Genomic DNA, 144,179 nt, shown 5'->3' with positions numbered 1-144,179 from the left:
CAATCCACCGATTTCCAGACGATGGGAATGATCCCAGCAAGTCCATGCCAATCTGATGAAAAGGCGCCTTCGGTGTGGCTATTGGTTGTAGCAGTCCCGCTGGTCGTATAGGTGGAGTCTTACGTCGTTGGCAGTCGCGACATGTGCGAACGTAGTGCTTCACAGTCTTCGCGAGACGTGGCCAGTAGTAGGAGCGGCGAATCCGTTGCAACGTGCGCGTATAGCCAAGGTGTCCAGACGATGGTTCATCGTGACAAGCACGTAAAATGTCGTCACGAAGCGTGGTTGGCGCAACTAGCAGGTATGTAGCTTGCGTATGGGCAAAGTTCTTCTTATAAAGGACGCCATCCCGAAAACAAAAGGAGGCTACCGAGCGTGCGAAACTTCGAGGAGGTTGGGATGTGCGCCCTTCCAGGTAGTCAATGAGCGGGCTGAGCTCCGAGTCTTCACGCTGTTGCTGAGCCAAGCTAGTTGCTGACACGGCGGAAAGAAAAGTGTCGTCGTCTTCAAGGTCAGTGTTGGCATTTCCAATTGGCGCACGTGAAAGACAGTCAGCGTCGGTGTGTTTCCGCCCAGACTTGTGTACGATGGTGACGTCGAATTCTTGTAGCCGAAGGCTCCATCGTGCGAGACGACCTGAGGGATCCTTGAGATTCGCAAGCCAACAAAGAGAATGGTGGTCGCTAACTACCCTGAATGGGCGGCCGTACAAGTATGGTCGAAACTTTGTTATGGCCCAGACAACAGCTAGGCATTCTTTTTCTGTAGCAGAATAATTTTTCTCAGCAGGTGATAAGGTTCTGCTCGCATAAGCAATCACGCGCTCTACGCCATTATGCCACTGAACTAATACGGCGCCTAGACCGACGTTGCTGGCATCTGTGTGTAACTCTGTGTCAGCGTTTTCGTCAAAATGACCCAGTACAGGTGGAGCCTGGAGATTGTTTCGGAGGGTGTCGAAGGCATGGCGCTGATCCTGACCCCAAACAAACGGGACGCCGTCTTTTGTAAGGTGATTGAGGGGTTCAGCGATCTTCGAAAAATTTTTGACGAAACGCCTGTAGTACGCACAGAGCCCGAGAAATCGGCGTAGGTCGCGCTTATTTGTGGGCACCGGAAATGCGGCAACGGCGCTGGTTTTCTCGGGGTCTGGGCGGATGCCGGCATGACTCACAACGTGGCCAAGGAATTTCAGTTCTTCGTATCCAAAATGGCACTTCTCAGGTTTGAGAGAAAGCCCAGCTGTTCTAATTGCCTGAAGGACCGTCTGCAGGCGCTGGACGTGTTGTTCAAACGTATCGGCGAAGACCACCACGTCGTCAAGGTAAACGAGACACGACTTCCATTTTAGCCCTGTGAGAACCGAATCCATCATCCTTTGAAAAGTAGCTGGCGCTGAGCATAGACCGAAAGGCAGGACCTTAAACTCGTAGAGGCCGTCAGGAGTAATAAAAGCCGTCTTTTCGCGATCACGCTCGTCAACTGCGATTTGCCAGTAGCCACTACGTAAATCCATGGAGGAAAAATATCTGGCATTGCGTATACGGTCCAAGGAGTCATCTATTCGGGGCAGAGGATAAACGTCTTTTTTTGGTGACCTTGTTCAATTTCCGATAATCGACGCAAAAGCGCAACGTACCATCCTTCTTCTTTACTAACACAACTGGTGAAGCCCAGGGACTGCTCGATGGCTGGATGACGTCGTCTTTAAGCATCTGCTGAACTTGGTCACGTATAGCGTCTTGTTCCTTTTGCGACACCCGATAGGCATGTTGTCGAATGGGTCGTTCGGTGGGTTCGGTGATAATACGATGCTGAGCAAGCGGTGTCTGTTTAACCTTCGACGTTGTAGCGAAGCAGTCTTGAAATGAGCCGAGCATACGCAAAAGGCTTTCTCGTTGTGCTAAGGGTAGGCCTTGGCTTACGTCGAGAGTGCTCGTGAAGTCCTCGGTAGAATGGTCGCCAGACGAAAGTGAAGCCAATGTTGATGAACCCTGGGCGTCGGCAATTTCCTCAAAGTATGCAATGGCGGTGCGTCTGGCAAGATGACGATATTCGTCGCTGAAGTTCGTGACCAGCAGGTGAGCTCGTCTGTTGCTAGGCTGAATGATTCCTCAGGCAATGCAGATTTGTCGTGAAAGAAGGAAAGACAAATTTGCCTCCGCAATTACAGCGTTGGACACGTCCTGTCCCAATTCCACAGTCACAAAGAGACTGCTTCGAGGCGGCACAGTCACAGAATCATCGGCAACACGTAACGCTGTCTTCGGTAGTTCCGTGCTCTCAGCGGCAGCAGGAAAAGGTTCCTCGAATGATACAAGTAATTCACGGAGGTCAATGACGGCGCCGTATTCCCGAAGAAAGTCCATTCCCAGGATGACTGGCCGAGAGCAGACAGGCAACACGAGGAAAGACCCTGTAAATGTCGACGCACTGATTCGAATACGTGACGTGCACATTCCAGTCGGCATCACCAGATGGCCACCTGCCGTGCGCAACTGGGGTCCTTGCCATGGTGTAATAACTTTTCTCATTTCAGATGCCAGTGCGGCGCTCATAACAGAATAGTCGGCACCGGTGTCAACGAGGGCGGTGACAGCATGGTTGTCCACGAATACGGCGATGTCAGCAGAAACGATCTTTTTCTTGTCGGAAAATAGTGAAAAACCGGAACGGTCGTCGTCGGGTCGTTGCGTCGAGGGAGGTTCTTTCAAAGTTCGTCGGTCAGCGACTTCACCCCCAGAAGTCGCGGTTCCTAGTTTCCCCTGCGGGGACTCGGTCACCGGCTCCTGAAAGGAGCGTAAGACGACGAGGGCAAGCTAGGTGATGTTGACCGGCGAGGTTCTCGATTGGCGGCGCTGAACAGTCGAAGGAATTCGCTGGCCCGTGAGATACGCCTCGATTTCGCGGGGGCGCTCACCGTAGCGTGGGCATCGAGCATCAGGGTGGAAGCCGCGGAGACCTATTTGACGGTACTGACAGTTGCGATACACGTGGCCCGCTTCGCCGCAGTGGTAGCAGAGCGGACGATTATCCGACGTGCGCCACACACTTGCCTTGCTAGCATTTTGTCTCGAGGCAGACGGCGGATATGTGGGTGCGCTCGGAAACCTTGACCCGGGAGGCGGACTCGAAGCGGTGTCCGGGAATGGGTGCGTAGCCTGGTCCATTGTCCGCATAGTGAGACCCGGCGCTGGTGGCGCAGAAGATCGCAGTGCCGCCGCATATGTCAGGACGGGGGCCTCAGGTATTGGTGGTGCGAGCGGCGCAAGAGGTGCGACCGCCTGCCTTATTTCCTGTCTGATTACGTCCGCGAGTGCAGTCACAGGTGGTTGGGCTCCTACTGCATGGAGTTGTCGCAGTTCGTCCCGCACGATACTTCGTATGAAGTCTGCGAGGGCCTGCCTCTCGCTGTCAGATCCGATGGAGCATGCAATGGCTGTGATGTCGTTGCGTTCGTACTGTGACGACCGCTGCTGGAGAGTACGCTCCATCGTGGTTGCCTCACTGATGAACTCGGCCACAGTTGTCGGTGGATTGCGCACGAGTCCAGCGAAAAGCTGTTCTTTCACTCCGCGCATCAAGTGCCGCACCTTCTTTTCCTCTGACATGGCAGGGTCTGCGCGCCGGAAGAGTCGAAGCATGTCCTCGACAAACATTGAAACTCGCTCGTTCGGCCGCTGATTCCTACACGAGATGGCTTGTTCAGCTCTCTCCTTCCTTTCGGCGTTGCGATACGCGTCGCGGAGCTGTCGACTAAACTCTTGCCATGTCGCAAAGGAGCCCTCGTTGTTCTCGTACCACGTTTTCGCAGAATCTTCCTATGCGAAGTAAACTCTCCGCAGCTTGCGAACATCGTCCCATTCGTTGATGCTGGCAACCCGATCAAAGTGGTCGAGCCAGTCATCCACATCTTCGAAAATGTCTCCATGGAATGGTCTTGGTGTTTGTGGCGCATGAAAAACATGCGCGAGAGGAGAACAATGCGCATCGGTAGTTTGACTCGCCTGGCTTGTCGTCGGAGTCGTCATCTTTTCAAGTCTCGATGACAAGGGACCAAATTCGGGGGGTAATCCTCGCAGGCGGCGGCTGCTTCTTGCTCTGGGAGCTGTAGCTGTCTCCAAGGTGCTAGGAGTGACGGCTGACACTTGGGAGCCAAGGTACATGTACCCAGCACCCTCCACCAGTAATGTCGCGGGCGAAACAAGACAGAGAACCAGGAGCCGACGTCTGCCCCAGAACCAGAGCAGCAAAAACGTTCTCTTCTTCTTCACCCTCAAACGTGTATGTGCCACAGTGGGATGGTATGTGTTAATATGATGTACTGGGCGAATTTCACGGAAGAGTTTCACGGTTTACCGATGATTCCCTCCGGAGCTTCGCCCCACTCATTATCCTTCACCCCGCGGATATGCCCTGATTTTTTTTTTGGCTGGTTTTTATCTCAGGTACCGTTCTCTAGACTAACGTTCGTGGTCCATTTTATGCCGGAAAAAAACTAATCATGCAAAAACAATGAAGTACCAGTCGCCGGAAATCTCAGCACTCCTATGGCGCACAGAAGCAGAATGCACTCACGGGGAAAAAACAGAGGCCGTACACGGAAGGAGCGTTGCTGCGAGATTTAGTGGCCCGTTGCGATTCCTCCAGAGCGATATGTCGGAACGTGCCCCTGAGTCGGTAAACAAATGCCTTTTGTTTTTCATTGATTGCCACAGATGGTGCCATGACCACCAGTAAACAACCGCGTACGCGTGCACGCAAAACACGAGTATAAAGGACAACTGCGATCGAGAGAGAGAGAGAGAAGCAACTTTATTCAAGTGAAAATATTTTCACAGAGAAATGGCGGTCAGGCCGTGCCTGGCCGCCACCTTGACAAACGACAGCCTAGTTGCTGCATCTGGTGCTTCGGTATTCTCTCTAACGCTTCTACTATAGCGATCGCAGTTTTTTTTTCCTTAGTTAATTCGAAGCATTTCTTAGCGAACCTTTGGCACTTTGAGCGTTTCTTTCTTTCTTTCTGTCTTTCTTTATTTCTATCTATCTATCTATCTCGATAAATCACTCACTCACTCACTCACTCTATCTATCTATCTATCTATCTATCTATCTATCTATCTATCTATCTATCTATCTATCTATCTATCTATCTATCTATCTATCTATCTATCTATCTATCTATCTATCTATCTATCTATCTATCTATCTATCTATCTATCTATCTATCTATCTATCCGCCTACGTCTGGGTGCTCTCGTGATCGCCTCCTTAACTTAGTGTAATCCGAAATTGGCACGGGAGGGTAAGAGGATTTCACGAACACGACTGTCTGGTCATGATATGGATGACGTTAAGATCCTGTCGAATACGTCGTCAAACCCATTCCACCGCACACGCATGGCACATACCCATTTACCACGGGCCGTGGTGTACGGGCATGCGCCACAGGTGATTGACGGTCCATATCTACCTAGGAACGGCGAGAACAGACATTGGTAAGTCATTTCGAGAGCGTTCAGAAAAACCGACATCGGCAGCGTTGACCGGACGGATTCAAAGAGTAAAAATTACGATCCCAGCAGGAATAGAACCCAAGCATTCTGCGTGGCAGACGGGTATTCTACCACAGAGTCACGCCAGGTATAGTAGGTGCTTTGCAAGAACACCGCATCCATGCGTAATGTCGGTGCAACGTCAATATGTGGTTGCCAATTTTATAACAAAGCAATAAACTCTGCATATGTACTCCTATGGTACAGGCGTCAAGTTAACGTCTGCGGTTTCAGTGTTGGCTCAGCTTTTATACAGTCTAATAATCTAATAAACATTACATCTGTATTCCTATCATTCACCAAGCTAAATTCAAGCGTCGCTCGACCCCGGATGAATACGCTAACGAAAGCTACGTGTGATATTCACATCATCGCAACGTAAAATGCACTTCGTTTCGATAATACAGACGTATGTGCTCTAACATGAGTGCTGATGTTTCGTAAGTTACCCTACAAACGCCAGTGCTGTCGACGTGCCTGGTAAGCGCACGATGTGCACGTAACTACTGCAACGACAAAAACACGTCGATCCACCTCGTAACGCTTGGCTCAAAGGCAAAAAAAAAATGCAGCATAGAACTACTCGCGGACTGCTTCGCATGACACCGATTCCCACAAGGCGTGGAATCAGCCAATTTTTTTACCCACAGATATAGACGTTACGATCGATAAACCCAACACCCGTGCTCGACACCATATATATTCGCTTCGCCTCTCACGATCCGGAATTTGCGACCACCACACGTTAAAGGGGCCATGACACGGTCACCAAAGAATTTACGGCTTTCAGCGAAAAACAGAATTATATAGAGGGTCTACTGTGACTGTACATGTAATAAAAATGGACTGTGCAAAACTATTTAAGTGCGAAATGAGCCCCTAGAAGTCGCCGGCTATAAACCCCGCCCACCGGCGGCAACCGCCACTTTGCCACGACGTGTGTGACGTCATGTGCTGCATGAATCGGAGCCGTCGTGTTCTGCCAAAGTTTTAGGCGCTGCAAAAGCGTTCAGTTTCAATGTCAAACTGAAGGAGGAATCAACTTTATTTACACATATGGTGCGGTCCTCATGGTGGCTGCGCGTAGCAAGAGCGAGCTGCGTTGCCAAACTGAAGAAAGCTTAAATAGCTCGATTGCACGCGCAGCTGAGCACGGAACAACACCGCTCGCCGTAATGCAGACACTCGCACAGCAAGCAGCTCGTTACGTCACGGCTAGCGAGTGCGCCAGTGTTGCCCGACTCTCGGGCCGCTCGCGTGTTTATAAATGTATTCAACTATTAATTAAGTGCTCGACTAAATGCGCTAAAATTTCGCCAGCTTGTTTGTGAAAGCACAAGGATTAACCCCCATAACACAGATATTACGATTGTAAATTTGGTGATACGGCACCATTAATTTTTATGTGTCTTCGAATGCACTTAAAAAAGAAACTAAACAATATTTATTTGACTGTAAGTTGTGTTTTGCGTAACACCGTTTGCGACACCTGCAAGTGTGCACCTGATGTATTTATATTGTTATGTTTTCTTTTTTTTTTTAAATGTCAGACTGTACGTTGGAGCCTAGGCCTTCATCAGGCATTACAGCCTTTAGCCCAGGCCTTTACAAAGGAGCAATCCTTGGTAAAAGGGAAAATAAAACTTCACTTCAGATTACAGGTTCTCGAAACAGTTCGATATGCCGACGCGTGACAAGCCCGCTCTTATGTTCTGAGTAGGGTACTTCCAGGCAGGGATTTATGCAACTCCACCCCCCCCCCCCAACACAACCCTAAGCCCCTCCCGCTCCCCGCAGAAGGATCCAGACACCCCCCACCCCCCACCCCAGAAATTGTTGCACACCAACCCAACCCTCACGCAGGCAGGCACTCATCCACACACCCCGCGTTAAGGTATACCAAACCCCTCAAAATCAAAATTCCCGATAAACCCCTGCCTCCGCAGTATTGCTCCGAAGTTTCAACGCGCGAGGAAGTTAAAACTGAACCGCCAAATAACCTGCCGCAGCGGTCTAGTGGTTATGGCACTCGAATGCTGACCCGAAGGTCGCGGGATCGAATCCCGGCAGCGGCGGCCGCACTTCGATGGAAGCGAAATACTAGAGGCCCGTGTGCTTATATGTAGGTGCAGGTTGAGAACCCCAGGTGGTCGGAATTTCCGGAACCCTCTACGACGGCGTCCCTCAAGATATCGTGGTTTTGGGAAGTAAAACCCTAACAATCAGTTATTTGAAGCGTCAAATACACCCGAAGGAACTTACCTTAAACGGTGACGACCGGTGCCGGCTCCTGCGTTGGCAGCTGCAAGCACGGATGAATAGTCGACGACGACCGTTAAGAGATGCACACGAAAAAAAAAAGTAATAGAAGGACAGATACTTGGAAAGGTGTCCGCAGCCAATGACGCGTTTCCCGTCGAGCGTCTTCGACACACCGGCGAGCGAGGGCGCGTACCACGTCCAATGCCCCCGAAGACTAGCAGTCGAGAGAAAGCATCGCTAAACCACCGCCGGTTTGGCTACGCGTGTCGCGATATGCTAAAATATAAAGAAACCCCCGCCCGAAGCGGCCGCTTCCAAAAAACTCCGCATCTTGGGTGGTTTCGTGTACGCGACCGGCGAGGGGCACTACGACCCCTCCTGGGTCGATATAGGCTTCCCATTGTACGTGTACGTTGGCCGGGCCGGCCCTTCACTCCGGATGGGCCGGCGGTTACTATGGGTACTAAACGTAAACACGGCGTTTGAGCCATATGCCCGAAGAACGAAACACGCGCAAAAGAAGAAGCATATACGGCGAGTGAGTGTGAGGGAGAAGGAGGGAAATAAACGCGAAGACAGTTTCCGACGAAATCTGCTCCCGGAGATCTCCGCGTATTGTGATATATGGGCCACGTGCTCGCAGGCCCGGTGGTATCAACGTACGCGCACACAGACTCGACACATGCGTACGGTTCATTTGCACCCGTGTTGCGAACGTTTTCGCCAGTGTTCGATGTCTGGCTCCGTCGAAGAGGTGTCTCTATCCCAGTCAGGCGCAAATTACGATGCGCTGTCTACGAATGTGTCAAATTCGCGTACCGTAATTCCAAGGCACTCGCTATTGCATTGCAAAAAAGAGAAGTAATGTGTTTTTCAGTGTGTGTGTTTCACTAACGAATTGGAATTAGCGTGCAATTAATTAAATGCTTCATTATTGTGCAGTCAGTCATCTTACAGTTTGACGTAAAAAGAATTAAATAAAAGGCTCCAGATGTGCGCGCCGTTAGTTTTTGGTTGCGTTCATTTCGAGAAAAGAAAGGTTGAACTCTCGACGCTGGTTCTGGAACGCGGCACGTCGAACGACCCGTCGAACATCGTGGTGCCTTCCCATAAGTGATTGGCTACAGTCACAGGCAGCACACCGAGGTTAAGTCAAGACACACTGACTATGCAGATGGTTCAATTCGCTTAATGAGCAGTGTATGTGGCTCTCTTATTGGCCACAAGTTGAGCATAAACAAGGTGCGTACACAAACGTAGCCACCGCCGCTCAAGGGGCTATACTCCTCTTCATGCATCAGGTTAAACGCTATGGAAGCTGGCGAGACGTCTTGCAGTCGATGCGTTCGAAGCAAGAAGTGGTTCAATAATTTTACCAACCGTAACGTGACTTTTTTTTTGTTGTTTTTAGGATGAGAAATAAGTGAGGATGCTTTGGCGCCTCACAAATAAACAAACCCCGCTATTTATAAGCTTGTCGATACGTTGTTCTGGATCGCTCAGCGTGTCTTTGTTTTCGTATCATGGCCTCCGCGATTAGCTCCGGCAGCGCGAAACGGAGCACAGGGATTCAAGTAAAGGTGGAGAGGGAGAGAGAAAAAGTGGGTGATAGCTTGTCTTACACATCGTTTTATACAAACGGGCGAAATATTTTTAACTGTGGTTACCTTTTTCTTTGTTTCTTTGTTGTTGCTCAATTTATGACGCAGACCTGTAACAAGCGATTCCTACGCTCTGCAGTATGCCCGACGGTATCTGACGTAAAACAGCTCACAATAAAACAAGGCGACGGCACAACTGTAACGTATGTACTATTATTTGCGAAATCGCTATTTTACAGTAATCGTGACATCAAGAACGCAGACAGCGTTTCCGAATGGTCTCGACGATCTAGTGTTGTGGATATTTCTTTAAAACTAAGTAAACGTAAATAAAATTTTCGCACGAAAATGCGATTTTGCATCCCTTTATAAAAAAAACGAAATTTAATTAACGTGCAATGTCTTATATAACAACGGTCCATGGCACACGTGGGTACCTGTACATTCATTGAAATTTATATTAAGAAGCCTTAGATGCTCCATCACACGCGAAAATTGACCGTCGGCGTCAACACGAGTGACGAAGAAATCGTCATCACGTGATGGCGGCACCATATTACGTCATCACACGACATCGTCGCTTGGTCAGAGGTGGGCCGATCACGGAGGCAGTGCAAAACCAGGCGAGGTGCAGGAAGCTTGCAGTGCCTCCGATCCTGGAGGCAGTATAAAGTCACGTTAGCTGCGGAAAGCTTTCGGAGGGGGCGGGGGTGAATCAGTGCATCGAATGATGAAAAGGAAGACGGCTTTTCGCCTACGAGTCGGACAACCCTACATCCTAGCTAGGGAGGTTCTCAGATCTCTTGTCGATACTGTTAGGGGGAAGGGGGGAGTATGATACTCCCCTGACATTAAGGCACTGGATTTAGGCCGCGCGCCGCAATCTTTCGCTCTGTTCACGCGAACCTATCGAATGTGCTAAACGATCGCGTGACTTCGCCAAGGCGCATACTGCCGCCAGACATCACCCCACGCTCGCATGCAACGATCAAGACTGCATGCGTACGTGCTGTACTTTCGGGCTTTCGTCTTGCGTCCCCCGCGGCAGCTATTCGTCTTCGCTCCGGTTCAGACGATTAGACGTGTTTCGCGACGTATCGAGCGTGTACTCACGCTATATAAGGCCCCGCATCCATTAGAGACATCGTGCACGTGTGAGGGACAAAACCGTCCCCGACACACGCACACACAGTGGCATGACGTATTTTATTAATTGTCGTACGTGCTCATCGGTGTGTATACCTGCGCGACTATTTCCATAATTCGGCCTCTTCCGATACGCGGAAGTGTTAATCAAAATGGGGGCGGGGGGGGGGGAAGGCGGTCGATCGTCGATCGGTGTCCGCGGACACACGAGCCGCTTGTGGCGCGCGGGGCTGGCGCAGTGTCAGCGGTAAATTTTAATGACGTGAAATCGATTGTTTTCTCGCTATAGAAAGGAGGCCGCGCGGCTTTTCCGCGGCTCGCCGAAAAAAGGCGGGGAAATCCGTTCGTTTCCGAAATGGGTTCGCGGAACGTTATGCAACACACAGCTCGCACATCACCGTGTGCCAGAACACGACAAGAGGCGAAGAAGATGGGGAGGAAAAGGTTGACGATTAAGCATCGGCTTTTAGGGAGCAATTAGGGAGAGCGTCGGTTCAAGTGAAATTCGCTCTATTACGCTTCTCATTTGATTGCCACGATTTTACACCGTACAAAGAGAAACGGATACGGAGAGGGTCCGGCGCCCACCAGGGGGTTCAGCCAACCTTTATGTATGTTCATGAGTGTGTTTGTGTGTGTGAGTGTACATACACACTGAAACTCTCAAACTGAAAAATTCAAAAGTGAAAATTCTCAGGAAGAAGGGGAGGGGCTCAGGGGGTTGCAACCCCCCTGACCTCCCCGCCTGGCTACACCAATGGTATACACGTAACAGAGCGTGTATCTCGGCTGCTGACCCGAAGGTCGCAAGTTCAATCCCTGCTGCTGCGGTCGCATTTCGAGGGAGGCGGAGCGCTAAAGGCTCGTGTACTGCGTCGAAATTTTCGGAGCCCTCCACTACGGCATGCCTCGTAATCGTGTCGTGGCTTTCAAACTAAAACCCCAGATATAACAGAACGTGGTCAGGTATAACGTTCCTGTCACCACCTCAGGAACCCTTCAGATGTCAAGCCCACACGCGCAATAGATTAACTTCGACACTGAGCATGCGTGCGTAGCACATGAAAAAAAAAGGGATAAGCTATAGGTGTGTTGAACAACGCGTTATCTTATTGACGACGACACCTACTGTAAGAAAGATTGATAATCCTCGCCGCCCCCTCCGCACCGCGCCTCCTCCGCTTCCCTGCCTTAGTCAATGCTTTTTACAGTCCCAGATGCATTGCATTACAAAACAAAACAAAAAACGTGGCTGATCCCTCTGTCATAGGAATCGGTATAACACGAAAGTGAAGCGCGTCTTCACAGACGTAGTTGAGCGTCTGTTGTGCACCGTTTCGGCATAAGGGCGAAGGAATGAATGCTATAGCAACAAATTAGTATGCCACGCGAAGAACGGGAAGCAGCTCAAAACTCGCAACGCGCTGCTCGAGCAGAAAGGACGCACGGAAAGAACATACACAGGATGAGCGCGAACTAACAACTGTCACAGCTCGACAGTTAAAGTGCGCTGCTCAAACACAAAGCAGGGCGCACGTACGAAACGAACGCACAAGTATGCACAGGATGAGCGCGAACTGTCACAGTTGTAACTTATCTGTGCGTGAGCAGCGCGCCTTTTGTGCCTTTCGCAAAAGCGGCCGCTGCAGTGAGCGAAGTGACCTTCGTGCTATCTGTAACTTCAACGCAAACTTGCGGTGAGAACACAAGACGTACAAACCACCCCCCATCACGAGACAAGCGCGCGCGCACGAGCGATCTTGCTAGTTATAATGAAAACACGCTGAAGTGCCACCAATCTCACAGTACCACCAACGGTAAATGGTTATATAAATAGATCGCCGTTAGTATGCCGAAGAACGGGCCGTCTGTGGCCGAGTCGTTTCGCGCCACGCGATGCGGAGCGAGGGGTCGTAGGTTCGACTCCCGGCAACGGAACTTTTTCTTCTAGTTTTTTTTTTTTTTTTTGCCATCTGTTAGTGTAAGGCAAAGGCAGACCAGACGCCTCCGGCGTCCAATGAGTGCGCACAGCTGCGTATGAAAATTTTGAGGCGCTATTTACAGAACAGCGTATTTTTCCTCGTACAACCCAACCCTGCATATAATCCGTCATCACCAATTACAACCGCGGAGAAATACAAAAATAAAAAGAAACCCCGTGTACTGCCATGAAGGCGTCTTTCTTACATTACAGTGTGTAGTGCTGTGAAGCCAACTTGCACACCGAAATTCGCACTGAAAATACAATAATTTCATCAAAAGTTGTATATCGAATTATCCGATATGTCGAACTAATTCCCATTTCTTCACGAGTTAGACATATGAGGGTTCGACTGTATTTGAAGTTTAATGAATTAACGGCTGCTGCAAGCAACATTTAGTCGAACGTGTAGGGGCGTCAATATCCCACACATCTCCCAGCTCTATTAAAAAGCAAACATCCCGCAGAAAGAAAAAAAAATGGTTACAAATTAAGGGGGTGTTTTCCTTCAGAGAAAGAGGAGGATGTAACGCCATTTGTAACCGTACGTGTAACTCGGCCACTTGCAAATTAACGAAAAGTTCCACGTTGGCTTATCCTTCAGAGGCCGTCTGAACTCCCATATGCCCGTTCGTTCCTTCCAGGTGGTCGGATTACAACAGTCGTATACATATAGCGCTTTCGTGCGTATTCACTGGCTAATATTAGAAGAAATCAAGGGTACTGGACACCCATTCGGAACTTCGAACATTCGCAAGCCCTTTAACATTGCAAAGGGCGAGAACAATTGAGGCGCGTCCATATTTCACAGCACGTGATTTACTCGATCATGTACAGCGCTTACATCCACATTCAGACATCGTACTCTACAATGTCATGGGCGAAGACTTGTTCCCTACTCACAGTTTGCCACTGCAATGCGTGAAGAACAAAGCTCTACACGTAATCGGCAACATCGAGCCAGTGCCTAACAAGTGCACTACACCAGAAACTTTCATTTTTTCCCATACATTGTTCGCTCAGACACAAAATTCGAATGTTGCCTTACAGAAATTCACAACTTCAACGGCTTAAAAACTCTAATTCCAATCCAACTGCATTCGCATTCCAGAATAACCTTGTACCACAGGTACCACACCTACAGCAAATATACTATGTCCTTTACAGCGACTGATTTCTGGACGAAGATTCCACTAGGTATCAAGCCACCATAACTATTATTCTTGTTTAAACATACCTTTTCAATGTATTGACTCCTAAATATTTTGTAATCGAAATGGTACATCTTATTATCGATGTCCTCACTATTATTCTTAAGTTCGTCGTTATTTCAGTAATTGTAAGCTTTTTACTCGTATCTTCTATGCATGCCGCATGTACTGTTGCAGCGTACTTGATTAACGCTGTTTTGCATTCTGAAACAGGATGCGCCTTTGGAGCTTCGTGCTGTAATATATTAGAAGGTATACCTCCTTCTGCATACTCATATATTCATGCATTTGTGCAGATTGTGTATGGTCTAACAACAACAACGGCAATTCCATGCATGCCTGCGTCCAAAGACAAGACAGACCTATCGACTCAGCGCAGTACTTCGGCATGATTCGGTTCGATTTGTTTTCCGTCCACTGAAGCTTCAAGAACAGCCGGTTATAAGCCTCGTTTAATCATTTTTACATAGGCAGCGCACGGCATTTTTATTTAAGCATTCCGAGCAAGGAGCAATCAATGTGCGCTCAATAACACTCTCCTTGCCTACCGGCGGACATTGTATATTTTTTATACGCACCCATCGATCCCGCACTGCAACGCAGCGGTTGGTAGGGTTTCGGTAAGGGCAGGGACAACCGTTATCGCCAGAACAAAAGCCTCCGAGATCAAAAGACGTTTCGCGACGTTACCGCTAGGGGAAGGGCGCATGCGCCGTGGCGTCGTGAAGGCGAATTGCGAAGTGAAGTCAAACCCATAGGCGTGCCCAAGGTTCTTTATTAGACGGAGCAAAGTTTTGCCGTCTAGCGCCCCCCCTCACCTCCTTCATCAAATGGTCGTGTCCGAAAGGATCTAAGAAAAAATGAAAATGGAGCGACGACGTACTTCTCATAATGGTCTGACTTTCGAACAGCTTGAAGCAGAGCGGGAAAAACGAGGACGACGAAGGACCGCACACGACAGGGCTACAGCGCTGGACGGCCCATGTCGTCCTGTTGTTGCGTGTGTTCCTCCGTTTTGTCCTCGTTTTTTTTTTTTTTTTCGTGGCGCTGTTCGCCAAGTGGACCGACTCGCCGAAACCTACGAGTTGTTGCTAACGGAGGCCTGACAATTTGGTCCCCCGACTTTCTGGGGGGTAAAGACGGCAAGTACACAGTTCTTGGAATGACACTTGGAATGACACGTCAGTGGTCCTCGGCTCCACCGTTATCGCCAGAAAACGTCTATGGACATAATCCTGCACTGAGTAAACGTATTGTTTCTTTCTTTCTTTCTCTCTTTCTTTCGCACTTCGCAGCACTCCCTCCTAAAATTCAGAGCAAATATGAGCATGAATATCCTTTGTGCAATTTTCTAAGGTGACTGGAAGGCGAAAGCCCTTTTCTACTTTTTCTCCTCCGTCAACTGTATTGATCCCGCGCTAAAGCTTTCCGCACCCATCGTGGTTTTGCACTGCCTCCGGGATCAGAGGAATGGGAAGCCTTCAGCACCTCACGTGGTTTTGCAGTGCCTCCGGGATCGCTCCAGCTTTGAGCAAACGACGATATCGTGTGATGACGTCATCTTGTGACGTAACGTGATGTGGCGGCATAAATTTAGGCTACCTGTGACGTCACGATGACATCACAGAACGACGTCATCACGTGATGGTGATTTTTTTTTTGCACCGCTCGTACTGACGCCACCGATGCCGACGGTCACCTTTCACGTTTGATGAGGCATCGAAGGCTCTCGCCTTAATAACTTTTTCCTTCGTCTATGCCGGGAATTTGGACCTTTACCCACGTTCTTAGCACTCTCGTCGCTATGCAGTCAATAACAACGGTCGTGCGTGAAACGATACTAATATAATACAATTGCCGGGGCTTTACGTACCAAAACTACGATATGACCATGAGGAGCGCCGTAGCGGAGGGCTGCGGAAATTTCGACCACCTTGGGTTTCTTCAGCGTAAGCCTAAACCTAAACACACGGGTCTCCAGCATTTCACCTCCGCAGAAATGCGGCCGCCGCGGGCGATATTGGATCCTGAGAGCTTCGGGATGCGTGAAACAATGAAACGCAACAATGAAATGAAATGTGGCAACGTGGAATGACAAGCGACCTCGATAAAAGATCAGATTGCCGTATCAGAAACTGCTTATCGCCGACTATTATTGGGACCCATTATTGGGAAAGGGCGCATACAAATTTCGCGTGTGACCGGCGCGCCTTCGAGTGCCTCAATCCGCCTTTTTCACGACGCCCTGGCGCATGCGCGCTCCCCTAGCGGAAGAGTCGTGAAACGTCTCCTCATCTCGGAGGCTTTGCTTCTGGCAGTACCGGTTGTCCCGGCCTCTACCTAACCCCTACCAAAACGGCAGAGGGGAGCACAGGAAAATGAAAGAGGCTGATTGTGTACATCCGCATTTCTGTACCCTCGCCCGGCGCCGTGTTTTTCGCGAACTATGCTGCCGCCGCGACCACCGAAGTCCGTAGCTCACAGAAGCTTAAACAATGAAACAGGAGCATGCTGGGAATTCCACCATGAGCATCGCGAACACGGGAGCGGTTTCGGAGGAGGTTGGCATGTGGACGCTGGTGCCCATCAGTAAGCTGCCCCTTCACACTGCGCACATAGTGCAAAATTTAAACAATATGAGTAACGATTTACATTGTGATGTACGGTCAATAAGGCTACTCATACCACACTGCTGCGGGAGGCAAGCTCCGTTCCGGGAAGCATGTGGCTGCCATGTTTCGAGACCACATCAGATGGCCTAGTATCCACTCCAAAGGTCCTCTAACTTTTCTCGGGTTTTCTTTGCAGCAGAGATTTTTCCTCGCATGCAGATAATAATCGTAATTAGTAGATGATATCTTTAAAGCTACTATAGCTTACGCACAAACGCAGAAAATACTTAACGCCGGAAGTTCTTGCAGTTAATATGCAGTTTCTTTTTGCATAGAGGAATGTGTACCGGTGATAAATAACATGCAGTTTTAGAATGGGGTACGCAACATGGTACGCAAAAGATAGCGTTCGTTGCGTACGCGCGCTCTTTCCGTCACTTAACGCGGGCCCGCAAGAGGGTAGCGTACGACGCATGCGCAGTTGCGACAAACGCTAACGCAAAGCTTTGCGTAAGCAGCTGTTTTTTTTTTATTATTTGCGACATATACTTGCCCTTAAGGCATAATATTTGTTGTGTATATTTGTATTAAATGTGTGCCGTTAGGCCGGTGTTGTAGATACAAGACACTTCTTCACTTCGTACGCAGTTCTTAAGCTCCCTATTTTCGTAACAACGTGGGTACCCAAGAGGCATGGAGGAAGGAAAAAGAAAGGAGGGAGCATTACGTCACGCGACCGAAGCCCACCGTGTCGGCCCAACACGTGATCAAAACGTCAGAGCGCACGGTTCATTTTAGTACTATCGGTGGAGTTTTGTTTTAGGGTCGAAGCTCCTTATGCCGTGGGTCTGTCCATCCTCCGTTTGTTTGTAGCGTTGTAGTAGCCACCTCTAGCTCGTGAGAAGCACGCGTTCTGGTATGCAGTAGAAGAAGAAGACGACGTTGACGAGTGAGACTCTCGTGCGTGTTCGCCTGTGTGACATTCTTTCTTCTTTACTGCGCGCGTTCTGGTATGCAGTAGAAGAAGAAGACGACGTTGACGAGTGACACACTCGTTTTTTGCGTGTTCGCCTGTGTGGCGTTCTTTCTTCTTTACTACGTCTCGTGTTTTCAACGACACCCGAAGACAACATTTCAGAAGTAACGCGCCATGAGGCTCCCTCTTAGTACGCTTTCTCTTTAGCTCAGAGTCGCCAGATGGAGGACAAGGCTGCGGAACGGAGGGCACGGAAGGCGGCGGCAGCGCGCGCTCGCAGACAGAATCCTCAGGTGAGAGCCCGCGAGGCCGAAGCTGCACGTCGACGCCGCGAAGCAGATTCCGCCGTTCGAGCCCGCGAAGCCGAAGCTGCGCGACAAGCTGCACGGCTGCGGTGAGAAGACCCCGCCGTTCGAGCCCGCGAGGCCGAAGCTGCTCGACAAGCTGCACGGCTGCGGCGCGAAGACCCCGCCGTTCGAGCCCGCGAGGCCGAAGCTGCTCGACAAGCTGCACGGCTGCGGCGCGAAGACCCCGCCGTTCGAGCCCGCGAGGCCGAAGCTGCACGGCTGCGGCGCGAATCGGATCTTCAAATTGTGAAGGACCATGAAGCGGCGAGAAAGCGCGCGTACCGGCAGGCAGAGCCCGGCCGAGGCTGTGCGAGCACGTGAAGTGGCTGCAAAACGCATCAGGCGGGCTCTGCCCGAAGGCGTCGACGCGCGCTTCCAGCGGGACTTCCTTGATAACAGTTTCGGCCATAGTTGCGGTGTGTGCAACAGATTGTGGTTCTCAAACAATCTAGTCACAATATCTTCCATCAAGAACAGTGCTGGGCAGTATCGAAGATACATGTATCTTCGATACTATCTTAGATACTCTTTGGGTATCTTGTATCTGTATCGCGATACTTCTCGCAAGACGTGCGTCAGTGTCTGTATTTCCGATACATTGAAGGATGTATCGTGTATCTTAAGATACAAGATACTGCGATCGCACTACCACCGTGGAAGCAATAAACGTTGGCTGAGCTCCGCTTCTCAAGCTGATACTGGTGCCACTAAATCACAAGAATAAAAGTAAAGGCAGTGACATTACTTTATCTTTCCGCCAGAGTTTTCCACCGAGGATAGGCGATGAGCTCTGAGCGTCCCTATTGGTTAAGCAGTGTTACGTAGTGTCGCTCGCGTCGTCTCGACAGACAGGCGCGCGACCGTCTGCGCCCAGCCGACCTTTTGTTTAATCGTTTTTTTTTTGTTGTTGTCACTGCCATGACACTTGGCACTTACCCCCATATTTTAGAACGTTTCTCCACTGAATCCTCCTCTTTGATTCGAAAATGTGGATGGCAACGCCGCTCCTATATAGGTAAAAATGGTCACTGCATATGAGCGGTAACAGGCAGCAAGGCTTGAAAATCGCGACGTCATTTTTAGTCCGGCGGTGGCGCTATGATCAACTTGGTCTAGTGAAGGACGAACTTCAAGTCGAGGCTCGTTTGAGAATACGGCGGTTAGCCACTCTCCTGTGCCGTGCACTACAATGTGTGCGGTGTCTTTCGCACACATGCTGAGGCTGCTGTAGTGTAATTGTCGAAGTTCCTCTTGCGTCGTGCTTCGTTACAGTCTGAAAATTGCAAGAATGGCGGGTTGCTTTGCCTCTCATGGCTTTCACACATGGCGATTTCGAGGATCTCGCGGATGTAAGTTTGACTTACATGCAGTGAGATTGACAATATGCAAATAAGATTATAACAGCTATAGCACCAACGGTACCGATGCTGGATCTAACAGAACAAGCATTCACCTAACAGACACTATCTTGGCGTACTTTTCTTTTTCTTGTATTCATAGAGTTTTTAAGATCATAATTTGATTGTTAACACAAGTTCATTCTTAGCTGTCCTTCTTTTCCATCCCATACATTACCTATGTCTATTGTTTTTTTTTTCTTTCTTCCGATCTGCTTACTGCAATATATCTGTAACGTGCTGCCAAGGTAAGCTCTCTGCTTATTCTTAGTTTTCACGGTCTGCGTCGTTTCTGCTACTGTTTACATACTTATAATCCACTTGAATTTACTGTTATGTAAAGATGATGTTGATAACAAATGTACAATAATCTGGGCGCGCCTTGAGTATACAGCAACGAAAATTCTCCTTATTACGAAGTGAAATAGTGAAATTGAGTTTGAATAATAATAACGTAAATTATTAGGAGCCATGTTAAATACGTTCGCAAAGGTGTTCTAGACACATCGTTATGCCAAATGCTCCGTTTTTCTGATGAGCGTCCCAAACAGCCGTTTTACGCCATTTTCCATAGGCACTGAATTTAATTGTCGCAGCTATTAGGCGTTACCCGCCGCGGTCGTCTAGTGGTTATGGCCTGACTGCGGGCCCGTAGGTTGCGGTAGCCGGATTTCGATGGTGGGAATATGGTAAAGAGGCCCGTGTGCTTATGTGTAGGTTATAGAACTCCCAGTGGTCAAAATTTCCGGAGCCCTCCATACAGCGTCTGCCATAATCATATCGTGGTTTTGGGACAATTATTATTAGCTCTTGGGGGTGATTCCTGTATCGTGTTTCTGTATCGTACTTATTCAATGTGTTTGATACGAAACCGCTTTTCTATTTTACATAGATATATTTGTTTTCGTTGTTTAGGCTTCCCTAAATTCTCTTACTTTTGCTAATCACCAGGTAATCGGATCTATAAGTGGCATTAGTGTGAATAGCGGCGGTGTCCTGCGGTGCTTTGTGCAACTGTACAATACGTCTGAAACGTTTCTGGGCTGCACATGTTCTTGGTGACGTAGACCTATACGGTGATCCGTTATTGCGAAAAGCGTAATACGTTTACCGGCAAGGCAGAACTAAACAGCGGTATTTGCACCATCGTGCGGAGGCTTCTTATTAAAGTTCATATGGTTAGTTGACAGCCCGCTTGCTGGTCAGCAAGCAGAGCAGTCACTCCCATCAATAGCAAGAGCCACAAGCAAGAACCGCTGTCAGCGAAATGTATAAAGGGCTGTCATGATAAGCAGCTAAAACAACGCCAATAAGTTGTTTCGGAATGAAATTGATACACCTTGAGCAAGAAGTACAAGAAAAATTAGATACTAACAGATTTTTCTTTCAAATGAAACAAAATTGGTCGCAGTTAATAAATTTTCAAGCGAACAGTTATGTGTATAGGCGTTTAGTGCTGCATTATATAGATATATAATAAATTTGAGAATGTATCGAAGTATCTTAAGATACAATTGGAATGTATCGTATCGGATACAATTAGCGTTGCAGTACCTTGTATCTGTATCTCAAATACTTCTTGCCTGAGGATCTTGTATCGTATCGCGATACAATTTCAAAGTATCTTTGCCCAGCCCTGATTCAAGAAGGACCACGCTCGCGCCAATGCCATCGCCGTGCTGCAGCGCGAGTTCGCTTCGCCCCACTCATCATCATTCACCACGTGGATATGCTGTGATTTTTAACACGAAAGTGTTTTATGCCGGGGTCCACCAAGTACATCCGTCACGGATACGACGTTGATAAAATGGACACCAACGGGTGAGAAAGGAAAAAACCAAGAAAAATCACACCATCTCCCGCTAAAGGGGACCATGAGGCGATGTGAAGCAGTGTTTCGGCATGTAGATCCCGCGTTTCAGAGGGGGAGTGGTAAGGGGGAAAGGGGAGCGGGGAAGTGGAGAGGGGGAAGGGGGTAGAGTAAAGGGGAGGGGGAGGGGTGAGGTGGAGAGGGTCTGCGCATGCGCAGTAAGGGTGGTCACGCCGCACACCACCACCACTGGATTGAACTCCGCTATAAGATGCTTCACATCTAAAAGACACCCGCTGGGAATCGAACCCACGACATTGCGGCCGCGACGGCCAGCGCCTGACGCCCTACCCACTAAGCCAACTCGGGAGATGCTAGGCACGGCGCGAACGCGCCTTATATCTTTCACATATTCTCTTTCGCGGCGGGCGGAGCGGGGTAGTGCCGCCGTCTGTGAGAGGTGAAAAGAAGTAATACTTCACGATCGACACCCACTAGCGCTTACTCCGAGATTGCGCGCGATATCTGAGGTCATCGTTAAAGCGTCTCGATACCAGAGAGGTAGAGTGGCCGCGCTGGCGTCGCCGAGGCACCCTTGACGCAGTTACGTTCTTTGCCTTTGGCTTCGTGTTAGTGTGCGTCGGCTCATCGGAGTACTGCAGCTTCCATGTGCACCAACGGGATTTCTCTGCCGCCGACTGCTTCAATTGCGAGAGCACCGACTAACAAAACTGCTGCAATATGCGTTACCGAAAGGACGCGATTTCGACGGGCGAATGTCGTGTCTTGGTGGAGCGAGAGCAGCGCCTGCGAGACAGAGGCCAGCGGGACGCACGCGTTTGCGGCTCAGGCTACGAACCTCTACCTCCCGTGTTGCTGAAGCGCAGTGTGTGTTATGATAAGCGTGCGCAGGGTTCCCCTTCAGGGGGGCGCGAAGGTTCGTCGCAGCGCCCCCCTCCCTATTATGTCAATGTATGCGGCTGCCTTTGCGCCCCTCTTCTCGCCTCCCCCCCCTACAGTGTATAGGGCTGACTTTGCGCCCCCCCCTTCTCGCCCCCTTGCCCCCCCCCCCCCCCTGCGCACGCCTATGTGTGTTATGTATGCATGAGCACAGGCGTCGGCTACCCATTACTAGAAAGCGCACACCGTGCCGTTTCTCTCCTTAATTGACGACATTTTGAAGAAGTGCATACCGGGTACCAGTGTTGATTATGAGCTTGTTGATATCATCCTTACGCGAGATTCACGATTCGCTGTGTCCAAATATATGTTCACACCATCAGCTATACCACAATGGTTTAATCATGATCATGGGCGTTAGTCGTCGCGATAGAGACATGCTGTCAACATGGGTGCATCCACGTCAAACGGTGCTATCCGCGATGCGCAGCGCCTATAGACCAGAACACAGCGAATTCCATGCGCATCGCCATATTTGCATCGCGCGTCGCGCCATCTATCACACACGCGAGGAAATAACGTGCGCGGGCTGCCACGCTAGCAGACGCCGCACAGAGCAAACGTGAAACTCCCGAAACTCAGCCCGTCGGAGAGCGTGTTTCGCGTCTTTTCTGGCCTGGACATTTTCGCTGATTTTATTGGAACATCAAGAACATCTTGCTCATGCAAGTCCACAATGTATACAGTACGTGCTGAGTGGGCTGCGGAAGCAACCTCGTCGGATACGTACGCTGTTACATTTGTAAAAAAACGTTCTCGCTGTAGTACGCGTGAATCGTAATCGCAGTGCAGCTCGCGAAAGAGTGAAACGATGTTTTGTTGCCCCATATTACAAGTTGTGCACAAAGTTTTGTGAAAGCTCATCATTTCAGCATTCATCGCGTAATAATTAGAGTACGCTTTACGGGTAGTTTCGCGGAACGTAATTTTTGTTTCACGAGCGCTCTTACAATAATGCGTCTTGCTCACAAAAGCGTGCTATCAGAGAGTATCACCTGCAGTGACGTTCATCGATCCCTTTTGGAAGCTATCTGCGCGATTTTATTCTTGTAACGATGGTGTTTTACAAGCGAAACTGTGCTACTATTAGTTAAGCCGGTTAGCTACGTCTGCGACGTAAAGGACACTGGCGCGAGTACTCTTTACTTACGTGCCAATATATGTATTATGTGCAGCTGGATGCGTCGTGTCCAAATAAATTTGGGGACATCGAACACTGCAGTGAAAGCACGAAATTCTGGCCAGCTGTTGAGGAGCACCGTGCCATTTATTACCTTTCGAAGACGAAATCTCGAAGGCGTGGATGCCATCAAAAGCACTAAAGCTTAATACTACGTTGAAAGTGGCAAAGCATGCTGATTTCTTGTGCTTGAAAGCACTACCTTGCACTACATTTTCGTCAAAGGAAACGCTCGAAGGTATGAAGTGCACCCCCACACAAAGCTCGCGCCTGCCTTCAACCCAGCTGCGTGTCACGCAAATTAGGTTCGCAAAACGAAATAGGTGGGCACCACACTGCAGAATACACGCATTTAGTGTACTTACTCGAGCATTTTCACTCGGCTCCTAGTTTTTTTGCTTGAATCACAGTTATCCACTCGCGGCGAAGCTGAAAATACCGCACCGGCACTATTTCCGTGGCGCGTCGTATAATCGTCGCAGACAACGCTATTATCCTCTTGTTGCGCTGCTTGTTTTGGCATCCAAAGACGACGCAGTAGTGCCCAGACGAGCTCTTATACGCTGAAGCGGCGTGAACGGGTACTTTTTTGCACTTTAAAGCTTCAGAACTGCAGCTTGCCCTGTTTACTTAGTGCAGCCGGCGCGCGCCTCGGCAGCCCGGTCAGCCCGGCGTCTGGGTGCGAGAGTATCCGCTCGGCTCGCCAGCAGCCTGGGTGCGAGACAGGCGTGCTCTGGTGTATGGATGGATGGATGGATGCTATGAGCGTCCCCTTTATAACGGGGCGGTGACATGTCTGCCACCAGGCTCGAAGGATAAAAAAAGAAAAAAAAGAAAAAAACTTCCTTGTTTCATGTTGTCCTAATGCCTTATCTACATTGATTAAATCTATGTTATTATAACAAAAAAATATAAATTCACAGTCCATCTCTCTGCCTCTTAAGGCAGAATAACCTTTTTCCCCCAATTATTTATTTTTGTACTTTATCTCTACTTTTCTGCCACCAATACTCTAACCGTCTCTTACTTATTTCTATCGCGGGCGTGTTCAGCTTTCCATTGTTGTCCCTAAAACCCAAGGCTTCATGTAGACTCGTGCCCACACGTATACCTGGGTGAATATCGCCACATTCAATCAGTACATGTTCCATCGTTTCCTTAGTTCCCCCGCAGCATGTACATTGTTCTTCTTCGTTACTGAATCTCGCTTTATAACTACGCGTTCTCAGGCAGCCCGACCTTGCCTCAAACAGCAAAGCGCTTCCCCTCGAATTATCATAAAACCTTTCCCTCCTTATTTCGTTTTTTCCTTTTCGGTAGTTACTTAGAGCCGGCTTCTTTTCCATCGCTGTCATCCAATAAGTCTTCTCCGCCTCTCTGACCTTCCGCTTAATGCTCCTTGTTGTCATATCGCCCGCACTGCCAGCCGTATATTACTGGTGAGCCTCCTAGTTCTTTTTCTCCACTGCGTGTCAACGCTTTTTCTATACAAATACCTAAAAACCTTCTCTGCCCATCTACTCTTCTTCATTTTCCTCAGCCTCTCTTCGAATCTCATTTTGCTCTGCGCTTCCCTCACTTCAAAGCCTGTCCATCCCATATCACCCTTCACCGCCTCATTTGTCGTCTTCCCGTGAGGCGCCCAAGGCGAGGCGGCCCACCGTCCTTTGATTTACATCCATTCCTGATTGCACCTCTGACTTCATGCACACCACTGAGTTCCCAAATGTAAGCCCCGGAACCATCACACCCTTCCACAGCCCTCGAAGCACCTCGTACCTATTGTATCCCCATAAAGCTCTGTGCTTCATAATTGCAGCATTCCTCTTTCCCTTTGCTACCGATAGGGGCGCCACTGAAAGCCGCGTAGCGGCGGCCGTTGGTACCGCTCGCGGGACGCGTAGCAGACGCCTCATTTGCGCGCGTGCGATTCGCCGGTTGTGCGCGTCCCAGATAATTACTTTTGCGGCAACAGTGTGCACAAAGGAGCCGCACTTTATAATAGTGGACATGTGTCCGATGTCACAGCTGTGTGGGACGACAATGTCCCCATACGCGACAAGTGTTTGTCACAGACAATCGACAACAAGCTTCTCCTACGAAGTGGAGCTCATCGTAAGTACACCGCTTTCTTTATAACGTCCCGATCACTAACGCCTGCATGCGTTGACGCATGAACCAATGTTTTTTCTCGACACAGTAGCTTCGTTTACGTGCCATGTGCTGATATAGTAGATTTTGAGGGAGCGCTGTCGCACCGGCGTATAGATTTCACAGGGTCGGCCACGTGAAGGGTCAGCGTTGGTAAAACTTTGAAACCAGCACGATAAACTTGTGAAAAAATAAACGATAAGCTTGTCATCATCGGTGCAGAAGCGCACAGCGAACATTCTGCACCGATGATCGCATTCCAGTGCCATCAATAGGTAGAATGCAGCCGATTTCGTACAGCACACGTGTGATTCCACGGCGCTTTTTTAAAGGAGCCGTCACCTGCCTTACATTCTCTCGCATTGCGCTTCGCGCCATTCGTTTTTCAAGTGAGCCAAGGTATCGCCTCTTATCAGTAATAACAACCTCATGTGTATTGTAGTGTCTACAATGCAGGCGAGGCGACCAAGTGTAAACGTAGTAGCGTTCGCTGAAAACGTAGCGACAAAAAAGAAGAAATAAAAACACGGTAATCGTTCTAACACTGCCGTAAACAAAGCGCGATTGCTTACCTTTTGCGTCGGACAGCCGCAATCCACCGCCGCCGTCGCTTTCGCTCATGAAATAGCACCGGAAACCTGTAGATGTGCGTTCCTGGCAATTTTTTGTGTGTGTTTGAGCAGCGGACAACGCAGCAGGTATTTTTCGACATCGCTGAGGCCCGCCAGAATCGTTAAATCACGATGAAAAACACATCCATCTGTGCACTCGCGTATAGACGCTCGCGGGAAGACTGCTCGCCGGGCCCCGCGAGCGCTTCCGAGCCATGGCGGCAGATGGCGTCGTCGGCGCTTTGCGCATCGCCTATAGCTGCCAAACACGAATAGACATTGTGCAAGCTCTCATATATCATTACCATGGGCGTCCGGAGGGGGGTGCAGGAGGGGGCGGCTGCCCCCCCTGGAATTTCGGATAGTATCTTTCTATGCAGTAGCAATAAGCTGCACACGTTGGTTAGCACACAAAAGGTCCGCATATCCGTGTGAAATGGCCTTCAGGATTGCCAACCAACTTTGCACGTTATTACATATTATTGACTAACCTTGCCGGTCAAGTCACGGTAGTGAACCCCCCCCCCCCCCATGGATGCACCCCCCTGGAAAAATTTCTGCGGACGCTCTTGATAATTACACAATAAGCACTACTTCTGTGAAGACACGTTTCACTTTCGTGTTATACCGATTCCTATGACGGAGGGATCAGCCATGTTTTTTTGAACCTCCGCTGTGATCCGGCTGGTCTGCGCCGAACGAGCGCGCTTCGATTAAAAGCTACCGGGCGCCCATACCCAAAGTCTCGGCGAACCTCATTTCTTGCGTGATCTTGACGCAAATGATCACGTGTTGGGCCGACACTGCTGGCTTCAAAACGAGTTGGCTTGCCAATAAGGCTCTCTACCAAGGCTGGCTGCGTGACGTAATGCTCCCTCCTTTCTTTTTCTTTCCTCCATGACAAGAGGTTACAGCGCATGACTAGGGCTCCATGTTTTCGGATACATACGCAAAAAAAATCTATAAACACTCGCCGGTAAAATTTTTCCCAATTCGGATTTATCCGATAAACTCTGCTTTTAACTGCCAAAATGACCCTGTTCTTTATCAGATTCATTCTTCATCGAACGGGCGTGTTCTAAGCGGTCATTCATACATCAACCGGATTGGCCGATACGAACTTCATCTCACGTCAACATATGTCACCGCACCCCTCGCACATTTAACAAAGGGCGTCGCGCACGGAGCGAGAGACGTTAATGCATGTAGGGCTTCCTGGAGCGCGAGACGACATCTTGATATACGGTCCCCTAGCGACACTGGGGCGCGCCAGAAGACGCTGAATATAAGGACCTCGTAAAGTATGCTTAGGCCTAGTACAACAAGCTTTAAGGTTGTAATAAGCACAAACGTAGGAGTTTTGTGTCGAAGTATTTGTGCTCATGTGTATATCCGCTTACGCGTTCAAATCTTTCAGACAACTAATAATAATAATAATAATAATAATATCTGCGGTTTAACGTCCCAAAACCACCATATGATTATGAGAGACGCCGTAGTGGAGGGCTCCGGAAATTTCGACCACCTGGGGTTCTTTAACGTGCACCTAAATCTAAGTACACGGGCCTCAAACATTTTCGCCTCCATCGAAAATGCAGCCGCCGCGGCCGGGATTCGATCCCGCGACCTTCGGGTCAGCAGTCGAGCGCCATAACCACTAGACCACCGTGGCGGTGCCCTCTTTCAGACAACTGAAATACACTTCGTGTGTTCTGGTGTTTTTATGTTCAGATATCATGTGTCACCTACGATATCCGAGTATTGAGAATAATGGAAAGAATTAAACTCCGAATTTCCGAGAATTGGAGATTTACGGAAAATAAACTCCGATAAACGCCCAATTTCCGCAAAAAAAAAAATAAACTCCGGAAAACAGCCTTCGAATTTCAAGACAAATAAATTCCGGAAACACGGAGTCCTACGTATGACGCATGAGCAGTGGCACCAACGCAAGGGATAGCGTACGCAAACCTCTGGATGCCCTATTCTAAAACTCTCTATTGCTTTGCGCGGGGCGTGAAAGGTTTCATACTAAGGTGCAGAGATGGCATGATTACTTCCGAAAAACAATTAAAGCACATTAATAATCGCTTTATAAATTACATTATTAATCAAATTATATTTACATAACTAATAACCACTTTATCATTTCATTATTAATCACATTACAGGGGCGTAGCCAAGGGGGGGGGGGGTTGGGGGGTTCAACCCCCCCCGAAATTTTTCAATTTGGCTTGCGTATATAGGCACGCACACATACAAACGCACGCACGAACGTACATAAAGTATGATTGAACCCCCCCCCCCCCGAAAAAATTTTCTGGCTACGCCCCTGTCACATTATATTTACATTACTAATTCGCCGTTGTCGTTACGCAACTCGGCGAACGTAATGTGACGATGCGGAGGAGGCGACTAATGAGAGGCCGCGCCGGGTGCCAGGAGGAGAGGCGCGCCGGAGAGGCGTTAACCAATGCGAAGCCGCGCTGGACGCGAGGAGAAACGCGGTGGAGACGAGGCGACCGGCTATGCACGTCGAGCCCTTTCCGAAGGTGGGCAAGGCTTCTCGTACGCCCTAGGCCCGAGGAAGAAGCCGCTCGCTGTGGGCCGCAGCGGGAGCTGGCACGAGAGCGCTTCGCTGTTTCGACAGCTTTCAGTGGGTGGAACTGACTGTTTTAACACGAAAGTGTTTTATGCCGGGTCCACCAAGACATCAGTGACGTATTTCCGTCACGGAAATGACGTCGAAAAAATATACACAATCAGATAGCAAAGAAAAAAAGGTACCGTCAACGGGCATCGAACCCACGACCGCTCGGTCCGCAACAATATATGCCGGGCACGCCATAGAGTTTCCTAAAATGACCTAGAGAAACTCTGGCGCTGCGATCGTTCAGCCACCATGGGAATGATGGGTAGTACACGGATTTGCCTAGTCTTCGTGCTTGTGGGCTTCGAACGCACTTGTGGCCTTGTTCATTGCTATGTTTTGGTTTTCTTTCGGATAAAAGAATGGATCGTTGTGAACTTCGTGACCAGATTTGAATCGGTGAGCCTAAAGAAGTTAAAGGGGCCCTGCAACACCTTTCTTAGTTATATTGGAATAGTCTCATTATTGACGTATGACTCTTCACGAGTCATATGCCGCAAAAATTTTTCGAATCCGTCAAGTCTAAGTGGTGTTAACAAATTATACAGATCACGTTCCGCAGCTTTCTCCCTCAACTGAACGCCGCGAGCGCGCGCAGAGGAGCGAGGCTCCGCCCAAGAGCGCCGGCGGAGTTTTTTTCTTCATTTTTTTCTCTCTGACGTCTGGGCGCAACCACGTGGTCTGTGCCGCCACTTCCGGTCGGCTTGCGTCGTTCTCGTCGAGCGGAGCCGATCGCCCTGTGTATCGCGCGTGCTTGAAAACTGCGCGTCGGTTTGGTAATGTTGGGTGTGCACCTCGAACGCCGTAGTGTTTTCATCGCTCTGCCAACCATGGAAGCAAACCTGCGCGCTCGTTTGGAACGAATGACAGCTAAGATCGGTTTCGGCCCATACTCCGATACACCGCCTCGTAAGACGGCACTGGCAGACGACCCCGAAGCACCGCCATTACCGGACGCCAGCATTGCTATCGGAGACACGCTGCGCCCGTGCCTCGGTCGGTCGTGAGAACGTGCCGACGATGCAGTTCTCAGCTGACGAGGCAACACTCGAACGGCTGCCACTCTCAACGGCAACCGGCGATGGTCAAAAGCACAGAAATAGTTCACGTTTTCGGCACTGCGCATGGCGAAGAAAACGGAACCACGCAACTACGAGCAGACGAGCTATCGGTGAGACCGGAAGTGCTAATATTAATGTTTGTTCGATGTTTTTAACGCGATAACAGAATATAAACATACATATTATCTACTTATTGAACTCAAAATTAACAACGAAAGTAATAATGAGGGTGTTATTGTGGTTATAACATCAGCCAATGGTGGAACTGCCGACAATCGCGTCATATTTTGCGGACTAATACATCATTTGTCGAGAGAAGAGGCAGCGATTTTCAGCTGACTTTGAGAATTTATTGTAAATTCCAGGCCGTGCGCATCGCTGTAATATTTGGCTCGCGTGTTCTCGGGAGCCTCGACTACCGATCGGTAGCGCTTTTTGAGCATGCTCGAAAAGTGTTGCAGGGCCCCTTTAAAGTGGTGAAGTGAAACTGCTGATTTTTGCTGAACTTCGTTTTGCGACAAAGCGGATGCAGGCGACGCGGAGCCAAACGGAGCCGAAAGAACGAAGTTTAGACAAATCCGTGTACTACCCATGATTCCCATGCTGGCTGAAGCGCGATGCATTGCAGCTCCCATAGACACTAGCGCCAGAGTTCCCTCTAGTAAGTATTGTAGGAAACTCTCTGGGGCACGCTATCCACTGCGCCACGGTCACAGACTCTGGAGGCCTTACGAACGCGCCTTTTATATCTACTACTCTCCCGGTCGGCTGGGTGGTGTTGACCTCTGGGAGTAGTAAGGTAAAGTAATTCGTCATTGATGTGGCCTCCGCGACTAGCACCTGCAACGCGTTTACGCGTCCGTCCCATTCGGCGCGTTTTCAATAAAAGTTGAATTTTGTCAATGCCTTAACCCACCGCGAGGTGGCGACCTTTGCCAAAGCGTCGTAAAAGCGTCGGCCTCGCTCAGCATCACGCTAATACAAACCGAAAATAGCTTTGCGACGCGCGCCTGCCTCACCTGGCTGTAACACCGCGTTCCGTGCTCACGCGCTCGCCCCGAGAAAAATAGCGGCCAAGATAACGGGGCGGCACGACGCGCTTTGCATTTCCCTCTATCCGGCCGTGGTGTTCAATCACATTTTAACATGCTGCGGGATGGCGACCAAGTTCTGCGTCCAATATGCGACGCTCTTCTGGCTATCACACCTCGTTCTCTGATTACGCTTTCACCGTTAACTACTACAGCTACCGCAAGAATTTGTTTAATCATTTAACATGGACGTTAGTCGTCGGGATGGAGATCTACACCAATCATCAAAGTGGGTGCATACATACACGTTAAACGGCGCCTTTAGCTGCCAGACATCAATATACATTGTGCAAACTCTCTTATAACAATGTACAGTAAGCATTCAGTTACTTCTGTAAGGGCACGCTTTACTTTCGTGTTATTCCGGTCGATTCCTATGACGGAGGGATCAACCGTGTTTCTTTTGTAGCGTTAGCTACACTGGCCTAGCCGAGCCAGTTTCGCGTGGCTCCTCAAGAGCCGTGCTGCGCATGAGCGAGGATCAGTGATGTCACACAGCTGGCACATCGGAGCCGGCACCTCCCGCGCACTCCGCCGCTGCCGCTGGTTTGCGCTTTCCAGAGGAGCGACGTCGTAGCCGAGGTAGACGCACTGGCGCCGGCGCGCGCAGCTATTCGCCTTCGCTGTGCAGTCGCCGTCTGACACTGCGCTGGAGCCACTTGATAGCGCCTCTGACTGGCGTTTGCCAGTGTGGTTTAGCCATAAAGAAAGAGAGAGCAAACGCTGCTCAACGGCGCAGAAAAGCGGAGAAGCTTAACTCATCAAATCCCGAAGTAGTTGCCTGGAAAAATAAATATACATGTGCCACATAATATGTATACCATGTGTGTCATTGGAGCAACAGTACGAGTAAGCATGATAATCAAGCTAATCCTACACAAGCAGCAAAGCTAAGAATAATGAGCTGAACATTTGCTAACGCTACGTTATCCTGGCATAGCCGAGCTAAGCCACTGCAACATTTTTTTTTAACAAAATGGCTAGGTGGGCTAGTTGGTAACGCATGATTAAAAACTTTGAGCGCGTCCTTTTGCGCGCTCAAAGTTTTTAAACATTTTTTTTCCTTTCTTGGTCAATTTTATGTGCCATAAGGGAAGAGGACGTGCTATAGCTGAGCCAAAAGCAATTCGGTAAGTGACGTTGAATTTTCTTGAAGTCGTTCGCTCGATGTAATTCATAGCATTACCAAATTCTCAACCCACAAAAGTAATTCATTACATTACACATTGCAGCAAAAATAATTTAATTATTCTATTTTCATTACTGACAAGTCCGCTAAGGTGCTTCGAAGAGGCAAGGTTCTGCATGGCGTCGCATAAGCATCGTTACTTTGCCAGTGTCAGTGGTTGGCTCGCGTCACTGGGGGGCCAGTGACCTACGCCGCGCTGCTTCGGGGTTGTCACCAAAGAAAAAAACCACTGGAGAGGCGGGCGCTGCAATCGCTGTGATTTGCAGGGTTGGATCACGTGACCTCGCCTCGCTCTGGCGAAGGGAAGCGGACGGTTGAATTCCTTTGTTTTTAACCGCGATTTCGCGGCGTTTTCGCTTTTGAACAGCGCTGTTTTGCTCTCACTTCTTGTGTGTGGACCACTAGCGACTACACAATCCGGAAAAATGCCGTAAGAAGTATCGGCGGCATGGTACTTTTCTGCTTCGTGGCACAGCGAACTACGCACGGGAAGGGGCCAGGCGTGAGCGTTCACTTTTACCGCCACCCTGCTTTTCACGAGCATGATGACGCTGTCACCTAGCTTTCTTTTTTTATTTCAAGCCTATGATGTTACAATGGACACCGACCATGAATATTCACATAAAAGCAAGACGTTCCGGCTCCTGCACAGGAGCCTTGTCCACAGTTCAAAATGAATGCGCAAACAGTTCGGTTATGTATGTTTTACAATAAGACGTAGGCAACGTGCGGACATGTGTGGAAAGTTGCCGTCATGACGATTAAGCGAGGGCGCCGTTGCCTAGATTGTCAGAGATTCAAGATAAATCCGAGAAGTCCAGTTCTTTTCTGCCTCCCTTATGTTTGCCTTACCCTGTCTATTTCGTGGCCAGTTGCTTCTGCGTGTTCGACCAGCGCGGTCGATGAAACCTTTCTTACCTCATACGCGTGCTGTTTGAGTCTTTGCTGAAAGTTGCCTGTCCCGCCGACGTAACTTTCACCACAGCTCACCCCTCCCCCCGCCCTCGCGTCCATTTTAATTGTCCTCGTGTCTTTTGCCGACCACACGGGCTTCCGTCACACTCGACTTCAGCCCATGGGTTTCCTTGCTTATAGATTATTTCTGTAAAATGAGCCCATAGCCAGTGTCACTTGTTCTTATCTGTGTTGTTTTACGCTACAGGCGAAAACGTGGCCAGCTTCAAACACTGATTCACCTTCTAAGAGCAGCCGCGAAGTGTCATACTGCTTATCAATGAAGCTTATGCTGGATGCTGGTATTTTCATTGCAACATAAAATTGCCATTTAGACCACGGTAAGGTACACCTTGCAGCATGCTCATTCAAGTGCGCAAGGTAATACGGCCGCTAGCACACGGCGCATTTGCTATCACAATCGAGCCCGATCGGGACCGTATTTTTCGATCGCGATTGGCCCCTTTGTGCAAGCTGCATAACGGAGTCAATAGGAGATTTTCCTAATTCAGTCTGGCCACACTGATTTTTTTGCCGTCCGCCATTAGTAGGGCGTCATTTCAGGCAGTTGCATGGGCAGTGTCGGAGAGCCCACACTACAGCGTCTCGCTTACTGTTTTGGTGGTGATGTCGTGGTCCAAAAGTCTCGCAGTTATTCCGGAGACTCTTACGGAAGAAAAAGTGGAAGCCTACAGAGCCTCAAAAAGGTTAGCGAAGCACAACGATGAACGAAGTCACAAGTTTGCTGTGGAAAGCTACGTCCAAACCGCCTCGATCGAAACGTCATGGCTTCATTAACTTCATCCCTTGTCCACCAAATATTAAGCTGGCCTATCTGTAGGTATATAAAGCTGATCCAAGTTGTACTCAGCCTGGATACCGTTGGCAGAGAAATTAAAAACCTGTAGGCAAGATCCTTCTCGAAAAGTCCGAGGCGAAGCCTTACAAGTACTAAGAAAAGTTGCTCTCTGGCGGGCAGCAGGTGAGGCCTTCCTGCATTGGTACGGCAGTCAGCATAATTTCTTGACCATGCCTTAATATTTTCGCAGTTTTCTCCTGGGTCAAGGAACTCAAAAAGTTCCATGAAAGCTTTGTAGTATGGAAGGCCTGTATAGAACATCATGTCATCAGGGCTATCCCGAAAGCACTCAACGGAAAACTTTCGGCTCACGCGCTTCTCCAGCTGGCTACGCTCTTGTGCAGCAATGTCGAGCGCTCGCTCTGCTTTGTACAACGAACTTTTAATGAGCTCCACTTCTTCGGCTTTTTTCTTTACTTCCGACTCTAACGCACGGACACGCGCCGTCATATACGTCGAGTTGTTCGGTGAGGTCGGAAATCTTTAGCGAGCACGCACAACCACACACCACGCCATCGATGCTGCTCGTCACCGATATAGGAGAGCAGATGTCTACGTCGCTCACATCCGCGGTAGTCGATCGCCCGCCTTCGGAAGGCACTGTAGCGCTGACGAGGTTAAGTGGTTCTCGATTTCTTGGCTTTTTTCTTGGTGGAGGCCTCGGAGCACTAAACGCGAAGATGCTGGGCACGGCGTCTTGCTTCAAGAAACGACGGTTTCCGGCGACGTTTGGCAAGTAGTTTGCTTCAGTAAAATGCCTTGAACAAACTTTTGTGAACTTCGTCACGGTGAAGAAAGGGCCTTCGTCACGCTTAATAGCTATAATCCACCTTTTCCTCCAGTCCGTATCCTTCGGAAAAGAAAAAAACGAGACCTGCAAGAAAAGGTAGGCATCAGCCGCGCACCGATTGTAAACAAAGCCGCGGGTAAGCGCGCTTCTGCTTACCTTCGACCCATCCTCGTCTCGAAATCCTCTTTGCGTGCACTGCGGTACACAGCAATGGGCTGGCATTGCGCTGATCCCGTTCTATCGGAAACGGCAACTATTTGCGCAAACAGGATCGCACGCGAGCGTTCAATCTGAAGCGCGCGCGCATGTACTCTGACTGCTCTGACGGCGCGCCGGTAGCGCCGGCGCGCGACCTACTAATGGCGGCTGAGAAATGCTTCTCGTTGCTGCCGACAGGTGGCGCTGAATTAGGAAAATCTAAAGCGCTAGAAGGTAGCAACATTGGATTTAATTTGTCACACAAACAGGTCGGAGCGATGGTTGAGCAGAAGCTTCCAGGTCTATTTTATGCTGATGATATTGTCTTATTTGCGGAGAGTCAAGATGATATACAGCGACTGGCAGATATATGCGGAAGGGAGTGTGAGGCTCTAGGACTAGGATTTAGTGCAACAAAATGTGGATTGATGGTATTCAATGATCACGGAGACCATACGGTATTAATACAGGGCCAAAAAATACCGAGGGTAAGCGAGTACAAGTACCTCGGAGTATGGGTAAATGAGGGGGATAGATATATGGAGGTACAAGAGAAAGCATCGGTAGCAAAGGGAAAGAGGAATGCTGCAATTATGAAGCACAGAGCTTTATGGGGATACAATAGGTACGAGGTGCTTCGAGGGCTGTGGAAGGGTGTGATGGTTCCGGGGCTTACATTTGGGAACTCAGTGGTGTGCATGAAGTCAGAGGTGCAATCAGGAATGGATGTAAATCAAAGGACGGTGGGCCGCCTCGCGTTGGGCGCTCACGGGAAGACGACAAATGAGGCGGTAAAGGGTGATATGGGATGGACAGGCTTTGAAGTGAGGGAAGCGCAGAGCAAAATGAGATTCGAAGAGAGGCTGAGGAAAATGAAGGAGAGTAGATGGGCAGAGAAGGTTTTCAGGTATTTGTACAGAAAAAGCGTTGACACGCAGTGGAGAAAAAGAACTAGGAGGCTCACCAGTAAATATACGGCTGGCAGTGCGGGCGATATGGCAACAAGGAGCATTAAGCGGAAGGTCAGAGAGGCGGAGAGGACTTATTGGATGACAGCGATGGAAAAGAAGCCGGCTCTGAGTAACTACCGAAAAGGAAAAAACGAAATAAGGAGGGAAAGGTTTTATGATAATTCAAGGGGAAGCGCTTTGCTGTTTGAAGCAAGGTCGGGCTGCCTTAGAACGCGTAGTTATAAAGCGAGATTTAGTAACGAAGAAGAACAATGTACATGCTGCGGGGGAACTAAGGAAACGATGGAACATGTACTGATTGAATGTGGCGATATTCAACCAGGTATACGTGTGGGCACGAGTCTACATGAAGCCTTGGGTTTTAGGGACAACAATGGAAAGCTGAACACGTCCGCGATAGAAATAAGTAAGAGACGGTTAGAGTATTGGTGGCAGAAAAGTAGAGATAAAGAACAAAAATAAATAATGGGGGAAAAATAAGGTCATTCTGCCTTAAGAGGCAGAGAGATGGACCGTGAATTTATATTTTTTGGTATAATAACATAGATTTAATCAATGTAGATAAGGTATTTGGCCAACATGAAACAAGGAAGCTTTTTTTTTTTTCTTTTTTTTTTTTTCTTCGAGCCTGGTGGCAGACATGTCACCGCCCCGTTTTAAAGGGGACGCTCATAGCATCCATCCTCCTATTGTCGAAAATTTTCATCCCGATGTGGCTCGGTGACGATCGAAAATATGCACCGTACGTGTGGCGACTTTAGAAAATTCGCGCAATGAAAAGCAACAGATGGATATTGAAATCGTGCCGCAGACAAACTCATGTGAAATGTTGTCTAGCTACAACACTGAATGAGGCGCGCGTAGTACGTATGGCCCTCGTGCGTTTGTCTCCAATCATATGACAAAGGTTGCGGCTGCATGAATCTAAGCGTACTGGATTACTTCCCACAAAGCGGAGAAACCGCTTTCGTCGTGCTTCATAGGGCTATGTGTACTAAACAGGAGCGTAAATTTGCCCATGCTTGTCGTGTCAACCGCGGCCCGTTTTTATATGCAAACCTACAATGAATGAAGTTCCAGGGTTGCCCGCATTTCTTGCAGCAAAAATATGTTTATTTACCGCAAACACGCACTAAGGCCCATTCGACGCAACGTTACCTTTTACAAAAGCAGCGTGCGCGGCCCCCGTGGTTTCCATATCGGTGGAGCAGACAACGCCGGCGGTCAGGACGCTAAGGCATTATGAGGACGTAATATTTTCTTCTGAGCAGTTATTTAGCATTTCGTACGGTCAGTGACGAAGCCGCAGCAGCATTTTACTGATTTCGTCGAAGTGAAGCACAAGAATAATAATAATAATAATAATAATAATAATAATAATAATAATAATAATAATAATAATAATAATAATAATAATAATAAAGCAGACGCGAAAGCGGCTGAGCGGGAGAGGGCTGGCGGAGCAATCCAACCTTGCACGTCACAGGGATGCCTCCGCATGGCGGCGCCACGGTATGCCCTCGCGCCCAATACTAGAGTTAGCCTACTAGAGTGTACTAGATAGGGGTAGTGGGGCGAGGGAGAGCTCGCGGCAATGGCGCGCAGTGAAGCTCAAAGTACGGAAATTTTAACCTGCCGCGTGGTGGCGTTGCTGTGCCTTTCACCTGGCACTGGCGGCGCGCATGCCGGACGCGGTCATTTGGAATGTTTGGCGCGCCTCGACATGTTCTGCTGAATTTCTTCGCGTTAGCGTCTTGAATTGGGCTGGTTGGTACATAATGAATTTTGAACGAAGAAACAGCGCTAGAACAGGACGAAGACGAGAGGACACAAACACGGCGCTGACTAACCATATTCTATTGCGCTTGCACGTCAATACATACAGGGGAAAACACAATCAGCATACACATCGGGGACCGTGAGCAGTCATCTGGTAGATCACTGTAGGAAATGTGATTGCGAACCAGTTTTTAAAGATTGTGAAGTTCTAGGCACTTATGTAGAGCAACGCGAACGTGAAATATTTGAGGCTTTTTGCATCCAGATAAGTGGAGACTGTTGTGTCAGCGCAGCTTCGCTATCACTTTGCAAAAATGAAATGTATCTTTCAAAACGCTGATTTGCAACGTTACAGCGCTATCTTGTTCCCCGATGTGTATACTGATTGTGTTTTCCCCGGTGTATATTGACTTGCAAACGCAATATAATATGATTGTTATTCAGCGCCGTGTTTGTGCCCTCTCGTCTTCGTGCTCTTCTAGCGCTGTTTCTTCGTTCCATATTCTTCGCGTTATCGCGAAGGCCTGCTTCCCCCACTGCTGCAGACCTAGTTAACTTTCTCGATTACCTGGGCGAATGGGAAGCCTGCAGCCCTTGAAAGACGGGATTTCTAAGTGACTCCACGGCAACAGGACTGAGGGTCACCATTGCCAGCACGCTCTCATTACTTCAATACCTTACAGAATCACTTGGATTCAAGTGCATATTGGCTTCGCGTCTCAGTACAGACCCCATAGAGCACCACTTCGGTATTGTTCGACAGTCCAGTGGCTGTAACGCTCACTCGTCGCCAGAGCAGTTTCTGATCACTGTGAACTGCCTTTCATTCTACAAATTGCCAGAAGTGTTGGTGGCGCCAAGGCAACACCACGACAGGACACACCAAAGAAAATGACCTGCTCGGGCAAGGAAGCTGTATGAAGCACGGAAATGTTTGGTTTCAACCCCAGCTCCTAGTCACCACTTGTCTTTAGTTGTGGAAAAGAGTGCCTCACGACTGGTCTACTACATGGCAGGTTATGTAGCCAGGAAATGTGTTTTGAAGTTTGGCTGTTCATCATGCAGGGACCTTCTTATAAATCCAAGTGAGGTAGCAGAGAATCGGCTCCCGTCAGGGTTCACAGAGCAGTGTGACTGGGGCGGTCTTCTATATCCATCAAAGGAGCTTTACATTTTCATCTCTACACTTGAGGACCTATTCACAGAATGTTTTAGTGTCAGCAAGCTTCACACAAACAGCATATCCGATGTTGTGGCCCTTGTGAGCAAGAACTTTCTTCCTTCCAACACCGTGGGCTGCACAATTCACAGTGAATATAATAATAGTATCTGGGGTTTAACGTCCCAAAACCACGATTTGATTATGAGGGACGCCGTAGCGGAGGGCTTCAGAAATTTCAACCACCTGGGTTTCTTTAACGTGCACCTAAATCTAAGTACACGGGCCTCAAACATTTTCGCCACAATTCACAGTGAGGAAATTAGTCTCAAACTTGTTTCTTTTTATGTTCTTACGCGCCTGCACTTTTTGGTTAAATGCCTGAACAGGGCTAACAGCACTAAGCGTCAGAGGGCCAAGCACCTTAATATAATAATAATATCTGGGGTTTAACGTCCCAAAACCACCATATGATTATGAGAGACGCCGTAGTGGAGGGCTCCGGAAATTTCGACCACCTGGGGTTCTTTAACGTGCACCTAAATCTAAGTACACGAGCCTCAAACATTTTCGCCTCCATCGAAAATGCAGCCGCCGCGGCCGGGATTTGATCCCGCGACCTTCGGGTCAGCAGTCGAGCGCCATAACCACTAGACAACCGTGGCGGGGGGCCAAGCACCTTAAACTGAGCAGGACTGCTTAGATGAAAATTGTGCGCAAATTCATGACCCTTCAACTCGCTCACGTGCATTTGTTCCCGATGTATCCTGTTGTAAATAAAATGTTCCTGCTTGTTTTCAAATGCAATAAGCAGTTTTGGCAGAATGAATTGTTAAAAAGTACGCGGATTCACTTCAAAGACTGGATAAGAGCGCAGGCGCATCAATACGTTGGTAGGCGGCCGGCCCAGCGCGCTTGCGGCGCCCAGGTGAAAGTCGCAGTGGCGCCATCTTCCGTCGTCGATGCAAGTGGCCTCACCGGAGAGCTCGCCCTCACCCCACTACCCCTATCTAGTACACTCTACCAATACTAAAGAGACAGCGGAGATGAGTGGCACCTAGGTGGTCCTGGCTGTTGCTGTTTTGCTAAGTTTTACGAATTTTCTCTTTCTTTCTTTCCTCTGTTTTGTATGTCCTTTTTTTTTTGCCTTTGTTGATTTCTGTATTTCTTTCTCTCTCTTTCTCGACCTTTCCATCTTCCGTTTCGTTCTTTGTCTCTGTATTTGTCGCTTCAATTTCTTTCTAGCTCATTCTATCATTCCCTATATCTTTATCTCTTTTTTCTTTCTGTCTTTCGTTCTCTCCGTTTCTCCCTTTCTTTCTATGCTATGATTCACTGTCTCCCCTCCTCACCCTCACTTACCTTTCTACACCATACTATACAAGGCTCTGCTAGCGTGCCTGGATAGCCGAGTGGTTAAGACGCTAGACTTCGGGTTGTGGGTACGAGGCTTCGAATCTCGTTTCGCGAAAAATTTTTTCCCGTAAAATTTCTTTTTCTCCATCTTTGTTTATCTCTCTCTGAACTCGCTGTCCGAGCGATCGGCGCACGTGTTTTGACAGCGAAGCAGATGACGATGACGAAGAGAGCGCGTGCCGGTTTCGCGGCGCGGTTGTGGCATTGGCGGTTGCTGGGCAACGCGAGGCGCTCCGAGGGGCTTCGTTTACACATCAGTCTTTACGGTCGGCTTAAACAGCTTCAGTAACGATTGTTGGCAGGCTAGTTGGTGATGCATAACTTCGTATAACAGCCCGAACACGAGACGCGAAGACCAATTGAACACTGGGCACAGTGCTGGTAGCTGTTAAAAAATCCACGCAGAAACTCCTCGGGAAGTTGTCTGATTAGCAAGCGTAGAATGAATGAATGAATGAATGAATGAACTCAAGAAAGGGGCAATGGTACAGAGTGTGGTGGGAGGAACTGCTTGATGCAGGTCTCCTCTACCCTAGTTTTATTGCAGATTGCGCCCTTCCCTAAAGTCCCTAGAGACGAGAAAACAATCTGGGGACTTTAGCTTTCCCTAGAAGGCTGTTTTTGGTTGTCGTCGGCATGGCTTCTTCTTTCTAGCGTTCGTCAGCATACTGAGCGGCCCATTGAAGAACGCATGGCGAAACTAATGTCTGGCATCAAATTTTCGCAAATCCCGAATTTTCCTCATGTGCGCAATTCTCCATGTCGTCCATCTCTCCTAGTGTTCCTCCTCGCCGCGTGAAAAGAGCAGGGAGCGCGCGCATCTGCCAAGAGAAGTTCTCGTTCGCCCCTCGACAGCGTCTGTTGCTCGTGACACCAACTAATCGGACAGGTGACGTCGCGACGGCCGCTGGGAATAGGGGAAATGCACGACAAAGTGCACGCGAGCGCCTGATGGTAGTTTACCTTCGCCTAGTCACGTGGTACCGCAGCGGCGAGGCTCTGATCTAGCGCAGCTGCAACGCCTCTCCGCAGCGGATCACACGGTATGGCGTCACGACTGCCGCACTTGCGCTACGGCGGCTCAAGGTCGTTGCGACGCGATGAATGACCTTGAGAGACAGCGCAGTAGACCTTTCGCCCTAAAAATTGCGTTCAGGAGCTGCTGTCATCATGTCACATAAATGTGTGCTTTCTGGTCATTTGTATGACGTATGTGCATGGGCGTCGGCAGGGGGGTGCAAAAGGGGCACTTGCCCCCCTCAAGCCACACCAGCACTTGCCCCCACCCTAGCTACACCAGTACTCTCCCGCTCCCCCAGCCGCCATGCAACACTGCTTTGCACCCCCCAAGACAAAATCCTGCCGACGCTCCTGCGTATGTGTCAGTTCCGAAATGATAGCAGTTTCATTACATCTGAAGTATCAGCTAACACCATAAGCTCACCTTCAATGATACTCCAATCCCAGCAAAATTTCGAAAATATACGTAGCCTCGGAACCATTTCTTAGAATATGTGTACAGCAGACTGCAAGCTGAGGGCACCTGAAACGGGAAGACACCCCTTCATTGCTTGTCTAAAACCTTGTCCACAGTTGCCAATAACAATCCTTAATCACTTCTCACTTTCCCAGCTTTAAAACCGGTGTCACAGGGGCACATTTGGTCGCGATCGGGGCCAATCCGAATTAAGCTCGGCCCGGAACAGGTGCTGCTACACGGTCATCTTTAATCGCGATCAGATGCGGTTGGAACCAAGAACATTGACATCTAACTCCCAGATCACAATTTGACTGACGCCAGTGCCAAACTTGATCCGGATTAGTTTGAACTATGAGCGACCATTGCTGATTGTGATCAGGAAGTCTAATCCGTAACAGCCCTGACTGCAATAAAAAGTGCCTGTGTTGTATCGTTGCAACAGAACCCTAGTCAAGTGCGATCATTCTGTTAGCTCCTTGTGATCAACCAGACCATAAAAGGTTACCAAACAAAAACACAGCCAGTAAGGATGCTAAAGTGTGTTATATACTTCATTGATTTCACAGCAGCTTTTTTATTATTAGAAATGAAAACGAAAGTTACAGCTCCTCTTGTTTTCGATTTCTTGGTCATGCTTGCAAAGTGAAAGCACCCATGACTAGTACATTTAGAAGACAGTGTCTGCCATTTTTATCGATAAGCTGTTAAGTGGGCCCTCTAACACTTTTCAAGCTCCCATTTGTGGGTTGCATATACTGAATAAGGAACAGGTAAGTACAGCACGAACAGCAGCAACGGCGGCACATAACCCTCAAAAATTCGAAACACAAGAAAACGTCGCAATGCTCCGCTTCCTTGAGAAAAGCCCTTGTGTCATGTCATGGGGACGATAACTTCTGACAAATGAAAATGAGGCTTATATCATGAAACAGCGCAAGAAACAAGACGAAGACAAGAGTAGACAAACACAGCACTGCATTTGTCTCCACTCATCTTTGTCGTACTTCTTGCGTTGTTTCATTGTCAAATATCAGTATACCAACCAGCCCTGTTCAAGGAGCTAAAACGAAGCTGGCTGTAGAAAAGCTATTAAATTATTTAGCACACTCTGGGGCTTGGCGGTCCTCCTTCCTATGTTTTTGAGAAGTAAAATAAATAAAATGAAGAGTAAAACAAATAGATAGCGAGTCAGTACTTCTGCAAGTGGGAGCAAGCCTGCAGGTCTAACAAAAAAATGATTCTGCTGTGGCACCACAAGATGGAGCGAGTGCAGGTAAATCTGGAGGAGTTTGTTCACACTTTATTCGTGCACACCGATCAGGCCTCTGCCTTGTATACAGCGTGTGCGGCATTGCGGAGTAGGGCATATGGGAAACAGGATTCGAGCAGGTCCATGGTGAGGAATGGCGATTCGTCCACCAGCAGGTGGAGGAGTAGGAAGACGGCTTCACGACCGGCACCGGCTTCTCGGTCGGCTTCCTGGCCGAGCCGCAAGAGGCTGGACGATGCCAGGGCCAGGAACTCCTTGAGCCGGTCCTCGATGTCGTCGTGGCCGCAGATGGTGAATAGGGAACCCGCGAGAGCGTTGACCGCGTGGGCCAGGCAGTGCATGTTGTTGGTGTGAGCTGTACGAGAAGTGGCGTCTCAATACAGAGTCACGCTACCAGAAAAGGAGTGAACTCCCTTCCACCGGTGCGCACAAACTCTACACTCCAAGCCAAACAGGAATATTCGGGGAGTCTTTATGCCACGTAACAACAAATGTGGTCTGGCTAGATTGTGTTTCCTTTCTCAAACACTGCATTGCTCGCAGCTTTCTTGTCAAGAGTGCTATGTCGTGCCGATACTCATACACTGTTTGTGACTGGGATGTAACGGGTGCATGGCGATAATGCAAGGAAGGCACGTGAAATGGATTGTGATTACAGTAGACTCTCAGTAAACGGAACCTGAAGGGACCAGGAAAATGTGTTCCGTTTAACAGGAGTTCCGTTTACTGAGAGATGAACAGGGGTGCGGAATCCAAGTATGAAACCAATCGTGTTAGATGTAGTTGTTCCGTTTAAGCAGCAGTTCCGTTTAACAGATTTCCGTTAACTGAGAGTCTACTGTACTACTGTGTGCCAGAGAGGCACCACAAATACACCTTTTTTTGTCTTAGAGTGTAAATACAATGGCACCCTCTGGGGTGTCGTGCATTTCAACAACGGTAGTACCTTTTCGGTGTCTTTCTGTCATGAAATGACAATCACCCTCTCGCTTGCTTCTGTTTCCTACATTTTAACGCCCAGCACTCAGTATACTTCCAGGTCATGAGCAGCATGCGTGCTATCAGAGCAAAACAGCGTTCTTGATTGAAAAGTAGCAAGCGCAAACTTTGGAAGAAAGGAAACGTAAGCGAGACAATTATTGTTGAGTGACAGAAAGATGCCACAAAGGATGCAACTGCTTGTAAGAGTGTAGAAACAAGAAAATGAAAAAATGAATGATGAGAAAATGTCTTGGTACATTTTATTTCACAGCACGGTGCAACACGGTAGCACAGACATCTGCTGAACGTATTAAGAAAACCTGAACCCAAATTACAGCTAGTTTGCATAGCATGACAAACGTGGCTTTGCGAACCACTTTCTTGTTGACGCTGCATTCATTCCTCAATTTATGTTGGTGACAAGGTAAACAAAAAGCACAGAAGGCTAGCACAACTTTTAGGATTGCAGCCCAACTTCAAAGGAACCAAGTTGGTGCAACCGGTCTGTCCCCATACCTGTCAAGTCTGTGAACTTTAATAAAGATTGCCTAGATACGACAAAAAGAGGAAGCAGTATCAATAAAAAAAATCTTCCCGCAAGAAAATGATTAATGTGAAATCACATTACACACTTTAACCAGGATAATACAGCTTTAGACACAGCGTACAAGCAGCAAGCAAATTCGGAACAGCGATGATGAGCAACAGATTGCTTTTAGGTCACACTGACCTTTCCAGTGACCCTACTGTTCCCAGTTTTGCCAGCATAAGGAAAAATGTCAATACCGGGTTACTTCAAGCACATCTATAGAAATGTGTTTAAAGTCATCACACACCACTCTGGCGTCCTTTCACCATCGTGGAACTCCTGACAAAATGTTCGGAGGCCGAGTGAAAAGTCTCGGTAAATACGAATTATTTCAACAGCAAAGTGTTTTACGCCAGAGTCCGCAAAGAACAGACTCCTGTCATTTCCATCATAAAACCGACATCAATAAAAGCGGAGGAAGGTAGGGAAGAAATGTCTTGAAAAAGAAACAAACTTCGGCAGAGTTACTCAACAGGGGAACCGAACCTGCGACCCCACGGCTTTTTGAGCTCAAAAGCTGGACACGCTGACCGCTAAGCCACGAATACAAACAGGTTTTTAAGCTTGAACACGTCATCCATGCTTCACGCCCTTGACAAGCATGGCATCGCCATTTAGGAGCGGTGCAGCGAGGCACTGCATGGAGCGCTGCGGGAGCATCTACGCATGGCACGGCGCAGTCATGACACCGTTGCGAAGAGCACTGGACCAGCGGGAAGCACATTTTCACATGTTCGAGGTGCACACTACGAACTGGCCCACACGCACTTGTGAAGCTGAGTGCATGTAGCAACCTACTGGGTTGGCAATGACACTATGGACATAGGCGTGTGCACAGGGGGGGGGGGGGGGCAAGGGGGGGGGCGCAAAGTCAGCCCCACACATTGACATATAGGGAGGGGGGCGCTGCCACTCCGGAGGGGGGGGGGGCACAATGTCAGCGCCATACATTGACATAATTGAGAGGGGGAGCGCTGCGACAAACCTTCACCCCCCTGAAGGGGAACCCTGCACACGCCTATGACTATGGAGTTGGACTAAAATGGTCATCGGAAATGTCGCAGTGGGTGTCAACATGGTCGCATTCAGGTTGAAGGCTGCCATGATGGCGCACCGGCAATAAACAATGTCCAAACTGTATTTCTCGGCTTCCAACAGAGCTGCAATTACTTCTACAGAAACATGCTTCACTTTCACGTTATGAATTATTGCTATAAAAGAGGACCCAACCATTATTTTTTTTTTCTTATGCAACAGTGCAATATTCGACAGAGAAAAGAGGGCTCCACTCACCTTCCAGGGAAGGCTTGTAGACAGAACCTTCAGTGCGGGCGAGCTTTGGCAGTGAGACGGCCACAAAGACCATGAGCAGACAGGCCACCTGGTACTCGTCATCACCCAAGTCTGCAACATAAATGGGGTACACGAATAGCCCAGACAAGTAAGTCACAGGACTTCAACACATACACACACAAAAAAAGCCAGCCCTTTAGTTTACTGAGGTCAGATTAGCATGCCTGGGAACTTCGCCCAGTTTCTGCTATGTCTTGCTACTTGTATTTTTATTTCGAAACTGGATTACTGTTTCATTGTAACTACTTTCATTCCAGGTTGGATTACTAGTTAGCCTGTTGACTAGCATAAGGCCACTTTGCTGAGAGAACAAAGACACGTACGGCAACGATGATGATGATGATGATTATTGTGCCATTTTCGGTAGGACAATATACAGTGCTATCTTGCAGTGGATTGTAGAAGTTAATGAGCCAAGGGAACACACGCCATGGCACTCAATGAAACTGTTTCTTTCATCAAAATTATGGTGCTCTAAATGGTGGTGGTGGTGCTGGGGGGGAAAGGGGGTGGACCTTACGTAGGGGGAGGCCAAACACAAGTAAATTACAGTAATCTTTGCAAACACGCAATACACAGAGGTCTGATTCATTAGACGGGTGTGTCCAGTTTGCATAGACTATAGACATCTCTTTAGCAACTGCCAGCATTGTGTTTTTTCTTAGTTGCTATCGAATTAGATTTCGCATGGTCATATCATCATGTAACATTTCGGCATTCCCGATTCCTTGACTTTAACCATAAAAAAATACGTCAACAACAAAATGTCAACCACAGAAACAGCAAATATCAACCCTGCAGACAATCTAATTGCAAGCAACTCTTTAATAGCAATGAAACAGGGGCACAAACAGCTTCAGCCAATGTTATATGTAACAGTGTTGAGTGCATTTTCCACCTCCTCACCCACTGGGGGAAGGAGAAGGTGAGCCAGGAGTATATAAGAGGGATGCTAAGAAAAGCACATGCTGCCTTGATGTAGACAAGTCTTCTTGTCAAAATGTTCACTCAGCAACGTTCCTTCTTTGATGACTTCTCAACACAGTGAGGAGTAAAGGATCTTAGCTAGCTGAATAGAGTTCGTTGGCAAAAGGGCAACTGAGGTTTTATAGAAAAAAATCAATGAAACAAAGGTGATAATGCTCTAAAGCTTGTTCGAAAAACTGGTTTTGTACGAAAGGCTCAGAAATTCGTTCAGGGCCACAGGTGGACTTATTTAAAAATAATTAAAATTGGACTAAGAGGTACAAGAGTTAAAGAGTACAAGAGAGTGAAGAGGTAAAGGGCAATAAATAGTGTAAAAACAAGCTCCCTAACCATTTTTCTGTGACCTCAGGGCTGCCACCAATGCAGGGTCAACCTTGCACGGAAGTCCAGCCGCAGACGCCATCTCACTCACAACCTGAAACCACACATAGGAAATGACAGCTCTCCCCCAAACACACAGGCACATATGAAATCTACTCCCGGGATGTGATTAAATAAAAACAAAAGAGAAACCTGTGTATTTGCTAGCTTAACGCTGTAGCCTGCCAGTTACGCAAAAAGAAAAATTTCACTTGCTTCGTAGCATGTGATGACGTGTTATATGCTTGTTTTTTTTGTAAAGATATATTTCTTACGATTCAATGATGACATGACTTTTTTTTCGTTTTGTTAGTTACATACGATAACTTGCTTTTGTATTTCTTCTATAAACGTACTATATTTATTGTAATGCAACAGCAACAAGACAATCCAATAACTTGTTATAATACATGTTTGTATACAGATGTTCCCCTGTACGTTGAAGAATCTGACAACGGAAAAAAAAAGAGCAATGTATTCTAGTTGATGACATACTTTAAAAAAGAGACTTCCTCTCAGATGAAATTTGTCCCTGCAATTTACACAGTGGGTGCAGAATATCTAAATTATACGGGTACTATCAAACAACATCTATTCCTTCGTTTGCCTTAATATTTGCCTTTCCTTGTCTCTTTAGAGACTAGGTTAAGGAGTTTTAAACGCACCGACAGTGTCACTACTCACCAAGGTTTCTCCATTCGAGACATGGTGCTTCAAGTCTGCCACCGAGCTGAGCAGGAACGGTATCCGCACCGACAGGACCTGTGTGGCCCCAAACATCGCAAAATTATAAAAAATGTGCGCAGCTCGCACTAGTGATGCAAAGCCGGACGAACAGCAGAGCTTGCGGCCGACCTAGATTATTAGCATGGTCTTAATTAGCAAGGTCTTAATTAGCGTGGTCGTAATTCACGCACGGTTAACCTACATTACCTTAATTAGCATAGTCTTAATTGGCAAGGTTCTCTCCCTCTGTTCCTTTCACTCCTTTCTCCCACTTGTGTGTTCTTTGCTTTCTTCAGAAGTCACACACACTGAAGAAACGCCTACATTGCACATCCATCGTGTCAACCTCAATGGCTGTGCTGGCCACAGGCCTTATTATCTGCCGAATTACACTAGGCGATACGGAAAAACGTACTATAAACTATCCTCATTTCTCGAATGTACGTCGCCAAGAACAAACTGTCTTTACTAACAGTGAATTCGGAGATAAAGAAGAGGCTGAAGAGAGCACGTGCCGGCCGAGTTTTTGCGTCGCACGCGCTAGGCGCAGCTTAGTTTTCTGGTCGTGTGAAATGGCGGAAACAAAAGCTCAAACGGCTACGCTGTTAAAATACTTCGACGCTGCGTCGAAGTACTCAAGACAGTCAACAATTTCACACTAACAAGTTTCACACGTGGTTACGTGCATCGCAGTGGGAGAGAAACTTTGTTTGGTGCAGTGGGGCACTTTGCTCTGGAAGGTGCCCTCTGTACAAGAAGTTTTCCGTTCCCCAGTCCAAGAGCCTTCAAGCCTACAAAGTGGTCAGGGCTTCTTCTCTAGCCTACGAAGCCTCTATAGTCTTTATAACATTGCCTGATTTGTATGAAGCAGAGTACGCAATTCAGCACCTAACATTAAGTGCATAAAACAAAGCAGAAAACTGGGCTAGTTGGTATGGATTCTTAATTCACAGGAAGCGTGCACATAATTAAGTACATGGATTTAAGTCCCCGTAAATTAAGTGCATGATTCGTTTTTGTGTGATTTGCTAGTTTTTGGAGCAAGTTCAGGGCCTAAGTGAGGATCTCAAATGTGTAAGGCAACACTGTACAGGGCCATTAAAGGACATCGGTGCCAGTTGTAGCAGGGGTAGCTAAACCTCGGCTATGTTTTTGGAACGACATGTGTCAATGCATCACAATGACTTGTTGCAGCAATTACCTTGGCAACAGAAGCGTACTGCTGCCGGCCACATAAAAAGACTGATTTTAATGATGGCACGAAAGTTTCGCTTAACTGCATTGTACAGCAGCAGTAAAGTGTTTTAGACATCACTGTAGGTGACTGTACAAAGCACTAGCACTGTTTTCACCTGCAAAACAGTTCTAAAGTTAATTAATGCTACACTGAAGTAAGCACTGAAACACTCACATCATTCAGGGCCTCCTGAGCTAGCATCCGGAAGCAGAGAATGACTCCGACGATCGTCATCCGCTGAAGAACACTGTCCACATCTGCAGCGAACAAGTTATTTCGATGCAGTCGGGGCAAAGACAAAAAAGAAATGGTGCAGCAAGACCTCTCATGATCTTGGCAACTGTGTTTTCAGTTGCAAAATTAATCTGCATTCCAATTTCGGTGCACAAATGTGCCTTCATCCCTTTTTTGCCTAAGGGCCCGGCCATGCGGAACATGGCACATGCATGAACAAAGCTGCATCGCCATTAACACATCATTTTACACTCTATTTGCACTACACTGGGCAATCTTTAACCTACACAAGCTGTGTGTACGCACAACATATGCGGCTCAATGTTTCTACGCAAATGATATGTGCATATGCACATAAGCGTGCATGTTATTACGTACAGCACAGCGTTGCTAGACAACTGTCAACGGAGCCCTTTGTATTTGGCTGTGAGAGAAGTCCACTACGAAGTTCATCATCTCACTTCTCATTTTATTTATAACAGCCACTAGGAGGGCCACATCATTTTCAAATTTAAAAAATGCTGGGTAAAGAGCATGTATCACACATATAAACGAGTTTCTAGTCGCGTAAACAAAGTTCTATTGCCATTAACATTTCATTTTACACTCTATTTTCACTACACTGAGCAACGCTTAACCTAGACAAGTGTCTACTTAATCATGATTGGAGCTCAGCCTGTGTAGGCAGCATTAATGTCGAGTCTATCTACTGTTTAGCCATGAACGCAATAGCGTTAAAGAGCTCGATTCACAGAAATTCCGGTGTCGGCGGCAGTGGCGTCTTGGATGTGAGCAAAAAATCAGCATTGTCCGTGAGCGAAAATTCAAGGTACTAGATGCAAATAAAGATATGAGCCAGAGGGCGTCCGCAGTTTGCCTTTCCTTGCGGCATGCTTTAGGTCTCCACCGAGAAGTGAAGGCAGGCTTGCGATTGGGAAGGAGATACGAACACGTTCCTATTACGATCGCGTTTTACTCTTGTTGCCGATAGTGCAAGGGCTCCTTAATTTTTTTTTCTGCCTTTGCAATGTACAGCACACGAATGAAGCTTAAGACAGAACTAGAAAGTGTGCATCGTCTAGAGAGACCCCTGGCGAACACCGTGCAGCTGCTAGTCAGTGCAGTTCGTCTGAGGAGTTTGCTAAAACCCCATTCTCAATATAACCATGACTCCCAGGTTCCCGCGAAGGAAAAAATAATCTTAAAAAATATGTCTTTGCTACATAGCCTCGCTTTTAATTTTGCCTTTAAAATGTGCTTTTCTCGAGATGAAATTGTCGGCAACTTCTTGAGTTTGGTCACCTTGTTTTTCGTACTTGTGATGCTCGGATCTGGAGGAAATTTTTCCCACATATTCCTAAACACGTGAAGAGTGCCGATAGCTCCTTTAAGCTGTCGCATTACGTTTATAATTAATGTAAATTCCAAATAACCGATTACCGAGGTCTCAACATTTTAGGACTTCCCAGGTTCTAATTTTTCATGTTCATCAACATATTTTATACACTCTTCCTCAACAGCTTTTGGCATTTCACAGTTTAAGTAGAGGAATATGAGCCATTAATGGCTCATAAATATGGAAGTTTAGTGATAGAAAAAGTGAGGCGCAAGAAAGCCCACATTTTACACATTGCCATGATACAGAATGTAAACTATGCAACTCATCATAATGTTAATCAGGTACTTGAAATCAGTATTAAAAACTATGTAAACAGCAAAATCTTTCTTGCTCAGGGCTGTACATATATTTAAAATAACTTTTTTTTTCGAGTAGTGTCTCCCCTAATCACCAAACTGCTTCACCTGCCATTCGCAAAAAAAAGCAAGAGCAATGCAATGGCAAGCCTCTTAGCAGCGCAAGAAGCGATCGCAGACACAATAAATAAAAAGAAGAAAAAGAAAGAAAGATATACAACACTTATACCGAAAGGAAAAGACCGGAGTCGGCAAGGCCATATAGCATCAAGGCTAAGAATAAAACACTGAAGAAAAATAACGGACGGAACGAAATATGAGATAAACACGGCGGCCTTACGCTGGGCCATCCGGGGTCCTTGCGCAGCACGTGCAGAGAGAGAGAAAGAGAGAGAAAGGGCAAGCAGAGAGAAACAGAGGAAAAGGGAAAGGAGGAAGAAGAGAGGGGCACCAGTCAACACATCCCCCACGAGAAAGGCTGCCTTCCGCGACTGATCATCCAAATTGTAATCAACCTCAGGCACATGCCAGATGCAGCAAGGTAAGACTGAAACGGAAATCATCTCAACGCAATGAACGGCAATGCCACCTCGCGTGTTTTCGCCGTTGCAAGAGTTGGCGGTGTCTCATTTCACTTCCGAGATTGGGAACGCCTTTCGTCCGGCATTGCTGCAGCTGACACGTGCGTTCGATTTGTTGCAGAAAAAGCAAGCAAGTGCTGCATACCGAAATGCACTCTAATATGCAATGTGTTAAACAAAACACTATGAAATGCCACTTTCGTGACAAACATTCGAGTGGATGAACCAACAACTTAACTGTAGGAGTCCCCTACACCTTACGTACTGATTTATAAAACATGATTTGATAGGCAAGTGTTCGCGAAATAAATCTTTACGTACTTCCTAAGGCTGCTGTTCAGCCCATAATACTCTTGAGACATTCACAAAAGTGTGCATTCTTGGCCAGCACTTTTGGAAATCCTTTCTTCGTTCTCGTGAAGCAATGTGCTTCTGGCATGGCACGTTGCTGAAGTGATGAACATCCCATCCACTGCCTCACGCAAGGAGCCCACAGTGAAAACAATATCCTCAACAGCGATCAGCTAAGAATACAGCTTTGTGATTCATCGCATTTTTGAAAGCCCTAGTGTCACAGTGTGAACCCTTCCTGAACTGCTCAGCACCTTGCCAATGGTAGAATAGCACCCCAAATAAACTCCGTGCAGCCCTACCCCAATACGCGGTACAGTAAAAGCTTGTTAATTCGACACCCGTTAATTCGGAAATTCGGATAATTCGGACGGCTCTATTGGTCCCGGCCAAAGTGCATGTTAATCTATGGGACCAAACCTTCGTTAATTCGTCAGAATTGGGCTCCGCACCGCTTAATTCGGACAAATTCTGACGGCTGCCGCTACACAAATGTGTGGTAAAGCGGCGCTGGCACCACTGGGGCGAAACCGAAACTTGAGTGACATCGCCATCGTTATCAACTAGTGGGGGCGATCGCGGCATCACCGAACGTCAGCGTCTTCTTTCTTCGCTCCACTCAGGGCTGGGCAGTATCGCGATACAATAGTATCGCGATAGTATTTCAGAAATACTTTTGAGTATCTGTATTTTTGTATTGAGATACATTTGAAAAATGTATTTGTATCTCAGTAGTGAAATACTTTTATGATGTATCGCGTGTATCGCGATACTATGCAGGACGCGAGTATCTCGTTACATTTTTTTTTTGTCAGAAATGAGTTGAGGCGTGTTTCCAAGGGGGAGAATGTCGTTTTTTTTTGTTTGTTTTTGTGCCGAGACAAGCAAAGCGCGCCGCCGGTTGCAGACAGAAAGGGTGGCGATGGTTTCCCCTCAAGCACAGAATGGCCCAAAGCGCGCGACGCCTCAGACGGCAGAATCGCGGAGGCAGTGTTGTCGGCCTCTGCCAACGAAAGTCGCTGTCTCTCAGGGCCAGTGCAGCACGCCTAATTTTTTTCGGGCGGCAAGCCATTCGCTCAGTTCACTGGTGTTCATTAGTGATTCGAGTAATTTGCTTAAACTGTGCTATTTATAGCATAGCTCATTTTGTTGTCACCAAGTATGTCGATTTCGGTGTCCAGTGCTTGTTACTCTTGCTGTAAAATAGCGTACTTTTTTATTGCAATTGATGCGGGTAATTAGGTCATTATCACTAATTATGTACTTTGTAACCCCCCCCCCCCCTGTAATGTCTTAATGGCGCTGAGGGTGCTGTAATGAATTGAACTGAAAGTATCAATGCGCTGCAACTTTACTTGCAACATTATGCTGCACTTATAAATGTCTTTGCAGAGTATGAGCATCCTTGAAATGAAAAAAAAAATGTATTCCAGTATCTGTATCGCTGTATCCGTAATCCGGAATACTTTTTTCGTTCTATTGCGGAAGTATCTCCAAAATATCCCGTTATGCTAAAGGCAATTGTATATCAGCATCTGTATTTTGGGCTTCCAGTGCATGTATTTCGATATCTGTATTCTGGAATACTTTTCCGAGTATCTCTGCCCAGGCCTGGCTCCACTGCGCCTCCGACGCCATTTTCCCTTGTGTTGTGTCGGCACCGTCTCTTCCTGCGGAGTTCTTGTTTTTTCCCGTTGTGACCGTGTTTACATGTGAGGCCCGAGCATGCGGCAGTAGCTGACGGTGGCATCGACGAGGTGTCAGCCGAATCAACCGACGGTGACTGCCCGACCTTCGATGCTGTCCTTCCCACAGATATGACCCTTCAGGACTACATCGCGATTGATGATTGTGTCGCCACGACTGGTCTCCTGCCCGATCAAGAAATTATTAATGATGTCGCGACCTCATCGCACCTCACGGGAAGTCTCGGAGGCGCTTTTGATATTAGAGGGCGTTTGCCTGAGCACTTCCGACAGTTTGCGTGCTGTTGGCCATTTGGAAAAGTTAAGAAAAATTGTAATGTAAGCCGGAATCTGCGTGAAAACGCAGACGACCATTACAAAATACTTCAGCAAATAAAGGTATGCTTCTCCAACTTGATTTTAATGTTGTTTTTCCTGTTAATTCGTTAATTCGGCATTCGGTTAATTCGGACATTTTTTCCGGTCCCGTGAAATCCGAATTAACAAGCTTTTACTGTATTAGCTAACTTGAGCTATTGACATCTCTGTAAGTATTCCACTGCTAATGACACAGCGCATTTGGAATTTCAGAGCACACCAAGAGTGATCTTAGATTCAGTAGCGTCAGTGCTATAATCGCCTCATTTGAAGAGATACGCGATTTTGTCGACACATTTAGGCATTCGCAGAAGTTGCATGCAAACTGTTTACTGCTGATCTGTGATGGAACGGCACTTTACAATTGTCACAGCGTGCACCCCTTTGCTCATTTCGTAGAAGTCCTTTAAGCCATACAAAGTTGCAAATGCACCCAGAGTTCATTTCTTGTCAATCCCTCGTTTTGAAAAAAATTAATTAAACAGAAATGCACAGCATGTTTTAGCTGGGCTAGTTGGTTTTCGTACATTATGGAGAAACAGCGCGAACAACAGGACAGTGGAAGTGGACAGTCCTGTGTGTTTTTGCACTCTGCCGTCATCTGCGCTGTTCCACCATAATGGAACAGATCATCCTGATGAAGGGGGAGGGGGCTCTGCAAAAAGAGCACATGTACACTTTTCACATGGGAGTTTCAGAGCTGAAGGACTCCAGAAAACACAGAACTTAATAATTGGCATTAGCTTACACAGGCCAATACCAGAACAGCAATACTATAGGTAACAAGCGTCACGGCTCAGCTGCAGAAAGTAACGACTGCTAGCAAGCCAACAAGCACACCGATGACAGCCAGACAGCCTAAAATTTGTCTCGCGACTGCACCACTGGCCGTACCACATCATACTGAGAGAAACTGTGGAAAAAATTAATGAGGTGTGGGGTAGCAGGCCAGTCCAGCAAGCGAGAGAGGGAGAGAGAAAAAGAAAAGTTGGTGGTGGATACTGACTTTGTAGCTTCTTGAAAAGCTCTCGCATCTGTTCAGGCTTGTCGTAGTTGGAACGGAGCTCGATGAGAATCTCCCGATTCTGGAGCACAATTTTCTGAAACAATGAATGGCGGGAGAGTTGGGGGCAAAGGAAATTTGTCAAGTCATATTACAGAGTTGGAGGGAAGAGGGAAAGAGGGAGAAAGGCAGAGAGGCTAAAGGTGCATGTCCCAAAAGCTGTACACATGCACTCTGAACGATTCTGACCTCCGAAGGTTGAAGACACATTTAAAGGCACCCTGAAACGCTAACGACGATTGTTTGCAATCACGTGGAGCCGGTAGTGTAACTCTTTCGTGATGTAGTGTAACTCTTCAGTCATAAATTTTTTCAGAATGTATTTCTGTCATATTTATAAAAATCTAGAGCCTATGCACTCCGTGAAGACTGTCATACAGCAAAGCTGTCTGTGTGTGTTAATCAAACTTGCAGCATTCCTTGAAGCGGCCCTTGCTGCCCACAGTAGTGTTGGCAACCATTCATTGCCGTGTTGCCTTGGTTTCGCGAGTTCGCATTTGGAGGTCTTCAAGCTCTCCGCTGGCAAACTGTCTCAGCTTTGCATGTCCGCAATTCGGAGTCCTCGGCTCTCCACTGACACTTGGCCTCTGCTTTGTGAGATCGCAATGCTGAGTTTTCAGCACAGCGACTTCAGCACAGCGAGATCACGTGTGGTTAGGAAAGTGTGTGAGTCTATATGATTGGCTAGTGAAATCACGTCATGTCGTAAATCCGCGACCAGATTTGAAATGCGTGCGCTTACACATTGCTGTCTCTTTTCCTTGCATATATGTGTTTCGCACTTACACATATATGCAAGGAAAAGACACAGCACACCTGACTGGTCAAGGCAATGCCGCATCAGCCAATGGACCCACTAGGAGTTTTCTGAGGATGCTGACTACTACTACTAACTGCTACTACTACTAACTACTACTACTACTACTACTACTACTACTACTACTACTACTACTACTACTACTACTACTACTACTACTACTACTACTACTACTACTACTACTACTACTACTACTACTACTACTACTACTACTACTACTACTACAGCACTGGCTAGTCTAAGAAAGCTTCGTGGTAAAACTGAGTGCCATTTCCCTGGTCATTGAAAGATCCCTTACACGGTTCCTTTTCTCTCGGTTTTCCAGAACTCGATGTTCCAATCGAGAAGCCCACCTTCTCGTGAATGTCATTTACAATGAGAATTGATTGGACAGCTGGAAGTAACGCTCCCAGATACCAGTATTGGAGGGGACAAATTCCGCACGGGCCCTCTTCTGACATAAAGAGGAGATATGCAAAAGCACGAAGAGTAGGCTGTGGCTCCTAAAATGATACCAGTAAAGCTTAGAGAGAGAGAGAGAGAAAGCAAACAACAGCAAAATGTATTGCATAGATTTGTGACAAAGCTATTACAATATTTGTATTTCTTTGCCTTGTAATACAAGTGTAACTAGATTTACCAAAAAATGCACCCCTGCCACAACCCTTGAAAGGGTTCTGGTGTCCTGGTTGTACAAAAATAACATAACATTATATGTATCACAAACAATAAAAACTGATTGACTGATGAATTGACTGACTTACTGTTTAATTAATTGATTAACTGATTGCTTGATTGATTGATTGATTTTGGGGCGATCTCACCTTTAGCTCTGCGACCTGACTGGCAATGTGCCACATGAGACTTTCGTTGAGGAACTTCATGCCATAAGGCCCGATCAGCTCGGCCAGCGAGCGCAACTCTGAAATACCAAAAAGAAAGGATTCAACAGGCTCGTTATTTGCATACTCAAAATTCATGTTCATTGCTAAATCTCATTATAATGAAGTCACACCTAACATGTACACTAAAGGAGGGGCAGCCAGAATTTTTGCAAAATCTGATATCGTCAAAGTGGGAGTGTTCCTCTGTGTAACCAAAACTTGGTTGCATTTTGAAGACTTCCAGTGCTGTTGTTGTGCCACATAGGCCAGCTAATAAGTAGAAGCAAGTCCCACAACAAAAATTCACGGAAGAATGATTATGTATGACAGTGAATTTCGTTTGTATGCTATGAAAGCTCCTAAGTTCAATGAAATTAGACACGGCCGTGCCGAGATAAAGGACAACCCAAGGTCCGGGCGACCCACCCCTGAGGTTGATTCGTATCAAACTCATTCAGACTGGACCGGCAGGTTTACCATGAACAAATGTCGAATTAACCTGCCTGAGATCACCATGAAACCTATTTCTGAGCGCAATCATTTATGCTAGTATTTTGGGCATGTTGAAGATTTCGACATGAATGGGGCTACAAAACACGTCCATGGACGATTGATGTCGCTCCTGCATTGATGAAGGGCAGTTTCGATGCTATGAGAGACAAAGAAAACATCCTATATATATTCTTGCCCACTTTGCGACTTGGAATGAGATGTAGCTTCACCAGAGGAAACCAGAACCAAGGCAGAACCAAGGCTCGTACAATGAAGGAATTTGCATTTGCCACTTCTGAAAAAACTCGATGCCCAATGCCAGGGAAGAAATGTAATGGCAACCATTTTCAGGGATGCAAAAGGGGGTCCTGGTGATAGTTTACTAAAAAAAAATAGCGGGGCGGGGGCAGAAAAATGCCATACTAATATTTTCTGCAAAATGTACATGAAAATATTATGCACAAGGGTGACAACAGGTATTTTCTTTCTAAATCTCTCAGACACGCATGCCCATCTCAAAATGTCGTCCCAGACACATGTCATTTATCCCAATGTGTTAACTTACCAACTCGAGCAGAATGCCGTGTTAATCTAGTATATGAGTGGAGTCACAGACGTGCCTGCCCCATGTAATGACGTTCTTTAATGAGCTACTGACCACAAGATATGACTTTGGTTCATACAATGCACAGTGTGCAATGTGGCCACTGGCAATGCACCGTGAAGCAATATAGAAAAAGAAGGTGGGGATTGTCCCATGAACATGTAGCAAGCCTCGCCTCCGGCACTTGGGAGAACGCAAGGGACGTATACTGCTTGCGAATCCTAGCCGAGGCAAAAGAAAGAAAGTGTTCGCTTTGGCTTTGAATGATGCCTCCTGGAAAGAGACACTTAAGTTCCAATAACGAACCAAATGGAACAATTCCCTCAGGGAAGTCAGGGAAATACTCCCTAGACAGTGGCTCGCAACTTCCAGCCTGTAGCCCAAATTCGCAATGGAACCTGGCGAGTCCACACAGTGCAGTCCACAAAAGTTCCTCACCCTGGACGTCGGAGAACTCCTCTGCGGTGAAGGGAACCTGCTGTCCGTCATGCACAAGGTTGACGAAAGCCCGATGTAACGGAGAGTAGCACATGTGGCCAGCCGTCACCTTACGCAGAAGAACCTCCAGGTACCTGCAAGCATTGAAGAAGAGCATGGGAGAAAGAGATAGCGATAGCTCTCGTAATACTAGAGAACTTTCAGTGAAACTGCTCCAGTTTCTAGGTGAATGGACCAGCAAGTTCTCTTTGATTCAAAGTTTGTGCCCGGAATAGCATTAGGTTGCCATGTGCAGTAAAGACTTTGTCGTACTCTCTAAGCACCATTGAGGTAGCGCATCTAAGATTGGATGAAGTAGCACCATAGAAATACACACAGCGCCATCTTTCAACTCTAAAAATCAGTGCTCAGTGTTGTATGTGCACTATGCACCGTCCGCCAGGGCACCACTCACAAAATCAGCCAATATTTGTCGCACCTGCTTGCTCCCGCCTAATAAGTGGTTGAGGACAACACTGCCGAGAAAAGAGCGAGGGACTTGGGCTGTCTTTGAAACGAAACTGTAAATTCCCTGCTGCGTGCAGTGCAATAATACTTGGCTCATCTGCCCACAGGAGCATTAACTAGAGATCTGCAATGTTTTCTGACTATGTTACAAAAAGCCCTGCAGGTTAAAAGAGGTCTCCAGTAGTTGGCAAGCATATTTGAAAATGAAAGCAAGACAGGGTGCTTCGAGGCAATGACATGGGCACTCACCAGTTGGTGTAGAGGGTAGCGATGGTCTTGTCACCATGGCTGTCTTGTGGTTGTGTCTGCTGCAGCAGGACGTTGTTGAACACCCGGGTCACGTCTACATGCACTGGAGTGGGCAAGGAGGCGAAAGGGGTCATGAATATTCATGATCTGACATAGCTGCTAGTCAATGAGTTAAAAAAACCTATACTGACTGCTTAAAGGGACACTAAAGGCAAAATACAACTCGCCATAGACTTTTGAAACACCATTCCAGAAACCTCATAGTGCTTGTTTCGAGCCAAGGAAATGCTTAGTTTGAAAGCAAGTCGCACTTTAGTGGTCCGCATACTGTTAGCGCAATTCAAACCACCCGCCTCTGAAGGACTCATGATGTAAGCACTCCCCAACGCCACTTTTAATGGACGTTACGGCAGCACCTTCCGTTATCTGGCAACATTGTGCCTCCACCGAAAACGCACACAAGAATACTTCCTGTTATGCTTGTTTTGTTGGCCGCTGCTGCTTGCACTGTAATGCGATGTTTTCCGCGGAAGCACTTGATACTCGGACACACTGTGTAGTGTCAGGAAGCTGCACACGATCCGGCTGTCAGTGCGGGAATACGGGCGCCCCATGTGTGTGTGTATATTTGTGCTGGTGCCGTATGGTGAGCCTCTGTTAACGTCGCTGGTGCGCCATGCTGCCGAAATGCAACACGATCACACCATGTACACCGTGAAATCGGTGTGCGCAGCCTTTACTTGTGTGATCCATGTCGAACCAATGTTCATCCCCATCGAGGAGTCGTGCAGAAGGCGCCTGACGATTCATTTGGCTTTAAAGCACAGAGAGGGACAGCTGAAAAAAACAGGCACGAGAATGCGACTACGCTAGCGGAAACTACCACCGAGACGCGACCACATGAGCGGAGCGCATCCTGGCGAAAATGGAACTTTTGAACCACCCACGCCGTTCGCCATGGTAACGCCAAGTTCTTTTAGATGAGAAAGCATCTTATGCTCGGGCCAGTGTCCGTTATGTGGCGTCCGCACCCATACTGCGCTCATGCCACCTCCTCCCACCTCCTCGCGTTCTCCTCTCCCGTTTCTCTCTCTCCGCCATAGCTGTGCGCTCGTATATAATGCGGTGCAGGCTCGCTCCCGTTGCACTCTCCTTTGCAACAGCGCTATGGACGCTCTCGAAGCTGAACATAAACGGGAACGCCGGCAAGTGTTGCACTCTCCTTTGCAATGGCGCTATGGACGCTCGCGAAGCTGAACGAAAACGGGAACGCCGGCAAGTGTTGCACTCTCCTTTGCAACGGCGCTATGGACGCTCGCGAAGCTGAACGTAAACGGCTTGCCGGCAAGCGTGCACTCTCCTTTGCAATGGCGCTATGAACGCTCGCAAAGCTGAATGTAAACGGCTTGCCGGCAAGCGTTGCACTCTCCTTTGCAACGGCGCTATGGACGCTCGCGAAGCTGAACGTAAACGGGAACGCTGGCAAGTGGTGCACTCTCTTTTGAAACGGCGCTATGGACGCTCGGGAAGCTGAACGTAAACGGCTTGCCGGCAAGCGTTGCACTCTCCTTTGCAACAGCGCTATGGACGCTCGCGAAGCTGAATGTAAACGGCTTGCCGGCAAGCGTTGCACTCTCCTTTGCAACGGCGCTATGGACGCTCGCGAAGCTGAACGTAAACGGGAACGCTGGCAAGTGGTGCACTCTCTTTTGAAACGGCGCTATAGACGCTCGGGAAGCTGAACGTAAACAGCTTGCCGGCAAGCGTTGCGCTCTCCTTTGCAACAGCGCTATGGACGCTCGCGAAGCTGAATGTAAACGGCTTGCCGGCAAGCGTTGCACTCTCCTTTGCAACGGCGCTATGGACGCTCGGGAAGCTGAACGTAAACGGCTTGCCGGCAAGCGTTGCACTCTCCTTTGCAACGGCGCTATGGACGCTCGTGAAGCTGAACGTAAACGGGAACGCCGGCAAGTGTAGCACTCTCCTTTGCAACGGCGCTATGGACGCTCGCAAAGCTGAACGTAAACGGGAACGCTGGCAAGTGGTGCACTCTCTTTTGAAACGGCGCCATGGACGCTCGGGAAGCTGAACGTAAACGGCTTGCCGGCAAGCGTGGCACTCTCTTTTGAAACGGCGCTATGGACGCTCGGGAAGCTGAACGTAAACGGCTTGCCGGCAAGCGTTGCACTCTCCTTTGCAACGGCGCTATGGACGCTCGTGAAGCTGAACGTAAACGGGAACGCCGGCAAGTGTTGCACTCTCTTTTGAAACGGCGCTATGGACGCTCGTGAAGCTGAACGTAAACGGGAACGCCGGCAAGCGCTGCACTCTCCTTTGCAACGGCACTATGGACGCTCGGGAAGCTGAACGTAAACGGGAACGCCGGCAAGTGTAGCACTCTCCTTTGCAACGGCGCTATGGACGCTCGCAAAGCTGAACGTAAACGGGAACGCTGGCAAGTGGTGCACTCTCTTTTGAAACGGCGCCATGGACGCTCGGGAAGCTGAACGTAAACGGCTTGCCGGCAAGCGTGGCACTCTCTTTTGAAACGGCGCTATGGACGCTCGGGAAGCTGAACGTAAACGGCTTGCCGGCAAGCGTTGCACTCTCCTTTGCAACGGCGCTATGGACGCTCGTGAGGCTGAACGTAAACGGGAACGCCGGCAAGTGTTGCACTCTCTTTTGAAACGGCGCTATGGACGCTCGTGAAGCTGAACGTAAACGGGAACGCCGGCAAGCGCTGCACTCTCCTTTGCAACGGCACTATGGACGCTCGGGAAGCTGAACGTAAACGGCTTGCCGGCAAGCGTTGCACTCTCCTTTGCAACGGCGCTATGGACGCTCGTGAAGCTGAACGTAAACGGGAACGCCGGCAAGCGCTGCACTCTCCTTTGCAACGGCACTATGGACGCTCGGGAAGCTGAACGTAAACGGCTTGCCGGCAAGCGTTGCACTCTCCTTTGCAACGGCGCTATGGACGCTCGCGAAGCTGAACGTAAACGGCTTGCCGGCAAGCGTTGCACTCTCCTTTGCAACGGCGCTATGGACGCTCGTGAAGCTGAACGTAAACGGGAACGCCGGCAAGCGCTGCACTCTCCTTTGCAACGGCACTATGGACGCTCGCGAAGCTGAACGTAAACGGGAACGCCGGCAAGTGTTGCACTCTCTTTTGAAACGGCGCTATGGACGCTCGTGAAGCTGAACGTAAACGGGAACGCCGGCAAGCGCTGCACTCTCCTTTGCAACGGCACTATGGACGCTCGGGAAGCTGAACGTAAACGGCTTGCCGGCAAGCGTTGCACTCTCCTTTGCAACGGCGCTATGGACGCTCGTGAAGCTGAACGTAAACGGGAACGCCGGCAAGTGTAGCACTCTCCTTTGCAACGGCGCTATGGACGCTCGCAAAGCTGAACGTAAACGGGAACGCCGGCAAGTGTTGCACTCTCTTTTGAAACGGCGCTATGGACGCTCGGGAAGCTGAACGTAAACGGCTTGCCGGCAAGCGTTGCACTCTCCTTTGCAACGGCGCTACGGACGCTCGCGAAGCTGAACGTAAACGGGAACGCCGGCAAGTGTTGCACTCTCCTTTGCAACGGCGCTATGGACGCTCGTGAAGCTGAACGTAAACGCCTTGCCGGCAAGCGTTGCACTCTCCTTTGCAACGGCGCTATGGACGCTTGTGAAGCTGAACGTAAACGGCTTGCCGGCAAGCGTCGCACTCTCCTTTGCAACGGCGCTACGGACGCTCGCGAAGCTGAACGTAAACGGGAACGCCGGCAAGTGTTGCACTCTCCTTTGCAACGGCGCTATGGACGCTCGTGAAGCTGAACGTAAACGGCTTGCCGGCAAGCGTTGCACTCTCCTTTGCAACGGCGCTATGGACGCTTGTGAAGCTGAACGTAAACGGCTTGCCAGCAAGCGTTGCACTCTCCTTCGCAACGACGCTATGGACGCTCGCGAAGCTGAACGTAAACGGGAACGCCGGCAAGCGAATCTCGAAGCTGCGAGGCTGTGAAAGCGCGCGTTCGCTGTGCTTCCGTAATTCGCTCTCTGTGCAATGGTGTGCGAAACGCCATGAACAACGTCAACGTGGGCGCTAGTTGCAGCGGCAGCGCCGCCGCCGCGGAGCAGAGGAAGGCTCGGGAAGCCAGACGTAAACGTCAGCGTCGGTAAGCGGTAATTCAAACGCCTCGACAACCACCGTCTCATAAGTCACATAAGTGAAACGGAAACTCGACGTACACCCCCCGCGATGCTTTCGCATTGCACCATGGTTGCCTGTAGGGAGAGATGATGTGTAATTTTTATGAGAATCAAAGAGAAACGCACAAGGAGCATTTTACCTATTATGTCTTGTAATGCACAAAATGTCATTTTTTACTATAAGTAGATTGAGTACTAGTGATTATTTGAAATCGGGCTCTTGACGTCATTGGGCTCATTTCAATATGTCTCAGTGGTGGCGCACATGGTGTCCTACATTCACCTTAATTTCTCGATTAGTAGAGCACTGCTGTTGCTAACGCTGACGTTTTAGGCGTACCTTTCACTCTTGCATAAATTGTTATTTGCCTATAGTGTCCTTATAATGTAAAGTTGAAAACAATGTAAAATGCAAATGAAGCAGTCCGCACTCCGCTGTAATACTTTTTTGGATGCGCTCAACGTTATATTCGAACCTTGACATAACGAATTCATACTGGCAGTTGAAAACTTTGTTAAATACCAATTTTTTTTATAAGTTGAAGTTCCCACGTTTCAACATAGAACAAAAAACCAAATGGCTTTCTTGAATAGCCTTGCATCTCAATAGTAAGCATACTAAAGAGCAGCAGCAGAAAAAGAGAGTGGAGTAACGGGACTGCTTGCTATGAGATCCAAGATAAAACTCAAAGTCAAAGAAATTTTTGGCGCTCTCACACGGCTGCATGCGATAGCACATGGTGGTGATACCAAAGAGCATTTCAATATTGTGAAATAAAACATGGTGGCAAAGCAGATGAATCATCCAGCTTTCCCCGGTGTGTGTGCACTCTTGTACAGCGATCTTGTACCCAGCACAAACAGGTGCCGGTTCAATGGAACGTGCTAGCTGTGCGATTGGTACCACCTTTCACCTACGCCGATCAGCAGTGTTCCTCAAAATGCAGTGTCTGCACATGCTACCAGTTGTCCCAAGTGATTGATTTGTACGCAGTGCGTCACCTGCTACGCTGACACCGTGCTTCACTATGCTTCACAAAATTGCAAAAAAAAAGTGTGGCTTAACAGGGAAATGAAAATAGTTCGTTACATCTTGGATTTCATTAAATTGAAGTTCATTAGATCAAGGTTTGACTGTACTGTGTTACTATCCTAATGAAAATACTACAGACTTCGCGAGTACCTCCTGCAGTGGATGTTGCAGCTCCAGGGGATCACAGGGGCTCGATTATTTTGTTAGTCCCAAACACACAAGGTAAGAGAAAATAAGAACAGAAGAACCACAGGGAAAAACTGCTGCGACATTTCATTGAAACTTTATAAACAATCAAGCAAAGGAAAATGAAAGTGGATGCGATGGTAACTTGCCACAGGTGGGCACAGAACGGACAACCGTAGCATTTTGCATGTGGTTCTTTGCCATGACAGTGCCATCCATCTGGGTGCTTTCTAGGGTGTTTGTGGATAATATTAACCCTGCTAGTGGTGGCCAGCGCCGCTCATGGCCAAGATGAGCGACGTGGGAAACCTCCTTTAACCGCCTGAAGCTGCACGCAGGTTTACGGCAGAACGTTTCGCAAAGACAGAAATGTTGAAAAAGTGGTCATCTACACTGATCGCAACACCACCATGCACCAAGCAACATGAAACATCGATACTGCAAACAGGCTCATGAATACAAAAAGGACACAACAAAGAACCCGAAATCATCGGAAGGTGCGGCGCATCAGGGAACTTTGCACGAAACTTGGCGAATGCCACAAGCATTAATCTGCAAATCTGCACGGTAAGTGGTAAGCTCCTATTGGTTCCCCAATGGCACCCAGTGAAACGTGAGAAGGAACCCACCATGGTTCTCGATGCCCTGCAGTACGCTCATGTAGGCCTGCACACTGGAAAGCAGCTCGGACGGCTTGGCTATCTCGTGGCTCTCTGGGTTGTACATCACCATCCCCACCAGCGCCCTGCACACACAGTGGATTTGACGCACACCTTCATTCATGGGTGGAACGATGTGGTGAACAAGCTCTGGCACTGCTTGGCAAGTTTTACAATATGAAGTTAACTGCAAAACGCATCGTACAGCATCGAGGCAATTGAGTATTTAGTCTTGACAGGGCACCCACTTTGCTTTCTTGTCTTGCGTGGTCACTACTGTGGTGATCATCGATAGCGACTATGCAACAATGAAGGAACGCGGCTAATACAGCAGTTGATTAATGGCAGTAAAGTCATAAAAAGGCACGAAGAATTTCAGCTTTCCTGTCATTCATTTATGACTAGTGTGGTGCGGCCTTCGGCATTTAGTTTTCGGTTGGCCTGCAAACGAAGCTTTGACACGCGTTTTCAGTGCTCCATGCTTGACACCCTCTGAAGGCAGTCTGAATGCCACATTTTTTCAAGTACAGTGGGCTCTCGTTAAATGGAACCCGAAGGGATCAGGAAAATGTGTTCCTTTCAACGGGAGTTTTGTTTACAGTGGAACCTCGTTAATGCGTACCTGCCGGGAACGCCGCATAACTACGCACTAAACGGTAGTACGCATTAACCACCAAGTAAAAATATGCATCTCCTCGCATGCGCCATCGCCGCCAGCAAAGAAATAAATACAGTGCCAGAGCAAATATTGCCGAAAGTACCCACTGCAAAGCCTTTTCTTTCTTTTTGCCAAACTGGAGAAAAGATTGTGGTACTCTCGCACGACCGTCCTATAGTGCCGATAGCGCGCGGTGGCGACGCCAAGGAGCATTTCGGAACTATTACAGGGTCCGGTATACGCAGTGACCAACGTAGCGACAGAACGGACAATGTCGGCTTTCCGCGATATATGTGTGTGCGTCTGTACCGCGATCTGCTACTAAATGAAAACTGACACAGTTCCAATGAAACGCGGTACGGCTGCGTGAAGCCGATCGTCTCCTGGCTAGTTGCATGCAGCGCGTCGCCTTCTCGGCTCACGCCGTCACTGCCGGGCCGCCGGGCCGCTTGCGGCACCGCACGCGCGCATTTGTCGTGGGAGAGTGTTCTTCGTGCCCACTTCGCTCCAGACCGTGCACAGATGCGGCGATGAGCACAGATGAGCTTGTTCGGTTAAGGCGGCGATGACGAACTTCCTGTAAGCGATGCGCACTCCGCGACGCTCTAGCAGCTCTAGCGGTCCTGGCAGCGGATGGAAGCGCGTTTGGGTGGTCGCCCAATAAAAGAGTGCAGTATGGTCACAACAGCACTACGCTTGCTGTACCGTACGCGTGCGTTTAGCGTGATAGCGTTTATGCAAAGAAGTTTCTCGTCGCCCACTACCAGCAACGCTCAACTCCGCAACAGCGAGCTGCTTTCGTTTCTACAAAGCGGCGCGCGCTTGAACACGGCCCCGCACAACGATGCGGCAGCGATCGGCGGCCCAACGCGTTCAGGTTGTTGCCTATTAAAAGCGTGCAGTAGGCTTAAAGTAGTGCTGCGCCGCACGCGTGCCCGAGCAGCTATCTGAAGATACTTATTGTGATAAGGTTGTCGGCGATAAGTCACGCTGGCGCGTTCGTCGGTGGCCGCCGCCTAACCTTCGTTCTTTCCCGATGCTTACCCGCAAAGGCATCGCCGCAATCGCGCGGAAGTCGGAATCGGTGATCGACCGATCTACGCACTTCTCGAAAAGACTGAAAACCGTTGGCGGCACATTGTGGCGTTGGGAAGTTCAGCGGCGCAGTAAAATTTTATGGCACAAAATGTTATCGCGGTACGCAGGGTACGCACTAACCGGTAGGCGTAGGGTGAAGCACTACGGCTTAAGCGGTCAGCGAATGCATTAGGCTCTATGAGACTCGGTCGGGGATTCGTCGCAACTACGTTTTAACCGTTAGTACGCTTAAAGCGGGTACGTATTAACGAGCTTCGACTGTACTGAGAGATGAACTGGGGTGCAGAATACAAGCCCGAAACCGATCATATTACAGGCAGTTGTTCCATTTAAGCAGCTATTCCGTTGAAGAGATTTCCGTTTACTGAGAGTCTACTGTATAACCCGCACCCCCTTCTACAAACTGCGGAAAAATTTTTAAGCATACATCCGGTGTATTGACGTGAAGCCGCTGTTCTTGCATTACCAAGAAGCCCTGCCGTGAAGCCAAATTGTGCACCAAAATTTACATACAACCCGCACCCCGACCTTAGCTCTGAACTTTCTATAAATTTTGCATCGGTTATACGCGAGAAAACGCGGTAACTTCGTGTGTGGCCAAACACATTTCAGTTAGCGAGAGTTCCATGCAAAAATAATGCATATGCTTGCCAGGACCAGAGGATGAGTTATAATCATAAAATTTTCCCAACTTTCGTGGTCTATGCATGAAATTTCACCGCGAAGAAATTTCGTGACAACAAACCTTTGCATGCGTCCCCTCAATTTCGTTGTAGCAGTGTTTGACTGTATTTCTGTCTCGTTAGGCCATGGAACACTGCACTACATGTCTTCCACTTTTATATGAACACACGGGTCCAGTGTTAAAAGGAACACTGTGTGCAGGGCATCCCCGGATTTCGCTCTCCTACTAAAGCATAATGGCTTAGATTTGCATAAGACTACTGGGGGTTGATAGTTGTGACTTTTTTACAGGCTAGTGGTGCCATGCACGAACAGTGCTCCCACATCCACTTAACTAGGAGACCACTGATATGAAAGGTGCTCATTCTCGTGTTCCCTTTAACAGTGGACCGTACTCTACATGGCGCACGCTTCACTGCAAGGCTTACTTGTTGAAACGGTTCTCAAGGTGTTGCGCCAGGTACTCCCTGGGCGCAAACGTGTGGTCCCACACGTGGATGCTTGAGGCGTAGTTGATGGCGAAGCACAGTTCCGTCAGTGCCATATGTAGCTTGTCCATACTGCAATAAAGACAGGCACAGTAACTAAAGCAGCCCCTAATTGACAGGAATTGTAACAATGAGGTCTCATTAGACGCTACCGCGCAACAGACTTCACTTGAAGATCTGCGATGTCAGACAGCAAGTTCTCTTGCATTATTTATAAGAATGTTTGAAATGGAAACAGGCAGTAGTTGATTGTTTATACACTCAAACCTCATTATAATGAAGCCTCATCTGACAAGAAAATAGCTTCGTTATATCCGAAAATTCGTTATAAACGTATATTCGAACATTACCTGTGACAGGACTATTCTTCATTTACTACGTTATAACCGATAATTCGTTATATCCGTGTTCATTACTGTCGAACCTCGATATATCGAACGGCACGGCGATCGCGAAATAGTTCAATATATCCAGAATTCGATATAAAAAATCACGTAAAAAATGCGTCAAGAACTTGTGGAAAACAACCAACGAACCAATCGTGGTGCAGTAAATACTCACTTGAAGATTCAAACAAAGTATTTATTGTGTTGGCTTAAAATACTGAAAAAGAGTAGCCTGCTTTTTGTTGGCAATGGCGTGTTTGACGACTGCGTCCTCAACATAGTCCAGGAGATCCACAAGTGAAAGGCCGGTGCCTTCAATCGCGCTGCAGTGGCGGCGCGCAAGGGCCAAAGCGGCTACGACCTCAGCTGATGTCGGGAGCGGGGCACCATCAGCGCTTGCGGGATCCACCTCGGCAGCGTCTTCATTCAGCTGCTCAGCGGTAGCTTCGGCGACGATCTCTACATCCGCCGTTGTACCAGTGCTGTCGTCACCTCCAACGAAGTCTTCGATGCACATGCTTTGCGGCTCCGCACCAACAAAGCTCTCCAGCTTGCTCCACGTTTCGGCGAGCTCGCTTTCTTCATCTGCGCATGCCAACTCAGCTTCCTCGGATTCTTCCACTGATGCTTCGTCAGTGCGTCCACCGAAGCCCGCATGCCGAAAGCAGTTGGCTATCGTCGACTGCTTGACGTTTTCCCACGACGCCTTGAGCATTTGGATGGCGCCCAAAAGATCGATCTTCAGATCTTGGCCCATCCGGAGTCTTACAAGCAAAATGTCGATCAGCCGACGCTTGTAGATAGACTTAAATGTGCGGATAATGCCCTGGTCCAACGGTTGGAGCTTCGAAGTGGTGTTGGGCGGCAGAAATACCACTTCGATGTTGCTCAGCTGGGCATCGGTGTGGTGTGCCGTGCAGTTATCGACGATAAGGCATACCTTCCGTCCCTGACGCACCAGGTCCGAATCCTACGCCTTCAGCCTGGATTGCTTCCAGTTTTGCTGCAAAAGTCAGGGTCGTCCGTTTCTTCGCGTCTGCAGCCATCGCTACACACACCACAACGCGCGGCAGGCCTAACACACGAGCACAACAACGACCGATGCGACGGATGCCTGGCGATACTATCAAGGAGGAGCTGGTGCAACAAGTGCAGTGCGTCATTGCTGCAAGGCTGCGGCGTGCGTATGCCGCTACGTTCAAGTGGCGCACTCGGCGCCATCGATGTGTGCAGCAGTCGTAAACGCCCACCGCGCTGCCGCTATTTTCGAGAGTTGCGGGAAAGCTCGCCGCCTGTCAACGGAGCGCGGGCGGTTTGGGGTGGCCGAGTTCGATATATCCATTATACGTCAAACTTCGTTCGAAATAAAAAATTAAAAATGCATGCGATTTCCCACGTGATATAGGAACCGTTCAATATAGGCAATAATTCGACATGTCCGTGTTCGATATATCGAGGTTTGACTGTATATCGAGGTTTGAATGTATAAAGGAAGTGACTGTAGTTGACATACAACTTTTTAAAATTTGGCCTACAGAATAGTTCAGCCATCAAAACGCAAGCCTTTTGGTTTGAAAAGCACTAGTATTACGAAAACAGTGCAACTGAATTTTGATGCATTGCAAAGATGGCTTTTCTGATCAAATGCCATGCAATCCATAGCTAGTAGCCTTGGTCACCTCAAACTGAGTGTGCACAGCATTTGTGTCCGACACGCTATGGCAAGTCACACTTAATGTCTCCACTTGTTGCCTCCTGCATGTCACATGTGCCTCAGAGATGATTTGCGCCCAAGTTACACCAGCAATTACAAGTGGGCGTTTGTACCGATTCGTGACATTTTGTATGAAGTCTGTTGCGTTCCATATGCCTAAACATGCAAAGAGCAAAAAAAATTACGACAGAAAAGGCACAAAAGCGAGCAGCAAGATCTCAAAGGAGAGGTGAGTCATTTGCTAACTGCACACTAGATGGTTGCATTGCAGCGCTCTGTTTCCGCAAACACGGAGTCATTGCCGAGAAGCGTAGTTTCTGTGCCTTGATTTTACAAGTTAACGTGCACCTGAAGCAGCAACAGATGAGCACTAGTACATATGTCAGTAGCAACGTTTGCAAAGACACCCAAACTTGCCATCAAAAGTAGCTTCATAAAAGTACCTTTGTTTATCGGATAGCAAACAGGGCAAGTTGGTGCCGACACATGATGCACGGAATCATTGAAGTCCTTGACTAAGAAAGAAGTCAAGACAAGTAAAGACAGGACAGCCTTTGTCTTTTTTCTTATGTCTAAAGCCGTAACCAGTGCTCTACGAGATGGAAACTCCTTTCAACTACAGTTTCACATGAAGGGCCTTTAGCACCGTTACTCACGTGCTAAGCTCCTCGCGGGTGCGGCGGTAGCTCTCGGCGCCAGGCTTGTCGCGCGGCGCGTTGGGCTGTGCACCGCCCGCACCCTGCCGGTGCTTCTTGTCGGTGCGCTGCTTGCGCTGGTGCATGGCCAGCAGAGCCATGTGGGGCGCCGAGTGCTTGGGCAGCAGACGGTCGCTCAGGGTGCACTGCTCGTCGCAGATGGTGGTGATGATGTTCTTGGCCTCCTTGGACATCTCGTCCAGGAACGCGTTCACCAGCGTCAGGCTTCGGTCGCCAATGTGGTGACGCTACAAGTCCAACGTGGTCACATGCGTGAGCAACACAATGTTAAAGGGGCCCTGCAACACTTCTCAGCACGGCGAGAAAACACTGCCGATCGACAGTCGAGGCTGTTGAGAACATTTGAGCCAAACATTATAGCCCAGCACACGACCTGGAATTTGCAATTAGTTCTCAGTCAGCTGGAATCGTTCACTCTTCTCTCTCCAAATGATGCCATAAACCCAAACGACCATGCCATAAACCCAAAGTCCATGCTCATTGGCCGATTTGAGCATTGTGAGCTGCATGGTTACAGCGGCCGCCATGGGGTGCTGCTACGTTCACACTGAAACTAAGCCGCGCATTCAAAGACAAGAAAATAAAGTGCTCAAGGTCGTGACGTACACTGATGAAGGGGCGCATGTTCTTGCCCCCGTGACATCCCCCTCCCTGTGTAGCTTGCAGTGCACTCGCTGGTACGAAAGGAGAGAGAAAACGCTTGAAGTGCACGACAAATCCCTGCAACACTGCTCGTACTTGAGGAATTTTAAAAATTTTTGCAGCAGTCGATTTGCGAGGCAACAAGCTCCTCTAATGAAGCCATTCGACGATTACTTGGAAAAGCGATGAAGGGTCCCATTAACAATGCGAGGTTTGGTTCTGTTATGCGCAGTTACCCTAGCGTATACCTGCAATCTGTAAAATTTGCGTATTGTGTACGTACTACCGCATTTCAGTAATATACTTCGTGCATTTCCCTTGTTGTGTTTCATGTTGCATGGTTATCATCCCGTACTTTACCGTTGTATCGCTTCTTCTGAATCGCAACGTCTTGTAATCTAATGTCTGAGATCATTAGTTTTGAAGTTCCCGTGTTTGCCGTTACGTTTTCGATTGTTAACCTACTTTGTATAGACTTTCGTATTTGGCCCCCTTAGGCAATGCCTCTGTTGAGGGCCTGTAAGGCATATGTAAATAAACAAATAAATAAATAAATAAGTAAATAAATAAATAAATAAATAAACAATATAAATAAATACTGGTGAGATCTCACTCTACTGCAGCAAGCCTTGTACAAGCCCCATTCTCAACCGTGAACAATTTGCCAGTTTGGAAGAAAGAGCAAACCAGAGTTAACCAACAGGGATTGTCCAGCAACATTAAGACAGAAAAAGAGAGTGGTTTGCAAACAGTGTTGAACTCTGCAGATGGCTATAAAAATGTTCTCGTCATCCTCGAGCACATTTTCGCCGCATGCATCTGTTAATGCCAGGTTCCAATCACCAGGGTGTGGGACCAGGACAGTCAATGATCCATGATAAATTCATGACCCGAAAAGAAAGATCATAACCAGGAGAAAAGGGATAGAGATTGCACTGAGTTGAACTTCTAGAAGAAGCTGCTTGGCGCAGTTCAAACATGAATGCACTCATGCACAACACACGGCGACGACAAGGTTTAGAAACAAGGGAAAACGCAGAAGCACAGAGTTCCCACCCTGGGCCCACACCTTGCAGTACACATTATTTCTGGCTCTTCAAGCTCCAATGATAAGCAATCTTGGGCAATGACGTCATTGTTTATAGGCATGTCCTCTTTTCCCTCCTGTCCCTTACTTTTCTACACGTCCATTTCCAGCTAAGTTTCCTTTGCGCGATATTTTCTTTCAGCCCATATCTCGCTCACGGGCAGAGTCCAGGTGTCAACTAAAAATTGAGACAGTTACAATGCCCATGGCCCTTTATTTTGTTCTTCCTTTTGTCTATAATTTGACAAATTACTCTTCCTATTACACGCAGTGCAGCTTATGGCAGTGAGGCAATTAGCGACACATTACGTCAAGTAACGCGATGGAAGTGAGTCGTAAGGGCCATACACAAGCTCACCTCCTCGGGGCAAAGCTCATGAGTACAATTCATGAAATGGCCGCAGATCAGAGGGAAGGCAATGATGTAGCGCGTCTGCGCTGGGAACTCCAAGCACAGGTGGAACTGGTCCTCAAAGGCTCGGCTGAAGAAACTGCGCCATTCAACAGGAAGATGCAATACAAGACAGTTTGGCAGGCTGCTGTGTGCTCAAGCAGCCCATATAGACATAGAGACACGTCAAATCTGGGCAAATATAACGTGAGACAAAGCTTGCCTTTACAAAACCATCCTGAACTTTGCCAACAGTAGCTTTTAAGCACTACCGTTTTGCTAAATGGCTCGCACACAGCACGATCTTTCTATAAGGAATGAGTCAGCCTATAGTACTTAGCTGGATGAACTACACCTCGTCGTTTGGCGAGACGTCTCTCACGGTAGGTCTGCGGGAACAGTCCGCGGCACGTGTTTGCGGGCTCTCGTGGCGAGTCTGACATCGGCGACACCGCATTCGCACTGTATTTTATGTGATATGTTCTTTTGTGTGGTCATGTCCTCTGTGTGTTTTCTATTGCCATTATAATGGATTATTTGTCATGTTACCAGTTATTTATAAGATTCGGCTGGCGAGTTCCCATTGTAAAAGCAGTTTAATAAATGTACACGTGTTTGTTGCTCGACAGCGTGACTGTGTCCGTGTGTTCCATGAGCACGGCGCATCTAGACCCGACATGGCACATCCTTTCCTTTTTAATCAACCGAATCAATCTGTTTTGGCTTTTTAGAAGGCTCTTTTGTGTAAACTGATTGATATCAACCAAATGTCACAAAACATTTCATTACGTATGACTGACAGCGACAAGATAAAGACCAAGATAAATTGAACGTGTTAACATTCAGACACGCTTTAAACTTTGTAACAAAATAAAGGCTGAAAAATAATCCCCATAAAACCTTATTCTTATCTACCAGCTCAGCCAGATCTTTAGCACCTGCCCTTCATTTTTATTCATTTTTTTCATTTTTTACTTTTTAGCTAAATAAAACCATATGGCCTTGCCAAAAAGGCAAACTCAAACCAGCTGTCACAGCATGTGAAGAGTTCTTTTTCATTCAATTCTATTGACTTACTTTAAGTTTTCAAACTGACACAGCAAATGGTCAATACTGGCGATAACAAAAGCTTAGTGCAACGCCAACCAACTTTCTGTTCCGAAAGGAATGCAAACTATACTCGCTCATAACATAAAAAAAAAACAATGTCCGCTCCACCCACAGCCATTGCTGTCCCTCTTAGAGAGAGAATTTGCATGAATGCTCCATACAATAGCACTTAGTCATTTTTGCGGCATCAAACACTTCTTGAGCATTTCAGATCGCGGACTTTCCCATACAGACACGCATTTTTGTCGCTGGTTTAAGACAGAAGCTTGAAGGTCCCGGTAAATTTCGTCGGGGATTCTGACATAACTGCCCCGCCAAACGTAATGTTTTATGTAGTGATGACGAACCTCCAACTCTTAATATGCGAAGTACTTACATTAGCCGAGAAGTACTGATGGTTGAAGCGAAAATCAGCTAGCACGACTGTTTTACACAGGTGAAGGGATGGCGCGCCGCAGTTCTTTGGACAGAGCTTACATGTTATCTTAATTTGTAACCGAGTACAGCGAGAACCTTGCATTAATACACTCAAACCTCATTATAACAGTCATATCTGCCACAAAGTTAACTTCGTTATATCCAAAAATTTGTTATAAATGTTTATTTGTAACACTGTATCTACAACAAGACCATTCTTCATTTACTTCGTTATAACCGATCATTCGTTATATCCGTGTTCGTTATATCTAGGTTTGAGTGTATGACCGCCGAAAACAGACAGCTCAGGTTGGACTGCAGAAAGATCATCTGACCAGAATATAGAGAGGTCGGAGGTCTCGACGAGGATCCGGTCGAGGTAGTCCACCATCTTGGTGTGGAACACAAGCGTGTTCATGAGCGAGGCCAGGTGCGGCCTCTCGCGCAGGCTCCACGCGTGGCGTTGCGCGCACGCGTGCAGCTGAAGACGGCACCAGTCGAGCCGCAGGCCGCGCAAGTCCGGCGGAGGGCTGTCGGTGTTGATGGGAGCCGTCAGGGCTCGCGCTTGTGAGCAGGCTGCTGATAACAATGCTGCGTCTTCTTCTGGAATGCCTGGAATGCCCTGCAGTGCCGCCTCGAGTGCTGGGGCATCAAATCCATTCAGGTACTGCACGTAGTACAGCTGCACTACCTGCGCATTCGTGTCGTGTGGATTAGTTAATGGAAACTTGAAGGATAACAAAAACACTTGAAAAACAGTCAAGGACCATACAGAGCGCATTGGAATAGAAAAGTATAGGCGTACATGAAGAGACTGGAAAACGGCAGGATGGGTCAGAGAACAAAAAAGGGTACTTGATATTCTAGGTTCCACCAAGAGAACAAATTAGACCTGTGCCGACCACATAATGCGCAGCAGAAGAAACTGGTGGTCAGTTGGAGCGGTGGAATGCACAATAAAAAATGGTAAACACAGCCGAGTTTGGCTGTGAATTAGTTGGGTGACGAAATAAAAAAATTCGCAGGCGTAAAATGTAATGGCGCGCGCAGTACAGGGTGAGGGTGATGATGATGACCATACTCTTGTGCATATGCTTCATCGCTAGATTTAGAGGAAGGAAAGAAAATATTGTTTTCCACTTAAAAGGAGCACGAGGCTACATATACACTGAAACGTCATTATAACGAAGTTACATCTTACACGAAAATACCTTCGTTATATCTGAAAATTCATTATAAATGTATATTTCTAACACTGTACATATCTATTGCAAGACTATTCTTCGCTTACTTTGTTATAACCGATATTTCGTTATATCAGTGTTTGTTATGTCGAGGTTTGAGTGTATACCATGGCGACATGAACAGCACGTGAAAAAAACACAAGGATGAGCTTGAATGAGCGGTGATCACGTGTGCTATCTTGCTCTCGTTTTCCATGTTCACGTTAATAAATTCCAGTTGGAAGTCAGCGCTAGTCCTCGTCGGTTACTCATCCTTGTGTGCTTCACGCACTGTTCACGTCGCCATGGAATACCAACTAGCCCGGTCACACACCTTGCTTGAGTGCCCAATATGGTGTTCTTGGAAAGAAAGCTTCCTATGTGAAGAGAAATTTGTCCCTGTTTGGGAATTGAACTCAAGACTTTCCAGGGCGGTCACTCTACCATCAGAACTTTCCAGGATACTCTACTGCATGGCAGAGTGACCGCCTCGAAAAGGAATCAATCGCGTTTCAGTCATCAAGCCAGGACAAATTTTTGTTCAGATTTCAAGCTTTCTTCCTGTGATTACGAAGCATTGTGTAGTATTTATCAACCCATGGCAAATCAAAGTTCTTTCACTCTACAGCCTGCTAACGCATTGCTTAGATGAAAATTGAACATGATGCACTGAGGCAAAACCTCTAGCATACAGAGTCGAGAAACACTGCACCCCACCCCCCCTACAAGGATTATTGGCCACCACCACTCAGAAAAATTTTTCGTTTTTTTCAGCAAGGTGGATTAATGGGTTAGTTTGTATGCATTCATCTTCAAAACTTACCGTATTTACCCGCATAATTTGCGCCCTCACTAAATTTGCGCGCCCCTAATATTTAGCCAGCTTTGCTAAAAAAAATATTTACTCGCATATTTTGCACTCCCCGCCCCGCTCGAGCCAGCTCGACGGCCCGCGCGCACGAGGAAACTTTGAACGGCCGCGCCCCCGCGGCCTTCACCGAGCAGGCGAGCGCAGTCATACACAAGACAGGCCGCGAGTGCGAAGTCCCTTCTTCCGATTACTTCGTTCTATTCTCCGGAAACCGCCGAGACCGTACCAACAGTACCCGAACACCCAAACCTCTTCACGGGTTGTCGGAACTGTTCGAACGTTCTCCCGCCGTGAGAATTCATGCACGCGACACGGCACGGACTACTTTCTGCATCGGAGGCGTGCGAGGGCCAGTCGCGCCAACATTTCCCCTCGCTGACCCTCCTCCTCTGCGTCCGCGCTGCAACGCAGCCTTCGTTGATATCGGAAGTTTAGGTTTCGCGATTAGCCCAGTTGCGTTTTCACTGTTCTCTTGCGCTGGGCTACAATAACTATTCGGCAAAATTCAAGCTCACTGTTATAGAATTTGCCTAAGGAAACGGGAACCGTGCCGCAGAAGAGTTCGCTTTTTAATACAAGACCGGGAAGGAGACCGTTCCGAGGATCGACCGAGGCATGGAAAGTTTCCTGCCGTTAAAGAATACCTTTTCAAATATGTGCGAGAGCTTAGGCCCACCGGTATCGCCGTGCTGTGGCACCTCGTTACTCCCAGCATTGTCGCGAAGAGCTTCAAGAAGACGCCTCAACGCACTCGACGGAACCAAGGACGATGCGCTTTGGGAGGGCGGTGACAGCGGCCGCGGCGATGATTCTCAGTCGGACTTCTCAACCAGTGATTCTGACTAGACCGTGCATGACCGAATCTGGCTGGTTAAAGTACGTGCTAATTCTGTTAAAAACCCTTCGTTCGCGCTATAATTTATTTTCTTCTTTAATGTATTATATCGCGCGCGTTAGGACTATATATTGTGCATTATTTCAGATGTGCTCGTGAAATCTCCGCGTAATTTGCGCACCCCCTTTTTGGATCTCCAAATTCGCGAAAAAAAGTGCGCAAATTATGCGAGTAAATACGGTACCTATTAAGAGCAACAACAAACCGGACACTAGAAACAACAGGACATGGCGCTTACTTGCAACTGAAGAGTTATCGTTCATGAGAATCTAACCACATGCAACTTAATTAGTCATCAGTAACATTACAGTAGTACGTAAAGATGATATTTAATAATAATTTGTGGGGTTTTATGTCCCAAAACCACAATATGATAATGAGAGACGCAGTAGTGGATGGCTCCGGACATTTTGACCACCTGGGGTTCTTCAACGAAATACGTAAAAGAGGTACCACAAACTTAATAAGAGCAGCCAACCGTACGAGTGTAAAACAAGCGTCGACATTTCTCACACGCACCTGGCTGTACTTGCGGAAGAGTCCGCGGAGTTCCTCCATGTGGAAGAGAAGCTCTGGGAGTTGCCGATCAAGCAGGTCTTCACCTTGGAGGCTCCGCGACCGCCCCGGAGCACGAGATGGCGGTCCCAGTTCATTGTGCCGGACGAGCCAGCACACTTCGTCACGTGCCAAAGAGAGCCCCATCAGTACATATAATGCCTGCACAGCAACGAGGCAAAGAGCGAAATTTTTATTGTGACCACAGTTACACTTTTCAATGACAAACAAAGTGTGAAGTGACACATGAAATTTGAAAATTTCTAGTTTTAATCGTTTTAATATGAAAATTTGTCCAGTTTCAACTACACCTGTGCGAATAGCAAAATTTTGAACGCGAAGCGAATTCGAATAATAAAAATTGAGTGCGAATCGAATCGAATAATTTTTGAATATTTCTCAAATATTTTTCGAATACTTCGAAGTGAAATTACAGAAAAAAGTTGCACAGAATCCTTAAGTATGTTCTTACGAGACAGGAACCATGTTTGTGACAAGTCACAAACATGGTCAATGAACAGATTTATTCCTAAGGAGGGATGCGGCTTTTGTATCACTAAAAATATCAAAAAAATCTATTTTCGCAAATCGCATCTTCAGTTTCTGTAACCCTTTTTCTGATTCCAAAATATCGTCATTCAAAACTGCGTACAAGTGCGGTAAAAATTTGTTGTGCTTGTTGAGGTGGCGAAAATTATTGCAGAAATCGCAAAAAAAAAGAAAACTGCGTTTAAAAAAATTATAGCTCTGCAATGGCGCAACCGGGCACCGCCATCTTGGGCTCGTTGGAAAGAGCATTTCTCAGTCTTCAAATTTCCCGCTTCAGCTAGGTCCTCCTTTCAGAAAAAAGCGTACAAAAAGCAAATGTTTGAAGTTCATTCCGAGGCCTTCGATTAGCTGCGTCCGCCATGTTGCTCCAGCATGCCTTGCCATTGGTCCGATCCTCGCTCCGGGAGAGCGTTGTCTGCTGCTTGCACATTGCAAGGTCACGGCTGTCGAAAATAGCGCTACTTAGTGACGTGTTCACACTCGTTCTGTGTTCACAGGTCGACGATCATTTAGAATATAATTACGCTTTAGTTTGACAGCTGCTAGCGGAAGCTCAAGCATCAGATCACGATAGTACGCCGCGCCCGTCGCTAACATCGAAGACATGCATCTTGGATCGACTGTTCTGCTTATCAGCATTTCGCCCCTCGTGATGAAGACCATTGCAAGACGACTCTTCGTACTCGCAATCGAGCATGATGTACTTTGAAACATCAGGCACCGTGGCCATGCATATCACGACCGAGCTTACTGCTTGGAGTCGTCGCTAGGCCTAACTCCACTCACGACGCTGATGTACGAGACGAATCCAAACTCTGCGGGCAAGAACATCGCACTAGCAGACAAGCGAAAGCGAAAACCCGCAATGTGTTTCGTCGCAAGCAACGAATCGCATAGCCCGCTGGCTCCTCGGAGCCGTGGACAGGCATTTTACGAATCGGCAGCAGACCCTCTGGCAAGCTCGTCGTGCATCGACCGCTCGGAGCACGGGTAGAAGCAGCTAGCAGTTTCGCACGTCGGCGCCCCAAAACTCAAGACAAAGCACGCTGCACGCCGATTTATTGTTTTTATAATTATTTTCCTTTATTATAAACAGTTATATTTATTTTGCGGAAATTCGAATACTTCGAATAGTAAAATTTCGGTGTGAATCGAATCGAATAGCAAACACTATTCAAAAAATATTCGAGTTCGAATATTCGTGCACCCCTAGTTTTAACTGCTTGCTCAATTGTGTACATATTCTCGCAGTGGTGTTAATATATTGCGCAAAATACTGCGCCGATTCCTGAAGATCACCAACAAGCCCAATGCCGTGTCATTTTAGAATACAGTAAAACAACGCTACCAGAGGCACTCAAGGGGCCCAGGAAACATGTCTCTAGTAACCAAGGTCTCTTCTAACCAAAGAAACACTGAGGACGGCGTGGCGGAAATCCAACTCAATGATATTCCGTCAGATTATAAGAGCATAACGATAGAAATTTCAGTGCAATTTGCAGAGTTGTAACCATTCAAGGAATGACACCCGGTTGCGGAACAGAACAGAGTCGAACCAAGGGATTTAATATTGCAGCACATACCAGCTGGTCGTACATACTGCACTTCTTGCACCTGTACAAGGTAATGTCACAGCTCACGAACTCTCACCTTTGGTCCCAGCAGACCGGGCTGTTCGGCCAGCACGAGGGCGAGCTCCTTGAGGGCCGAGCGGAGGAACTTGCGCCGCTCGCGGTGGACGAGGGGCGCCGACTGCACGGCCTGGCCGAGGGCCTCCTTGACCTCGGAGGCGCGCTTGCCGTGGCCCTTGAGGCCCTCGAAGAACTGCTGCGCGTACGGGTGCACGGCCAGCAGCTCGTCGCGAAACAGCGTGAGGGCCCAGCCGTTGGACAGGGCCTGGAGGAACAGCGCCTGGGCGGGGGGCTGCTGCAGGTACGGGTGAAGCAGCAGGAACCCCACTGCGCAGGAACAGAGCCATCAGCACCAAAACTTTCAATAAGCTGAGTTTATACTTTTTAAAGTTTATAGAAGTGTGGTTCATTGGGCTAGTTGGTCAAACATTTCTAAATGGGAAAAACAGCATGAAGGAGATTTAACACAAGCGAAGGGACACACAGGACGAGAGCCGACTAACTAAGGCTTCATTGCTTCAACGCTATATAAAGGAAAATTGGCAGGAAGACAACAGCACGTAAAATCAAGTCGCACCTTGATTATAATCCCCCCCCTTTTTTTAAACATACATTTCTCTCCTAGTAAGTTGTACTCACTTAGCCGCACGCTTCTGTGCTACCCTGTGTACTAGGGGTCAGGGCCCTCAGGCTATTCTCACACCCTTTACCTGTCCTTCTTGTAACTTTTTTTCTTGTTGCAGAATAAAATTTAAATTTCAATTTTGTGGGGGCCCTTCACCCCTTGTAAAGTTATTTGTGCCTCATGGTACACGCGCGTCTGGCGTATTAGTCGCAGTTAGGTTTAACAGCCACCGAGCAAGAGGTGGCGCTGTGCTTGCTCGGGTTAGGGTTAGTGCGCTGGTGCCAGCAGCGCCGCCTGGTGGGAGAGGTTCGGCCGGCGCACAGAAAACAGCAGCGAGGCTCTTTGGGGTTTGGCAACGTGTGTGGACGGATGGCTCTTGGCAGAGTCCGTGTGTACGATTCCACGAGTCGGGTGCACGGGCCCTTGTGGCGAGTCGGACATCGGCGACACCGCATGCGTGCACTGCATGTGTTATGTTTTCTGTGCAATTTATTTGCATTGTATAAGGTTACTTAGCAAGTTACTAGTTATGTATTTGATTAGGCTGGCGAGCTCGTTGTTGTAAAAGTGTTTATTAAATGTAGACGTGTTTGTTGCCTGACGGCATGAACTGTCTCCGTATGTTCCGTGAGCGGCTCATCTTCAGACCCCACATATTCAAAATGAGAACTTACAGTATAAGGACACGTAGTGGGCTCGTAAAAATAGGCAACCACTAGGCCCGGCTGACAAAAACCAACATGTTCTATATACTGGCGTGCATGGCCCGAGCATGACGCAAGAATGCAGCCAAGCGGATTTAAACTCGAGGAAGACAGAGGAGCCACCATACAGGGCACCAGTCATTATCTGTAGGTCAAAGGTTAATATCTGGGGTTTTATGTGCCAAAACCATAATATCATTATGAGGCGCTTGGTTGTGGAGTGCTCTGGAAATTTTGACCATCTGGTGTCATGCATAGTACATGTGCTTCTAGCATTCTGCATCACCAGAATGTGACCGCCGCAGCTGGGATGGATCGAACCCGCGACCTTCGGATCAGCAGACAAGCACAGTAAACACTGTACTACCGATGCGGATGTAGGTTGAAGGAAAAAAAAAATGGCAAAACTTAGGAGGCTAACAAACAAAGCTTGAAGATATGCTGCCATTTCCCGAACAGCGGAAGAGAAAAAATGTTTAGTGGCACAAGTCAGCGAAAAAAGAGGAACTCTTTCTTCACACGAGGCAGGTGGCCACCTCTGTCCCCGTAGCCTTTGGCCCTTGTTGCTTTTCTAGACTGCTTCACCAGCTTGCACTGGTCCTTCAGGTCCATGGCTGCTAGCACAGTCTCCAGCAATTCTTTATAGTCTATTTTAGGCTTGTGCGAATATTCAAGCACTTCAAGTATTCGAACAAATATTAAAGTACATATTCGAATTTGCTTTGAAACAAATTTAAATTATTCTAAATTTCGAAGTATTCAAAATGTACAAATAGACATGTATAAACAGCATGTAACCCCCTATAAAGGTGGTTTCACTGCAGTTGAGGGGTGCTATACCGTGAATACACCTATCCAAAGAAAATCTGCACTGCCGCGAAGCCTCACTTCACGGTTAAATGAACATATTACTCTCACATCAATTCATAATTTTTTAAAGTTTAAGAGCTCGTTATATCGGCTTATATGCTCCAAGTATAGTAAATTTTAAAATGTAACTTATTTTGTAGGTTATCAATTGCATTCTACCAAAAGTCAAATCCTGCTACTATTCAAAGTTGCTTCCAATTCCTATGAATAAAAAAGAATGACATTTGCACATTCTTTGTTTCAATAAAAAAAATATATATATTGTGCAGGTCAGTTGGGTCACGACAAATATGCTCATTTTTCTTTACAATATATACTAATTCGAATTCGATTCAAAATTATTCGACCAAATCACTAATCACTTTGAACCTAAAATTTACTATTCGCACAAGCCTAGTCTTTTTCAATGTCATGTCCTCGGTTCTTCTTTTTATGTCTTTTTTTTTCTCGACTGTCGCATTCTGCATAATTAGCACACCCAGTCACCACGTGTCCGTTGCCCCACAGTACAGGCAATAGTATGAGAAATGGGTTACATGCATTGTATTGGTTATAACGCAGTGTACGTAGGGGTTTCTTTGGAGATGCCTTAGAGCAGTGGTTCTCAAACAGGACCCATTTAAATAAAAGCAACGTACCTCACGCTGCGCTGCTGTGTTGTGACCCCTCCCAACTTTCCTTCTCTCACTGCAAGGGGTCCCTCATCTATTCCACCGGTTCACAAGGGTCCCCGAAAATTCATGGCTGAGAAACCCTGCCCTAGAGTGACTGTCTCTTCTCTGGCTAGAGTGCATTGAAGAATAAAAGATTTAGTGCCTTTTCTGAGGCATCTGTTTAAAAGAAAAGGGCATGAGGAAATGAAAAAGCAAACTGAAAAATAAAGATGAAATAGGACAAAGTGAGGGGAGAAGAACGTCGTAGGCATGACATGTACAGACACAAAAATGGCAGCATGGTAGTCGGTGATTAATGCTTTCATATAGCTCAAGTAGTCCATCAACAACTAAACTACTGTTCCTGCTAGCCTTTACAAGTTTTACTTCCTACATGTGGCATCAATGTAACACAAGAAAAGAGTGCCCGAATTCGTCATCATTAGTGACAACAACGCCCATGTAAGTATTTAATAGCACAATAGTAGCCAAATGCTCAGCGACACTGACATACAACGCCTATTAATTGCTGCCACATGTTTTAAGCTTGGCTTTTTTTTTTTTCTTAGAGCATCTGCGTTGTGAAGAAGGAGATTCATCTTGTGCCTTGACAGTAAACCTTTCAAAATGTACTTTCAAGCTGTCAAGTGTAAGTGATGACCCTTTGTGCGGTAACTGAAGCTTGCTTCTCTATCAAACCTAGTATTCTTACTATGAAACCTCATACATCTCCAGTACGATGTTCACTGATGCGCACAGTCAAATACAAAAGATTACGGGACTTGAATTTCATGTCAAATGCGAATTCCCGCTATGTAGAAGTATGATGCTTTTTTAAATTGAATTTAATTCCTGAGTCGTTAACAAAAGGTATTGAACATTGAACTTTAGAACTTTTAATTCAATGATATCGTGTCTAATAAGTTTCACATCATAAATCGATAAGTTTCATATCAATGAGCTTCGTGGGAACTCGAATTTTTTTGCAGTTCCATAAACTTGCAGTGGGTGGTACCACATTGGCTAACTTGTTACTCTGATGCACCTTAGTGTTTGCAAGGAACCAAGCAGGTCTAATTGTCAGAGCAGTAATCATTTTAATTTTTAATGTGACAGCTGTCATAAACCAAGAGGTGAATTTGCATACTCCTGTATGGGTCATGGTGACCGGTGCATAGCAATCTAACTTCATGGCAAAATAAGCAACGGCGCACTGAAAACGTGACGGAAGACATGATCACAACATAACACGTGAATGCAACAGAACGGCACGCTTCTGTTGTGTTCACGTCTTCCTTCCTTTTTCAGTGCACTGTCGCTTATTTGCCACTAATCAATACCAACTTGCCCACTTTTCCATCCATTTCAATGTAAGTGATTGGTTAAACCACGCGGTTAAATTACGAGGTGCCTTAGTGGGTAGGCTGTGAGTTACTGCATTTACCATTACTGTAACTCAGTCATTGGTAGCCAACTACAGAGGTATTTACACCTTCTGCTCCGTTTTTTTTGGACACAGAAAACACAGCGAAAATGTACAAATTGTCAGGTGGTCTGAAAGAAAAGAAAAACTGTAATGTTGAAATTGATTTCTTTATTTCCAAGTGCCGGCAGAGTGGACATTTTGTTTGCTGAATATTACAGACCGGCTTAGCTATACTGAAACACTGCCTTATCACAGCTGTGATAATCACAGCTGGTAATCACCCAGCTGTGATAATCACTGCCCTATCACAGCTGGTGGCAAAAGTTGCGGATTGGTCGGCTTGGTGCCAAGTGCGGTATACTGTAATGATAATACCACTGTCGACAAGACAACTGGCGACATCTAGTAGCAGTCTGCAGAAATTGACCGGTATGTGGATACGCACATGGTAGCAAAATTTACTGTTCTAAATTTTCGTACTCTGAAGTAAAGATGCAGGACTTGCACGGGTAAATATGAAAATTGCCACTCTCTAATATTTTTTTATGCACACAAAGAGCACTGATTGTGCCCTGAACTGAATGCAGTCACCACAGCCAAAGCAGGTTGAATCATGGACCATGTGCTTGGCAGCAGAACATCACACCACAGCCACTGAGGTTCAAAAAGCAAGTATTCAATTAAGAACTATGAACACGGAACAATATGCTGATGATGCGGCTCACACTAGTTACATTCCTCACAAATTGTACTGGAACAGATAGACAAAATGCAAGCAAATTGCTTGATTGCCCCAATTCAACATAAGCTTGATATCACTGACATCGAACACAAAGAAATAAATTTCATAGAAGAAAACCCCACTCTACACTCACATATAATCCAGCGCTCCATGGTCTCCAAGGAGAGGTATTCACAGGGCATCTGCGATGAAATAGAAGGTAAACCAGTTTTATCTTCCACAGGAAAAGCTATTTTTCGTTACAATCCTTTCTTTCCCCTTATTATTTTCCATGCTGTTCCTCAAAAAGGTTTAATCTTGCTCATCTAGTTATGAGCACATCTTTCTTTAAAGCCAACTCATTATGTTCACTCTAAGAATAGTTAGCATTCTTTTGAATGCATCTTTGTTCTACAACGATACTCTTCACCTGTCTCCTTTGCATTTCCTTTTTGAAATCTCAACACTTGCTGTTTTGCTTTCAAGAATGCGACTGTTCGTAATCTGGAGGTATGCAGGATTTAAGAAAGAAAAGGCATGTAATATAGACGACAATTACTGCTTTTGGTAAGATATGCCCAAAGCGTATAGTAAATGTTTTTAAGAGCTTCTGCCAACGTCATTGTGTGGTAAAAATAAATGTTTAGAGCTTGACACATCTTCTGCGGTTGCCCCGCCGATGAGAGCGCGAAGCGGCATCGTCGCGCATGGCGTGCTCGAAACCCCGGTGACGTGTAAGGCGAGAGCGAAGCGCTCGTTTGTGTGTACAGGTGTGCGTGAGGCAGGCAGGTCAGGCATACGCTCCTCGAGCCAACTTTCCTGCTGCCGCGGGCGCGTGTGTGGCCCCCCCCCCCTCTTCAAACCTCATCCAGCCATTCGCGGATGCCACCACGCTAACCGCGACGGCTTTCGTTAAAAAAAAGCAAAAATGAAAGAAAACGGCTTTTCACGTTGGCAGTGCCACTTTTCGGTGGTTGAAGTAGTCTCTGAACTGCGCTTCGTTAACGTGACACCAGGTGATGCCAATAAAAAAAAACCAAAAACCTTGCTCTGTGTCGCTACGCTTCGAGTTCGCGCAGCATATCTGGGGCCGTACCGCATATGGAGTTTGCTGCTCGTTTTCGACGCCGTGCGCGCGCATGGAGCAGCCCCTGACGACGTGCAGCTTTTGCGATATATTCTTAATTCCGACAACTGTGTCGTCACTACTGAAGAATGTCAGATTAGGTGCTGGTGGAAACTGTCCACGACCCCGGTGACAACGACGGACCTTCGGAGGTCGACTCGTCACTGTCGGCACATGCTTTGCTGTCTTGAGCCGCGCTGCGGGTGCGCGAGACCATGGCCTCAGAGCCATGGTCTCCGGCAACCCACCATCGTGTTGCCAGAGCCAATCTTGGAGGCCACGGCAAGAAGATGATGGAGCAGCATTGTATTGATGTCCTACGAACGTTCAGTATTGCCATCCCTCACAAGCAAGCAACAGAGCAAAATAACGCAATTTTTTGCCACTAAATAAATGTTTTGGGTGAGCTCTGCATTCAATTCCCCTTGTGCTTAATTTGTATGTTTATTATCCGAATTTTCGTGCTGAAACTGGATTCGTAGCGAAAACCTGTTTATAATGCCTTTTTTCGGGAATTTGTCAATTCCGTTATATCCAGGTTTAACTGTACCTCACCTTTAATGATAGTAAATGAGTGGTTGGCACGGTAGCACAGTTGCACTGGGTGGTAATTCTCAACAGGCACCTACCGTTTCTGTCTGTGCGGGCGTGAGCATCTGTGCGGGTGTCACCAGGAGGCTGAGCATTTGGCTCTTGCGCCACTCATCGGCTGTGAGGTTACGCCGTGGAAACACCTGTTGCAGTGACAGAAGGGCCTGGAAAAGGGTCTGCAAAGAAGAATAAAGTAAAACTGCCTTTAATACTCAAGAGAGTAACCCACCGCAAAAAACAGAAAGGGTGTCATCACAGGAAAGCTGTAACAGCGTACCAATAAGGACAGAAACTCCCTACTGGGAAATCATCAGATAGTAGTGTGTATTATCAGCGCTAGTTTTCCGTACGATAAGTACAGCAATACTGTACAGTAGCGGGTGGCACATAGCTATGCAAGTCTGCGAAGCCTGCGTTAGCTGCTCACATCATCTCATCACGTTACTATGTACTTCGAGATACATGCGTGGCTGGAACGTATGAAATCATGGTACGCTAACACAGAATGGAAATACCATAGCGTAAATGGTGGAGTATTACTGATAACTGCTAAAAGAACCTAGCACTTATTAAAGAAATCTGTCTGAAATTACACCACTGGTAAGGAAATGCACAGGTAGCAAATATTTGGTAACTGCAACAATAGCTGTGTTCATCTAGTTGAGCTATGCGCAACCAGGTGGTGCCACCATATGGGCCAATCAAGTTTATGCCTTCGGTCACAAGGTAGTAATTTGCAAACCCCAAGCAGTTTGGAACTCAAAAAACCTATTAATATCTGCTATATTTGGTATGAGTTCTATGTGTTGATCCAGACACAGGCTAAAAAGAAAAAGCAAGATTGCAGCCAGGTCTGTGTGAAAAAAAATAATAAAAAATAATAAATGCCAGCAAGGTGCCTATGTTGCGAAAGTGACGGACTGTTCATGAACGGAAGAGACTCCTTGCTGGCACGCGATGCTGCTCCACACAAACAAAGATGGAGTGTTTCACGCTGATCAAGAGAGAGAGAATCAACTTTATTGAGCCCAAATATTCGATGGTACGCGCAGGTACCAGACGGGGTGGTTCCCTATTCACGGGACCCATATGTCTCCAGCAACTCCTGGCCGCTGGCCGTCAGTGCGAGCTGAGTCGGCAGGGCGGGGCTGGACAACAAGGTCTCCCATCGCTCTGGGTCACGCTGATCAAGCCTGCATTGTTATGGTGCACGCTCCTCTAATGGTTTTAGAAAGTGTATCTATTTATGTTTGATGTAGAATTGCGGCGTTTAACAAGTCCCACTAAGCTATGCCTTTGCCTTTTGTAGCCTGATCCCCCTTTGCTTCCCCTAGGTCGCACATGTGCTGCAACTGCTCCATCACAACGAGCAAGTGCAAGTGCCTCACTACAATGTTATCAAGCTTCCGACATCACAAAATGGCAGTGCGTCTAGAGGCAGATGTACCTCGGCATCACTGTTTTAGCTGAGTGCTACATGTTTTGGACAAAAACAAAAAGTGGAGCACGGCAAGTGGCAGTGTGCCGTGAAAGACAGCTGGTGGTCTGACAGTGCAAAGGGCACTGTTGAGTATAGTGGTCGATGAGATTATGAAAAGTCGACTAGTGGTGAGTTCAGCTGATGCGAGTTAAATAACTTAAGATTTCTGCTAAAAGGTTTGTGCTCTGGAGCGTACTTGCCGTAAAATGCCGAGCAAGCGGCCCCTCTACGGTGAAGGATACTCCGACCAAATTTGGAGGGGGGGTGCTTGCTCGGTTCGAGATTGCGGCGGGAGAGCCGCTAAAAATTAAAAAAGATGCCCATCCATGTTTTTAATGAAATGCTTTATTTATTTACTGTTTTTAATCCCCCTCGTCCCTGTCAAACCATTGAAGCAGCGACCAGCTTGAACAATATACGACCGACCACATGACAACGGAATTTCATAAACAACATCAGATGCGCATTCAGTATACTCATTCTTGTGGTTCTTTTTACACAAGCGATGCTCGTCTTGAGAAAAGAGTGGCCGCAGGGGAGGAGGGGGAGGGAAGGGCTTGCTCGGTCATTGGTGCTTATTTCAGATCTCCCGAAAAAGGGAGGGGGGCGCTTGCTCGGCATTTTATGGTAGGTAGAATCTTGTCACTGATAACAAGACTCCCCCTTCAGAATAGACCCATTTCATGATCAGCAAGTGCGCTTGCTGCACATTCACCCAAGTAATGGAGTGGAGCTTCGAGTGGAGAGCAGGTCCTAGTTGCATGTGCTAGGGCTCGTCTATTATGCGTGCTTATATAAAGAGAGCTGAGTCTGCATTTTCCCCATCACAGCACTGCGCTTGAACCCACTGTTTGCAGAAGTGGCTAGCTGCCATTAGTTGGGCTAACTGCATTGCAGAAAAGCTAGCTTTACAATTATGAAAAGGGGCTAGCTGCTGCCAATTGCAAGTGAAAATATCGGCGTCACCTTGGAATGTGGCACAAACTCGTCGGCGAGCTTCTTGAGAGGCGGGTCGTATTCGACGATGAGCTGGCCCAGGCGGGGAAAGCTGTTGTCGCTGTGGCCGTGAGTCATCTCATGGGCCGTGTTGAAGAGGCCCAGCACCGCCTTCCGGTCTTCCACGCGGGACAGGAGGATCATCAACGTCACGTATGCCGCCACAAGGTCCAGGTACGCTTTGGTTACGTCGAAGTTGAGTGTCTGCGCACGAAAAGGGCCGAGAGTTGGAACACGACGCGGCATCACGCTAGAGTGATGGAAAATCAGAGATTACAACTCTGTTTGCTTGTACACCGGGCTGTAATTTCTCATTACCGAGAAACACTGTTTGAGCACCCGTTGATGTTCCACCACTCACATTTCCGTCGCATGAAATTACAGTGCACTAGTAGCAGTAATTGTATAGTTCTAAAGAGATATGTCAGTGCACATTGTTTTCTTTTTGTCTCGGTGACATATTTTTCCTTGCATAAATTACCTTTGTTTACTATTGATAATTGCAACCCCTTATGTAACGTTCCACTAGGGCACACTATGATGAAACAATAGTTATGACGGTACGTTGGCTTGAATACAAATTCTGTGTTCCTTGAGTGAACTATCCTGCACATCTAATTACAGTTCCCTGAAGAAAAATGCACGAAGGCCAGCAAACTCAAATAATCGTGACAAGCAAAAGATAAACTTCTTCTGTAGCTGACTCGGCAAATATGAAAAAGCTCAACTGCATTCACAGTAAGCAGTACTTCTCGTCATGGGTGTAAGCAAACGATGCATCATAAAAGTACTCACGATGTCCAGATGAAGCTGGAAGGAGTCTATCGTGGTGAGCAGCTCATTGACATGATCCTGCAAAGGAAGTTTGTCAAATGGCAAGTTCAATCAACGCATCTATACCACATCTCACAAGCAACTTGTAGCACTGTCGAAAGTATGAAGTGTACAAGGCAATATTTTTGTACAGCAGATTATAGTTAGAGACAGAACTGTCTGATTTTCGTGGGAGTGTAGAATTTCAGCTTTGGATAGCGCACGATACATTGTGACGACACATAACATGTCAGGCCGTCACAAGCTGCACATTCAATACAGCAAGTTACTGTGGCATTTACCACTGCTAACCATGATTACATAGTAACATGGCAGTACCTATACAGACAAGACTTCACGCTTCGATCTGAACTGAAGCTTCTTACTCGCTGTTTGCCCCAATGACAAAAAGTACTTGACAATAAAAGCAGTCATCACATCTCTGCTGAGGGAAAAATACTAGGTATGTTCTGTCATTATCACTGAGGCCAAATGTTCGTTCTGATACTTCAAGACCTAGAGAACTGGCACTGAGCCACAGAAGTGGCTTGATTTCCCCCACGCGGATGGCATCAATCGCTGGTACCTCCAAACAATGAGTAGCTCCTTACCCTGAAGTCGAGGAGGTCGACGAATGTGTAGTAATAGAGTGACAGTGACTTCATGATGTCCTGGCGGATGTTGAACACTGTTGACAGCTGGGCCTGCAAACACGAAAGCAATCAGAAGCAGCAGGTGAATCACTTTACACCAGAAAGTTTATTGTGCACCAATGTGTAGTGATTGCCCTCTAGGAAACATGTCACAATATAAGTACCTGTGTCTTATACTCTCAAAGGGGTTTATCTTGGCCCAATCACATTACCTAGATGTGCAACTGTGCAATTAGTAAGCTAGGATACCTGCAATGTGCTCAAAGTTTGGCTTCTCTCACTGCAAGGCTCCTCACTTAAAGAACACTGGTTCACCCAATACTAGAGTATGGCTCTGCCTCATGGAAACGACACGAGAAATCTGATATCGACAAAATTCTCTCTGTCCCAAAGAAAGCTGTACACTTCGTTAGCCATTGCTATGGCAGATATTTTTCACCTAGTTCCTATCTTTACAGTCTTACACTTGCCGCTATCTCTTCCCGTCATCTTACTGAATGTCTGAAGTTTCTCCATGTTCTGATTAACTCTGCATGATTTCTTTTACTTAACAGCTACATGACATTTACATTCAGCCAACACCCTCATGGGTTGAATACGTCTTCTTTTCATCATCGCACTGAGTTTTTTGTCCACACTTTAGAGCTATGGAATGCTCTACCTAATCATTTTCGACCTCCATCACTCGCTCAATACCTTCTACACATCGCTAACCACTGATATCGATTGCATCTTGTTTTGTTTCCGCCATCTCTCTATTTTCTACTTCCAACTCGTACTATAGCCCTTCATGGCAGTATGATGAAATAAACAAAGAAATCAAAATTTTAAAATTTCTATGGCGAATAACAATCCTTTATTTAGGTAAATTGAAGGGTAAGGGGGAGGGGGGGTTCGAACCAGTTGACAATAATACAGCAGGACTAGATGCATGAAAGATGAGATGGGTATAGTGCTACTTTACATATCAAAGATGGGTGAACACAATATGCAAAAACTGTCAACAGGCCTAACAGTACATACTTGACAATGACTGCATCTCATTCAGTGCAAAACATTCTCATTCAGAGAGGGTTCAACTCCAACAGCAGTGCACTGACAGTTTTTTGGGCTTTGACTTTTCAGAGGTAACTCAACCAAGCCCCTTCTCTAAATGTCTTGGCAAGTGTAAAAGTCCACGCACGCATGCGTATACATCTCTGCATAGGTAAAGGAAGATGAGCAAACCAAGCCAAGAAGGCATGAGGTGGCTTTTATGCAAATCTTAATTTCACCAATCTATACATACGTATATCTAAAAGCCATCATGAGCCAACAAAGCCAGTTAGCCATAATGATGGCCATGCACACGTGGTGAATATGAAGAACAGGTATTGTGAATTGATGGTGTGTTTAACAAACAAGAAACGACAGTCTTTTCACACTGTAACACTTACACTGTTGCCCCTGATGTCAATGTTGGGGAAGCGCCGCACAACATGCTTGATGGCCGATTCGAGGTTTTTGTCGGAGAGGAACGACGGCTTCGACTTGGCGTCACCACAAGCCTGTTCGTAAAAGGAACCTGCGTCAGTGCACACATCTAGCATCACACAACAGATATGTGCTCATGCTGAAGCATCACAATATATTTTTGCAGCAAAATGCATGACTGCTCTCATGAAACAACAAAATGCTTCAAATTATTCCACGGAAACACTGACAGTGTATGGGAGATTGCATTGGCTAGCAGAAGCGTAGCCAGAAATTTTTTTCAGGGGCGGGTTCAACCATCCTTTTTTATGTTCGTGCGTGCGTTGTATGTGTGCGTGTATATTACACATGCAAAATTGAAAATTTTCGGGGTGGGGGGAGGGGGTGTTCAACCCCCCCCCCCCCAACGCCCCTGTAATGGCTAGCACCGGCGGTTGCAAATTACACCCCTTTTGAAAAGGGTGTACCCCTTTTAAAAGGGGTGTAAATCTAGAAATACACCCACGGTGAACAGGATGTGACTCTTTAAAAAAAAGGAGTTATTTTGTGCTAGGCGCCATGACACAGGCAAAAACGAAGCTGGGGTACACAACCTTCACCTTCAGTATTGGTAACACAGTGCATTGCAAAATTGTGGGTCTCCCTGAAGATTAAAAAATAAAACAAGTATGTGTTTGCTATCTGTTTGCTTACAGAAGCAGTGTTCCGAGTCGTTTTCTCTCTCCTTTAGGATTTTTTTTTCTTCTTTTCTGCTGCATACTGAATATACGAGACGTGAATGCTCACGAATGTTCAGAACGGCTTGCACGAAATACTTTTGCTTTTCGCGATAGTTTTTCACAATTGAAGCTCTAAATACTGTTTCCGTTTGTCGCTCTGCAAGTAACACTTATTCGAGCGAGGATTCCCATAACCCAAGCTGGGCCTGGCTGGTTTTTCAGCTCGGTGAGCTCACAAACGCCTTCCGTAGAGTCGGAAGCGCCTCTACTCGCGACAGGCAGCCAACGCCAATTTTCCGTTATCCGGACTTCGTTATCCGCAAACTGCTCATTAATAATCTAATTAAGGTAACGGCAAGCAAACCGACGATATCAGTTTCACGCGGGAGTGCACGATCGCGTCATGCGAAACCAGCACTTGGAGGGTTTCTGCGACAATTAGCGTTTGTAAACAATCAGTTGTAGACAGTCTCACGTCTAGGCAGCGATGTGGAAGTGAGTGAGCTTTATCGACAACAGTAGATGCATTTGAAAGGGACTCTAACATGCCGCCGTGACACACCCTGCCTACGGACTAAACTATCCGTCATCCGGGGTACACGCACGGACGAGGAAAAGTCCGGAGTTTTTTTTTTTTTTTTACCTTTTTGATGTTGTATATCCGCGTGAGCATTCCAACGCCTCGGTCGTTGAGGATGGTCAGCTTCTCGGCGATCCGCTGAGTAGTGACTTGAAGTGATCTGGCCATGTCGAACGCTCAGTCAGTCCTCCGCTTCACACCACAAACCGAGGGAACGGCCCAAGGCACGGACGCCGCACATAAACACACGCACGCACACACGCTACAGTGAACGGAAGAAACAAAAATAACTTTCACACGGCGGACAACTCACTTGACAAACATCGCGCGTCAGGGGCGCCCGCTTTGCTCGAGCAAAGTGGCACAAACACACGCAGGAACGTCCATGGCACGCTCAACACCAAGCGCGGCTAGCGAAGATGAGCAATACCGGAAGCGAGCGCACCCTACATTTTTCGCGTTACGGATGTCTATCCGGGATTCTCCGCATCATCGGAGTATGCTAATTTCGGACGCCACTGCGTTGTGGCGCTGCTAACAACATCTCTCATTTTTTTTAAATATTTCTTATTATCTTCAAATATCACAAAATAAAATACACTAAAATATATATTGTTTTTAAAATTGTAATCTACGGTAAATATTGGTTTAAAATAGGTACAAACATTGTATTTTTTTCACACCGTTGCTTGTTTTTTTTTTTTTGGTAGGTGCTGCCGGTGCTGCCGCTTAACAGCGTCCTTTAAAATAAATGTACACCGCGTTACTTTTTATTTGCGATGCTTTGTACTTTTGCGAAAAGTTCAACGTAATAGTACAATGTAGCAAGAAAAATAAAAACTGACTTGTTTTAAACAACAATTTTAGCATTATATTTTTTTAGTAAACTTGTAGTCTTTAAAATTAGCGTTTCATTAGTGTTGCTTTCGAATCTCCGAGGACAGCCATCTCTACCGTAGTTAATTTACTTACGCATGGAGATATGACTTACTACTGAAGTGTACATATATGAAGAGTGTGCCATCGATGGCGTGTTTCAACAAAAACGAGGAGGCTGCAGTGATGAATAGCGCAGAGGGCGCTGCCAGCTGAAAGAGTGCGGCCTTGGGTGCATGCACTGTCCGGCCCCGCCACGGTGGTCTAGTTATGGCGCTCGACTGCTGACCCGAAGGTCGCGGGATCGAATCCCGGCCGCGGTGGCTACATTTTCGATGGAGGCGAATATGTTTGAGACCGGTACGGCGTCCTTCACAATCATATCGTGGTTTTGGGGCGATAACCCCAGATATTATATTGTATATAAGAGTTGCCCCCTGGTTCAAATATTTAGCGCAGGAGCGGTTACGCAGTAGTACGTAGTACTACAGGCCGGGATTGGGAACATTGGGAACGTTAACACTCTGCATAAACACGTCGTGACGCTTTCGGAAGGGCGATCCACATTTGAGCTACAGCGCAAATATTTTGACAATTTACAACAGCAACAAAAGAAGTGAAAGCTCTGTTTGGCGCTCAAAAATAGACGTATCAGCTTGTGTCAGTTTGTTTTTAATGGTGAAGAGATTTGTTGGAACAAAATGAAGGATATATTGCCCTCAAAGAATTCCAATATGGCATATAAAGCCCTCCATAATCGTGTTTATTTCGTCGGTGTAATTTGTGTGTGTGTGTGAAGCAACGAGATGCATTCATATGAACATTCATGAATAGTCAGCAAGCTAAGCAAATTTACGAAAAGGAGTGAACATATTCACATAAATTTACAGTAAATGTGAATGCCTATAGCGGTATGAGTGAATGCGTTAAAATTCACGGAGCGGTACCTGAACGTACCTAACTACATCATAATATTTCTAAATAAAAAAAATACCTTGTGGAAGGGAAAACGGTAGTACTGGGCTGCGATCGGGCGCTCCCTTCTAAATGCTTATTATTTATCACTGCAATACTGCTGCCTGTAGCGGAACGACTAGATTGCCTAATTAATGGGCGAGACAGTAGCTAATAATCTCTTAAACAAATCCATCTCTGTGGCGATAACGCGGAACTATACAAAAATTAGCCTCGCAATCTACTCGCAAAAGTTATGGGCACTGTCGGGGCAGCACTCCTGCCGCCGGCAGCGTCCTCTCAAGGCGCGCGGAGCGGTTATCGCAGAAATAATCCTCCTTCTAACGCCGTACGGCACACTTTTTAAATTTCTAGTCTAGTGTATCAACTTCTAAACATTTTCGTAGGACAAAGCGCGAAATTATTTCACCCTGGGTAAACGTGCCCCGTTGAGCATGGTGGTTTAGTCGGTTTAGTGGTGGTGGCAGCGAAAGTGAACGACAGCTGCTCGCTGCATACGATGTGCATGAGCTGCGTTATGTGATCTGCGGACGGCGCCAGCAGAGGCCGGTAGCGGCATTCATCACACCGTGAGTCCGTGACGCAAGCGAGCCCGTGTGTGACAAGCGTGCACGCGCTGCACACAGGTGCTGTGGCCTTGTGTATGTTTTAATAGTCGCGTAGTTTCAGCGTACCGCCTGTGTTACGCCGCCGTTTGTCACCTATGCGCATACATTGGCTCGACGCGGCGCTAGCCAGAGCGCCACGAATACCGCCCGCATCTCTTGTGAAAGCCATGGATGCAGTGCTTCCTCGGTGGTGACACCAGTTCGGAACCATGGACGATCCGCTTGTAACCCGCATCAGCCCTCGGGCCAAGGTGCTTTCTGCTCTCTTCTACGGCATCGTCTCGTTTCTCATCATTATTATCAACAAAATCGTGCTCACTACCTACGGGTGAGTTCACAGCCATGCGCCAGTGCAACCTCTTACGCGAGCGCTGTCACTTTCACCTTCAGGCATGCACGTTTCTCATTCATCTTATTCACCTGTCTTGAGGGTCAGACAAACCGTGGAATGGCTTTTATATGTTTTTCTGTTTTTATCTTCTCCCGACAGGTTTCCTTCGCCGCATTTCTTGGGGGTCGGACAGGTATGACCTGCGTGCACGCCTATATACCTTTGCTGCTGCTCGATAAAATGCCGATCTTTAATTTTTAAGACGTTATATATGTTCCCGTAACTGTTATGATAGTCACTTCAGTGTATCAACTTGCACCGGTGCTGCCGGTGCGCCGATCCCTCGGTGACAGAAATCATTGGGAATTAAATCATTTAGAAACGTTATTGGCGTCGGCACATTTTATGTATTTTCGACCCGTTTTTTTCCTTTTTTCTCTTCTGTGGGTATCGCTTGAAATAAAAGTGAGCGCTTTATAGGTGGTCTTGTAACAAAAAAAGCAGTTGTGAACTACATACTGCCATCGCTCTTACGACAGAGTTAGCTGTGCTAGATAGCCTCACAAGTGGTAAAAAGTCGCTTCACTACTGCGAAAATCGTCTAACACGAAAGTAGTGACAGCCAAGGATACTGTATGCTAAGCTACTCGGGAACACCTTCAGATTTATAGCTTGCTTTCAATTTTTCGCCGGGCGCGCGCGTTTTTCGTAAGTGCACGTGGCAAATCCGAAACCACCTCAAGGATTTTTGTTGCTTAGATGGGATAGATTCTCGTCACACTTTAAGTGCAGTTCATATGTGTGTGTATCGCGCTTACACCCTTACTGTCGTGCCGTGCGTTTTTTTTTTTTTTTTAACGAAGGCAGCGCATTTCGTGCGGAGAGAGTTCTGAGAACGCGCAGACAGGTTTCGTGTTACTTCACCGAATCACGCTTGCAAAAACGAAAAGAAAAATTGAAGCAATGACCGGATACTGGGGGTTTTTCCGTTCTCTCATAGTAGTTCAACGACGGGCCTCTATATAATTGGTTTCGGCGATCGGACCGCCCTGGAATCTTTATCGGTCTACTAAGCTGCCCGCCCATTATCAGGATGACACCAACCCCTAGGAGTCCGCGCGAATAACGAAATAAACGACGATAGATGTCTTATTCGAAGGAATAGACAGGGCTCCGTGTATTGGTTTTTATTTTTTTGTCGTGTTTTTTTTTCTTTCTTGGGTGTTTGCGCATCAAGTAACATTCCTAAAGTGAAACCATTCTTGAAAGACCCGCCCATGCGCGCATTTTCAGTTGTCGTTCCGTTCAATGCATGTGTAATGCTGAATGCCGCAGTTCAATGCATTGTTATTTGTTTATTATTAGCAATGACCTTTTTTCTTTTTTTTTAGAGTTGTAACCGTTCGAGGTTGATGCAGCGCTCTGGCAACGTCCTCGCAGCGCTCGCAGTTCCGGCATTTGTTTTTGCTGCTGCGGTGCACTTGTCATATCCGAAATTAAAGCGCACGGCATGCTGCAAGAACTTTCATTTCGTAGTTACATCTAATTACATAATTACGCTTCGCTTTTCGGCTGTTGTATACAGTCGCAACACCTCACTTTGAGCAGTTGAGACGAAAAAAAAAAGTACCGCGGGTGATTCGTTGTAGCGGGATTTCGCAATAGCGTGTATATATACCGCATTATCTTGCTCTTGAACAAAACTAATTAAATTGACAGCATTCCTGTTTGAATTCATTGAGGTCACAAATGACAGTGCCAAAAAAAAAATGTAGAGTCTTTGCGGAGAAAATGAAAGCACGGTACTACGCACTCTAGCGACTTTTCAGCCGCAACCGCCACCGGAAACTGCGTCTGTGATACAGAGATAAACGCACTAATTGGGTGGGAAGTGTGAAATTTTACGGCGCTGATAACGGGTCTTACAGCCGCCTCACGGCGGGGGGGGGGGGTGCAATTCTGGGGGCAGTCGTGTAGCAGGAAATGAAACGAAATGGCGAAGCTCTTAAGCTTTCCATATTTTGCTTCACTTAAATGCGATATTTTGCCATTAATTTTAGGCATTTTGAACGAGCGTAGAATAGAAGGCGAAGTTCTGTACCGCACAATGCATGCACGTTAGAGGACGCCAGATGGTCAAATTTAATCAGGTGTCTCCTATTACGGCTTGACTCATAATTGTATCATGGTTATGGGCCGTACAACCCGTGAATTTAATCTTTTGAAGCTTTTGAAGCTAATCACCAATATTGTAGAAACTACTTTTCGATGAAGGCAAAAGTGTTTGAGGCCCGTGTGCTTAAATTTAAGTGCACGTTAAAGAACCCCAGGTGGTCGAAATTTCCGGAGCCTTCCACTACGGCGTCTCTGATAACCATATCGTGGTTTTGTGACGTTAAACCCCTCTTATATATTGTGGTGACTACACTGTTAACTTTTACTGACTATAAAGGTACTGGCATGTCTGATCAAACACTGTCTCTGTTTCAGATGCTTATCACCATTACCCTGATATGGGCATTAAGGCAAGCAGGGTTTATAGATTTCCCAAAAATATCACTGGCCACGTGTGCCAAGGTAAGGATCGAGTGAACAGCATGGCAAAGTGTTGTGTATATGCTTGAGAAAGTTTTGTTTTTGTCTTTGCTGCTTTCTCAAAGAAATATTTTTTCTATTGGATGTTTGCCTAAAGTAAGTCTTCATTTTCATTTACAGATACTGCCGCTTCCCTTATTCTTTGGAGCCAATCTAGTGTGCGGCTTAGGAGGCACACAAAAAATTAGGTACACCATCAATTTATATCTGCGTTCACTAGGTAGCACCATGAGAAGGCATTCGTGAAGTGTTGCTCAGCGAAAATATCCAAATAATCTGTTTTACCTGCGCTAGCTTAGTTTTCTAAGGGAGCATCCAGTGACAGGTGGCTGGCAGGATGGAGTACTCTAACCGGTTCTGTCAGCATCTGGGCCATGCATTCTTGCAGCCTGGTAGGGCTGTGTGTCTTGGTGTTCTTTCTTTGTCACTTATGCCATCGTACAACTATGCATTCTTGCTTATGCCTTGGTCCTGTATGGAAACTTTGAAGCTCCGATGCGGGCATCTGTATTGTTGACTGTGTTATGATTGACATTTAATACCAACCACACCACTAAGCAAGCGCTGTTGAGGAAATTCTTCGGATGTGAAACCTTCGGTATGTGGTAAGCAGTGAAATGAGGGACATCTGGCAAACATGGCAAAAAGGCAGAAAGACGGGGGCAGAGGTGTTAGGTTTCTTTTAGGGCTTTTGTACGAGGTACGGGAGCCGTTTCAACCATTCTGATGGGAGGAGAGAGAAGGAAATAATCTTTAAGGAGCAGACGGTCATCCACATGCTGTCAGCGTTTTCAGTCCAGAGCGCCGTGCGTTTTTTCTTTTAAGGCAGATGACACAAGGCAACACAGTTACATTGTGTAACAAAATTTGACGGGATGTACCTGAAGCCTAAGTTACTGAGGATCATGCTGTAAGGGAGCAGAAACGTTTCAAAGGCAAGTTAGAGTTACCATCAATTGTAATCATGTGTACGAAGGATGGGCACAAAAAGAAAGCAAAAAACATATATATAGTATAGCAACTCCTAGTACAGTGGTCACTTATAGAAAAAGAGTGCAATTGAAAGGTATTAAGTAGCTGATAAGCCGAATGCTCGAATCTTAATCCATTGAGAGGAAGGAAAGAGGGTTTACGTCCACCTGAACTTGGGGAATTTCTTTTGAGATGTGGTGACTGTTGGTAACAACACATCTATACAAAGATTTTTGTTTGTATATACGTGTTGTTTTCCTTCTTCCAGCATTTCCTTTCTGGTTGATTGTGGACTGTAAGAAATGTAATGCCGTTAAAAATTACACATTTCCACCCTGTAGGTAGAAATGCGTAATGACTTCATTTGCCCGAAACATGGTGCTCGACTTCTCAGTTTCATGTTTGTATGATTGAAGCCAGTGAGGAAGAAACAAGAAAATTAACACCACACTGTTCTCATTAAAATTCTCGTAAACTCGCAGAAAAACCTGTTGATAAAGAAGCATGCATAGGCTGCAGTACACAAGCTTGCAGTATCTCAAAGAGCACGGAAAAGTTATCTTTTCATTTGGCCCCATCATATTATAAGTCGGGACTTTCGGAGGTTGCGGAAAGCTTGCTGGAAACCATCTGGCCGCGTTGCAGATGTGCGCACCCTGATGTTTTCGTTTTGTCCTAAGTTCATCTTTCTTAATTTGTTGTGCTCGTGCATACAATGTCTTCACAACAAACGTAACATACTTATTGTGCATGTTGAACTAAGCATCTACATTCTCTGTCTGCAGCTTGCCAATGTTCACGGCATTACGTAGATTCTCCATTCTCATGACTATGATCGGGGAATACTTAGTGCTGAGGTGAGTGCAACCTTTTTCGATACTGCTCTTGCTTTAAAGGACATTTTAAAACTCACTGCTCCCTAGTATTCTTTGCCTCGCCTATTTTAATTTTATTCTTTGGGCAGTTTGACGTGGCTACATTGTAGTTGTTTATATGCCATGCCTCGTGCTGTGTAAGAATTTAAATAGCTAGGGCTTACAAAATAAATGCATATTGTCACGTGGTCGTGACGTCGATGAAGGCAGCAGTCGGCGTGTCTAAGATGAAACTCTTCATTTGGCCGAAGTTGTGGCCGGGAAACTGAAAGTCAAACTACAGCAATACACTGATAGCGGCGAACAGAGCGTCGACCGTCGATCAACTGACAAGTGGTGAAGCGCGTCGGCTTTTATGCATGTGCCATAGAATAATCCAGCGTTATCGCTGGATTATCCAGCTCGAGTGTTCGCGTCTTGCGCGAAATCTTAACAAAACGATCTACAATAATCACGAAGCTTCTCGAACAATGATGTGCGGTTTGCGCTGAGCGTTGCTGACAGTCTTTGCTGGTCAAACCCGAATACATCAAAATAAAACATGAAGCGGGCGTGGCAATATTGCAATAGGTTGCCCCATCTGTATGCTACGCAAAACTAGCTAACTTCATATTTGCTTTGACTAGCCACTTGTAAGTTGATCATTTCTTCTAAACTTGTTACAGCGACAGTGGTAGCGATTGATAATTATACATTGGAAGCATGTTCCTTTTAGTCTAATGACATAATTGCTGCAAAACTTAGTTCTACCTACATATTCACTTTCGTAGGCAGTGTCGTTACAGCGAAAATGATAATAAACGGAGTTTGTACAAAGGCACGTATGTCATATGTGGGCTTTGAATGAAAATAGCGAATGTAGTCGTAAAGTAGCAATGCAGAAGCTCTCACAGTAGATATGGCAAGAAGAAAAATAACTTTCCTGCTGCGAATTATATCTATTATACGATCCTCATTCACTCAAAAGAAACTGAGAAGATGCTTTGCTGCTGTAACATTCTTGGGCATGAGAGAGAATCCTTGTGTAAGCAGATTTGCTTCCCAAGGTCAGCAGCGTGAAAGAAAGGTCACCGATCTTTCGTCTCTCCTCCCCAGGAAAAGGCCTCAGACAGGCGTCGTGATCTCTGTGTTTGCCATGGTGGGAGGTGCAATGATTGCTGCATGGTGAGTACTTGCCATGTAGTCTCTTGCTTATCATTTCAGTATTGTAAGTAAGGAGTGGCAAAGTTACCTAATTCATAAGCAGTATGAGCAGGACAAAGCATGGTGGAGGGTTCCTGGTCTCAGCTTTAATTTGATCATTTAAAGAGAGGAAAAAGAAAGGCATGGAGTGATGATGCATTGAAAGTTTAAAAGCACAATGCTATACTAAGAGCATTGTAAATGCGAATATATGACTAAGAAAAGCAAAATACCATAAAATCTCTAGAGGTTTAATATTGTGTGAATATGGTACACAGCCAGATGTGGGGAATTCCAATAGCTGTGGCTATGAGGACGATTTTCGCAAGTTCAATTGGCGGTTCCTGCAGAAACAGCAAGGTTCGTTCACCCCTGCATACCCGTCAGCTATCCCAAATTTTATTTATGAAGTCTATGAATCTCAGCTGTTTCTAAGATTTAATGAGTGTCGCATCAAGTGTTATGAAAATGCTTCTTTGTTCTGAGAGAAGCTTTCGATGGTATTTAAATGTAGTGGGAAAAAAATGTATCCATGAAAAGAAATCGCAGTTTTGCCTGTGCTGCACTTTTGGAGTATGTGCTCACTTGTGCTGTGCTGAACTTTTCTAGTAAGTATGTGCTTTAATTACCCTCCAAGAACAGCTGCGCCTTTTGGGGTGTGTTTCTGTCGCACAACAATAATCGCCATTCCGCTGGCTTCTGTTTTTTTGCTTTTTACGCTGTGCGACCAGTGCTTTCAAGTCACAAACATTACCGTATTTATTCGAATATAGGTCGACCTTTTTTTCCCAAAAATGTTGCCCATAATCAGCTATCGACCTATATTCGTGACCAAAGAATCTCGACCTATATTCGCGATCAAAGCGACCAAAAGCACCGCACCTATGCCGTTCAACTGCCGCGCCTGCTGTTCTTCAAGCAGTTCCTGCTACATACGCACATTATATACCATAAAATCTGGTATAAAAACCGTACCCGTTCGCCTTTTCCGACTAAGTAACTAAGAAAAAAAAAGTTATTTGTGCAATAGCTGCACACCGCCTTTTCAAAGCCCCCGCGAAATGCAGCCGCTCCGCCATGTTTGCGCTGGAACCCGTGATTTCCCTAGGTAGGCCGTGAAGTCCCTAGCCCCCTAGCCGTGCTGCCTGCCGACGCGCAGCCGCACTGGCACTGGCCTAAGACCTCACCGGCCTCACTCTGTTTGTTGTTTGATCTGACGTGACGGTTCGCATTTGCGACGGTGTCACGTCGGTAGCGCTACACAGCTGACTTCAAGCGTCAAGTGATACTTTTTGCCGAGAATTCCAGCAACTGTGCCGCTCAGCGTGAGTTCGACGTAAAAGTTGATTAGGGGTTGGCGGAAGCAGCGGGACCGACAGTTCGCGTGCAATGGATGGCGTCGTGCTTTTCGCGGCCCAGCAACTGGCAGGCATGACGCTCTTGAAAAAGAACTGAGGCTCCGGGCGTCAAGGAGGCCCTGCAGAAGGCCAACAGACCTGGTCGTCATACCGCTAGGTATGACGTCCCGGCTACATTAAGGACCGGGTGGCGAAGAGTTACAAAGAGTGGCTTGAAGGAGGATGCTGCAATGACACCGACGGGACGCCGCGAGAAGGGCTTCCTTCAATGAAGTTGCGACGTGGGTGAAGGACGCGCGGAAAGACTTGCCAGCGGAAATTATTGTGACTGGCTTTAAAAAGTGCTGCATTTCCAACGCAATCGATGGCAGCGAAGTCGACGTCATTTGGGATGCCAAGGATGCCTGCGAAGAATCCGACAACCTTCCTTGCACATCTGACGAACATGACACTCCCGGCAGCGACTAGGGCGCTAAGTTAATTGCAAATAAAGGTGTGCTATGTTTCAATTTTCCTGTTTCTAAAAAAAAAAACATGGGTCGACCTATTTTCGAATATTTTTTTTTATTTCTCGTAGAGTGCTATAAGTAGGGGTCGACCTATATTCGTGCCCGACCTATTTTCGAATAAATACGGTACCTACACTATCAGGTGACCTAGCATTCTTGATAAAAAAAGTAGGAAGTCACAAGTTTTTAACAAAGGAAATGCCAGCAAGCCGAATAATTGTTGTTGAGTGACAGAAATATGGCCCAAAAGGTACTACTCTTCTTTGAGTTTAAGGTTATGCGTACAAAGTTTCGAAGTGGGCGGAGCTGTTTAACTGCTGCTCTGCATTGGTATAAGCAAGGGCTACATTTATGTTTTGTATAAGAACAGCACAGTTGGCTGGGTCTTCCTGGATAGCCATGTGTCCATGGACTTCCTCGCATTGAATTCAGACCATCTCCCTTTCAGCAAAGACCTCTCCTTCGATGTTGGCGGCTACACACTAGTCCTGCTCAATGATTTCTTCACTGCGGCCAACATCATATGCGTTCGCAAGGTTGTCGACGCCAAGGTATGCGCACCGGACGCTTCGACATCGGAAAACACACCGCCGTAACGACAATTCAATGTGCACTTCGACACCACCGTTTCTGTACAGTGCATTCTTCTGGAAATTCTGTACCTCAAAGCTAACACAACGTTTACCGGTTTGCTCAGTTTAGTTTAGGGTTATTGATCGAAATCGCCCATACTGCATTTTTCGCCGTGCAGAAATGCGGTGTAATTTACTTTTATGAGTGATTGTTGACGGTTTACGAACTCTGATTGGAGTTGGCACTTCATTTTAATGCTGGTGCCAGCCCAGACCTACACTTCGCACATCATTTTTTCAATTGCGCAAGATCTATTCTTGGTTACAGGCACTTTCAAACACTAGTTTATTCCTAGGTGGACCTAATATTTACCTTTTGTGATCCTTTAAATCTCTCCGTAAGTCACTGTGTACAAATGTTTCTGCACAAACAGCTTTTGACACGCTTTCTGTACTTTTGTTTCCAATGCTAGGACCTGACCAATTACGAGCTGCTCTTCTACAATGCCTTGCTCATGGTGGCGCCCCTGGCTTTTCTGTCCTGGGCCGTTGGTGACTTGACAATGGTGAGCATGTTACCATGTTGTCGAAGAGTTAACGCTGCTGAAAACGCGAACTCTACAGAGTAAAACTTGTACTTGTCAAACATTGCTGTGTTAGTGTTTTATCTCGCAGAGGATGCTAAAATGCTGCTTCAGTGTTGAACTTCAGCTGACTAATACTACATGACATATTGTCTCACTTGATTTCAATTGTTGTAACCTGAAGCATTACAGAGGGTAATATTTGCAAAGAATACTATTTACGAAGAAAGGTGTCTCAATGAAAACTACATCAAAACAAGAAATTCATCAGCATAAAAAAAAAGCTCAAACACCAAAAACAAGTAGTGTAAACCTGGGGAATGACACCAAGGGTAAAAACAAAGGCTAGAGTGACCCAAAAAACAGATTATGTAAAAACTACTTCTAATTAGTTACTGTTTGTTACAGTGGTAGTTACAACGAAAGAAAGGTAATTTCACTCTTTACAAATTATGGGAAAAAGATTAGTTGCGCAGTGTGAAAGTCCCATAGAAAGCAATCACAACAATATGTTTCTTTCTCATATTAGTCTTGGTATTTGTTTTTTGACATTTCAAATGTTAGTTTTAAAGCACTGTGGTCGTTGGACCAGAAGCATTTACCAAACGATTGAAGCACACAAGTGAATGGCTGCACGACTTTTGAATCCAAGTCTAGTGTGACTGTAACAGTGCCGTGTTACAGTGACACTGCCTTCCTTTCATCTTCTCTTTGTGATAAAAAAAAAGGCGTTGGAGTTCCCACGATGGCTGGAGCCTGGCTTTCTCGGTGCCTTTCTCTGCTCCTGTCTCATGGGCTTCATGATCATGTACGCCACGGTGTTATGTACGGCGTACAACTCTGCCCTCACCACCACCATCATCGGCTGCCTAAAGGTACCTGCATCACTTCCTCAGTGTCTCTAAATGATAAGTATTGCCTCCAGATGTTTAGGAGAGCAGTGCGCTAGAATTTCAATACAGTATAACCTCATTACAACAGACCTTCATGGTGAAGAGGATTTTGGTCTGTTATAAAGGGAGTATGTAAAATCCAAGTTCTGTTACAACAGACTTTTATGTAAATACTGAATGGGTCTGTTAAAACCGGAGAGAATTATGAGTCACAAATATGGTCGTATTTTTAACGGGGGACCAAAAAAATGCGATTTTTGGAAAACGTATTTTCAGTTTCCGTAGCCCATTTTCTATCTGATTCCAAAATATGTTCACTGAAAACTACGTGGAAGTGGTATAAAAATGTTTTTTGTGTCTGCCGACTTGGTGAAAATTGCAGAAATAGCAAAAAAAAAAAAAAAACAGCGTTTTTCAATATTGTAGCTCAGCAGTGGCGCGACCGGGCGCTACCATTTTGGGCTCGTCGTTGACCGTGTTCATGTTCTCCATTTCAGCTGGCTCCTCCATTCAGTAACAAGCATACAAAAAGCACAGGTTTGAAGTTCAATTCAAGGCCTCCGATTGGCTGCTTCTGCTGTGGTGCTCGCTTCGGGATCGTCGTCTGCTGCTTATGCGTCACGAGGTTGTGGCTGTTGAAAATTCCGCTACTTAGACGCGTTCGCACTCGTTCTGTGTTCACGGGTCGACGATACTTTGGAACGCTTTAGCTTGGTAGCTGCAAGCGGAAGCTCATACATCAGGTTACAATAGCGCACTGCACTTTTCGCGAACATTACAGACGTGCGACTGTAATAGCGTTGACTCGTTGGACCCGCTCTAAAAGGTTCTTCTTATCAGCACTTCGGAGCTTATGACGAAGACCACTGCGGGACAACTCTTTGTACTCGCAGTCGAGCATGACGTACTTTGAAACATCGGGCACTGCGGTCACGCACATCGCAACCGAGCTTTCTAATCGATGTCCTTGCTAGGCCTAACTTTGCTCGCGGTGCCGATGTACGAGACAAATCTGAACTTTGCGGGCAAGAACATCGCGCTAGCGGACATGCGAAAGCGGAGAAGTCGCAACGTCCTTCGTCAGAAGCAACGAATCGCATCGCCCGCTGGCTCCTCAGAACCACGGATGGGCATTTTGCGCATCGGCAGCGGACCCCCTGGCCAAGCTCGCTGCGCAGCGACCGCTCGGAGAAGCGGTGGCAGCGGCTAGCAATTTTGCGCGTCAACGTCCCAAAACGCAACAACAAGCACGCTGCACGCCGATTTTTCGTCGCTACAGCTAGGCATAGCTGATCATTGACAGACCAGAGATCGGCGGCGTTCGTTCTTAAATCGGTACGACGATATCCGCGGCGTGCTGTTCCTGTCCAGAAAGTATGCTAAGCGATGTTTGAAGTCGGAAGTTATTGAATTAGGTATGTCCGTGGTAGAAAAGTCTGCTTTAAAGGAGTCCTGACCACCTTGCTGGCCTGACATTTTAGTCAATTATATCCGAATGTCCGTTGTACGAGAATCCGTTGTAAACGAATCTCAATCAATGGAACAAATACAGAAGTCGGCATAACGCCGCAAATTGGTATGTAATATCCGAATGTCTGTTGTAAACAGATCCGTTGTAATGAGGTTATACTGTAATACCAAGGCTTATTATTTGAATAGGCAGATAATTTGAACTACATGGCTGGTCCTGGCAAAGAGTTGTATGTATTTGAATAGGGAGAACACCCTCAAATTCCAACACTTAAGAACCGCCCAACGTGATTTCGATCAATATTTCTTGTTCAAACAGACCATCTTGCTGAAAAAAGGCACACAGTGTTGCCTCTTGTGCTAATGTATCTCGAGAGCATTGAGATAATGCGAGTGTCAATACTAGGCCTGCAGGAAGACCAAGCAGTTAGTCATCACGTCTTGCCCAGCCTTTGCAGCTTCTGCGAAGTTTGGTGTTCAAACAAGTACTTATGACATAAAAGCAGTTAATTTCATATTTGCTTGCATTCTACATGATTTGTGTTCAAGATCCTTTGTTCTTTTTTTATTTCAGAAACTGTAAAGGGGCAGGATTCAGAACTTTTAGAAGTACCCCTAGCATGGTCACACTTTTGCAATGATTGTTGCTCGATTATGAAACCGTAATTGGTGTCTCCTTTCATATTTGGCCGACGTGCGCATAAGCTAAGGGCTTCTTGTTTGAATGTCAGGCTTGTTGACTTTTACAGATCGTTGGGTTCATGTTGGCGCCTTCTTTTTTTTGTCTTTTCAGAACATAATGACCACATATGTTGGAATGTACGTTGGTGGTGACTACATCTTCAACCTTTCCAACTTTGTGGGCCTCAACATTAGGTGAGTAAGAGAGCATCACGTCCTAGAGAAAAGCAGTCTCTATTGCAGTTCACCTTTCAAGTAGCTGAGGCGTAGGTTGGCAAACTCACTCAGACTCATTCAGACTCGGATTGGTCTGTGGGTCTGAGCCTGAGTGAGTCTGGGTGGGTAATATTTTGATGAGTTTGAGTCTAAGTGAGTCTGAGTCCGTGTGAGTCCGGTTGAGAAAAAGTTTAGCGAGTCTGAGTCCGAGTGAGTTCATTTTAGGAAAAAGTTGGCGAGTCTGAGTCCGAGTGAGCCCCCAGAGCAAAATGTATTTCTTGAGTCAGTCTGAGTGAGCTCCGATGTTTATGCCAACCTATGAGCTGAGGTTGAAACGTTCGTTTTTGTGCACTCTTGAAAACATCCGTTTCGTAATTTGTTCGTCATGATTTATACGTCTACACTGAACTGTTTCCTGGCTCTTGTGAGGGCATTAGACTTTGCGCACTATGTTTTGCCTTCTACAATGGAAAGCCTGGAGCATTATTTACGTATCCATGCTTTGGGAAGCATCGTCACGTGAATGACAGTTGCATTTGGTGAGAGCGAATTAGTACGGCTGTAAGATATCTGTTAGCCTTTACGATTACATTCAGACTGACCACAGTGTAGCTGAACCCACTTATAAAGATATCAGTTCTAAAAATATATTGGTTGTAATGATAAGAAGCTGCTTCACCGTCAACTTTTGCATGTTTATTATGGTGAAATAACCTGCTTGCAGCAATGCCTAAATTCCGCATTATCCGTTATAATAATTAATTTTGTCTGTTGGGTGTCCGTGCTGAAACCTGCTGAAACCCTGCTCACAACCTCAATGCCCCTTCGGATTCGTGGTATGCTTTACCGCACAGTGTTGTGGCATTGCAGCAAAGCTGACTTTCGAAATCCGCTACGGCGCGGGAGTGGTGGTTGCTTCTGTTAATGCAGTTTCGGACATGCAACTTGAGTAAAAAGTTGCGACTTGGAAGAGTTTCAGCATCCAAAAACTCAGACGTTGATAACGTTGGTTCTATGGGGCTCGTGGCGGTCCCGTGAAAGCGTCCGAATTTTCAAGCGTGTCTGAAAAATCGGCAGCTTTGTCATTCTTATCACTGATGTCTGTCAGCACATCTCATCTGATACTATAGTTTTCTCACAGCAGCCTGCCGTCCCCCTATATTGCTTTTTTTCATGCAACCTGTTTATAGCAATTATCGGTTATAACAATGAGATTTTCGTGGCACTTGAGTATTGTTATAAGTGGGTTCGGCTGTATCTTCTAGCTCTCACTTGTGAGACCTTAGTCGATCGTGAACTGCTCGATCTGTGAGCTGAACCTTATAACGTTAAAAGTTTAACGGTACTTTGCTAATTTACTTTCTATCTCTTTCACTTCCTTCTCTGTTTAGCGTTGCGGGAAGCCTGCTGTATTCCTATCTCACCTTCATTCAGAAGCAGGGCAACCAGCAGATGCCAACGACACAGTCAAAGTGAGACCCTTTGTTAATACAGCTCTTTTACGCAGTGTCTGCTTTACCATCCTATTTCTGTTTCTCTGCTAGTTTCCTTGCATAAGCATGTCTCAAAGCATGCATATTACCAATCGCATTAGACGCATTGTAGCTTGTTAGATACTCTAACGCACTGTCTTTTTCTACAGAATGGTCGACTGTGTCCTTGACTTTAAATAGAATGGTTATGAAAAAAAAAAATTAAAACAGCTTTTTATAAAAAGCCATTTTCAAATTTCAACATTTATATTAAACCACAGCTGTTTCAGTTGTATTTAAATGTACACTCAGACCTCGATATAACGAACACGGATATAACGAATTATCGGTTATAACGAAGTAGACTAAATATTGTCTTGTTATAGATACAGTGTTATGAATGCACGTTTATAACGAATTTATGGATATAGCGAAGTTATTTTCGTGTCAGATGTGGCTTTGTTATAATGAAGTTATAGTTTATAACAGTGCTCGGCAAAACCATGAAAAATTATCTCGAAAGAATGTTCAAATATACAAGTCAATATACACAAAGTTTCATTGCCGCCACTTTTTCTTGACTACACGAATAAATTGCTGGACTACAGCTATTTTGTGCTGTTTATGATGTTTGCGATTTTTTTCTTGAGTATTGCTTTGTGGAGAAATGTATTAAGGGGAGACGCGGGTCTTGGAACGGTCAAAAATGGTCAAAAAATCGATTTTTCGCAAAGCTTATTTTCGAGGCGTTTGTACTTCTGAGCACCTACTCTCAAATTGCTAACGCTAAATTCGGTCGGGAAACGCGATAAAATCGGCTTTCAAAGCACCCCGGCAGCACTAAAATGTCCCCAAAAGGACGAAATTTGTTCGAACTTCCCGCGCGCGCCATGAGCGTTGCAGCGGGCCGAGCGCCGCCATCTTGGGCTAGATTTGAAGCTGTTTTCTTTGTGCACATTTTGCGCCATCTCAAAATGGCGTCGCTCAAGCAGAACGGCCGCCGTCGCGGGTTTTCTGAAGGTCGTTTCCAGGCCACTGATTGGCTCTCACGCGACGCGCTTTTCAAGCGCGCCTTTCCGAGTCTCCCATTGGCTGGCGCGACCGACACGTCATTTTTTTTTTTCTTTGTGTTTGGTTCTCCGCCGTGGCTGTCCGTTTGTGTGCGCCTGCTTTTGCGATCGTGCGTGTTTCTCGACGGACCGTGTCTCTACTTTGTGCCGGTAGTTTTTCCACGCGATCGAGATGCCTGGAGACTCTCGTCTGAAACCATCGACGCAACGAGCTTTTGGAAGCCGTAAAAAACGGGCTTGGAACAAGAAGGCGCCGGCTACAAGTGCACCGTCGGCAGCGGAGTTGGAGTCGCGGCCGGACCCTTTGGACCTGCCGGGAACTTCAACTGACGACACCGTGGGACCAAGTTCGACTAGCGAAACACTTCGGGTTGATGCCGCGTACTACTCAACGGCGGAGCAGGCGCAGCGAGTTGAGAGATCGGCGCAAACGAAGACCGTTCTGTCTGGAAAGTCGGCTACCCAGCGCAAGTTCGACCTTCTTGGAGTAAGCGCGGAGTGCCAGACCGGTGACGCCGGGACCGATTTTTTGCTCGTCGATATGAAAGTTTTGAATAACTTTTTGCACAAGCGAAGTGCGACAAATGCGACGCAAAAAGTCTCAGCGTGAGGAAGGCAACGGACAAGGAGTACGGCCTTGCGGTAAAGCTTATTTTTTCTTGCAGCAGTTGTGATTTCGAGAAGAAGCAATTTTCTTCTCCGAGAGTGAGCGGAACTGCCACCATCACTCCCTTCGAAGTCAACATGAGGGCCATGAAGGGGATACAGATGATAGGCAAAGGTGTTACTGCCCTTTCGGACTTTGTGCGTGTATGAACCTTTCGCACCGAGGCTTGCACCACAAGACGTTTCAGGGACACCTAAAAAGTTTAGTGAAAGCCTGCGAAAACACAGCGACTGAAAGTGAAGCTGCTAGTGTGACAGTAATAAAAGAGCTGTGTACAGACTTCCTGAACCCCATAGGGAACATCGATGTTGTGTTCGACGGCTCATGGATGACGCGAGGTCGGAGCTCACACATAGGTGTGGGCTGCATCATTGAGCTCTACACTGGCCTTGTAATTGACCATGTTGTTTACTCAAACTTTTGTCTCGGCTGTGCCCTGGGACCACAGCCGCAAGACGAAGGGTACACCGACTGGCTGGCAACCCACGAGTGCCAACGAAACATCGAATGCAACTCTGGCCGCATGGAAGTAGAGGCTGCGCTGACCATGTTTCAGAGGTCCTGGGCCAAGCATGGTATGCGCTACAACGACTGTGCTCTCTGATGGAGACAGCCGCACTTTTCATGCCTTGTCCGAAGCCGAGGTGTACGGCTTTATCCAAATAGACAAAAAGGACTGCATCAACCATGTCCACAAGCGAATGGGTGCAGCTTTACGGAACCTTGTGGACAAAAAGAAGGCTCAGGGTGAGTCTCTTGGGGGTAGAGGAAAGCTCACACAAGAGAAGATCAAGAAGATCGCGAATTACTACGGATATGCCCTGAGGAGCAATATCAATGACGTGCCAGCTATGAAGAGGGCAGTCGAAGCTACACTGCTGCACATGACATCGACAGATGATGCACCAAAGCACTCAAAGTGCCCCGAGGGTGCTAGCTCTTGGTGCAAGTACAATAGAGCCTTGGCCAATGGGGAGAGTCCACCTTCACACAAGAATGCCCTGCCGGCTTGTGTTGGGGCTGCTCTGGAGCCAGTCTTTGCGAGGCTCAGTGATGAGAGCCTGCTGGCACGGTGCTGTGAAGGGAAGACCCAGAACGCGAGTGAGAGTCTTCATTCGGTCATCTGGACCCAAACTTCAAAGAATGGGAACGCTTCGCTGGAAAGTGTGAAGCGAGCTGCCGCTGAGGCTGTTGCCATCTACAACCAAGGAAGAAGGGCAACCAACGAGTCCATTGCTGCAAGTTTGGGCTATATTGCTGGGGATTGCCTTGTTCGACGAAGCCTAGAAAAAGACTCTCTGCGTTTACGCAAGGCAAATGCAACTCATCTGAAGAGCACCAACACAAAAAAGACTCTTGCAAGGAGACACAAAACGGGTGCAACTGAAGATTACAGTCCTGGACTACTTTGAAGGTATTCTCTCAAGCATAGCAACCTATTACCCAGGGTAACATGCTGCCTAACATCTAGAAGGTTCTTCCTAAAGACTGAAAAGACATGAGCAGCCAGTCGCTTGAGCCTCATACCCCATGGCTTTTCCAGAACCCCCCAGCCGCTTGTCATGGTGGGGTTTTGATCATGCTTTGCACATTGGAAAAATTTTTTAGATATGATTCCTTGGGTGGAACAAGACACTTTCTGTTTTGTTTTGAAGGGAAACAGATGGGGAACATGTGAATAAAATTTATGGTTAAAGGTTCCTTTTAGAAATTTATACAGTGCGTGTCAATCTTCAAACGCGATTTTCTCAGCTTCACATTTTTGCCAACTTGACCAGCCTTACGGATCTTTTCATTATGTTTTTGTAAGGTAATTTTGATAAATTTTATACCGTTGAATTCGTAAGAAATAGGACTGTGGAGCTATGCTATTTTTTTGTGGCTAAGATGAACATATGAAATTTTGTGAACAATAATGTGAGCTAATTGCATTTCAAGATTACACAATGTCAATACAATTGAAAGTTCTTATATGATGATATATCTCAGTGACAATATAAATAGCATAGCTCCACATGGCAGGTCTTTGGCTACAGCTGCATCTTAAACAGAACCTAAAAATACTGAGGGAAAGTGTCTTAATGACCCGTAAGAAATTACCTAATTAGATTTCACTTATGCTCTCACAATTTGATAACTAATTGAAGTACATGAAAACTAATTATATTTTTGAAAACAGGAGGAAGAAATACATATACACACCCAATTTCATTACAATATCTCCAATAATAAAACTTTTCGTTTCGAGACCAGTGTCTCCCCTTAAACTACTCATAAGGTTGCACTTCACTAGTTTTTTTTTTTATCGGGAATAATAATATGATCAATAACTGTACCATTTTGCACAAAGTACTCTCAAAGTTAAGAAATTGCGAAATTAGCGAAGAAGCGTTTTTGATGGCCGACGTGTGCATGTATTTTTTTAAGCATGTGAATTTTTTTTCTGAAAAACAACTTCAGAGTCATTATTTCAAGTTCAAAACCTGCGCCAAAGTAAATTTCGTCAAAATCAAGAATGGTGCCTGAGGCAGCTAGTTTGTTTTTATCCGGATTCACCCTGTGGGAAAATCTCTCTGCAGCCTTTATTAGCGCTCAGAGCAATACCATCTCAACATGGCGTACATCTCGAACAGTCCAAACCCAGTGCAGCCTTCACTCCACTACCCTTCTTCTTCGTCTTTCTGTCCGCGTCACACGCAATTTTCATCACACCCATTGGCTATTTACTTTGCTGTAATGCCAAAATAAAGCCACTCATATCATCAAAGAAGGTTGGTAAACCAAAAAAGAAGGAAACAAAAGAACAGGAGGCAACGCTGCCTAACATTTTCATGCCAACTCACCGCACATCTGCTTAGGCCAATTAACTTTCGTATAATATAAGACAGACCACATTGTTTGTATTCCACGTGAGTTGGAGACTGTGTCCAGCAAGCTTCAAGAACCCTTACTGGGCCACTGTGGGCTGATTGCAGAATACTATTCCTTTTGAAACCGGCAATCTGACACTGACGTACTGGTCTCAGTGTTTTTGACGCCGGAACTTCAAAAATATGGAACATTGACCTTCCTTTGCACTTCTAATAACCAGCCTGTGGCCACTAAAATGACAAGAATTGTGTTCTGAAGGAACAGTTTATCGGTCTAAACTGATTTAAAGTTTCACTTTAGTGTGGCTGCTAGGTGTTCGTACTTAAGTATGCTAACCATACATATCAAGAAAATTTTGCAAATCTTCAGGGTTTATCTTGGCTCCAACCATTAATTGTCTGTCTTGCGTGCCTGACTTTTATTTATTGCTGCTTACCAGGTAAGTCCACGTCACAGCTGCACGAGTGTTATCAACTTAATGGCATTGTTGGCAAACATTCTTATCAGCGTTCTTGACAAGAAAGTGGAAAGTTGCTAGAGAATAGAAAATGCGAGCAAGGGAGAAGGTAGTGACTATTGTTAGGCCTGAGATCCACGAAGCCTTCAAACACTGCATCACGTCTGCATCCGGCATTGTGTCCGTCACGAAGCAGTGTTTTCTTGCTGCTTTATCTTCATAAGTTGGACAATATTAGTGCCAAGTCGTTTTTGAAGAGGGAAGGCGATCTCGTGAAGGATGCTGATGTTGTGACAGTGATGTGACTTAGTGTGACAAATCTGTCCTTAGAGAGCTCGCCTGCTATTCCCACTGGCTTTGCTTATCACTTTTCTCGTGGCCGACTCTCACTGCCTCTCTTGTCATACTGGCTGCGAGTAGCGTCCTGACGTGCTGCGTGTCATTTGTGGTCATTGAAGATGCGTGCTCAGTTCTTGCACACGACAAATTGATACTCTTAACCTTTGGTACTGCTGCTGGGAAAGAAAAAGAAATCGCATAAAAGAATCAATTCACCATTAAATGTTCGAGAAACTGCAGTGTGCGTAGAGAGAGGGAATTGTATGAACCGTACAGCCTGCCCTCCGTTCATATCTCGATCAAATCAACCAAGTTGCCGCAGTGTTCATGAAATGCAATAACTTATTTCGCGTCTCGATTTTTCCTTCCAGTGTCAACAAACTAAATAGGTCAGTTCACGTGTGGAGGGCTAGCTGCAGAATAAATGTTTCCTGGAGACGTTGATATGAAGCTGTAAGGCAGGCAGTGATGTTGACTTGGGAGTAGCTTCTGAAATCTCCGACAGTGTAGCCGCCGAAATCTAAGCCTTCTCAGGTACTCTTCTAGGGAGTAAAGAACAGGATGCCCCCATAGCTGTGCTTGTAGAATAAAATGGTGAAATTTCTAAGACTCATCAAACATATTTGTAGTATGACTTCACCAAGTTTATCCATTCATAGGAGTTCAGTTATTGTTAGTTTCATTCTGGCTTTGAAATATTGCAATGGTGTGCCAGCTGTTAATATAAACAGAGGTGGCGTACCACAGGAAGGGTGCTGTGTGAACATTGGTGACCATTTATCTGGGCTAAGTGCACACATTTTCAATCATGACCTGGTTCCACCAAGATCTAGCAATACCTGTAGCCTTTTTACTTTTACTGATTAGTATACTCAAACCTAAGGTAACGAGCACATGCTATAACAAATCATAGGATATGACAAAAGTGAACTCGAATTTTGATTAGTCACGCTTTATTTCTGTGGAGCAGTTGAACCTGCTTTTCACTAAGTCACACCTGACACTAATATGGCTTCATTATATTTCATATTTGTTTTAAACATATATTTGTGACATTGCAGTAGTTGTGGGACACTTACGTTTGCATACTTATATAGTACAATAATGCATTATAACGACGTTCATTTTATCGAAGTTTAGATTTATATAATGAAACCTCTCCCACTCTAACGAAACTGAAAATGTGGTGCATATAGAAAGCCACATATTGGGGCACATGTCACAGGCCGTGAAAAACATTGGTCTGTTCATTGAACCCCATGATCTGTCAACTTCTGACATCAATTGTACGATGTGTCATGCCTGTGCACACAGCACCCTTTTTGTTGCTCTTGCATGAACTGCATGGAACATGGGTTCAAGAGCCTAAATGCGTGTTGGTAAAGAAAGAACATAGGAAAAGTGACACGGACAAAAGTAAACATGCATTCGGCACAAATGCCGCTAGCTTTGTGGCTATGCCTCAGCTATCAGGGTTGAGAAAGTTTGGCTTACCACCCTGGTAGCACCAAATGTTGACACAACGTTGCCGCAACATTGAGAAAGTTGCTTCAACGTTGTGGTAAAGGGCCCCTGACAGCCGATTTCTTGTTTGTGACATTTATGTTGTAATAAGTATGTCTATGTCTTGTAATCACGGAATGACACCGTAAATCCTCCAACGTGATGTCTAAATAAATCCTAGCAGCGTTAATTGTGGTCATTTTTAGTGTAGGTTCAAAACGCGCGCCGAAAGAGGATAAGAAACTAGCGCCGCGCCGCGGCGGTCGCGCCTCGGGGCACGCGTGATGATGTGCGCTCAGTATTGGGTGACGTCAGCCACGCGCTTGTTGAACTGCCAGTTGGAGAACACACACCGGAGAGCTCACGCTGCCTGCCGACACGTACCGAAGAAGGAGAAGGTGGGAGAGCAAACACGCTTCGCAATATACCACAGTGCATTGCACTCGCGCATATTTCTGTCTGTGACGTCGACAACTACTTGCTTTACCTCTGCAACTCACAAGGGGCCTACGTCTACGTCATACTAGTCGGTTTATGTTGATGGGAGTTCAAATTCAGATGAGCATCAGGCTTACTTTAAAACCAAATTAAAATATCTTAAAGGCAACGCTCGTCACTCATAATCGGTCAGAAGTGCGCCCGCATGCAGGACTATCAAACAACACAAGCATCTCGAGTTTCCGAATTCGGTGTCAGGGGTCCTGTAACATTGCCTGCTACTAGGCCATGAGGCCGATTCTACTGACTGTAGACTTATAACACTCATCTGCCATGTTGCTTTGGGCTCCATTTTGTTTGTTTTTTTATGGCAAAATTTCTGTTTTGTGTTCTCTCGTGCAATCATTCATTCAGGTTTCTCGGAGACTCGGAATGTGAGGAATCCTGCGTAAGTGGAGAGGCTGGTACCTTGAGCTTCATGGTTCATGTTAAGGCCATTTGGCGCACCGTATTAATGGAAGTGTTGCTACATAGTTGATGCATGCATTGTCAGGTTGTTAGATTCTATAAACAGGGCGACACCTCATAGAATGGAATGGTTACTGAGAGGATGTACAAAATGCAAAGTTGAAACCTTCCTACCATGACTTTCAGGTCTGCATTTGTGCTAGACAACGGCAATTCACGTGTCAAGAAACAAGAGCGCTGCAAGACTTGTTGTGCCATTGCAGTAACTTTGCTCACCCCGAGAATGCTAATTCTATGACTGAGAGTACAGTCAGAGTAATGCTTTGTGAGCTTATGCTTTGAGCCACTGCAGTCTATAGAACGTATTATGTTCTTTTGGCAACAAGTAAACAGTTGTTGAAGATGAACTGAAGTTTTCAAAATGCTGGGATAGCCATTCCTTAGGTGGTTTTCTCAACAAATGCCAATACTGATGTTAGCCATGGCATGATATCGTAAGGCTAGGGTCGGGGATGCTTTAGATCAGAAGTGTAGGCAGTAAGTCTTATTAGAAGTGCATCTGCTGTAATGTTGCTGCCTAAAAACGTCAGAGGCAGTTCAGAGGTGGTTACACCAGGAACTAGCATTGCACATTTTGTGATGCTACGACAGTTCTGAGCATTGAGGCTGTGTGAACTGCGTACTGTTCTGTTCTAATGCCTCGCTGCAAACAGCTATTGCAGGAAGGGATATTAACCGCTGTACCACAATAAGTGTTTAACATTGGCTCGTTGAACTTTCATTACAGGAAAAGAAGTCTCACTAGAAGCTGAGCGCTCTCCGCTTTCTAGTACTGTTGTCAGTGATATCAAAGATTTAAAGGACACGCAACACTCCGTTCTTGAATCTAGCGTTGCTCACAAGGTAGTGTTTCAGTGTTCTGTAGGTGTTCTGTGTGTCAAGTGCGTGTCTAAATTAATGGGCCACTAATTTTTACATTGTTTCTTTTTTATTCTAGATGATGCCCTTGGTATCAAGTTGAAGAACAAGAGAAGAAGTTCTGATGCACATGCTGCAGTGTCTGGAACCAGTTATTATTTTTCTAGATCAAACGGCCTCTTTTTTAGTCTGTGATGTCGTGCTGAGGGCTGTTGCAGGCTTGCATTTTTTTTAATGTGTTAGTTTAGATTTGTGCTCACACTTGCTATGTTTGGGTGCCTGGAGACACCCATGTATTTTTTGCATTTTATGTACATTCTTTACATATAACCGATGGCTGAAGAACCTTGTTTCGCAGTCTGCCCTTTTGCATGTCTGCGTTGTTATTGACAAAAGTAAAAAATGTTGAAATGAAGTCTGCAAGCCTCTTGATTTTGTTTAGCTGTTGTGTCTCAAAAATCTGTGGAAGGAAGAAGCATGGTTATGGCAAGTGTGCAACCCTGAAATCGAAAGCACCGAAGCTGTGTCTACCATCTGTTCACCCGGTGATTGTTATGTGAAATCTAGTGGAGCGTACCTAAATGGTGATTCAAGGCTTAAAAAGTCTGTTTGTACGGTTATCTGGCAACACGTAACGTTGTAGCCTGTTTAGAGAGCAAAGCCGTCAAGACATTCTCCCAGTTTGAACATTTTGAAAAACCCATACACTTTGCATTCATCCAGATGCACAAAATTCATATCTAAGTGCGTGGCACTCTAGGGGCCCGACTTGTCATCCGTTCGTAGATCTCGTGTGACATGATCACATCAAATCAAGTGGTCAAGACAGGCCTAAGACTAGCAATGTTCAAAACCGAGTCAAAATAAACGAACACGGTCTAAAATATTAACAGAAACAACCAAGAAGTAATCGCAATAATTAACTTAAATATCGCTGAAAATGCTTAAGAAACACGCGGCTGACACCTGCGCCGCACAAGAGAGGGCGCCACCGCCTCGCAAAGCGCTCTATTGCTCCTCCCACCGGCGGTACTCCGGCGCCTTCGTCGTTAAATCTGAAGGGGGAAACAACCTGACAACTCGCTGTCGACGACGCGTATCCGAACTGCCGTGACAAGCAGGGAGCCGATAAAGCACGTCAAAAATAGCGCGCATGTCGCACACCGAGTTTGCGAATCTCTCTAACAATATTCTACTCGTGCCGGGGAAGCCCTACATGCTTACCTCAAGCATCGGCGTCATCGACGGATTGGTAAACGGAGCAGTGGGGACTCTACGAACGGGAATCGCTGGGTGCCCTCAGGTTTCACAGTAGTGGAGCTGCATTTAGCGCAGGATCTAGAATTACACCAATCGCTACAAATTTTTTTTAGCGAAGCTGTTGTAGCTTACCGTAATTTGTGCGGCCTACCAGAAAACTATCAGCATCATGAACGGGTATGTGCCACAGATATTGGGCAAATCGCTCTACTCACCACTGGTTCACTAAGAAAGAAAAATAGAGGTAAATAATGGGAATAAAGGCATAAAAAGATAGAAAGCCAGAGAAAGATATAGAGAGCGAAATAGAAAGAAAGCAACACAAAAAGAGATAGACAAAAAGAGAGAAAGGTCGAGGGAGAAATAAAGAAAAAAGCAGAGAGAAAGGAAGGAAAGAGAAATAAGGATGAAGAGAGCGAGAAAGGAATAGATATAAAATAGAGATAGAAGAAGCAACGAGAAAGAAAGAATAATGAGAAACAAAGAAGGCCATCGAGCTGCGTTCTTCCTTCAGGCTCGGCACGACTAGTGCCAAGCTGCCATACCAGTGAACGGGAAAGGCAACGGCGGCTGCGAGAAGAACACGAAGCGATGGAAGCCCTACGCCAACGACAACGTGCCCGTAGATCTATGAGAGGTGCAAACGCTCGGCTCTGGAGTTTGGACATCTGTGCCGTGACTAACCTGGCTAAAGCCTAGCAGCAACCTAGAAGCAGCTAGCAGATTAGACTTCAGAATCGTCCAGTTTCGCTGTTTCAATGATCATTTGCGCGACTCAGTGCATTGAGCTTCGCCATTTTTTTTTTCTTTTCCGTTCTTACTGTATTATGTGCCATAAGGTGAGGGGATGTGCCTTAAAAGCCGGAACGGGTATCGCGAAAGGAGGCAAGGGACAGTGATTGGATAAATTGCACTTCTTGCTGATTGAGAAAGCTAATCATATGAAGTATTTCACGTGCATGCCTGGTTAGCTTGGAGCAAGACGTTCTCGTAAATGACAGGGGCGTAGCCAAGGGTGGGGTTGGGGGGGTTCAAACCCCCCCCCCCCCCCCCGAAATTTTTTCAGTTTTGCTTGCGTATATAGGCACGCACACATACAAACGCACGCACGAACATACAAAAAGTATGGTTGAACCCCCCCCGAAAAAAATTTCTGGCTACGCCCCTGTAAATGATTGTACAAAAGCATGTATGTGAAGTGCTACTTTCGCCAGAAATTTGAAATGAGTGGCAGGGCAACCTATTGTACAAAGGGGATATTCAAACGTGCATATTCTGGCAACATTGGGCGCATCCGCCATCTTGACTGGTGCAGCCATGCAACATGTTTGATGTAGAGCGTTCGTTAGAAGAGGTCAAGCCGGTTTTCGCAGAATATGAAATGCAGGCAGTTGCGTTCGACGTCTAGCAGATTCTACAGTGTTGCCGCAAATTGACATTAATGGGGAAATTTACATTAGCTCAGTAAAGATCCATCCGAATGCCAGTGGCAAAAAAAAAAGCATTGCTTCTTAGCTGAAACATCTGTTAAAGTGTTAAAGTAAAGAAAACGATTTCCATTGCCAAGCACACTACTAAGTTTGCATTGCAATACAACTCACAAATGATCAATTTTTGGGTTGTTTCTAAAATCACGTCCACTTGTTTCCTGCTGTAATTTTGAAAAGTGTTCTTGGAAACACTGGCTACATGTGCACCACGTAATTGGATCTAAAATTTGCCTCGTGTATTCTTTTTTCTACTGCAGATTACGACGCATTCACTGCACAGTAGGAACCGCACATCTGAAGCTGCTTGCCACAGTACGAAATCGTGTCAGTGTTTCTGCGACTGTACGTGTACTGGTCACTGTGCATAGTTTGCTTGTTATGCGAGGGAAAAACGTTGTACTGCATGGAAGCAGAAAAGTGCGAGTGAAGTTAAGGTCACGTGACATACAACTTGAGGCTGCGATATATGCATACTTTATACAGGCTTTAGTGTACTTTTCTTATACCTGTTTCTTTTCCTAATCTATCCTTTCACTCAAAGCTGAGCAGCAGGCTAGATAATAATTACCGCACAGGCTGATTTTCTAAATGGTAAATTAATCAACGAGCTCATCCTTCCTTCTTCCTCCTTTTAATTTGTGCAGCTATGTTGCTGCATAATGGTTACCGTATATTCGCGTGTATAACCCGCCCCTGGATATAGCGCCCGCACACCCGTTCTAGAAATCGCGGAAAAACAAGAATGAAAAAAAAGAAAGAAAATTCCCGCGCGTTGCCGTGATGCCGCCTTCCTGGTATTACGGTGAAGCACTGCCGTGAAGGCAACTTGCGCGCCGAAAATCCGCATATTATCCGCCCCTGACATTAGCTCCGAATTTCCTGTATATCTTGTGCAGGTTACACGCGAGAAAGTACGGTATTACCAAGCGGCAACAAGATACCATGCCATGGCGGTGAAGCGATCAGGATAAGTGATAATCCTACACTAGCAGAACTTAGCTGTGCCTGTAAATATAAACAGTTTTGTTTTTGCGTATTTTACGCAATAAAGGCGTCGCGGCGAAATGCGTGAAGAACAACTGGTAGCGCGCTGCTTGTGTAGCTTCAGCATTGTTGCCTGCGAATAACCTAGGCTGTTGCTTCAAGGCGGGAAATGAATTGGCCCGGAGTTAAACGACATGCAGAAATTTGTGGTAATTCGGGGATATCAGCCAATTGTCGGAATTCCACTAACAAGGGTTGCGCGTGGAGGTAGCGGGTGTCTACTAAGATGATGTGGCAGTATGGAAAGTCAAAAAAAAAAAAGAAACAGTCGGGTTGCATTGAAACATTGTTCGAATGCGCGCTGTATCTGCAGAAATGTTTAGTTCAAATGGCCAACCAAATCGGGGAAGACGCAAGTACAAATGAGCAGTGCTTTTGCGAGGACCTTCGAGAAAGCACATTTTACTATAGGGCAGAGTAAACGCGAGTGTATGAGGAAGCGTTTCGCGCTAATATTATGCAGACGCTTTGCGGACGTTGCGGTGAAAGTGCAGTCATATTTGATCATGTGTCAGCGCCACCACATATGACCTGGAATTTGCTCTGGAAAGACCACTCGCAAAGCGGTGTGCAGCAACGTCGCACTGACCATAGGCACGCGCACAGGGGGGGGGTGCCCCCCTAATCACCTAAGAGGGGGGGGGGCGCAAGATCTGCCCTGTACACTGACCCTTCTAGTCACGTAAGAGAGGGGGGGGGGGCGAACATATGCATACATTGACTTAGTAGGGTGGGGTGGGGGCGCTGCGATGAACCTTTGCCTTCTACCTTTGCCCCGCCCTGATGGGGATCCCTGCGCACGCCTATGGCACTGACGTACGTCCGTGTAAGTAGCAACGTGGGCTAGTTATATCATTCCACTGTAAATACAACGTAAAAACGGAGACGCACACAAGAAAAGTAAGGACGCGAACACGCGCTTGTCTTTGTCCTTACCGTTTCTGTGTCCATTTTTGCGCTGTATTTACAATGGATCCATGGAAGGTCATCAATGGATTCATTGATGTTTCGCGGATCTGCAAGGGCCACGGAAAGTCCAGTGCCTCACTTGCAATGGATGTCCTGACATCACGCGGACGTGCGCAGGACATAAAAAGAGAAGTCACGAAATTTGCATATGTCCGCACATGTCCGAACATCCGGTTTTAAGGTTCGGGATCAGGGAAGGTTGTGCAATTGTCTGCGCTTCAAACGTCGCGCGGAATTTTTCCGTACGTCCCCAGGATGCATGGACGTAATGTTCAGCAGGATGGTTTGAATGATGTCCAAAGGTTGTTGTTCATTCCCAGCGTGAAAATTTGCAACTGGGAATGCAACTGGTCCCAACTGGCTCCCAGTTCTAAATGGTTTTTGGAACACAATTCCCAGTGGGGACCCAGTTGGGTCCCCACTGCAAATGGTCCCAGTGATCCCAGTTGGTGTCCCCACTGCAACTGGTTCCCAGTTGCTTCCACACCTGCAGCTGGTCCCAGTTGTTTCCCCACTGCAGCTGGTCCCAGTTGTTTTCCCTACTGCAGCTGGTCCCAGCTTGTCACTTGTTTTTTGCCACGCTTGTCCTATTGTCCTTTTTTGCCCTATTAGAATTAGCCTTGAGTAAGTATTTCATGGGTGTCCCGTCGTCATGCAGAAGGCCTGCAATATAGCAGCGCCATGCAATGATAATCGACAATGGATGAATGAGGCATACGTTCAAAATATTTTCATAATCAAAACTACAAATGCTTATGCTGGCCCTTCATGATGTCAGCGACTATTTTGCCAAGGCAACTATGTCTTGTGTCACTTTCTTCTGGGCAGCCGCAGCGGCACTCGAGGAAATGCCTCCAAAATTCTGAAAAATAAACAGAGCCATGAAATCAGAAAAACTGTAACACTTCTTTATTGAACTTTAACTTTGATAGCAATGTGTACAAAGTTGGGGGTACAGTGAAAAATTATCTAGACCTGTTATTCACCGCACATGTTCACAACGTTGTGGAAGGCTGAGTGAAATATTACACACCCAACTGTGGCTTATTGCGTAAAAGAACACAGCATATCTGCAAAATTTTGCGGCAATCGAGGAAGGAAATTAGAAGAGAGGGCAAAGAAAAAAATGAGTGGTGCCTTATCCTGTTTACATGCTTGCGTCCTGTGTTCTTTGAGATTCACCCAAGCATGAACTGCAAACTCGCCCAAGCTTATACATTGTGTGGTTAACACTGAATTACTGCAAACTATTTCAATAATCACTTACAATCTGTATGGTTATCTTTTTCGGGATGGTGGTGACTATTACGCATAGAGCATGCCACTAAATGTCAACTTAAAGATGGCATGAAGTAATTAAATTAAGCTATGGTAGATTCACGATGAGGCGCAGTCAGAAAGATATAACAGACTGTAGTCAAGGCAGCCTAGATTCCATATCGTTGCAAGCCCAACACAGCAGTCAGGCTGCAATGAGTTGGCTAAAACACGTGCTGCACGTTACATGCTTATGCAATTAAGCCAACAGCATTAATAAACCGCACCAATGAACATATGTTACGCACATTTTGTAACGAATTATATCGTTCTTGTGATGTTATGTTCGAACAAGTTTGATAAGCCGATTGGTGCGCACGCCAACGCACACACCGCATCGACTAGAGCGTTTATTAAGAGGCGATAAACACGTGTTTGGCTCAACACACACGCTGAGCATAAAGTACACAAAGGGTTTGCGAGACTTCAACTACACTGACGAGCAGGGCACCGGTCCTTCAGCCGGATCTACGCTTATGTTTCTTGTGCATAGAGACAAACACAACAACAAACTGCAACAATATATGTGCGCAATAATTCAACCTCCATTAAAGCGTCTGAACTGAAGCGTCGCTGGTCCTCGCTGTCATCATAACCATGAGACGGAGGACGAGGGACTTGTTTTCCCAATCTTTCTGCTTCGTCCCACGTTTTTAATACAAAATAAGGCATATCAAACAAAGTACTAAACAGTAAATACATGCACTCAACTCACCGACCAATCGGAGCACATGGGCCTTGACGCAAGCTTGTTGCTTGTCTTGTCATTATTCTTGGTGCCACATTGTAGAGTCATAATCCAAAGACATTTGTGGCTGAGTTCTTATGGTGCACGTTGAACATAGTCTTCACGTTCTCGTCGCGGAAATACACTAATGCAAACACCGTGTAAGCAGGTTGTGTCGAGATTACACAAAGCGTGCGCGAGTTAAACTTTTTGGCTTAGCTTGGCTGGCTTGGCCGCAAGCTCGGCTTGTCTTCGTATCGGGCGAGCGCGGATCGCGCGCCGGACGCACGACGTTTACACCTGGTTTGCACCACATTATTTTCGCCTGTATTTTTATAGCGCTACTTGTCTTGCTTAGCATAAATTGCTGTAAAATTTAAATATTATTCAAAGCTTCTTTTTAAGGTTAGGACATTCTGTAGAAAACAAGGAACGTGAAAAAAAAAAGTTCATAACAATTAACAAGCAGCATCTCTGGGCGTCACGCCGCGCACCGGTTCACTTTTTTGGTCAATCGGCTGTTTCTATGCCGGTTGCGGGCGGTTTCTATGTTAGCGTGAAAAAAAAATTCATAACAATTAACACGCAGCATCTCTGGCGCCACGCCGCGCACCGGTTCACTTTTTTGGTCAATCGGCGGTTTCTATGTTATTATTCTGTGGTGTTTAACAACACCTTCGCTATTTAGGCGCTGCTGTGTTGTCGATTCATTCGCAATCATCGTGCGTTTGCACATTTTTCTTTAGTGTGCTTTACCAGTGCCTGTTTACCGCAGGGCAGGTACGGAGACACTGTACTGTCGTGGTCGACACGCAGTTTTTCTATAACATTATAGCCGCGCGAGTTGCTGACAGCGTACGTTAACGTGATTAGATTATCAAAGTGGCATGATTAGAAAAGCTACGTGCCAACCACGACGGTAAAGTTTTTCCGAACGGTAAAGCGGCGCTGAAATACCCTTTCGTTGCGCCACGTGTGTGTCGTCACCCTCGCTCGATCATGACCTTCGTTTCAACATGAGAAGCCGATCGAGTGCTCTGCTCAACCGCGGTAATGAAGCGGAATCACTGTTTATTTGTAGCCTGGATATCAGACCCGTAGCCAGGAATCTTTTTTTTTGGGGGGGGGGGGCACTTGGTGAAGGCCTGACTATTCGAGAAAAACACCTATTTTCATTATTTATTTTCGGTAAAACACCCCCTTCCAGGCAGCGCACAATTGGGACCACTTGCTTCCAATATAACTGGTTAGGGTTTCCAACTGGGACCAGCTGCTTCCAGTTCAACTGGTCATGGTTCCCATTGGTGGCCAGTTGAGTTGTAACTGGGACAGCTGCTAACTGGAACCAGTTGCAACTGGAATCAACTGGGACCAGTTGAGTTGTAACTGGGACAGCTGCTAACTGGAACCAGTTGCAACTGGAATCAACTGGGACCAGTTGAGTTGTAACTGGGACCAGCTGCTAACTGGAACCAGTTGCAACTGGAATCAACTGGGACCCATTGGTTTCCAACTGGGGCCAGTTGGACTGCAACTGGGACCATTTGATCCCAGTTAATACCAGTTGAAACCAGTTGGATTCCCAGTTGCACATTTTCACCTGGGTTGGGACGTGGCACGCCGAATGGGGGAACAGGAATTTGAAACGTTATGGTGAGAATATATGACACTTGTGTAGGAGATATGTGAATCCGATGACGTGTGCATGCCACATGATTTCAAACTTGCGATAACCAGCAGCCTAACGGGCTTTGTTTTAACAACAGTTTACCGCAACTGGTATTATCTTTCAAAAAGTGACAGTTTAGCATGAAGAGCGAAGCACTAAAAGCGACATAGCAATGCATGTCCAAGCTACAAGCGGCGTTTAAACGCCACGATACGAAGGAACTGGTGAGGTATGATATCATCGACTGCCTTCGCTGTGCTATGAGACGAGATCGCGTCTGCTACGACACGCTTGCACATTCGTGCAAGTCGCGGTATCACGTCCGAGAAGTCCGAGTGTTCAATGAACACTATAGGCCGCATCTGAGCGGGTTTCAAATGCTTAAAGGTCTGGCAATGTATCGGCCGCTGAGGAGGTTCTTTAACGCTATTCGAGAGGGCCAGGTGGTTCGTGGTGATCATTTCGATTGCTCACACCTCCAAGTATCCGACCTAGTTCAGCTCGACCTCTTTGGATTTTTCGTGCAGTTCTGGATGATCCAGATACTCTTCAGCTGTTTGGTGTTCCTGGCTGAAATTCTGGTGTCGCGGTGTTCGCAGCACACCCTTTTGCCCTTTCGTGAGAGCCGTAGAAAGCAAAGAAAGAGTATTTCAGCGATTGCCTCGCGAAGCTTTCTTTGAAGAGAAGCTGGAATTAAGCCTAATATAAAACTATTGGCCGATGTTGCAACGTTATATATCCATTCGAGTGGTCTGAAGTCTTTTTTTAAATCACTATAATTGATATGCCACATGTTATATACCTCTTAATGCACCACAGTTACGTATGACAACCTTGAAATATAGTTGTTGTAATCATTGCTTAAGACATGTCCGTGCACCTGAGGACGATAGCCTGAATCCAAAACTTTGGTGCGTTTCTGCTCGAAAGCTGAGTCTGTGTTTCGCGCTGTAGTTACTGCGATCGCGCTACCAGCTTCTCTTGTAAAAACTTTTATTCAGTGTCCTGCAGTTTAATGACCCGGGCTCAGGTCTCCAACGTTGGGGCGTACAGGCTTTGCCTAGTCGGCGCTTGGCGAGCCTGCTGGACGGCCCAGGTTTGACCGAAGAGAGGTCTGAGCTCTGCTGGACATCGGCCCACCTCGCTCAGATAACACCAGGATCAGCGCGTTTAGTATCTGCACCACATTCGTGTGAGTTTCGTGTTCAGTTTTGAATTCGTATTTGAGTGCAGGAGGTTCTATACCGCAGACCTTGCAGGTGCTGTCTCGATAGATTAAGGGTAGAATCGACGATACGCTAGTGGGTTTGGATGCGCGTCTATCAATATCTCTAACAATCCAAGGATGTGTAATGTTTTCGAAGAAACACTCTCTGTCGGACAGCGCGAGCTTAAATTGTCGGTAAGGGTGCGCATCTTGTACTTCGCTTTCTTCAGATGTATTGTCCTAGAGTAGTAATTTTTACACGTACTGAACAGAAGTGTTTTGCACACTATGAAAATAAAATAGCTTTGGCCCACAAGTCCCCACTATGAACCGAGAGTGTTATTGCCACCTTGTTGTCCTACCAGTTTCGCATCGCCATTGCTGTTATGAATCGAGTCGCTGACTATTCCTGCGAACACTACGAGTGCATGATCACATTGAGATCGCGGTGACTGTCGTTGCTGTGGCTTTCTTTTTGATGATTAAACTATACATGGCATGTTGTATGACCAGCTGAACCAATCGGCAATACTTTTTTGTTAATAACGCTGGACAATTCCAGATAACATATAATAGGTAGAAAAACGAGGCTATGCTGAAGCTTTTGTGCAGATTGTGGAAACAGTCTTATGTGAATACACACAGTAACTTATTTTCTGTGTTTCATGAAATAAACATTCGTTCAAAGCGTTCATGTGTCTTGATTATTCGTTAGCAATGTAATGGCACGTGAAAGAAATCGAGAAATTACTCGACACCCGTGAACTTGGGTGTAGGTGCACATCGATGACATAGTCCACGCAGTCAACAATAATCCCTCCTCTCCTGCTACAATATGTCGCATAATCATATCGTGGCTTGGGCACGCGAAACCCTGCAATTGCAGTCTCCAACGAACAACTAGTCTGGCGGATGAACATGTACGATTGTGGAAATGAACATAATATTCGGCATTGTGCAAGCGAGTGGCATTTGCACCAGGGTAGCGCACTGCTGCTCTGGCCCGTAGATGATATACTGTCAGGGGCAGTGAAGAACACGATGAGTTATTACTACACGACACATTGCCGTGAAGCTACTACAAAAAATTCGGCAGATCCCACGCCTTGTGGGAATCGGTTTCATGCGAAAAAGTCAGCGAGTGGTTCTATGCTGCATTTTTTGGCTTGAGCCAAGCGTTACGAGGTGGATCGACGTATTTTTGTATGTTTAGTAGTTGTGTGCACATCGTTGGCTTACTAGGCGCGTCGACAACACTGGTGTTTACAGGGTAAACTTATGGTCACGTTAGAGCACAGACCTCAGTATTATCGAAACGAAGAGCACCTTTACGGTGCGATGATGGAATCTCATTCAGAACTTTCGTTAGCGTATTCCTCCGAGGGTGAGCAAGGACTTGAATATAGCTTGATGAATCATAGGAATACAAATGTAATGTTATTAGACTGTTACAAAAGCGGAGCCACCACTGGACCACAGACGTTAATCGATCTGACGCCTACATCATAGGAGTACATATGTAAGATTTTATTGCTTTCTTGTACAATTATATAGCCAGCACCACAAGCACAATTGACGTTGCGCCGACATTACGCCTGCATAGGCTGTTTTTCCAAACCAGTTTATAGACCTGGCGTGGCTCTGTGGTAGAATACATGACTGTCACGCGGAATGCTTGCGTTTAAATCCTGTTGGGATCTTAATGTTTATTCGTTGCATTCGTCAGGTGTACGCTGCCGATGTCGGGCTTTCATAGCGCTCTCGCATTTAAATTACCAATCTCTGCTATCGCCGTTCCTGGGTAGATATAAACTGTCAATCACCTGTGGCGTATACCTGTTCACCGCGGGCCCGTGGGTAAACGGTTATGTGCCACACGTGTCTGGAGAAAAGGGTTTGACGACGTGCACGACAGGATTTTCGCGTATTGAGTCATGACCAGAAAGTCATATCGTCAATCCTCTTATCCCTACCATGCCTATTTCGGTCAGCGCCAATTCAAGGGAGGCGATCAAGGGAGCACCCAGACGTAGGCTGATAGATAGATAGATAGATAGATAGATAGATAGATAGATAGATAGATAGATAGATAGATAGATAGATAGATAGATAGATAGATAGATAGATAGATAGATAGATAGATAGATAGATAGATAGATAGATAGATAGATAGATAGATAGCTAGATAGATAGATATTCTGCCCAGTACATCATCACACCGACGTGAGATTGGGCGCGTTTTATACTAAAGGTTCGATGAGAGTTATGACGACTTGCAGCTCACTTTAATTTTACATGTACGCTGTTGAATTTTCATTGTTTAGAAACCCATTGCTTTAGAAAAGATCTGGCGTCTTTCGTTAAGCAGCTGGCGTCTTTTTCGTTTTGCTTTATAGAAACATCTGGCGTCTTTTCGTTTTTGCTTTTAGAAAACCCTCTGGCGTCTTTCGTTGGTTTATTTCATCAATCGTTTTTGAACAAAATTTTTATTGTTTATTCACGCACAGGAGAAATCTCACCAGGCACTACCTTGGAGGTAAACAATGGCTGCTAATGGGAATGAGAGACAGAAGAAGTCGGCTTTTAGCTAACACTTACACTTCTACTTCTACTAACGTTTCCGACAGGAACATGCCAATGGCTGCTAATGGGGAATGAGAGACAGAAGAATTCGGCTTTTAGTTAACGCGCACGCTGCGAATTTTTTATTGTTCAACAACGCACAGGAGAATTCTCCCACCGGCACCACCTTGGAGGTCAAGATCTGGTACTAGCGTTAAGAATGGTTACGCACTACGACCAAGGTCAATCTAAATAGGTCGCGAAAGGCGGAACGAAAAGTGGTCGGAAACCTATTGCGACAAACATCAACACCCGCGTGACGATTAAAGCGCTACTAGGTGAGGGGGGACAAATAATGAAAACAAAAAATTAATTAAGCGTTTATTTTCATTAGTTTTAAATTTATTTGTCACGAATTAAATTAGTAGATTACTTTAATCAAACTTTAGTCTTGGGTATGTGGTCGAGTGGCCAATTTTTTTCGTTTATTTTCAGAAACAGCGGGCACATGCAGGCAGTCTGGTAACATGGGCCAACGGTTTTGCGTATAGTGTTATTCTATAATAGTACACTATAGTACACTATAGTTTTGCGCATTTTGAGATGCGAATGGCGTCGCTCGTTTTTGCGCAGTAGGTTTGTGCCTGTCGTCCGTAGATATTTCCTCGCATAACCGTTGTTTTCTAGTCGTGGTAGTTGGCAGAAGGTAATATAGCCCATCGTAGCCATCGGGAACCGTTTCAGTGACTGTGTTTTGCCAGCGCACGGCCGGCGTGCTGTCGCCCTTCGGGACGATGAGTCCGCCACGCTACGCGAAGAAACGCTGCGCTGTCTATGGATGCAAGAGCAACACGTGTGCAAGGTTTGTGTATGTGATGATGTGGATTGTGTGGCCCGTGACGGGGCGAAGAGGGAACGACAGTTCTGCTCTGCGGTACGCCTTGGAGGGGAAGACGACGAAAAGGAAGCACGAGCGGGGCGTGCGGCTCGAGGAGTTGGAGCGCGACACGGTTGGAACGGCAGCCGCTGGTCGGCGAATCGGGTCGCGACATCGCTTAACCAGGCGTCCGGCAGCCATGTGGACCTGGTGAGCCTGATTCCCGCTCTGTGCCCGGTGCTGACACAGAGACCGGCAGCCTAGTCTGTTCCTGGCCTGAGGTCCTGGGGCCCGAGTGGTGTCACGAGGTGGCCGCGGCTCATGTTGGCGACGGGCAGCTAACCTGCGCTGCAGTGGCCTGGTGATCTACCGGCCTGCAGTGCCATCATCACCACCACTACCACCTCGCCACGGTCAAGGCAGCGTGACTGTTGACTGCCCAAGGAGTACCGGTGACGACCGACCTCGCTGGCAACAGTTCATAACGGCGAGTAGGACAGTTTGTGTGCGAGGCGCGTTGGACGTTTAGGATGTAAATAAGGAATGCTGTAGTGTGTTGTGTGTGAATCGTCAGAGTTATCGGTTGTGTTAAAGTCTCTGTTGTATGTACAGAATCACCTGGCTGCCGGTTGAATTATTTCGGATCCTGGGCCCACATTACACCATCACAGTGTGCACGTTGAATTGTTATGCTACTTCTGATTTATGTGTTATATATTTTGGGGTAATATCCTGTTCAACTGCAATATTTCGCCAATAAAATACACCTTATTATCAAATCTGTCTTTTTTCGTCCTTCCCATTATCTTGCAGGCTTCCATTATGGAGCCGTCATAGTGATAAGAAAAAGAACATGCAGCTGTAAAAAAAAAAAAGTAAGAAGCGGCGCCCTGTCAAAAAATTTCATAATTTCGCGCCCATCGCGTTAAAACGTGACGTCATTTCCGCTTCCGGTTGTGACGTCATCCTTTTCTCTTTTTTTAATTGTTTGTCCCCTCCTCACATAGATGGCGACTGTTGCAACAACTAGCCACCGGCTTGACACGTGGGCTTCTTCGGAAGTTACGCTACCAGTTTACATATACCTTGCTACGACGGTGACCAACGGGTGCCGCTTTAAGGAGCTTCGCCCCTAAAAGAAAAGAAACCGTCCGGGCAACGCGCTTCCCACATACGACAGCGTCAGGCATGCTGCTGGTCCTGTTGATAACGGGAGAATATCGGAGTGCAAAACGCCTTGTCATCTTACACTCTTACACGCTCTAACGGTAAGTTCAGCAGCATGAAAAAGTTAGAGGACGCTTGAGCTTCGCCTCAAGAGTAGAACGCGATAGCATAATCGTGCTCCGTTCGCATCGCCTTCTCAATCGGCATCCTCGCTTCGCTTCTCGCTGGACACCTTAACCATGCTGCAAGGAAAGGAACACCTGCGTGAGTAACATTGGCCGTTTAAAAGAATGCCTTCCGTGTGTGCAGTTGCGAAGTGCCCACTGCGGCATATTTCTTCCTTTTGCGAATTGCTGAAGTAAATCCGACGCGTCCGTAAGGCAACACATGAACCCACGCAGCTGCTCGCTCCCTTTGTTAATGCTTCTGGTGCTGATGATGATTTAATATGCCTGAGCGCTTCATAGTGGGCGGGCCTTACCCCCCTTTGCTCATTCCACATGTCTTGACGTCTGGCGCGATCCTGCGGTTCTGCCACACGCCATTGAATTCGTTAAGGTGACTCCTCGCATATATTCTTATAGGTTATTTTTTCTTGGAAGCAGCTCCCCGCAACGGTGTGGCTTCGTGGTAAAACACCAGCTTGCCTCCCAGTGGCACCGAAGCTTTTTATTATTTATTTATTTGTGTCTATTTCGAATTTTCGGTGACAGACAACACTGTATTTTCGCTCACAACCAACGACACCGACATCGACGTCAACACCGGAATTTCCGCGAAACGAGATCTCTAATACTATCGCTTTAATGAAGCCCATCACTTGATGTGCTTTAATAGAGCAGAGCAAGTGCGTTTCCGCTGCGGCATGGCTGCGAATCTATCAGCGCCAACTTGCCTACCGTGTTGGCAGTCATTTTATGTCTCCACATCTGTGAATACTTGTAAATAAGGCGCTTAAAAGAACAGTTCACAAAATAAATAGCACGCCGTTAGCAGGCTGAAAGACGGTGCTGTTGGTGGCCAATTTTTTTCTTTCAAAATGCTTTCTTAGTTACCGTCTAACGCCGCGCGCTGGAAAGCGGGAGGTCGCCGGTTCGATTCCGCGCATCGGAAAGTCTTTCTGAATTATTTTTCTTTGTGGCTTTGATATATATACATATATATATATATATATATATATATATATATATATATATATATATATATATATATATATATATATATATATATATATGGACATATACATATACGGTGCATGACGGCGGTGACGGCGACGGCAAAAATCAGCCGAGACTGTCCACATAATTGCTATCACAATAAAAACTGATTTTTAACATATCCATAACCAACAGAAATTCCAAAGCCTTTTTCTACACGCGGGAAAATGTACCTTAACCGCGTGCTTGTCGCGTGACATGCAGTAAATGAATACCTCCTGTTCGTTGACGGTCTCTTGAGAAAAAGAAAGATATCTCGAGAAAGATATTTCGGGCTCTTTTCTAGACCTTGTGGGGATTCAGGCGTCCGCCCCAGTTGCTCGACGCCATTTTCACTTCAAGAGTTCTCGCATCACTCTCTTCCCAACCGGACGGGTGGCGGCTGGTCATAAATCGCCGCCACTTCGCTGCCGCCCCGCCCCTCAAAAAGTCTAACACGGCGTCCTATTGGCCTAATTTTGGCGGGATTCGGACCTTGCTCGCGCTCGCCTAGAAGCGGGGGCGCGCGACGAGGTTTGGAGAGACCACTTGGGGACATCGGAGGGTGCGGTGCGTATACGTCTACACTCTAAGCCGCAAAGGTGCGAAATGGGAGTAAGTGCTGCGTTTCGTCCCCGCAACCGGTAGTTCGTCCCCGCAGGGATTAACTGCAGGACGAGGGTGCCGTGTGCAAAGTGAGGGAGGAACTGTTAGACCACAGGGAGCAACGTTTACTCCCATGGAACTTTCCGGCGCAGTGGCAACCTCGAACGAATGGTCAGCATGCGCGTATTCAAAGAGTCCGCTAAAGAAATGAACTGTTAACAGTTTATTTAAGTGTAAAAGGTCTTGTCAACTACGACAACTACGGCAGAAGGAAAGTAATATTGTTCATATGGCATAATAATAAACAAATGTGAAAAAGCTTTCACACACACACAAAAAAATGTGCTCGCGCCCAAGCTGTATCAATGCGCGGCGTGGTGTTCTCGTCGTATGCAAGACAAGCTATAGGACTCGGCCGTTTTGCGGTGTGTTGTGGATGTGTTCTCGTTTCGTGGTTGCGATTGCTGTCAGTTGTGGTGCACTGAATCATCTTCGCGTTGTGGTAAACGTGATCTGCTACTGGAATGAAGTGCTACCCTATCGAAATGCTACGCGCCGACTGGGACATCGCCTGAGAGGTGAGTGTAAACAAGGCTGCCATCACTCCGCGTGATTTTACCTGTGTGCAGTTGATATGTAACGATCACCGCTTGTTTAACATTCACGTTCGGCGCGAACAAAACACGCATGATTGATGAGCTCGCGCGATACAGCGTCGCGAGTGCGCCCCGCCTGCTATAGAATTACAAGCATGATGGTTGGGCCATCGAAACATGGTAACCTCGGTGAAGGCTCAACATTAGCTGTAGCAAGTACAGCTGTTCAAAAATAGCTTGTTTTCAGTGCTGCCCAAATAAGCGTTGTTTATCAGAAATATTCGCGACTTTTTAAAAGAAAATTCACGTAAACTCCGCACAATATCTTCTATAGCAATGTAAACAAGTCATTTGGGAAGATTGGCTGTTAAAATAGTATGTCTAGCTAAAGGCTTAGCACCGCTAACACGGGCAGTCGGCGACGGCATCGGCGATTTCGCTCGTTTGTAGCGATGCTAGGAATCATTTATTTTTATATCTCTCAAATGAAGAGCAAGCTTCATTGATAAATAAGTGGGCCCACTAGCGTGTCGCTGTGAAAGCGTGAAACGTTAAACTCCGAGGACGGGTTTTTCGAACTTCATAACACATTCTGAACTGTTCCATTGCACTATATGACAGGTTTTGTGAAAGAGCAGTTTTCGTCTAATTTTTACGCATGCAGCATTTCTAACAGACGCCTTGTGACGTAACTGCAAGTGCACGAACAGTTCTGCCGGAAATATTAATGCTTCTGCGATTACTTTTTCAGGAAATCGATGAATGAGAGCGTTGCGCCTCCTGAGAAACGTCTTCAACATCTTGCTGCTATGAACACGCTCTCAGCAGCTGTCGATGGTGCTGTTGCACTTCCTGACGTCGGCTGGACAGCATCCATTCGGATAAAACGTTGCACTTTTCATTGTCTCTTCTATAATGCAGAGAAGCCATCCTATCTTCTGCATTCAACAAAGTTGTTCAATGTATGTGTACACACGATGTTGCAGAATTGACACGAGTCGTTGAATAAACTTGGTTGTTTCTTTAGACGTTTTCGTTTTTTTGTCATTAAACAGACATTTTCACTGAACGATATAACCAACCGTGTTCTGTACAGTGAGAAGCGAGCAAACTTGGCACGTCGACGGGAGCATACATGAGACCGTTTATATATACATACATTCATCAAGCGCCCAAATTCGCTCGAAACACGCGCGCAGGAAAACCAATCCAACGCATTTTACAATTTCATGAACGTGATCACCGAACGGTTGCTTGCGAAACACTGAAGGCTGAAGTCTAATATAAGGAATCTTGCTACTTTGACTAACATGGCAGAACGCGCAGCTTCCAGACGGTGCCTGTACATATATAGCCCCGGTAATATTCACACTGCATAGTGGTTAGCGTACGCGACTGCTGATTCAATGGTCACGAGTTCGAATCCTGTGTGTTTGTCGTGAATTTTCTGTAGTTTACTTCTGAATTTATTTCTGTATATTAATTGTGTATGTCGTCAAATGCGTGTATCAACCTCCAAATTCTCGTTAATTCAACCAGAAACTGTAATAAATTGATTTTTTTTATCCAGAAGGAGCAACTGTTAGTCCCATCAGGGGTAACAGTTCGTCCCTACGCATCTACCATGCAATAAATCAGTTAATCCCTAAAGGGGTAACTTTTACACCCCGACATTTCGTCCCTCAAAACAACTGAGGACTAACAGTTCGTCCCCTGGCAGTTACTCCCTAAAGGACGAATCGTTCATCCTTTAGGGAGTAATGGTTGTGGCAGTGCAGTTACCCCCCAAAAGGACGAACCACAGACCCTTTTTCGTCCTTTGCGGCTTAGAGTGTAGGGATGGTAGTGCGTATACGTTTTGGCCTCTCCGTCCGGCGGCGATCCTTTGTTCTTTGTTCTTCGTCGCCGGCCGGCGGTTACGTCGTCGCGTCGGGGCCACGGCCCCGGCGGGCGCGCGCTCCCCTCCGCGGTCTCGAAGTCCCGAGGCAGCGCCTCGCGATCGTGCACCGTGCGTTTCTCTCAAGTGTTCCTCTGTCTATTTCGTTTCTTCTGCTCTGGGGTGCGCGATCGCGGGAGCACTGGCCGAAGGGAAGGTCGGCTCTCCAAACCTGTTTCTTTGTTTGTTTGTTCTATAGGTGCGCCATTCGCGGCCACTAATCGATATAGTTTGTAGCTTGTATTAGCTAATTGGTGTCATGTGCAATTATGTTATTTACCACTGGTTCTGGTGTAAAGCAGTTCATCTCTTTGTACTAAAATCCCAGTAATAAATCAATAATTTGGAGAGTGTCGCCCAGGGTGTCCCTCGCTGCGCGCGACGGCTCGCCGTCCCTTCGCAGGGACGGGCCGAGTTCTCGCGCGCAGCAGTGCGAAGAGTGCACGGCGCGAGACGAACGAGGGCGCGGCACCCTGCATGCAGCTCCCCGTGCTCGAACCCGCGGTCGTGTTTGGCGTGTACGGCTAAAGAGTATATAGTGAGGACCGTGCGCGCCGGGAGTCGGCTGTAAAGGCAACGAATAACGCAAGCAAAACCAATTGACGACACCAAAACCTCAAGATGTTAACTTCCCTGCAAAGTGCTTACAACACGAAACGACGAAACATAATGATGAGTAAGCAATGACGCTTGTTGCTGTGATTCTTCCTTTAGTACAAGCAGGCGGAGGTGAGAAAGAGAGGTTAGAAACTGAATATCGCCTGCTACTACGTCACGATGTAGGAGAAGTTACGTTAGAGAGAAATTAATCCTATAATATGCGAGGTTTTACTGGCCAAAATCACAATAGCACTGTAAGGCACGCCGTAGTGAAGGCCTCCGGTAATTTCCACAGCTTGGGTTTCTTAACGTGTACCTAAATCTAAGTAGAAAGACCTCTAGCTCCTGGCTTTCATCGAAATGGAGAGATCAAACCCACGACTTTAGAGTGAGCAGCCGAGCACCGTCCCCACCGAGTCGGACGCTACAGTGAAAGGCCGCCAATGGACAAGTCAGTGTTGAGGACAAAGTGATTTATTATTCTTTAAAATTCCCTACAGGCCTCACTAAAACCATTGCGTACGGGGGGGGGGGGGACAATACACGCCGGTAGTACACTGTACAAAAATATGAGAACATCATCACTCAGCAGATGCATTGATTCAATACAGGTGAATATTTCAAACGTCATCTCTCTAAGAGGGCTTGAGACAGCATAGACTAACACACCCATGCAACGTAGGTGAAATTTCATATTTTGTATCTTTTTTTATTCACATTTCGGTAATCAAGGTCAAGTTTTTCTTAGTGGGGTGCGAAGACACTGGACACGCAGTTACTACCTGGCAGTAGCCAGGGTCGTCTTGTAGCATGGAATCGAGGCCAGGAGTTATTTTATCGACCTTAATTGAATAACGTAAGTGCCTCGTGAAGAACGAGCCCATTTGTAGGAATTTTTATGATTAAGCATTCAAGGGGCGTCGGTTCAACTGCGAACACCACACCACCAAAATCTCAACCACCAGAACGACACAGCTCGCCACTTGAAACACGGCGTGCTGAATAAACACACTGTCCAGGTCAAATTGGAAAGTTCCGGATGCATCGTCGTACCTACATTCGGCGTCAAGCGGCGGGATCAATTTGCCCTCGTGGATGGTGTAAAAGAATCTTCTCAGTGGTCGGTACGCCGGCAGAGACTTGCGCACTCGCAACCCGCTGAGAAGTACCTTCAAGTGCTGTCTGAACTCCCGAACTTCTGGAAACCTCTCGCGCAAGTCGCAGGGTTCCTCGAGAATCGCGTAACACACTCTGTCGCGTCGCAAAGCGCAGGCGAGGCAGTCCGGGAATCTGAAGGTTCTCAGTTTCTCAGGACCATGGCGCTCGAACGCAGTTCGAAGCTTGCGCATTAACGGTGCCTGTAGAGTGTAGCTCTCATCCTCTACGAGCTGTACGTGAGCTGCCGAGTTCACGGACGTGCAGGGCGCCATATCGCCTCTGTCGAGCGCGTCTTCCAGCTCCTCTAGCGTGTCAATGCGCTCAGCGGAACGTCTGAGGGTAAGGACAGAAGTCAGCTCGCTGCGTAGGTAGGCCGAAAGTGGCAGTACGGACAGAAACCACAGTCCGAACAAGGCTCTGGCAACGAACCTGCCGCGCCTTGTTCGAGTTACGGGCTCTGTCGCCGAAGTCGCCAGTACAGCGGCCAGAAGAAGCGTCACCGTAGCGGTGGCGCCGTGAACACTGAGACGCAGTCCTTCGGTGACGAGTACCTGCGTTATGGCAAACAGGACCAAAACCGTCAGCGTGGCTAGCACAAGTCTCCACGACTCGCGGATGACTTCCGAGAGCTCAACGGTTCGGTGGGCACTCTTGCGAGAGAAGAACGTCTCATGGTCGATGACAGTAAAAGGAAAGTCGAAATAGAAGACGTCGTGCTCGTAAATGAGAGCGATGGCGTACGCTACGTCGAAATTGTGAGAGATCGTCCCGAGCACCATTTTGTTGGTCGAGGGCAACTTGACTAAATCTATGGAAACGTTGCAATTCTCCTTCAGTAGGCGAAAAATATCCCACGCTAACGGATGGTAGCAAGAGTCTTGGTTGTGCCCATAAAAGTTGCCCTTGGCGCAAGCTACTGTCAGTCTCTGCCCGCTGAGCCGCTTAGTTTCCGCTGGGGGATTTTTCGCACCTCGGTGGTAACCTCTCCGCCTAGGATTAGGCAAAGCGGATGGTGTAGCGTGCGACAGAGTTTCGCGTACTGCGGTGCCATTGAGGAAAACCAGGCTAATCGATTGGCATGGTAAGATGCGCTGCCAGGAAGGCAGTTCTTGCGATACAGTCTCAGACTGTGGTCTGAGGAACAACCAGGACGCGCAGAATCCTCCGAGTTCCGTGGCGTGCACGAGCTTCTGCACGTCTTCGAGAGGCGTGCTTGGATCTGCGCCAATGAACACGGAGTGCTGGCCCTCTTTAGTGGCCCTCATGACGTGCGAGCGCAGCCGGCTGTGCGGTACTCGCCACGTTGTTATCGCCTTGCCAAAGAGTCGAGCGAACAGCGTGTGTGCGTCGTTCCACTGCTTTTTCTCGAGGGATACGAGGATGACGTCAATATCTCTCGCTGATAGGGGTGGCAGAACTAATCGCTGCTGCTTTTCGAGTGAAACTCCGATGGCAGCTGATGCAAAGCTGACGAAATGAAGGAGTATGATTGTCGCAGGCACCGCTGAACGTAATGTCGCAGCTGCCATACTGATTCCTCACCGCCGCGGTAGCGTCAGTCTTACGCAGTCAGTTGACTTGAAGTATAATCCCTGCTTCGCTCGACGGATTTCCGCGGTCTCTTGTTAGGTAAAAATACCGTGCGCTACTGCTGCCAAAACACGGCGTTCGTCAGAGACAGGGCTTTCCTCTGTTCCGACCCCAGGAGCAGGGGAGGGCAACTGCGCTCTATTTCAGCTCAGTTCCAATTGATTTATGCACTGTCTGCACCTGAAATGATCACGACTGCGCTTTAGTCGTCATCTGTTGCAGCTTTCACAATATGGTTGCCGTCAAGGACCCGCGAGAAAAAAAAAAAAGAGATAACGACGACGCTGAACACGCGAGCTTTTTGCTTGCATAAGGGTATAGGAATGAGAACATTAATCTAGGTTTTTTTTTTTGCACGACAACTGTCAGAAGGCTAGTTCCTCTTTCAACCTAACTGTCACGCGGTACGTACAGAATGGCGTGTAAACACATTTACCGGGAAGGGACGTAATAAGAAGACGCGTATCTTTGGTACGCGAACTAAAGCTTCAGCCGGAATTGAAGCCAGTTTCACGCCGAAGACCGCGTGATAGAGCACAAAAAAATACTTGGCCGCGACGCTGTAACTATGAGACAGACCTACAATCACAAAACACACGGAGCGTGATCGATGGTTTTTCATCACGTCCTGAGGTTTTGTAGGGCACACCTCTGCTTGAGGTCTCATCAGGAAGCCAGACAGCGTCACACAGCTTCGCTTGACGGAAGTATGCTGGGCCGATCTTTCATTTACTGCGGAAATTACTTTTCGACCTTTGTTATCTTCAGTGGGTTCGATTCCCGCGGTTTATGAAAGTTCCTCTTCGCGCGCTCGCAGTAGGTAATTTCGCGACCTTGCCTAACTTAGTCACTTCATGTTATTTGCATAATTTGCTAGAATGATGCTATTCGTGCATGGTTTAAATGACTATTAGGAAGTCCTAATGCAGTGAAAGCTCGATATAATGAATTTAAATATAACGAAATTCTCGATACAATTAAGTATTCGCTTTTCACCACCTCGTGTTCGTAGAACGCCATGTACTACATTGAACAGCAATATAACTAAACATGTTATCTGTGATTTTGATATAATGAATCTTCCGGGCTGCTCCAGAGCAAGACCGAAGAGATGAATTCATACATCCGCTGGGTCATATAGTTCAGTTTAACGCAGTTTTAAATGCGAAGCATTTCTTAGCGAACTTCTGCGACTTTGAGCGTATCTATCTATCTATCTATCTATCTATCTATCTATCTATCTATCTATCTATCTATCTATCTATCTATCTATCTATCTATCTATCTATCTATCTATCTATCTATCTATCTATCTATCTATCTATCTATCTATCTATCTATCTATCTATCTATCTATCTATCTATCTATCTATCTATCTATCTATCTATCTATCTATCTATCTATCTATCTATCTATCTATCTATCTATCTATCTATCTATCTATCTAGCCGCCTACGACTTTGTGCTCTCCTGGTCGCTTGGTTAATCGAATGTACACCAAAATTAGTATGGCGTAACATGACTCTATGACGAACATAAATGACAAGTCATAACATGAAAATCATGACGCACATGTCATGTACAGCATGATTTACATGCAACGCTCATGGTGCGCTGGCGGCCGTTTCGCTAGCTTGATATACACCAAAATTGGTATCTTGCGACGTGACTGTGTGAAGAACATAAATAACACGAGTTAACACGAAAATCATGACACGCATGTCATGTACAGCATGACTTACGTGCCACGCTCATGGGGCGCTGGCGGCCGTTTCGCTAGCTTGATCTACTCCGGAAACGGTATTGCGCGACGCTACTGTGTGACGAACATAAAAACACGAGTTAACATGAAAATCATGACACGCATGTCATGTAGAGCATGACACGTGCCACGCTCATGGTACGCTGGCGGCCGTTTCACTAGCTCGATATACACCGAAATTGGTATCTTGCGACGTGACTGTGTGACGAACATAAATAACACGAGTTAACATGAAAATCATGACACGCATGTCATGTACAGCATGACTTACGTGCCACGCTCATGGTGCGCTGGCGGCCGTTTCGTTAGCTTGATCTGCCCCGAAATTGGTATTGCGTTACGTGACTGTGTGACGAACATAAATAACACACGAGTTAACATGAAAGTCATGACACGCATGTGATGTGCAGCATGACTTACGTGCCACGCTCATGGGGCGCTGGCCGCCGTTTCGCTAGCTTGAGCTACCCCGGAATTGGTATTGCGCGACGTGACTGTGTGACGAACATAAAAACACGAGCTAACATGAAAATCATGACACGCATGTCATGTACAGCATGACTTACGTGCCACGCTCATGGGGCGCCGGCGGCCGTTTTGCTAGCTTTATCTATCCCGAAATTGGTATTGTGCGACGTGACTGTGTGACGAACATAAAAACACGAGTTAACATGAAAATCATGACACGCATGTCATGTACAGCATGACTTACGTGCCACGCTCATGGGGCGCTGGCCGCCGTTTTGCTAGCTTGCTCTGCCCCGAAATTGGTATTGCGTGACGTGACTGTGTGACGAACATAAATAACACACGAGTTAACATGAAAGTCATGACACGCATGTCATGTGCAGCATGACTTACGTGCCACGCTCATGGGGCGCTGGCGGCCGTTTCGCTAGCTTGAGCTACCCCGGAATTGGTATTGCGCGACGTGACTGTGTGACGAACATAAATAATAGGAGTTAACATGAAAGTCATGACACGCATGTCATGTGCAGCATGACTTACGTGCCACGCTCATGGGGCGCTGGCCGCCGTTTCGCTAGCTTGAGCTACCCCGGAATTGGTTTTGCGTGACGTGACTGTGTGACGAACATAAATAACACACGAGTTAACATGAAAGTCATGACACGCATGTCATGTGCAGCATGACTTACGTGTCACGCTCATGGGGCGCTGGCCGCCGTTTCGCTAGCTTGAGCTACCCCGGAATTGGTTTTGCGTGACGTGACTGTGTGACGAACATAAAAACACGAGCTAACATGAAAATCATGACACGCATGTCATGTACAGCATGACTTACGTGCCACGCTCATGGGGCGCTGGCGGCCGTTTCGCTAGCTTGAGCTACCCCGGAATTGGTATTGCGCGACGTGACTGTGTGACGAACATAAATAATAGGAGTTAACATGAAAACTATGACACGCATTTTCCTTAGTGACATACAAGACGATGTATGCAGCTCTTAGCTGGCTGCTTCGCATTACATCGATTCCCACAATGCGTGGGATCTGCCGGCTTTTTTTTTTGCGAACGCTTACCTTAACTTACATACGTGCATTGGACCTGCATTTCTTTCGTGTTCTTCGCCGGCGCAGCATGAAGCCGCGGTCGCCGAATCTCAGATTTAAGGAAATTGATCTTTCGCACTCGTTAGTGAAATCAGGTTTTTAAATGCGAAGCATCTTTTAGCGAACCTTAGGCACTTTGGCATCTATCTATCTATCTATCTATCTATCTATCTATCTATCTATCTATCTATCTATCTATCTATCTATCTATCTATCTATCTATCTATCTATCTATCTATCTATCTATCTATCTATCTATCTATCTATCCATCTATCTATCTATCTATCTATCTATCTATCTATCTATCTATCTATCTATCTATCTATCTATCTATCTATCTATCTATCTATCTATCTATCTATCTATCTATCTATCTATCTATCTATCTATCTATCTATCTATCTATCTATCTATCTATCTATCTATCTATCTATCTATCTATCTATCTATCTATCTATCTATCTATCCA

The 144,179-nt window shown here is 46.7% G+C and overlaps 2 protein-coding genes across 3 annotated transcripts; one reads left to right on the top strand and one right to left on the bottom strand.

Annotated features, from left to right (window-relative positions):
* Positions 1-42,680: 42,680 nt before the first annotated feature.
* Positions 42,681-93,914, bottom strand: LOC119405251 (membrane-associated protein Hem). Of its 2 annotated transcripts, XM_037672062.2 has the most exons (24): positions 93,568-93,914; positions 92,169-92,279; positions 90,691-90,783; positions 90,062-90,118; positions 89,237-89,470; positions 86,829-86,966; positions 85,228-85,276; positions 80,094-80,401; positions 77,859-78,056; positions 74,686-75,041; positions 72,791-72,923; positions 70,644-70,930; positions 67,828-67,959; positions 64,930-65,045; positions 58,879-58,981; positions 58,123-58,256; positions 56,529-56,626; positions 54,831-54,924; positions 51,170-51,187; positions 49,075-49,157; positions 47,622-47,699; positions 46,908-46,992; positions 45,531-45,641; positions 42,681-43,022 (listed from the first exon to the last, which is right to left on the bottom strand). In XM_037672062.2, the coding sequence occupies exons 1-24, from the start codon at positions 93,670-93,672 to the stop codon at positions 42,715-42,717; spliced, it is 3,429 nt and encodes a 1,142-aa protein (XP_037527990.1). In that variant the 5' UTR covers positions 93,673-93,914; the 3' UTR covers positions 42,681-42,714. The 2 variants fall into 2 exon arrangements, with proteins under 2 accessions (XP_037527990.1, XP_037527991.1); XM_037672063.2 differs by lacking the exon at positions 51,170-51,187.
* Positions 93,915-95,857: 1,943 nt separating this feature from the next.
* LOC119405250 (UDP-N-acetylglucosamine/UDP-glucose/GDP-mannose transporter) lies at positions 95,858-118,819 on the top strand. The gene is made up of 12 exons (XM_037672061.2): positions 95,858-96,291; positions 96,454-96,487; positions 98,785-98,871; positions 99,010-99,077; positions 100,647-100,718; positions 101,832-101,900; positions 104,234-104,336; positions 104,831-104,923; positions 105,670-105,816; positions 108,098-108,180; positions 109,593-109,673; positions 118,484-118,819. The coding sequence occupies exons 1-12, from the start codon at positions 96,173-96,175 to the stop codon at positions 118,485-118,487; spliced, it is 960 nt and encodes a 319-aa protein (XP_037527989.1). The 5' UTR covers positions 95,858-96,172; the 3' UTR covers positions 118,488-118,819.
* The last annotated feature ends 25,360 nt before the right edge of the window (positions 118,820-144,179 follow it).

The sequence above is a fragment of the Rhipicephalus sanguineus genome, chromosome 9 (genome assembly GCF_013339695.2).
Source record: "Rhipicephalus sanguineus isolate Rsan-2018 chromosome 9, BIME_Rsan_1.4, whole genome shotgun sequence".
NCBI classification, from domain to species: Eukaryota; Metazoa; Arthropoda; class Arachnida; order Ixodida; family Ixodidae; genus Rhipicephalus; species Rhipicephalus sanguineus.
Note: the sequence above shows the minus strand (reverse complement) of the source record. Positions and strands in the feature narration are given on the sequence as shown.

What these genes read in the sequence shown, in the direction of transcription:
- LOC119405251 (XM_037672062.2), bottom strand. Translation starts at nt 93,672, where the DNA reads ATGGCCAGATCACTTCAAGTCACTACTCAGCGGATCGCCGAGAAGCTG. An exon ending in TCCGACCTCTCTATATTCTG is followed by an intron (nt 72,924 to 74,685) that starts GTCAGATGATCT and finishes TGAATGGCGCAG; the next exon opens with TTTCTTCAGCCGAGCCTTTG. An exon ending in TCTCGAATGGAGAAACCTTG is followed by an intron (nt 46,993 to 47,621) that starts GTGAGTAGTGAC and finishes GTGTGGTTTCAG; the next exon opens with GTTGTGAGTGAGATGGCGTC.
- LOC119405250 (XM_037672061.2), top strand. Translation starts at nt 96,173, where the DNA reads ATGGACGATCCGCTTGTAACCCGCATCAGCCCTCGGGCCAAGGTGCTT. An exon ending in CACTGGCCACGTGTGCCAAG is followed by an intron (nt 98,872 to 99,009) that starts GTAAGGATCGAG and finishes TTTCATTTACAG; the next exon opens with ATACTGCCGCTTCCCTTATT. An exon ending in CCATCATCGGCTGCCTAAAG is followed by an intron (nt 105,817 to 108,097) that starts GTACCTGCATCA and finishes TTGTCTTTTCAG; the next exon opens with AACATAATGACCACATATGT.